A 144,179-nucleotide genomic window follows, 5' to 3' on the forward strand; every position below is an offset into this window, starting at 1 on the left:
CCCCAATCTTCATTAATGCAAAAAAAACCCCAAAACTTGTATTTCCGCTCATTTCTTTTGGCCTCCACTCTCCATTGGAGACTTTAGTGGACTGGGGATCCAGTTTCCATCGTGGCCTGCCTACTTTGGTTCACATGAACAAGGGGAAGGACAAGGTACCTCGGGCTTCTAGGAATAATAATAAAGAAATCTGTATTTTCCTACTCTGTAAGTAAACCTCTCCACAAGATAGGTTCTTAATACATTTTGTGCAGAATACGGACTGAGTGTGGCTTTACCTCAAGAGATCAACTACACGCAGTATTGTGGGCAGACCTATGAGACATGGGACATCTAGCTTACTTGTGTCATGAAGTAGGACCCCAACATTTGTATGGAGAAACACTGCTATAAAATAGCTAAACCTCTTCAGTAGACCAAAAAACAAGTTTGAACAGAAACATATGAATTGTTTTTTTTTTGTTTAATTTTAATTTGCAGATGTTTAATGAAAAATAATTTAGTAGTGTGTATAAAAATGTAAAATAGGCAGAATATGCATATTTTTTTCTAATCTCAGTTTGTAAAAATGTACATGATTAATAGATTCCAAAAGTAACAAAGATGAAAACACCATGTAAAATGTATATTTATTTATTTAATATTTACTTCTTTTGTACTTTCTGCTCACATACTTGAAGAGTAATAAACACAAAAACGACATCTTTTACTTTTTTAATTCTATGATTATAGACAAACTGACTTAATAAATTGTTGCTTTAGAACTCTGGGAAAATCTTCATTTCTTCACTTGAATAAAACAGGTCGAAAAGGAAAATGAAGCCAGCTGTGACAGCCCATATTAGTATCTTACAATAGGGTCACCACAGTCCTTGTTCTCAGCATTTGCATATGTCAGTGTGGTGGCTGAACAGGTCAAGCGAAAGGTAATGGAATGCACCAAGTTGTATTGTGTACAATGCCACAAGAGTCAACTATTGAACACGCACGAGAAGCCATGGAGATAGATAACAGACACATTCATGTCAATGAACCTAATTTGGCTAGGCCAAAAAAACAGAACCATGGATCTAACATTTTTTTCATATTATTATTATTATTATTATTATTTTCTGTATTTTAAACACACTATAACATACTAACAGCTTAATGAGCAAGCACCTTACCCATTCACTGTATATCGTCATGTTCTTAGCAATTCGTATGCTTTAATTGTAAATAATGAGGAACTGTCTACTTCTTGGAAATATTATCATTAGTGATTTGCAAGCTTCATTCTGCAGTTAATCAGGATTTAAGTGTATATGATTAGAGATAAAAATGTAAACTAAGGGAAAAAGCCAACTTTACATTTATGAGAACATTTTATTTAATAAAAGCCTGTATATATGTATGAAATTATTACAGGAAAAACACTGAAATACAAGTTGAAACACATTGCATAAAACAGGGGTGTCCAAGTTTTTTCTGCAGTGGGCCACTTCATCAGAATTGTATACGTGCAAGGGCCGCACAAATTTTTCACTGAGAAAATATGGTATTAATAAAATATGCAGATTGAAATAAAGAAAATGACACAAAACCTTTACTTTTCCTCTCACTGATTTTTGGGCCTAGGAAGTTTTATCCTCTGAAGTGACGAAATGAAAGTTCTGGACCGAAACCGAAAATTCAGGGTTCACTTAGCCGAAAACGAAAATGACTCTCCCCACACCTTTAAAAATAAAACAAATAACCACACTTCTAATAAAAGTAACACACCAAAATTGTACAAAAAAATTAAATAACAATGTTTATATATATACCGTATTTGCTCGATTATAAGACGACCCCCCAAAATCAAAATATTAATTTAGGAAAAAAAACAAAAAGCCTGAATATAAGACGACCCTATAGGAAAAAAAGTTTTACCAGTAAATATTAATTCATGTAAATATATTTTTTAAATTTCCTTTTATTTGCCAACCTGCCCCCCCCAGTTATGCCACTCTGCCCCCAGAAATGCTTTATACCCCCCTATTTGCCACTCTGCCCCATGATATGCCTTATACCCCTATATGCCACTCTGGCATATAGGGGGTTAAAAGGCATATCATGGGGCTGAGTGGCATATAGGGGGTTAAAATGCATTTCTGGAGGTATATATGCATATCATGGGGCTGAGTGGCATATAGGGGGTTAAAATGCATTTCTGGAGGTCCAGAAATGCATTTTAACCCCCTATATGCCACTCAGCCCCATGATATGCCTTTTAACCCAGCATGTACTGGCTGCCTTGGCTTGATAGGAGTGTGATTTCTGCTAACAGCAATCACACTCCTATCAAGCCAAGGCAGCCAGTACATGCTGGAACCTGGGGATGATAGTAGTGGGATTACAGCCTCCCTATGCCATGCTACAACCCCCACCCCCCTTACACATCCATGCTATCACACACAAACACACATTCACAAACATTTAAATACTCATTCATTCCATTAATCACACATACTTCACACATTAATCACACATACTTACCCAAAAACCCTCCCCCACCCCCTTACCTGAACTGCAGATCTCTCACTCGAAGACTTCTGCAAGGGACCGGCTGTACGAGCAACTGCTCTGGCCCCGCCCCCAGAGGAGGGAGGGGGAGATAGAGTTCTGTGAGGAAGCTACAAGCTTCCTGTCCTCCTGCTTCTAACGGAAGAGACGCTGCTCGCGACCGGTAAGCAGCATGGCCCCAGCCATTTTTTTGGGGTCTGATTAGAAGACGACCCCGATTATAAGACGAGGGGTATTTTTCAGAGCATTTGCTCTGGAAAAAACCTCGTCTTATAATCGAGCAAATACGGTATATATATATATATATATATATATATAATTGTTAACAGCAATCTCAGGCATACCCAGATTCCAGCATGTACTGGTAGGCAAACATGGGCATGATAGGCGTGTGATTGCTGTTAACAATCATATATAAACTAATATTGTTATTGTATTTTTTTGTCCAATTTTGGTGTGTTACTTACAGCCACCCTGTGCCATGCCCCCCACTTACGCATCCATGCTATCACACACACACAGATTCATATACTCATTCATTCACAGATTCATTCCCTCAATCATGCATACTTATTCATACACCCACCCCCTTACCTGAACTGCAGCTCTCTCGGTGCCGCCTTCAGACTTCCGCAGGGGCCGCAGCCTCCCTCTGCGTTTTTCGCATTCTGTGCGAGCAACTTCTCTTGTACTGCACAGAGAAAGCAGGAATAGAGCATGTGATGTAAATTCATGTGACTCTGCTGGGTTCTGCTTCCCCTGTTCAGTACAAAAGACCCTCCCACAGGTAAGCAGCAGGGCCCTTGCGATACCCCACGCAGGCCGCACCTCAAGGTCAGGAGGCCTGCATTTGGCCTGTGGGCCGCATGTTGGACGCCCCTGGCATAAGACATTTCTTACTCAAGGCATTTGCCACACAGACCACCATCCTATGCTTGGGATTATCACCACTTTTTCCCTTTAATTTAACATGTATAAGAGACAGCGATAGTGTTACACCTGCTGGTAAGGACGGACCAACTAAAACAGATACCAGCTTGTGTTTTATCTTTAAACATCTTACAGTACTAGTTATTTGGCTCCATATTTATTTAGGGAAACAGTTAATCTATTATTAAGCACACCATGTTCTAAATGCCAGGAAAAACTAGAAACATCATGTACAGTAACTCCTCATAATTTCTCATAAAACCCTAGTTAAAGCAGATCTGCTCTTACTATATAGCTCTGTATATTAAATTTCAGGATGTTACCATTCCCCTTTTATTAAGTTACTGCTCTTATTTAACAGAACGACCTAAACAGAAAACTGATTAATGTGCAAGTTCTGTCACCCATCTGCCACAGACCTGGGGCAGTTTAATGTCCCTGACACTCCCTCTGAAGAAGAATGCATATTAAACTCTGTAGGTAACAGTGCCTCTTTAATAAAATAAATAATAATAAATATAATAATAATAATAAAACCCACATTACGTAAAATAATTTACACCAGCAAAGAGGGGGGATTGGGAGCAATATGCAGCGCACATTGTTGTTCTTGCTGTTTGTCGGTATAAATGATAGTGTACAGGTATCAAAATGTATGTGGCTAGTCATCTACCTATCACGTGCCAACCCTATGTCGTGCTTAAAGACGAAAGGAATCAAAGCTGTGAATATGTTTCACTATTCATTTGTATTTAAGTTTGTTCACTTGTTTGTTCATTTGTTCTTCACCACAGCCACTATTTTAGGAGGATTTTGAATTTAACTTCTTCTATGCCTTTATGTCTTGTTTCCATGGCAACTCGACGTGCGAATGGGATTTCCGAAAATGGAAATGTTGGATGAATTTCGTCCGAACTGGAGATGGAGACTGGTGAATTTCGTTGAATACACTGAAACATTTTCCCCTGAAAATGAACACGAAAACAAACATGAATTCATATTTTTTTTTTAAATTAAAATACTACACAATAACTTTTATATGAAAAGTGATAACAAAATGTTTGCACACAACAGACAACGGTGTGGGATTATTACCACTTCTCACAGTTCTCACAATACAACTATGTGAGTTTCATTGCTGTGGAGTTCTGTAATAAACATAACTGGACTCCTAAAACAGAGGGACATCAGGATTGAAGACAGAGACGTTGGGATTTGGGCCTCCAAATTATGAGCATATGGGACGCAAGTAGGTTATTTTGCAATAGAATGCTTTCATGGGTCTTTGTGCATTTCATCTGCTGCACTGGTAGTAGTTCAGCCCATGTATTCAGGACCCGGCCGCTGTTATGTAGACAACCTGCCAGGTTCCTCTTATCCATGAACATACAAGGCTCCCACCCTGGTCTCTGCAGATCTGAGTGAAACAGAGTGCTGAGATATGGGAACATCCAGGCTCCAGCTACCCAGAGCCTCCCCTCTTTGGGATGTGGGTGGGCAGGTCTACTGACATTGAGTGCAGAGCCCATAAAAAGAGAAAAAATGAAATGTGGTAGGAGGGGAAGTGGGCGGGGAATGGGGTGTTCCCCGTGAACACCGCTCCAGAGAACCTGGGTTTCACACATAGACTTCACAAGTATGATGATGTCATGTCCCATTTACATATAGAAGCACACACCGCATTCTGTCTGCACTGAGGAAGGCCATTGATTTTCTATTAGTAAAGGTTCTGTGCATTAAACGCACCCACAAGCTGCATGTCATCCACAAACTGTCATCGAGTTCTGTTTAATTTCTACTTCCCTGTTTTGTCCCAAAACTTGCTGTTATCCATTGTCTGATTCGATTTAACCGTAACAACTTCCCCTTCCCTTTGCCAATTTTAACTTTTGTCATCTGATGAATAGTTTACATTTTTAAGGTAATCTACCAGTTTATCTTACTGTTTAATATTGTTATATTTTGAATCAAGCAGTTAAAATGAAAAATGAAAACTCGTTTAAAGAGATACCTATTGTAATAGGGCTATAACGTACAAAGTGGCTTTATTTCCGGTTACACAGGATTTTAAAGCACTGCATATGTATTCATTGAATCCTTGTCATGTAATATTATCTCCATGAGAGCTGACAGACTTTAGCTGTGACTGAGGTACTGTAGTCACATTAACATAACAAAAAGAATTTCTCCATAACCACACACACAGAACCATATATCAGTCTCTCTGTTGAAAGGTAGAGCCACCTTCTAAACTATGAGTGGCAGTCAGTGTTTGGGTGTATTGCGCAATGCTAACATACAGGCCCACGTATATAATTGTCTGTCCCACATATATGATTACCTGTCGCACATATAGGATTGCCTGTCTCACATATAAGCCTCATTCAGAAAATACTGAGTTTGGGTTTCTCCCTTATATTCTGAAAGGAATCACCAAATTTTTATTGTCTACAAGGTCCCTTAACTGGTACAACTACCTGAGTTGCCTATTTTGTATACACATATATATATATATATATATATATGTATATATATATATATCTATATATATATATATACTGCAAGGATACAGAGAGAAATAGATACAGATATTTATACAGTGATACAGATTTATATATATATGATTTTTGTAATTTAATTTTCATTTTTTGTAATGCTGGAAAGCTGATTTAACAATTAATTAGCTGCCAGCCTAAGTGGTGTATACTGGCCTAGGCCAAATAGGGTGGAAGCATCCAGGGAGCCAATAGCCACCATGAGCGATATAAGGCGCAAGGATTAGATTTTTTTTTTACACAAACATATGTTACAAAATGATCACTTTCATAGCTGCCAACACCAACACTAACACACATCCTTGGTATGCAGTAAATACATTTGCAGCAAATCATCTATATCTGTACAGGTGAATTTTACCACCTCTACAGAGGTTATTTTGAGGAATGTAGATACATAAAGAGTAAAACAAATTTCCACAAACCCAGTGATTTATTCACATATTGTGCTGGTCTTGGCCTGATCATATGTTATGTGTGTTCCTATAAAATGAGCCAGACACAGACAGTGATAAAGTATAACCCCTATCATTATATAACAAGCAAGACACAGACTGTGGTATAGCATAACTCTCTTCACTTTATTCTGAGCCAGGCACTGATGGTGGTACACCATAAATCCCATAACTATATACTGAGACAGACATTGATGGTGGTACATCATAATTCCCATCTCTCATCATCATAATTTTCATTGGCTTTGTTGCTTTCCCACTCACACTTACTCTCTCACTTTATTTATGCTCTATCACCCAGACTCCCACACTCATGCTGTCTCATATTCTCACTCATGCTCTCTCACTCATCCTGTTTGACACTCTTATTAACACACTCTCACTTGTCCTCTTATGTTTTCTCTGTCTCCTTTTCTGCGCCTCCATTTTTTCTCTTGTGCAGTCTTCTTTCTTCTGTCCTCTTCGGCCTTACGGACTACTTTCTCAAAAGGGCAGAAGAGGATGTGTGTGGAGGCTCTGCCTCTTTCCACTAAATATGTAAGCTATGTGTTCCCTCTCAAAATCTATGTTTTTCCTTTTGCAAAAGCATAGGGGGATTCTACAGAATCCCCTCATATGCCTTTGCCCCTTTCCACACCACCAGCTAAATGTCTTAAAGGAGATGTGTTTTTTGGCCAAACAGATCTCCCTGCATGTGATATACTCACCTCCTGTCAGCTTCAGTGCAAGCTTGGGGAAAACTGGCAGCAGGGTCTGTTCAGACCCTAATGTGTATGTGTGGAATGTGCTGCCATTGATTTCAATAGGAGCGCTTTCTTTCCACTGATTGACTACTTCAAGAGTAGGAGGGCTGCCACTTCTCTTTTGTGTGAAGTAGGTGCCTTATTTGTATTTATTTTTTCATTTAGGAAGAATGTATATTAAAGTATTCAAATAGTACTTTAATATGCATTATTTTTTTTTTGTATTCCTCTTTACAAGGGAGTGTCAGGGACATTAGACTGTCCCTTCAATGTTTCTGGGATTCTGGTAATACGAGTACTTCTTGAAATGTGGGTCATGCAGCTGACACTTTCAGAAAAAGAAATGTCCTGGGGCACTTCAATTATACCGTACAGTATTACTATTTACTACTAAATACAGTGTACATCTTATCACTCACAGGTGTTTTATCCCAATCTGATCATTGAAAAAAGATGGCTGAAGCTGTTTTACGGAAATAGTACTAATCAAGTAATCTCAATGAATATAGTACATCTTACACGGTTTACTTTTAGTATACATGTCCTGCAGTTACAATTGCCTTTGTCTGTCTGATTTAAGTTGAGCTCAGTATGTACATGGGCAACATGGGTAACTGAAGAGAAACTTAAGGTTTGATAAAAATACCTTCCCTATTTTAACAACACCTCTATTTTGGCATGTTTTTGGGAATCATAGATATCTATTTACTAAAGTGTGAGTGTTTGCTAGTTGGCTCAAACGCAAGTTTGCAGTACCCATCTCACACAAGTAGAACAAAAACACACTATATGACCCACCTCCTTTGTAATTATAACAGCCTCCACTTTCCTGGGAAGACTTTCCACAATATTTTGGAGTGTTTATGTGGGAATGTTTGCCCATTCATCCAGTCCATTTGTTGTGTTAAAATGACTTAAAGTCAGGGCTCTGCAGGCCACTTGCGTTCCTCCACACCAAACTCACATCAAACACACATCAAACCATGTCTTTGTGCACCGGGACACAGTCACGCTGGAATAGAAAAGGGCCTTCCCCAAACTGTTCCCACAAAGTTGGGAAAATACAATTGTCTAAACTATCTTTGTATGTTGTAAGATTAACATTACCCTTCTCTGGAACGAAGCCTAGGCCAAAAAACAGCCCCAGATCATTATCCCTCCTTCACTAAACTTGTGTGCTTGTGTCCAGCTGCATAGCCATACGAACCCATTTCATGACGCTCCCGACACACAGTGCTTGTGCTGATGTTGCTTCCACACGCAGTTTGGAACTCTGTAGTGAGTGATGATATGGAGAACAGGTGATTCTTACCAGCTATGCACTTCAGCATGTTGTTACTCCTAAACACTTTTACATATCCTACTGCCAATGTTTGTCTATGGAGATGGCTGCATTTGTGCTTGATTTTATTTACCTGTTTGCAATGGGTTTGGCTGAAATACCTAAACTCAATAATTAAGAAGACTATCCACATACTTGTGGTCATATAGTGTACACATAAGGTCACATTCATATACATTGACAAACTCACACTGACTATCATAGATATAAAAAAGCTGATAAGCACATGCACACTCTGCCTTTGCCAGCAGAGATCTCTTTCTGCCTCTTGATCTTAGGGGGCATTTGGTTAGGTCCTCATGAGCTCATCCGAGTCAAGAACATAATGGAACAAATTGAAGGGCTCCCTCATGTCACAGTTTAGACTAATGTGGCATCAACCAGGCTGATCAATAGACACAAGAACATGGCATGAATGGCCACTAAAGAAGGCCTTTCCCCAAGGACATTTATGCATGATAGGGAACTATACGGTTATAGACACTGCCAACAGTACAATCATGATAGAGGAGACTTCAGTACATTTGTTCTGGTAGTGTAGTAGTCTTTTGCACAGGCTTTGTTGAAATGATTGGAAAGAAGCTCAAAAGTCGAGATGAAGTTTCACTCAGTTTTGCGTGGACATTTTCAAGGAACCCACACAGAGAGTGCCATTGAGGAAGCTTTAGCGTAATGTGTTCTTTTAGGGATGATTTGTGGTCCTCTAGGTGCGGCTTTATTGACTGTCATTGACAGTCTTGAGAAAAAGGCTTGACCCCTAGACTTCACTCTTATTATCCCCCCCCCATTATCACCCCCCACACACACTATTTGTGAGGTGTCCCTCTTGCTGAACTATCACTTTTTTCACTCCTGGAGCTGTTTTTGATGCTGTGTCATTATTACTGTTGTTGTTCTGTACTGTGTTTCAGGTCACTGTATGTTTGTTTCTTGTATATTGTATTGTACATTTATATCTTTTGCAGTATAACAGTCTGCTGTGTATATGATAAGAATGTTAACACAATCAGGAAAATGGTGCCCAGTACAGCTGATATGTTCTGTCTGAAGGTGTACCTATTCAATTAGGTAGATAATTGATACCATCTCACTGTTGGAGATTTCCTACCAGCAAGACAGTAGACATGTCTATACATGTCTACTTGCAAAATATATTAGCCCCAGCTAACCACATTATTCTTGTTACTGCCACCCAGCCATAGATTTATTAAAGATTTGGCCATTAACAGAAATATATTGATTTATTCTTATCTCAATGGTATATTTGTTTTCAAACTCAGGGCCATCATACATAACATAACAGGGATCCTGAGTTTGGATATAAATGATGAATGGACATCAGTAGGCACTACACTCTGAACTCATTGAAAACTTGTTAAATAAACCATTAGTAGAATGGTGTAGAGTAGAAATAAGGACCATAAGAGCAAGCTTCTTTACATTAGCTTTTATGAAAGTATTAGTGTTCACACATTATACAATACAACAGAATCAAACTTATTTCTTAATAGAAGTTACTTGCTTATTGCAGCATAATTGGTGGAATCTACTACTAATTGTTTGTGTACCTGTTTACTCTTTGAAAAACCATTGGTCACTTCTTTTAGGATTACTCAAGCCTGATGTATTTGGTAATTATAATATTTATTTATTTTTTTTCTTGAGATATGTAGCGCAAGTAATGTTGGACAGGTACCTGAAAAAAACTCTCCTCGCCCCAATCCAGGAATTAGAGTTATCCTGCTTGGTAGCAGGAATAATAGACAGTTATTTGTAGTAATTGCGCTTGCAGTTTAGTTACGACATTCTCAGACTGCAATAAAAAACCTCCCTGCTTGAGGCTTTGTTCAGTCTTCAGCATTTTGGGAGTAGTTACCAAAGTAACCCATTCCATTTCATTACAATCTCCTGTGTACTCTACAAGCAGGCATATCACAGCTAGTAGGACACATGGGAGACATTCCATCTATTTATGCGCAGGTGTCTAGGGAAATAGCCTACCGTAGGTAAGAAGAATCTGCATTACTCACAGTATGAGCTTAGGAGAACCTTGACATCCCCTGAAATAACCATCTCACACCCCAAGGTTTTCAGTGCGTTACATTTACCCTTAAATGGAAAATTAATTAATTTCATGTGGATTAATTATACAATAATCATTATTATAATAATATTATACTACCAAAGCGTGTTTTTTTCCTGTATTACAAATCATATAGTAGCTTAAAAATGTAATTCTGACTGATAACAATCATGCTGAACTACCTGTACCACTGTCAATATTTTTTTCTTTAAAGAGACAACACTCTTTTCTTTTATTTTAAGTTTAGTGTTAGTATACATATTTTCACACATATGCACTCTCACTTATCAAATAATTGCCAACATAATACAAAACTGGTGTTTTTTTTACATGGGGTTTATTCACTCAGGATTTAGGTTGCTTTACTGTGTTTTTAACAGCCCAGCTGCAATACTGCAGCTATTATCCTTCTAGCCGTTATGTTTTTACTCAAATGTGAGTTGTCAAGTGAAAATGGGACATTCTGTGCTTTTCTGTGTGTTTTCCTTGCAATTTTAGATATAGGCACTAGGGGTTATAGAGTAACAATGGCATTAGGCATAATTTACGAGTTGACTGGATTCTTTATGTGCTTAGTTTTTTTTTTTTTTCTGCATCTCCCTTTTAGTGTGAATTGACGTTCCTGTGTTTTAGAAAGTAATATTGTTTGGTTGGACTTAGCTAAATGGTGCCAACATTCCCCTCTTTTTATCTGCTGTAAAATTTCAAACCCTATACTGTTATGGGCCTTGTTGTTTCTTACAGTAATACAGTTTTAAATTCCTCTATTAACTTTGTCTGCTGGTAGGTTTTCCACTAATTCACCTCATACTTAAATTCTGTGCTTACTTCCTTATGTATTTGTTTCTATCATATTCCCATTCTTTCAAACATATACACGTTTATAACACCGAAGGCACCTGGCAAGGTTGTCAATGGCGCCCCACGCTTACCCTCACTGCCGCTACAACAGTAGATTTGGTCCTTCTCCTCAACCTTGTGTTAAAGTTGTCCTTAGGTGAGCTTTTGTGAAATATATATATATTTAGATATATATATATATATATATATAATTACACAAATACATTTATAATTACACAAATACATAGATAATTACACAGATTCATACTTGTATTTACATAAATCAAAATAGCATTTTTGCACAGCCAAATGAATGTTAACTTCCCATTTCATCTATTTAAACATATTTTTAATGTCAGGTCTTAAAAGAAGGGGAAACTAAACTAATATGCTTAGTTGAAGACAGTAGCACACCTGTTGCTCATGCATTCCAGGAAGAGAGTATAGCACAATCTACTCCCTTCCCATACTGATGCTTACAAATCATTGTTCTGCTATTGACCAGCACCCTCTGCCCATTTGTCGGTGTGGGTGGTAGCTACTGGTCATCGCTGTGTGAAATGGCAAGTGATAATGACACTGAAACAAAGCGAGGGAACTGAGATCTATATGACAAACATATGATGAACAATAGCTTATAGCAGTGCAGACGGAGCACCCAGATTTTAGAATTTTAAAACACAAAATCCACCATAACAACATTATGGTTCATAATTACATTGCAGCATTTGACTATTAATAAATAAAGGTGGGAAATCTAAGATCCTCGTCATTTTGTTTTGATAAAACCAACTAGAATGTAAATATTTGGTCATTTCAAATTGTTTTTTTTAAATTCAAAGAAATCAAAAATCTATAAGTATTTTGTACAGGACATACCACATGCTGCCCAAATCCTTTCTATCAGCAATGTAATCTTTCTTACTCATCCTTTATTGATTGGATTCATTTGGTCCATTGTGCCAATGCCCTGGTTATGGCAGTGCCCAGGTGGGCTCTCTGGCTAGGGGAGGAGGCTCACATTTGGGCTCGGATTGCTTTTTTCCTGCACATAGCAGGAATGTACATGTTGCATTCTTTTCCTTTTATATTGGGTTGTCTCTGTCAGTATTATGTCACACAACACATAGTATTATGTCACACAACACATACCCAATGTGCTGTGTGTTGGCGCTGTAGAAATAAATGTTAACAAAATGAATACCTTAACCCATGAATATTTTATGCCAGCGCAGTTTATGGTTTTTCTGTTCATTTTGTTTTTCATGAGACTACTGTGAGACACAGAATGCCCTTTCTGGATGATGGCTTTTGGGGAACTTGTACCTAGTGCAAGAAAATGCGCATGAGCTGGACCCCGTTTCATGTGCTATGAAAATACTGTATCACGTCATAATTCTCATTTTATTGTTATTATTTATTCATAAAATGTATCCCACACTGTACAATTAGGTTTTAAATATACTAAGAAGCAAATTAAAAATGTTCACTGCAGAAAGTGGTATTGAGGTCAGGACATCAGAGGATATCACTTATTGGCCCTTTAAACAAATCCTAGCTCAACATGTCAAATTCAATAAGCTATTTATACTAGAATTCCTGGTGTAAATGTATTCTGTTAGCAGTATTACAAATACACAGAACTTCCGGTTCCCCCATTCCTCTTCTTTTCCTGTTCTGTAGTACATACTGTATGTGCAGCTGTTGTCTTTGTCAGAGACTCAAGTATCTGGATTCTGCTTATGTGAAATCAGTCGTAGGTTTACCTTTTGGGAGATAATTACAATGATATCTGCCACTTATTGTCAGTGTCAATAGAACCTGGGGTATATGGAAAGAGTCAATAAAAGCTTATTGGCCATCTCCTAAGATGCATCGGTGCCTTGAGGTATTTGAAATACCTGGAGCTTTGATAGCATCTTTAATCCTTCTGAAAGTAATAGCTTGTCTAGTCATAGAATTTCATGAACTTCGTCACACTGTACCCCTGACTTCGTAATAACTAGTCTTATCTGCCACATTTTGGAATTCCAAGATCAGCCCTCTCCTAAAGGTGCAAGGCCGCCTTCAGTATTTGATACTTCCTCTCATTCAGTCTTCAGCATGCCTCCACATTGATTATCACTTCCTCAACTGCCAAATACTCACACAATAAATTCCACCCCTGATTATCTATTTCAGGAGGATGGTATAATATATACACCCTCTCTGTGTCCTAAAATATGGAACAGTGTGACTACTATACATGAGATTTTACGTTAATTGTAACCATGTCGGTTGCAGACAATGCTTTGTTTATTAAATGGAAAAAGATCTTATTGATTGACAATAAAATGCAATAGTGACTGACAGGTTAAACTTTGCAAGGCATAGACTGTTTATCGTCCTCTATTCAAGGCACATACCTAACAGGATGAATTAACACAACAAAGAGCATGTGCATGTTTACACGTCATCTTGGTTTCACATAAATATTTATGTGGAAACAGTCCTTGGGACTAGCTTCTAGTTCCATTTATTGTAATATATCTGGAGTAGAAATGGAAAAAAGCTACTCTTTGGGACTTCATTAGAAGGTAGCTTTTGGATTTCCATTCACTCCGCTTAATTGCACGTAATGGGTTAAGATCAGGGGTGACTGGGTCCATGCCCCTTGTCCCTGTCTCCTCATACAGGTTCAACATTGTTTAGAAAGGGCCCTTCCACCCTTTCTAAACTATTTTGAACTGGCATGAAGAGACAGGAATGTATTGAGGCCACATTACGTCACGTGACCCCCGGGAAACCGAGGCTGCTCGCGCAGTGTGGTAAGTTCCCCAAGGACAAAGAGGAAATTCTGCAGACTAGGAAATAGTGCCACCCTACAAGAGTTGGAAAAGCAGGACAATAGACAAAAAAGGTTGTGTTAAGTAGAATTTGAGCAAGAATAAGGAAAGTATTAGAACAAATCGGCAATACTGTGGTTTCTACTTACGCCCTTGGTTACTTGGGCATGCTTCACTGAGGCAAACAAAAATTAAATATTCAATATTGGATTATTCTGTTCAAATACAATGTGATTCTCGTGTATATTATTTTTATTGCATACTATACTTAGTAAAAGTAGTAGGGGAAGAGAGACCATAATTAAAAGTGTTAAATGAACATAACCTGAGCTGGGATCCATAATCTGCAAACCTCATTTGTTCCAGGGAAAAGGATTGCCACCTATCAACAGCTAATGGGAGATGGCAAGCCTCCTGAAGATCACCGCAGGCAAATGTTTGTCCACAGCGGTAACAGGTGTGCGCACGCCCACATCACATGTCCCTATTCTCGCCAGATTTTTCGGAAGACAGGTAGCTGAGATGGCAATCCCAAATTTCCCCAAGGACAAAGAGGAAATTCTGCAGACTAGGAAATAGTGCCACCCTACAAGAGTTGGAAAAGCATGACAATAGACAAAAAAGGTTGTGTTAAGTAGAATTTGAGCAAGAATAAGGAAAGTATTAGAACAAATCTGCAATACTCTGATAAAGGTAAAATAACATTGAGTGGACAACTAAATGAACTGGAGAAAAAAGGGAAAGGCATGCTGGACTGCTCTAGAAGAAAATGAACTTCAAACAATGAAGAAGAACATAATGTGAATGGAAAAAGAAATAATTAGCAATCAAAACCAAGAAAATACCACCTCAGGGATACTATTTTAGTTTAGTTCTATATGATTAATACATTTTCACTATATTATTTTGCTCTTGTTCCCAGTTTTCTACCAAAATTGTCTTTCCAAGCTCTTGCTCCCGGTTCACTGCGTATGGCAATTTTGCTGGCTTGTATATGTTCAATAAAGCGGCACTGGTTTTAGGGCAGTTCAGAGCATTTTTACAATTGCAGAATTGCATATATTTAAATTAATCTTAAATCATTGTCCCAAAAGGATACCAACATACTCTTGTAGATTGTAAATAAAGTAATTAAAATTTTTTTTTTCCTTTATATACATTAGTCGATATTGAAAAGAACAATAATCCCCAGCTGTTGGCACACACGGTTATCGCGCAGTAGAACACTTTGGTAGTCGTTGCAGATGCATTCAGGAATATACTCCAGGCTACTTTAGGTGGGCTTGTAGAGGAGGAAGGGCTGGATGAAAATTTACATTATGCAACTGACCTCCACATTTCTGGAGAAGTTTTATGGCTTCTGGGAAATTTGTACAGGCCTTAGTCGCCCCATTTCTTATGACCACCAGTGTTACCAGAAAACCCCAGTGATATGGAATATGGTTGTAATGCTGAGAAACTCTATCTGGTAATGTAGGGTCCAGGGAGACACAGGGCCGTGTTTGGGTGCTGGACTGTGCTGGGGGAAGTCATATGTGTGCAGTTTGGCTACCTGGAGCCCCCTTGCAGGATGCGGGCAGGAAGTCCTGCTGACGTCAGAGAGCTTCCCAGCACAGTTTGGGTGCTGGAGCAAGTCCCACGTATGCAATTTGGGTAAAAGTCCTGTGGATGCAATCTGGGCAACTCTTGTGTCTGTGTACAATCTGGGTGCCAGGGCTGACCTTTGGGATTTCTGTAATCTATGTCACTAATTTAGGTTTTACATTCATTATTTATTTGATTTATATACCTTCAATGCTGAGTTTGCTTGTGATTTTCAGCTGCATCTTATTAGAGTTATATAAATCATTTTGAAGCGTATATATGTCACGAATCCCAGCATAAATATGTTTTTCTCAAATTCTTTTATTCTGCCACTACTAGACCTCCCTTTCGGAGGGGATCTTCCACCTCACATTGTATGTCTTCATTGTGGAGAGAGTTTGGACATGACTTATATCCTAGCACTCCTCCTCAGAAGGTTGCACAGCATATGGCATGCTACAGGGGTATGTGCCAGCCAGAGCACAGTTCTCCTTAATGTAAATGGATTTATTACAATGGCAAGCTGATCCAACTGACCCACTGAGGGCAATCTGCCCTTGGTAAAGTTGCACATAGGCTGCCTCCCCCAGATTCACTGTTCTAGGCCTGCTTAGCTTTTGCCAGAATACAACATTGCATCTGAAACTGTAGACTTCATCTATTCTTAAGGAGGAAACTCTTGTAGCAGGCCAGACCAAACTCACGATTTTGGTGACCACCAACTGCACCAAGCACTGACAGCTTTTCTATTATGTTTATTTGAACGTTCCTATTGGGTGTGAGTTCTGGTAGTTCACCCAAAGTGTTAAAAACCGTACAGCCAATGCTGTTAGCAGGTACAACAGGTACATTAAAATTCAAGCATTGATATCTAGAACTACATACTGAGCAAGCAAAAGAATTTACTTTTGAGTATTATCTACCACTAGGTGGAGCTATTCATAAACAATTACTGTGGAATTAAAATGATTGCTGAATATCAACACACTGTATTTATAAGGATCATGATTGCATGCTTTGGCCATGCTTTATAAGAATATTCCCACATTGAGACAGATCACATAACTGTCTGTATCACCATATTTGCTTGATTATAAAACTAGTTGTTTTTTTTTTTTAAAAAAGAAAATCATCTTTAAAAACATTATCTTACAATCAGACCTCACATCCGCATAGCTGATCCTTCCGATATGACATTCAAAGACTTGCCAGACTCTGAACTACAAGCCAATATGCAGAGTCCTAGTGGGACTTTAAAAAAAGCATTTTTTAGCGCAAGCTCTCAGAATTAATCAAATAGACATGTTACGCATTTATAGACCTTGGAAAGATAGAGTTGACCCTGCCAGGATTTGAACCTGTAATCCTGTACAGGCTCAACAGTGATGGGCATTTGCCAACTAAGTTATTTTACAGGTCCCCAAATGAGACACGTTTCTGAAAGGCAGGCGAGTATACAAGATTTTGAGCTCATGATATGTGCATTAAATAACCGCCATAATTTTTTCCCCATTGGGTAATCTTATATTCATGCCTTTTCTTTCTTATTTCAATACTAACATAAGAATTTAAGTTGAAAAGATACCTAAATCCATCAAATTCAACCCTTCCACCTATCCTTCCTGCTTTTGATCCAAAAGAATGCAAAAACCCCAATTAAGCAATTTTTCTGATTTTGCCACGGGGGGGGGCATTTCTTTTGCGAGTCCAAAAGGCAATCAGATTTCTCCTTGGATCAAGAAGCTCTAAAATATTAATGTTCATTCTACCATGTATAGCCCTATATGGTGGCAGTACTACAAGATTTATGTGGAAACAGCAAGTCTCCAGGCTTGTCTGGTGGTTAAAGATTACTGATTAAAAATGCCTCTGCTAGCCACCCAAAATATCCAGACCCTTTTTGAAGGCATCCATTGTATTTGATAGCACCACCCCTCTTGACAATGAATTCCATACCTTTATTGCCCTTACTGTTCATTATCCATTCCTTTGTTATATATGAGATCCAAGATTTGGGGTTGTCTTATAATCGAGCAAATGCAGAACGCATCAAACAGTAAAAGTGCAGTAGGTCGTTGGTATTGGCACAGGCTTTATGGAAATAATTATAACATTATGGACACACAATAGTCACATATTGTATCATGGGAGTGCAGAAAGCTTTGTTTAAGAAATGTCTACTTTTTTCTCTGTCGCTATTTCAGCAGCGTATTACAAATAAGAAATACTGGTTTCTCACCTGGCAGGTACTAGCTGAAATTTTCCAGCTGTCATACTCGATATTCTGCTTATGTGTGCAGAAGAATCACCGCATACCACCCATAACATTTAAGGTGTCCTATTCAGGACATCTTTGTTGGGTGGTGTGTCTACAGGTGAGCAATAGCACAGACCACAATTGATTTGACAGCTCAGTGGGCTGGTCAGGGAAGACCATGATCCCATAAAAGTGGACAAATGGCCCATGCCCAAAAATTAGGACTGTCCCACAAAAAACAGAACACTTGGGAGGTATTTGACTCACTACAAGGGGTCAATCTTGAGTGTCCTGTGTAGAATGTGTGTGTGTCTTAAATAATTATAGAACAACTATAGTCAGAAGGCTCTCTGTTGTAAGACATTGTTCACCTCAGTAAGCACAAAATACCACTTCTGTGTAATAACCAACCATATAATGCAAACAAAATGTCTAGTCATTGATAAGTTCACGCCTATCTACAAGGAATATATTAATTTGACCTTGTCCATAAATCCTATGTCTCTTAGGCTTCATTTTATAACAGTGTAATATGAGCCAACACTATTAAAGTATTGTTGCAAAAGGCATATTCTCATTAGAGTTCAGAATGAAAATCAGGTGAGATAATGCTTGGTCTCAGTCTGCCCCATATGATATTTTCAGGTTTGATTAGACTGCCCATTCAATGCCAGTTTGTAGATCTGAATGCCTTTCAGATCATTTATTGTTTAAGACTGGAGTTTGAATTGTCAAATAACGAGAGAAGCAGAAGCAATTTCCTGTAATGAGAGCATCTCAAGTGCAGTCACATAAAAGACAACATTATAAATATCCAAAAATAACAGCAACTTTAACATGCCAAACGAAAGCTTAATTCACAGAATTAAACTGAACAAATATGTTACACGCGCTGATTATCAAGTTGAAAAAAACACCAAACCCGATGTCAACTCATTTAACCACATCAGTGAAGATGGTGAAGGTGTCTTTGCTATTGTAAGGCCACAAAGGAACACCAGGTCCCCAGGTTTCTTCTTCTTCTGGGGCTGGACCCTTACTTCCCTACCTGTGTCAGGATTCTACCCTACTAACCCGGACCATGCATATTTATTTTTGCTGTCATGTGTGTCTGCACTCACTAGTGGCCGCTCTTCCTTCTCTGGACCACCAATTAATTATTATTTGCTTGGGACAGCTGAGTCTGATTACCTGAGTGGAACCTGGCCAATATAAACCTGCCCTGCCCTTCAGTCAGGGCCTTTGTATTAATGTGTTTGGACTGCTCTGGCCCTGTGTTGTTCCTGCTGTCCGCCCTGCCAGTGGGCTTCCTGCCTAGAGACTTACCACCTGTACTTGTTGTTCCTGTCACCTTCTTTAATACAGTACCTTGCCAAGTGTTCTGCCTGTGCTGTGTTTCATTGCGCCTGTCTGCATCATCCCTCTATCCTTCATGCTTCGTGGGGTACAGACAGGACCCCTTGTATCCCCTGCAACTGGGCTCCTACCTGACCTGCTTACCAGGTTGTCATGACAACCTGGTAAAACATCTACCGAAACCTTCAAAGGGATGTGGATGTGAGAAGTCTTCAGGGCCCTGGCTGTGGAATTTTCATTGCAGGGAGTTCAGTGAAGCAAGTACAAAAGGTGTCACAGGTGCGCAAGAATAAACAAGTGCAGCGTACGGGAGAGAAAAAGGTGCCACTGCAGCCCCAGCGTATTGCTAATGATATAAAACCTAAACCATCACCAACCAGCCATAGCCTATGGCAGGCCAGTGTGGAGTCTGTGTGCTTATAGCGCACTTACCAGCCCAATCACTGTGAGTGCTAGTGTGTACTAAATCTGGTTGCTCATCGCTAGTGGTGGTTTGTGTGATGGGCACAAAAACATATGCCAATCGAGGCCTCAGCCTTCTTATGCTAGGTGTCATAATGTGGAGAGAAGCACCTGGTGCAAGTGTGCTCAAAATTAACACTTCGCCCTACTTCACAGTATACATTCTTGTGTGCAGACCCCAGCCAAATATCAGTGCAACCAAAAAAAAAAAAAAAAAACCCACCCCTGGGCTTTGTAGCACCTCCTGCCTTAAGGCCAGAGGATCAGGCTTTCATCTGCCACAGGTACTCACTTAATCGTAGCCATAAGGCTGGGTAGCAATGGCAACTGTGAACAATGAGAACTATTGTCAACTCACGTTACATAACTTCTAATATTAAAATATAAAGACTATATCAAATTTAAAAAAAATGTCGCCCAACACAAAGCAGGCAATGAAAATTGAGTTATGGTAACATGGGCATTTCTAAGACGCAAGATATATCGCTTTCTGTTTCCTTACCCAGGGTTACACGGGCTTGCTCATTTACATATGCCTGCTTTAGCGTACAGCATGAGTTTGGAAATGCATGTACCAGAGGTTTCCATCTACATACAACTTTTATATTTTAGAGGGTTGTCATGTTTTGGGGAGTTTAAACTTTTTTTTGCTTGTTATCAGTGCAGCTTTACTCAATCACCTAGAACAAGGCCATTTTAATAGCAGACGGTAAGTGATTGCCCATTGTGGATTAATATGTGATAACATCTTGTGATTGTTGTTGATTTTATTTTACTTCCTGATGATAATAATCTTCTCTGTATGTGCTGCATATATATTTCCTAAGAGATATTTAAATAATTCTTTTTTTAATGATTGTCAATGCATAATTGGCATATGAAGCATTAACAGTTCAGTATTTTATTGTTTTTTTTACTCAATACATAATAGGCACAAGTGAATAGTTGGGCAAGCCAGATATCCAATTCTCTTACATCATGGGTGTCAAGAGGTAGCCACCATCTAAGAGGCTGGGCAGCTATTCTCTGGGACATGGAGGAGGAGGGCAGATTGGTAGCACTTTTGAGTGCCCACCCCTCCTCTGTCAAATATTTCAGTGGTCCCTACACTTGCAGGGAAGAACCAAGAAGAGCCGGCTCTCCTGTGGGCCTTCCGGCCGGGGAGGGAAGAGATCGCATGTCCATTGGTGGAGTGCGACCCCCAAAGAAACTAAGAAGGGGCACTAGAGAAATGATTGGGTTCTCACATCTGGAGCTGAGATTGCTTGGTCCACACCCAGTGCTCCACACCCAGTCTGAAGGATCAATTGTAATAGTGCCCCTGCAAAGACATCTACCTGCCATGTGTCTTGTGTAGCTAACCCCTGCAGTGCTGGAGTGCCAAAGGTCAGTGTATTTGTGTGTGTGTAGTTAACCTTTTTATCGTGTCGACTTACAATCTTCCAACTCTATGGCCTCTTCAATGCTGGAGTGCAAACCTTACTGACTGTGAAAGCATAATAAGAAGAAGTGCTCCTCGACCCTCAGGCACACCTAACAGGATTTAGGTATTACTCAGGTGTATCTAAGGTGTTTTTTTTAACCTAGAAACACTTTAGACACACCAGAAAAATACCTAAATCCTGGACCATTAGGTGTGCCTTGAGGAGAGGGTTGTGGAACACTGATATAAACAATGCATACCCCTCCCCCAACATTTCAGGTGTCCAAATTGGAGAAAATCTGTGCTGGTGGTTGTGAAGGCAAAGGCCATGGTCAGACTCAGAAGGGGTATGGTTTGCTGTGAAGAGTAACACTGAGTTCCATCAATTTCACTATCCCCTGGGTTGGCCCTACAGACCCACGATCCCAACTACCTGCAAAACCCAGGACACTTGGGAGGTATGAAGATGGGTGGATGCAAACACCCTGCCTCCAGCCCAACAAATAATAAAGGCACTGAGTGGAAGAGATTAAAGTGAATATGTTGAAAGTTGGATTATGAAGAATCTGAAACGTGGTGACACATAAAAATGTGCAAATGGGCCATTCAGACCCTAACGGTGATGCTGTGAACATTATAGAGTGATCTAACCACGCTTGGTTAAACATTCTTTGTATTTTTCCTGGTTTGGTACACGTATCATTCTTATGTTATGGGGACATCCTCACTGTCTGTCTATTACACATGGGTTTTGTTGAAAGCACATACACATTACTCTTAAAGGCTAGCTGTTTTAAGTATTCTTGTCCCACAGTTTTAAAGTATTAATCACCAGAGTCTGTTACGAATGAAACTGAAAACGAATCCCGCAGAGGATGTTAAGGACATGCAGCCCGAGCGTGGTGATGCCCGGCTGCCCGCTCCCTGTCTCTAGTCTGCCATTTTCTATGAGCAGACACGCTTCCCCAGGCGGCCATGTTCTGGAGGTGACTGCACCTCCCCCTTCCAGGCGTGTAGATGGCAGTGTGGGATCGCCATGGATCCGGCGCAGGGGGGCCGAACCACTGCCTGTCAGAGGTGGAGATATAAACCATGTGTGGGCTATGGTGGCGCGGCTCGCTCAGGCTCTGCCGAGCTGCTTTGACGTGCTGTCCCGGAAGGCCCGCGTTTGCTTCCCGCCGCTGGCTCAGCATGAAGCGCTATGGCATCGAAGAGAGGGGGCGGCCCAACACGGTCGAGTACCGGCTCTACTTCAGTAAGTAGCGGCACCATGCTATTCCGCATGCCGGTCTATGAGTTGTCCGGAACAGCCCACGGGGAGGGCAGCGTCACCTGGCGTGTAACCGTGACCTTGTGCGCGCGCCTCGCCGTGACCTTGCGCCTGTGGTACTGTCGCTGTTAAGGTGATGTAGCTGCCGGCTGTTTGCAGGCGTTGCTCACTCTATGTGTCATGTATGGGGGTTTGGAGCTGGCTTTAAGTGGCTTAGAGCTCTGTGCCAACTTGGTATGACGGTCTCGTGCTTAGCACATGTATGTGTTAGATGTAGGGTTAATAAGAACGCAGCAGTAGTGTATGTGCAAACCAATGAAGTATGAAAGTCTACTTCATAAGCAACACATACTATTTATTTGAGGTGGCAATGATTCACACCCATAGTGTGTGTGTGTGTGTGTGTGTGTGTGTGTGTGTGTGTGTGTGTGTGTGTGTGTGTATATATATGTGTATATATATAGATCTCACACACACTATGGGTATGCATCATTGCCACCTTCACTGACAGGTGAAGTGAATAATACTGATAATCTTGTTATCATGGCATCTGTCGGTCGGTGGGCTGTATTGGGCAGCAAGTGAACATTTCATCCTCAAAGTTGATGCGTTTAGAAGCAGGAAAAATGGGCAAGTGTGAGGATCTGAGTGACTTTGACAAGAGCCAAATTGTGATGGCTAGACAATTGGGTCAGAGCAAGTGGTCCAAGGAAGGAAATACTATGAAACAGGTTGCCAAGTTTCTTTGATGCCCATGGGGGGCACTGGCTGGTGTGGTCAGATCCAACAGACGAGCTACTATAGCTCAAATTGCTGAAAATGTTAATGCTTGTTCTGATAGGTGTCAGAACGCTCAGTGCATCACAGTTTGTTGCTTATAGGGCCGGGTAGCTGCTGACCAGTCAGGGTACCCATGCTGACCCCCTGTTCGCTTCCAGAGACACGTGAGCATAAGAACTGGACCACGGAGCAATGGAAGAAGGTGGCCTGGTCTGATCACGCTTTCTTTTACATCACGTGGATGGCCGAGTGCATCACATACCTGGAGAACGTATGACACCAGGATGCACCATGGGAAGAAGGCAAGCCGGCAGAGGCATTGTCCTTCATGTGGCTGTTGCTTTGACACGTACCTACCTAAGCATTGTTTCAGACTATGTAGACCCTCTCATGGGCATATTTCCTGATGGCATTTGCGTCTTTTAGCAGGATAATGCGCCCTGTCCCAAAGCAAAAATGGTTTTGGAATGGTTTGAGGAACACAGCAATGAGTTCAAGGTGATTCCCCAGATCTCAATCCAATTGAACATCTGTGGGATGTGCTGGATGAACAAGCCCGATCCATGGAGCCCCCACCGCGCAATTTAAAGGATCTGCTGCTAACGTTTTGGTGCCAGATCCCACAGCACACCTTCAGAGGTCTAGTGGAGTCCATGCCTCAACGGGTCAGGGCTCTTTTGGCAGCAAAAGGGGACCTACACAACATTAGGCAGCTGGTCATAATGTTATGGCTGATCAGTGTATGTATAATAACATACACCCACACGTCCTGTCCTTCCTTCGGTTAACAATCCCATTTTCCACATTAAACATTGAAGTTGACTATATGTTGGAAGGACCCTTGTGCAGGTCTGATCCAATGACTACAAGACCTGTTTGGTTGATGAGGTTGTATCTGCCAAAGGAGGGTTGACCGGTTACTAAATCCAATGGCTCAAGTGCCTTTTCCCACTCTTCATTGTTATGTTTACACTGTGTGTTATAAAGAACATGAAACTTATCATTGTGCGTTGGTAGTTGAGGCAGACTGTCTGTTCAATATCGGATCACATTTTCACAACTTTAATTCTATGGAGGAATCCAAATCATTTGAAAGAGTTCACCTACTTTTTCCTATGTGGATGGTTGGCAGGAGTCACCTCCTATTGAAGGAAACCTGATTGCTCCCTTTCTGGATGAAGAGTAGAAATCATAGCTTTGTGACTTTGTGGACTATATCCATTTGCTAGTCACACCCAAAGTTCTTTATTTCTTTAGACTGAGCAACATTGCTTATTTTACTTACGCAGTGACACATCTGCTCTCTTCTAGTTTCTCTGTCCATAAATGAACCCAGTGGCATCCCGTCCGTGAACTTTGCACACCAGCCATGCCGCGAAGTTAACCCCTTCAGTTCTGGTACATCCATTAAAAAAAAAGCATCTCAAGAAACCCATAAGGACTTACCGGTACGTCCTGACCCCATTGCAGTGACGGGGACGGATCCCTGCTGCTACACGGGAGCTCAGGCTTTGACAGCCTGGGCACCCCTCTGTCAGCAGAAGCCAACATCTCTGGCTTTCTGTCTCTAGATCTGCTGTAACAACTGCCTGCGCAAGCACCACAAAACTTACAATTTTAAATTCCCAATTGGGCATTCCCTTCCAGGTTGCATCACTGCTGACGACGCACAGAATGTCATCAGAAAACCGGATATCCCCTGCTGGGATATCTGATCGCTCTGATGAGGCACATATCTATCAAGACTTGCATGGAGATCACAGTGTGATTGGTGAAGGGAGGAGAGTGTGAAACAGTGTGTTTAGCTCTTCTCACAAGCTGAAATACGAATTTTTTTAAAAAAAAGGAAAAAACTCAACAAAAAAATCACACATATAATAAATAAAAAAAAAAGTGAGCTAAGTGATGTCATTGTGACATCACTGGCATTAATAACATGTTCAAGAGCTCTAACCATGCTGCACTGATAACCGCGCAAATAAAAAATAAAAAAAAAAGAAAAACCTTCGCATCTAAAAGGTATAAACCTCCTGCCCCCGTTCACAATACCCAAACCCTTTAAGCCATAAGTATAAAAACACTGCCCTATAGGGTATATAAGGGATAAAAATGGCCCTCTAGAAAGAAATAATCTAAGGATGTGGGGTATCTCTGTAATCAGGAGATGCAGCTAAACAATTTTGGCCGTGCTTCTCTGCCATAACACACGTCCTGTGCAAAAAAAAATCTAAGCAGGACAGAAGTGTTGGTGGGGGGGGGGAAGCAATAATTTCTGCGGCCACCTTTTGACAGTGATTGGTACAATAGTCTGGGTTGTCTGCTTTGCAGAAATATATACCTTTTGTGGGCATTTTTGGTTTATTTGTTTAAATTTAGAGTTGCAATCCCATCATACCTAACATAAAAATTCTACGGATTTGTAAAGAATATACACCTTATGGTATGTGCTGGGAAAGTATGGAAATTCTATATAAATTAGGTATTTCTAAAATCGGGAGACTTGAATTGATAAACTTGGAGGCGATGTTCTGTCACTTTACCTAATTTTGTGAAGATTCAGAGGGGAATATATATATATATATATATATATATATATAAATAAATAAAAACACTATATAGTTTACATGGGTACACTATTCACAGGAAAAGAGAATAGTCACTGAACTAACAAAGACTTGTTTTTTTTTTGGGGGGGGGGGTACTGTTTTGAGGCAAATCTAGTGACTGCCAGTCATGGTTTTATCCAATGATTGTGCTCTGCTGCCTTTCATTTAATCATGAGGCAATGCAGAAATTAAACTCCAGACTCCTTAGTGCAGTCTTGGCTTTATCCTCCGTTTTACAGTTGGGACGTTCTTTGTATGAGGTCACTGGACCGAGCTGGAATGATTGTCAAACTGTGAGCAGTCCCCGGGTCAGCCATGAAACCGTTTCCAATTACCAATTTCCTTCTGTGAACTGTAGGGCTGCAACTAACGATTATTTTCATAATCGATTATTTTGTCGATTAATCGGATAAAAAAAAATGAATACATTTTTCATTTATTTAAAATAATTTAATAAACAAACGATGTTAAATACAAACAGCAGAATAAAAAAAAAACTTTGATAAAATGCATTTCTTGTCTTTATTTCCCAACCACCCCCCCCCCCAATTTATGCACATTTGAGCCCAGGCTTGCCACGCTGCCTCCCCGACATGCCACTCCACGCTGCCTCCCACATAGGCCACTCCACGCTGCCTCCCACATATACCACTCCACGCTGCCTCCCACGTATGCCGTTCCACGCTGCCTCCCACGTATGCCACTCCACGCTGCCTCCCACATATGCCATTCCACGCTGCCTCCCACATATTCCACTCCACGCTGCCTCCCACATATTCCACTCCACGCTGCCTCCCACATATTCCACTCCACTGTACCCCCACATATGCCACTCCACGCTGCCTCCCACATATGCCACTGCCACGCTGCCTCCCATATATGCCACGCTGCCTCCCACATATACCACTCCACCCCCACATATGCCACTGTGCCTGATACGCCTTATACCCCCTGATACACCACTCCATCCTCCCCAGACATGCCACGCTGCCCTCCCCACATATGCCTTATATACCGTATATGCCTTATACCCCCAGATATGTCACTCCATCCTCCCCAGATATGCCTTATACCCCCCCCCGATATCTCATAGTGCCCTCAGAGTCACAGACCTGTTCACAGCACACTGACACCATACTTTTATAAATAAGTACTGGGTTAATCTTCACTGCCCCCGGGATTTAGATTCCCCTTAGTTTGTCCCCCTTTATCTCTAACTGCACCTTAAGTTAACTTTATTAAATTAATCAAATTAACCCTCAGTCCTCATCATTAAATTAACCCTAAACACCCCATTAACCATAACTACCCCTAAATTAACCCTAAACACCCCATTAACCACAGCATCCCCTAAATTAACCCTAAAGACCCTGTTAACCACAAAAGCCCCTAAATTAACCCTAAACACACCAGTAACCACAACTGCCTCAAATTAACCCCAAACACCCCATTAACCACAGCTGCTCCTAAATTAACCCTAAACACCCCATTAACCATAGCTGCCCCTAAATTAACCCTAAACCCTATTAACCATAACTGCCCCTAAACACCCCATTAACCATAACTGTCCCTAAATTAACCCCCACCTCCCCTAACTTTCAGTAGCCCAAATATTAATTTTATACTTACAGTTAGTGTCACAGCCATGTGGTTCTGGCCTTCTGGGAGAAGGAAGGGGCGGGGCCAGTTGTCACAGTGATTACAGGGAGGGACTGGTAAGTAGGAGCTGCTGCTGTGAGTCGGACTAAACGGATTATATAACGAGGGGTATTTTTCAGAGTGTTTGCTCTGAAAAAACCCTCATTTTATAATCGATTCAACTAATCGATAATGAAATTCGTTGGCAACGAATTTCATTATCGATTGTCGATTTTATCGATTAGTTGTTGCAGCCCTAGTGAACTGTTAATCGATTATAAAAGAATTCTGATTATCATAGTTCAATGTGCATTAAATAAATGCCCATATGATAAAAGTGAATGTCATGGGATTTAAATATATCTTTGTAAAATACTACATGTAGTGATGTGATTAAAGTAGGTTTATCAGCATGTGAACCAATGGAATCGTCAAGTGAACATTGGCTGATATAAGACTCTTTAACCTTCTGTGTCGGAATCGGCTCAAACACGTGAATTGTCAACCTTTGACAATTGCTGCTCCACTAAGGAAGACGTTATATTGACGCTCATTGCAAGTACTTTGAAATGCATTATTCAACCTGTATGGGGGGGGTACCTTAAGGAGAAGCTGCAGTGCACAGCCTTTCTGAGTTTAGTCTGAGTTTATGTGCAGCTCTTGGCATCTTATTACCGATAAGAAAGCGCCCCCATCTAAATGAGTGGAAGTGCTTTGTGTACAGATGCAATGGGTCTCCGTAGCTTGTAACTGATGCATGAGCCTGGGCTGGTGCTAAGTATGAAAAGTGGGGTTATCACCATTAGACCCAACGGAATAGTCAACTGAGCATTCAAGCAGGAGATGAGCTCTACTACATTCATTACATTACATAACCTCAAATGGCTCAAAAATACGGTGCAGGCTGTGTTAATGTTGTAAACCACTATTGTAGCTGGAAATGGATGATTTTTAATGGCATATCTTCACAGGTGTACAGGAGGTACTCTATCTGTGTTCCAATGGCGTTGTCTTCGCCAATTCCCTTGGTTTCCATGAAAACTGTTTAAGTGACGCCAAACTTTAGAACAGTAGTGTGTATGTGGGCAAAACTGTGCCATGTAAACAATTTGTTAGCTTGATATTATGCAGAGATCTGGTTGCTGGCGTTTCCTTTCCCTCCTTTTCAGCACCATGTGCTGTGGTTTGCCTAACTGGCTTTGAAATGGTTATAAAATGAATAGAAATTAACATAATGGGTTTTCCTCTGAACCATGGTTTGCTTTTGTTTTTTTCTTTTAGCCGTGTTGCTGTTCTGTAGTGCTTTAAAAAAAAAAATTAAATTTTTACATGCATTTTTTTTTTTCTTTCAGAGAATGAGGAAGGAAAATTCATATCACCGTTTCATGACATCCCTCTGTATGCGTTAAGTCAAGAGGTACCGATACCTAATTATTATAGTGATGTTGATGCCCCAGACTTGAGTTGGTTGATGATTTCACATGTTCTCTGCTGGATAGATATGCATTACAATTAGAGAATCCCCAAGTGTTAAAAGCTGTATGATTTCTTATAGGCCTATTGAGGGCGTCTTCTCAGGTCCATTTATTTTGCTGTTACTTGTTTTTTCTGTATTGTCAGTATATCCATTTTTATTTCAGGACAGTGACGTGCCTGCAAAAAAATCCAAGACTAATTGGAATAAGGTACTTTCAATGGTTTACTACACTCGTGCTACAAATGACTATTATGGGCACCGCCAACCAACCACAATCAATCTGTAAATGTGCACTTTACTCCTGCCAGATTCAGTATGGACAGATATGTGTCCATGTGTTGATTTGCTTCTATTTTCATGCTATTAATCCATGACCTTCTCTGTCAGCTGAATTGCCTTGTTGATAAAACCTAGCAAAGTACAAAAAGACGGGTTGCGATCAAAACAAATGGTTTCCTAAGAGGATATTATGCAGTAGACTTCTCTATTTGAGTTTGTACGAATTTTTTAAAAAATTGTCGATTCGACGAATGTACGAAAACAAGTAGGAACCCCAATGAAACAAACAATTTAAGCAGGGGGGAGGGGTTTGCTTTCATTCACTCTCTTTCTCAATGTCTCACTACCTTCTCAGCCGACCACTTCTGTGCCCCTGTCTCCTTTCTAGCCGTCTGGCATATTCTATGTGCTAGTGAGGTATGCTTTCTAGCTCAAAACCTCTGCCTTGTTGCTCGAATTTAAGTTGTTTTTTTTTTGTTTGTTTTGTCTATTGTCAGATTAACTGATTCAATTTTCTTCCCCTTTGGTCACTCTCTGTACCTGTGTAAGGAGCAGGAGTACTTGTTTGTTTGTCTTAACAGAATCCACTTTTTCTCGGTGAGGGCTTTGTATGATTATGTACAATCCCCTTTTATATTAATGTATCCATAATATGTTCTTAGTTAAGTATATATTCCCCTTATTGTGTTTGTTGTAGTTATGTTTTCAATAATTTTTATAGTTTTTCTTTGTATTTAGAATGTATTTAATATGGTGGTAGAAGTTCCCCGCTGGACAAATGCTAAAATGGAGGTACTTTTTATTTTTATTTATTTATTTATTTATTTTCTCTCTTAATATGCTGTCTAGCTCTACATTGTGATTTGTAACTGGATTCTTTGATGCCTTATTTAGATTGCAACAAAGGAGCCTCTAAATCCTATTAAACAAGATGTAAAGAAAGGCAAGCTTCGATATGTGGCAAATGTATTCCCTCATAAAGGATACATATGGAATTACGGCGCCCTTCCTCAGGTATGAATGATACATGTTATAAATTGGAAAGCTTGGGTATACATGATAAATATTTGGGGCAAGTTAATATCAGTTTTCCCAAATGTAGCAGTTTAAGCAAAATACACATATATAAATGAAATGCACTAAAATTAGTAATTAAAACTTCAACTTAATTGTATTCAATGTTAAACAGCATATTTCCCTGTTCTCTATTAACTTGCTGATTGGTTGGTTTAGGCAGCCTTTGTAAATATGAGATGAGAAGCTAGAGAACTGAATGGCAGGAAGTTAATCGGTGACTGGTGTTGCCATTCCGATACATAAATCTTGGCTACCATGAGACTAACTTTTCAATATCTTCAGAAAACTATACAGATTGCCAAACAAAAGAACACAAGCTATAGGTACTCTTCATTTATGGATGTAGCAAAGCGGCAGATCCCTCCATCAGACATAAAGCTCCCTGCCCGTCAGTGTTAATACCGTGCCTGCTGTACACCTAAGGGGGATTCCCTGCATCTCTAGTAATCTACAGGGAACTCAAATTAGTGGGAGCTATTTTGCTGGTAAATATAGACAACGGAAAACACTTGCTCTCTTGATGCTTCTTACGTATCCTAGTATAATCCATGGTATCAACCAACTTTTATAGTAGGCTAAATGTAAGGTTTGTTATGTGGTGTACCACTGATCATGGTGGTGTCCATCTTGGTTATAGTGCAGTATTAACTATTGAAGTGCTGTCTGACATGGATCAGTAGTTGGAATGACTTGCACATTTGTATGTTCCTTACATAGAAATTAAATGGTGTTTTTTTTTTTGTTTTTTTTTCTTTTATTTGACAGACCTGGGAAGATCCTAAACACAGAGATAATGATACGAATTGCTGTGGAGATAACGATCCCATCGATGTCTGTGAAATTGGCTCAAAGGTAGCTTTTCTTGTACAAATCTGAGAGGTAGAATATAACAGATTATTGTGGTTTTACTGCCTGGAAGGGTCACTTTGTGTTGCAATAAAAACATATGATTTATCACATTCTCAATGTTTGCTAACATAAAGATTCAAGATGTATTCAATGGCATCAAATCCTTGAAGATCTGTTCAACTTACTACTTTATAGAACAACCTTCAAAGTGCGCCTATGGTTCATGCATGGTATCTAGGAAAAACAGATGTTTCTTTCATCAGTGCTTAATTTCTTTGACCTCTCTGTTCAGCTTTCTGTGAATAGCAGATTTCATTGTACTTCAAATGAGCCATTATTCAATTTCTAATAATTACGCACTACGTCATCTTTCACATGTGTCTGAGCGTCAAAATTATATAGCAATAATCCCAAATTTCTATAGCTGCATTGTTCTAAATACATTTTGTAGGATTGACCTGGAAATCTCTTCATGGCCCAATCATTTAACAGCTGTGTGTTTACTATTATGATCCATGCAGCAAAAGATAGCTTATTGACAACTGAATGTGCCTGAATAGATCATATACCTGTTGGCAAAAGTGGCAGAACATGCAAGAGAAATGTTTTATTATTATTATTTATTTATAACTCTCCATTATAAATTGTGTATAATAAATAAAGATTAACAAATCTAGTTTCCAAACAGAGGTGTGATAGGCTAATATTTCTCTACGGTGGCTAGCTGTTGTGTTTTTTTTTTTGTTTTTTAAAGTAGGGATCACCAAGTGTTAGAACGCTAATACTGTTAACAGATGAAATCTGCAATATGTATCCATTACAGACCCATCTTTTAAGTGCATAAAACATTACCTGGATCTTGATCATAGTCTTGTACATTGTAGGTTTGCTCAAGAGGAGATGTAATTCAGGTAAAAGCTCTGGGAGTGCTGGCTTTAATAGATGAAGGAGAAATGGACTGGAAGATAATTGCAATTAACATTGATGACCCAGAAGCTGATAAATTTAATGGTAAGTAGAGCCATTTGCCTAAAATACATATGGAATATACGTCTTGATGGCTTGCTTGATCTGACGTGTATAAATGAATACGGTGCGCCAACTTGCTACAGCAATTTTGCTAAACTGTAGTTCATTAGGGTGTGTTGGGTAATATCAGAGGACAGAATATATTCTGTTCTGTGAGACTATTTCCTTTTCCAAAAAGCTATCATATTGGGATTAGGCCTAAGATCGAAAGTGTTTTATTATTAGTGAATAATTTCATAGGCTGTTTTATGTTGCAGACATTGGAGATGTGAGAAAATATAAGCCTGGCTATCTTGAGGCTACTGTTGACTGGCTCAGGTCCTATAAAGTCCCTGATGGGAAACCTGAAAACCAATTTGGTTTTAATGGGGAGTTTAAAGACCAGGTAACAAAACTAATATATAACAGGGGCTTTGCTAGATTTGTTTGTTCCTTTCCCCTCATTTCATTCCTTTTGCCTGGATAATGTACTTCGTTTTACGAGTGGTACCCAGTTTGGGTTCTCTTCACTACTGGTTCTTTAACTGGGTCAGGTCTGAGAAGCAAACCTGCATTGGTCAATGTGTTCTCTTCAAAGGAACCTAAAACAGTGGGATTACTTGCTTTCTGATATTTGTAAATCCCATAGTGGTCAGGTGTTTGCTGCCAGTGTCGCTCTGGTCTCATGCATAATTTGCTTGTAACTTTGTATTTAGACATTTGCTGTTGATGTGATCAAAACTACCCACAACTACTGGAAAGATATGGTTCATAAAAAATCAGACCAAGGAGAGATAGAATGGTAAGTGTTATTTATGAAGTAAACAAAGGTTTAATTTGCATTATGCTAAATCTTGGAAGTTCTATTTAGTGTGTAATAGTTTTTAATTTTACTTTATTCATAGCTTACATTTTTTTATTTTCGCAGTTTTTGCTAGTACTGCCACTCGTGCTACAGCTGAAGTTATATCAAACCTGTTTATGAATTACTTTATCTTGTCTTTACATTTTTATTTTCTTCTTCTAGTAAAAACGTAATGGTTAGTGAAAGTCCTTTTTGTTGTAGTAAAGAGGAAGCTACTTCAATTGTCCAATCTGTAAGTTTCTCCGTTTTTTTTTTTTTTGTTTTTTTTTTTTAAAAAGTCTGTTGTCCCAAAATAGTCTGCATATTCTCCATTTTCCCAAAGATTTTATTTTACTGCATGCAAGTTGGTACAGGTGGCCAGTTATTGGCTTTTGGAAATTATACTTGTGTATCTCCTGACTCCTCCCCCTCGGCCAGGGGCGTAACTAGAAACCTCAGGGCCCCGGTGCGAGAATCTGTTAAGGGCCCCCCCCAACCCATCTATCCCTTTCTCACTATCTACCCTCTCCCTCCCTACCCCCCTTCTCACGATCTACCCTCTCTACCCCCCCTTCTCACGATCTACCCCCCCTTTGTAGGTCACTTACCGTCAACTCCTGTGTTGGGAGCGTGAGGCGTTTGTCTCGGGTGCCGGCGCTTCACTGCTGAGTGCCGGCATATGACGTCATATGCCGGCGTTCAGCGTGAAGCGCCGGCACCCGAGACAAACGCCTCACGCTCCTAACACTGCACTCTGGGCAGCGTGGCGGCGGCAGCAGCAGCGGCGGGGAGCAGAGGCATCCTGGATTTCTGTCAGTCAGGGGGGCCCAAGAGTTGCCGAGCGGTCGTTTTCAGCAACCGCTCGGCACCCCTTGGGCCCCCCCTGACTGGCAGAACTCCAGGGCCCGGTTGCAGTCGCGACCCCGGTAGTTCCGCCACTGCCCTCGGCCTACTTCTGTACATGTTCAGTAAAAGTAACATTGATTGTAATGCGAACGCTACTGAGCACGTGCAAAGTGCATACACCTGTTTCCTACAGGTTGTAAAGGCAGCTGGAGAGGAGTCCAGCGAGGCTGAAGTTTCCTGGAGCAAAGCCATCGCTGTGCTGATTTGTTTGCGGTTTTATACATTTAACATGAAACTATGGCTGGAGTGAACTTTCGTTAAATATTAATCGATGAAACTGAAATGGGGAAAACAAGTGTCACTACAGTGTATTACTGTTAATATGTTCATGTTTAACTGTATGATCTTGTGTAGAGAATCCAAACTTTAAAGAGAACCTTTACTTAATGTAATAGCAGAGCGATAGACACTACCAATTGTATACAATTTGGGGTTGACCCTAAATATTTGTTAGGTGCTAACCTTAGCCGCCAGAACACTGTCACCTTAAGCTCATTGCTGATTTAGTTACCCCCTAAACCCTGGTGCTATATTCCACATCGGCAGAAGATTTCTGTATTAATACCAATAAATCATGGACCAAAAAGTAGGAGTACAGTATTATTCTTCAGGCACAGCTTAAAATTGTTTAAAGGTGTTATCAGTTGTAAGACTTATCTTCCCTCAGTGGAACTCATGTATACTGATTTAATTTGTGTTTAACCCTGCAGGCCCCATCAGCAGGTAATGCTAATCCTGTACCAGCAGAAGGTAAGGTCACTAAAGAACTTCCGACCTGTCCAGTCACTGTTAACACTATGTAAGAAGCTCTGACTGAATGTGTTCTTGCACATTACACTGTCAACGTTTATGTTTTGATGTATGATGTAGCCATGCTGTTCCAAATATTTTAGTTGTGGTTTTATCAATAACCTGTTTTCATCTTCCCTTGCAGTTAATATATGGCACTTCCTGAAAAAATGACTTTTCTGAAGTGATTTTTCTGAAGTGGACACAAGAAGCTATTTGTTTTATTTTAATATCATGTCATGACATTTTCTAAATGACATCTGTGTAAATAAAACACACTTTCTTTTGTTTATAATTGTGTCTTGTTTTCATTTCCTCCAAATTTGTTTGCTTTTAAAGACTCCAACCAGGGTGTTCACCACCCAGCTTCCCATGTTGGTAGTGAGAATTGGTGGTACTTCAGGCAGGTTCTACCAAGTGACAACAGCACTAAATGTCAGGGGGAAAGAAGCCTTGGGGTTAACATGATCTTTTTAAGAAGGCAGTGAGAACGAGGTTACAAAGTAGCTACATGCAATAAAGCCATATGCTTGTAACTAAGGGTACGTTAACGTTCAACTATGCAACTAGTACTCTGAAACTCTACTACTGTGTGAATACTGTACCCAACATGTATGACCTTATTAAAATTCGTTTTGCAAAAGTACCCTATCCCAAAACTTCCATACAGTATATACCAACCACCTTTTATGATCAATTAAAACCTTTTTACATTGATAATGTAAACAATATGCTGTTGGAGAACCACTATAAATAGCGTCGAAACCAGGAATTGAAAATCTTAGTTCTTCCACTTGGGTTATGTTTGGATGATAGGCCATGCACATTCAGTGTAATAAAGGTTACACCAATATTATGAAAGTCCTCCCCTTCTGCTGCCAAAACAGCCCTGACCTGTTGAGGCATGGGCTCCACTAGACCTCTGAAGGTGTGCTCATGTATCTGGCACCAAGATGTTAGCAGCAGGTACACGACACACACTCACCCAGCCATCCCTGTGATGTAAAAGAAAACGTGATTCATCAGACCAGGCCACATTATTCCATTGCTCCGTGTTCCAGTTCTTATGCTCACAGGCCCGTTGTAGGCCTTTCAGCCTGAGGACAGGGGTCAGAAGGGGCACCCTAACTGGTCTGCGTCTATGCAGCCCCATGCACTGTGTGTTCTGACACCTATCAGAACCAGCATTAACTTTTTCAGCAATTTGAGCTACAGTAGCTCGTCTGTTGGACAAATGTTAGAGCCGCAGTTTGAGATGCTCTGACCAAGCAATCTAAACCTTGCCCTTGTCAAAATTAATAAAAAAAATTATTGGATGGGAAAAAGACCTTGCCTCAGGGAAAGAAGAAATGGAATTATAATTTTTTTTCCACTCTCCTTACAGATACACAAAAGAAAACTTCTGCACATCAGAACCAGACCCCCCCTAGTCTTCTTCCAATAGAAACTTTGGGAAGTTCAAGGGAAACCCAGCCGATAAGGAGGGGAAATTCTGAGTCCTGTTGGAGGGAGACTAGCTTATTTCCAATATCAGTAGTCACTCTCTACAAAAGACAGAAACGTTCTAGGAGCTTCCCATACAGGATAGATATTTTTGCAACAGACTATACAAACTCAAGAAAATATCTATTTATAATATGGCGGGTATACTGCCTTCGTCTGCATTTGAACTCACAAGGAGCACCCCAGAAAATAGCCTACAAGACGTTTCCTGCCGCAGCAAACTCTGCTCACAGTCCAGAAATTGGCCATGGAACAAACCCCTTGAGGATAAGGGGGCATTTTACCTAACCTTCCTAGCACTATTTCTGCCTGTATTCATGCATTAAAATACAGGCGTTTCCCAGGTCATTGAAAGACAAACGGTGGACAGAGGGCTGAACGTGTATCCTGATGGTGTATGGACCCTGGGCCGCTCTCCCTTTTGCCCCATGGAAAAGATGGTTCTGTATGAAAAATACATTTGTAGCCACGTGACCAGAGATATGTCAGACTATACTCTCTGTGTTTGCTAATCTGTAGAAAAAAGTGTTCCTGGTAGCTGTCACACTCCTAGATCCTTATAGCAAAGTAGCTTGTGCAAACCATCGCATGACAAAATAGTCTTCTTGCAGGCTGGTGAATTTTTATTTCCCTTGATAGTTGCTTTTCAACTCTGTACAATTTCAGTAATTAGCCACTGGCTGTTTTTAATGCGAGGTTAATTGGAGCGCACTTTACAGATCAGGTGGGAACACAGTATGGAAAGCCATGCTCCATAAAAATCTCATCGTGTTAAGATGCCACAACAGCGTTCAGTGTTGAAAAAACCCTAAGGGATATTTGGAACAAGAATGCATAATGCCCAGTTAGAGTTGCTGTGGATTATGGGTTAATTGTGTTGTGGGAAGTATTTACAACGAGCCTAGTACAATTTCAAATAGCTTTTTATCCCTGCGCATCAAATTCTCCTTATTTATACTATATTAATAATTAGTGTTTTAATATACTCATGAAGACTACTGCCATTGCTTTTGTTTGTCATAAAATGCTATGCTAACCTGTTTTCACCCCCTAATTGTGGATTTCTATGAAGATTCTAGATGCCATTCAGATGATTCACTGATCTAGCATTGGTTAAGAAGATCTCTTGCAGGCTCATGTAATTGTAACGCCGTGCTGTGCTCTAAGCAACGCTCCCTTCTAATTTCTGTGAAATGCAGTTTGGTTCTATTTGATGTATGAAACAGTGGGGTAATTTCTTGGTATTTCATTAAAACAATAATATATATATATATATATATATATATATATATATAACTTAACTTCCTCATTAAAAGTGGAACCTTCATGTCCAGCTGCCATTGAGATGAAAAAAATAAATAATAAATATATATATATGTATATATATATATATATATATATATATATATATATAATTCTGCTTAAAAAAGAGTATTCATTACATACATCCACTGTTCAATCATTGTTATCTGCCTAATATCACCCACAAGTCTCTATGCCCAGGCTAAATGATGCCTTGAACAGAGACTTGCAACGAACAGCAAAGTTTTTATTACGAAGGGGATCAACCGTGGGCAAGCTTTACTGAGCGTTCCAAGGAAGAGCAGATTGCAGATTTCAGCCTCTTTAGCAAAGAACCAAATGAATAGGACGTTAGGGAAATAAAAGGCAAAATGTGATTAAGCATCAATTGATTTCAAGAAGAGCCACAGGGCCAACAGACCATCATTTGCATTTCCACATCTGCCAAACCCAGGAACTAGTGTTATATCTGCATGCACTGCCTCAGTGTATTTTTACTTTATTACAAGGGGCATTTGACTGATATATCCAAGTTTGGTTTTAGGGCTACGAATTCCTGTTAGTTTTATATTACTACAAAGACAGGAAGTTGTTGCCAACCTGAAATCTAAAGTCTATTGTATGTTGTTATGTGTAGTTATATACCCACTGCATGCATATTATTTTTCCAACTGAAATAATGATTATCAGTCAATACAAATCTTTACACCGTGCTTATAGAGATAAAGTCTCTTTTTATGTGGGGCAGTTTTTTGGGACCCCGATCCGTCCATCCACCTTTCCTCCCTCCTGTCCCACTTTTCTTTGAGCTCAGAATGTTTGAATTGCAGCTGTTTTCTGGGCATTGTTGTTGATGGTGTTTGGAATCTAAAGCCTTCACTAATTACCAAAAAGTGATTGCAGATTCTGCACTACAACCGCTAAAGAAGACTTAAATTGAAATCAATAGAAAATAATTACTCCTAAGTGGTTCTCTGGTGTAGTATTATTTTGACACATTGTACAGCGCTACGGAGTATGACGGCGATATATAAATAATAATAATAACACACATTGTACAGCGCTGCGGAGTATGACGGCGATATATAAATAATAATAACACACATTGTACAGCGCTGCGGAGTATGACGGCAATATATAAATAATAATAATAACACACATTGTACTGCGCTGCGGAGTATGACGGCGATATATAAATAATAACACACATTGTACAGCGCTGCGGAGTATGACGGCGATATATAAATAATAATAACACACATTGTACAGCGCTGCGGAGTATGACGGCGATATATAAATAATAATAACACACATTGTACAGCGCTGAGGAGTATGACGGCGATATATAAATAATAATAACACACATTGTACAGCGCTGCGGAGTATGACGGCGATATATAAATAATAACACATATTGTACAGCGCTGCGGAGTATGACGGCGATATATAAATAATAATAATAACACATTGTACAGCGCTGCGGAGTATGACGGCGATATATAAATAATAATAACACACATTGTACAGCGCTGCGGAGTATGACGGCGATATATAAATAATAATAATAACACATTGTACAGCGCTGCGAAGTATGACGGCGATATATAAATAATAATAATAACACATTGTACAGCGCTGCGGAGTATGACGGCGATATATAAATAATGATAACACATTGTACAGCGCTGCGGAGTATGACGGTGATATATAAATAATAATAACACACATTGTACAGCGCTGCGGAGTATGACGGCGATATATAAATAATAATAATAACACATTGTACAGCGCTGCGGAGTATGACGGCGATATATAAATAATAATAACACAGATTGTACAGCGCTGCGGAGTATGACGGCGATATATAAATAATAATAACACACATTGTACAGCGCTGCGGAGTATGACAGCGATATATAAATAATAATAATAACACATTGTACAGCGCTGCGGAGTATGACGGCGATATATAAATAATAATAACACAGATTGTACAGCGCTGCGGAGTATGACGGCGATATATAAATAATAATAACACACATTGTACAGCGCTGCGGAGTATGACAGCGATATATAAATAATAATAATAACACATTGTACAGCGCTGCGGAGTATGACGGCGATATATAAATGATAATAATAAAACATTGTACAGCGCTGCGGAGTATGAGGGCGATATATAAATAATAATAACACATTGTACAGCGCTACGGAGTATGACGGCGATATATAAATAATAATAACACACATTGTACTGCGCTGCGGAGTATGACGGCGATATATAAATAATAATAACACACATTGTACAGCGCTGCGGAGTATGACGGCGATATATAAATAATAATAACACACATTGTACAGCGCTGCGGAGTATGACGGCGATATATAAATAATAAAAACACACATTATACAGCGCTGAGGAGTATGACGGCGATATATAAATAATAATAACACACATTGTACAGCGCTGTGGAGTATGACGGCGATATATAAATAATAATAACACACATTGTACAGCGCTGCAGAGTATGACGGCGATATATAAATAATAATAATAACACATTGTACAGCGCTGCGGAGTATGACGGCGATATATACATAATAATAATAACACATTGTACAGCGCTGCGGAGTATGACGGCGATATATAAATAATAATAATAACACACATTGTACAGCGCTGCGGAGTATGACGGCGATATATAAATAATAATAATAATGGATCAGGGAACTGGAAGCAAACGAATAAACTTCACACGATGAGCAGATTTATTATATTTAAAAAGAATAAAAGTAACCGGAATGATGAAAAAATCACACAATGTTTAATCCCATTGGTTGAATCTCATTGGTTGAATCCCATTGGTGAACTTCGTATATAATTGATACTTAAAGGTATGTAGTAACCCAGCAGCTCAATCAGGAGATGTTACATCGTGACATCATGCCCATTGTGACATCATGCCCACTGTGACATCATAGGTGTCACTCCAGAATGTAAGGCAAACGCATCTCTCCCCAGTTCAGTTGGATACTAGACACTTGCGAGTTGCTATCTGATTTTCAAGTGTTGCTGACCCAACAAGCGATTATGGAGGAAAAGAAAAGTGCGAGTGGAAGCTCACCAGTGACCTCGGGGAAGTGCAGTCTCTCCACTAGACTGAAGCAGAGGATACGAAAATGCTGCCCCAAAAGGCTGCGTGAATGTTTCACTCGGGTGAAGACGGCAATACAGAACGCCGCAACATGGAGGAGAAAGGGGCAAGACGCGGGACAAGCGGCCGCTGAAGTCTCAGCCCATAAAAGGAAGGAGAGAAGCAGCACAGAGGGAGAGGAGAGAATAGAGAGGAAACGGAGCAGAATTGCTGCTAAGGAGGTGAAGGAGCCGAGCCAGAGTCTCAGGCCGGAGGAGAAACCCAAAGCCCATGAAGACCTGGCTAAGAAAGAGCGAGAGAGGAGTTTGCTGAATGTAGTGGAGGAACCCGCTGGTGGAGTCTTGGCTCCTAAAAGAAAGAAGGAGAGCAGCAGCATAGACAGTGAGGACAGAAGAGAGAGGAAACGCGCTGCTAAGGAGGTGGAGGAGCCAAGCAAGAGCGTGAGGCCGCAGGAGGACCTGGAAGAATACAGGAGGAAGAGAGGAAAGAGTCCCCTGAAGAAATCGCTCAAAAAAAACGAGCCAGAGAAGGAGGTGCAGAGAGAGCGCCCCGAAAAACGTCCCCGGAGCAGCAGAGGCAGCTGTGACCAAGACGTCAAGCGACGGATCATCGAGGAGCAGAACAGAGCAGGTAAGAGAATCGGGGAGAGAAAAGGGGGGATGTAGACGGGCCGACGATAAACGAATTTCCGCTCCGGGCTCTTTCTGCTCTCTTACTATCTGTTAGACCCTGAATCCCGCCCGGTGTCTGGCGTGTATCTGTAATAAGGATTGTTTTTATCCAATAGGAGGAAGCCGTCAGCTTGCGGTGAGGGGCTTGAAGAGACCGCCCACGCTGTCCGCGTTTAGCTTCGAGTTCCACGCGCTCTTGGGACAAGGCTCCTTTGGGAAGGTGAGCGCTCGATTTACTTTTAGTAACGATGTATCCGATCCCAGATTTCCATCCTGGGTGTGTTTGAAGAAGAGACCACTGAGGTCCCTGCACCCTTTTCTATGCTGGTCTTAAGACTCCGTTTTCTCCCGGGTCATACAGCTATAGCCATTACGTACATTTTTGGAACATTATGACAGAGTTTAACCCTTTGCTTTTCTCAGGTGATGCTGGCGTCTCTCGCTGGCAGGGACTCACTGGTGGCAGTGAAGGTGATCCGCAAGAAAGCCGTGAAGGCCGTGTCCATCTTGAAAGAAAGAAGGACGCTGGAGGTGGCAAGAAACAGCCCGTTTCTATGCCACGGATACGCCGCCTTCCAGACGAAGGTACTGTTCTGTTACCCGCCTGCGTTGAATAAAAGCCCCTCTTAGTATTAATCTATACCTCCCCGCGCTGCCCGTTTAGATAACTGCCGCCCCTCTATACAATGTCATCCAAATGTCTTGCCTTCATTCCCACTTCTCCCGCATCTTCATCTCTTCTCTTTTCTCCCGCACAGAACTGCGCTTTCCTGGTCATGGAGTACATGGCTGGAGGAAGCCTGAAGACCTGTCTGGACAGGATCGGCTGTATGGAGGAGACCACGGCCACGTAAGTCACGCTGGGATTATTTATCACGGGACAATTATATTGGACGATGCATCTCACTGAGTGTTTTCTTCTCTCCTGTAGGTTTTATGCAGCAGAAATGGTGTGCGGCATCCAGTATCTTCACTCCCAGGGCATTGTCCATCGGTGAGTAAGAGTCTGTCTTAGTCCTCCCCTCTCTCAGAGTTAATGTTATAATAATAAGAACGGGGCAGATCACAACGAAGGGCTAGATGGCCGGAACATGTCTTTGTGATAAATCCCCTATAAATATGAAACGATGTGAGCGAGCACTCGCCTTCCTTTTCTCTCTCCTCTGTTCTCTCCTCCTCCGATGCCCACTTTGTTGTCGGAGTCCACGGTTCTTAATCGTATAATAAGCGCAAATAACTCAGATATTTATTCTCTCATTCAGAGATCTGAAGCTGGAAAACATCTTGCTCGATAAGGACGGCCACGTTAAAATTGGCGACTTTGGTTTGGTCGGGGAAGGAATATTCGGAGACGCCTTCATGACCTTGGCCTGCGGGACATTCGCCTACATGGCTCCAGAGGTGAGGGGATCTACTTGTGTTTCATATATTATTATGGGCCCTGCAGGGTAATAGGGCCGATGCGGATTAGGAATTACTGGATGAACGTTCAGAGCGGGGAGGGGTAGAGTTAGGGGTTGATCCACAAATGATAAAGAATGGAAGTGGTTACGGGCTCCGGTAGAATGCCTCGGAAGCGTCTGATACATTGTTTCTTTGCCTCCTCAGATGCATTTAATGGATGCGAGCGGTTATGGCGCCGCTGTAGACTGGTGGTCCTTTGGGGTGGTGCTATTCAAGATGCTCAACGGATCCTCTCCTTTCGTTGATCGCGGCGTCAGGTCGGCTGTGGTTTATTCCATCGTCAACGACAGCCCTTTTTACACCGTGGAGCTCAGCCGTGAAGCTGTGGACATCCTGAATAATGTGAGTATCAGACATTAATGGCGGGAGGTACAGGGAGACGCCAATTGGGGAGACACTGGGAGGGGGCGTTATATAAAGATACAGAGAAACGAAGAACATGCTAACACGCTAACACGTATCCATAACATGTTCCTCTCGTCTGCCTTTACAGCTTTTAGCCAAGGATCCTCTCCAACGCCTCGGGGTGACCGGTTCCATCAGACATCACCCGTTCTTCCAGCAAATTAACTGGGAAGCGATGGAGAGCAGGAGTCTGACTCCCCCGTTAAGACCACCTCAAGTAAGTTAAGAAATAACCAAGCCGGACTAACGATAAAATGGGCTTCATGTTATTCATGGAGCCTGCGAGACCTGACGTCTCTTTCTTGCGTCCTCCAGATGGAGGTGACTTCACATTAACTCTGTCCATTTGTGTCTATTCTTCTCGTAGATTCCTGAAAGGAAACTGAAGCGGTTCCAGGAGATCCCGTCCTTCCTGAACGACACCCAGGACAGCTTTGTTCCAATCGACAGTCGGCGTCTCCCCGACTTCTCATTCGAGAGCCCAAAGCTGCGGGACTAGAGGTCTTCATGGAGTTGCTTCTACAGGATGGCGAGGCCGGTCGCACCTCATGTACGTATTTGACCAGAGATGCCCAGTCTCACAGTGATTTACTAAGCTCTCCTCCCTCATTCATTTAGTACCCACCCAAAGAAACAAATACCCCATAGGCACCTTCTGCCCATTACCCTGATCCCCCTGATTGTCCCCTCCTGCCGTCTGTAACGTACACCCTCCCTACATCTCACATCTTTATCATGTCTTCACTTTTACCTCCTCATACAGGTCCAGATCACGGAGTAGAAGAGCCCGAATCCACTACTTCAGTCATTGGGGCAAATCAGGCAAACAAAGTCGGCTTCTCCCAAAGTAAGTGAGGAAGTAGAAGAGTGTAAAATGGGGAAGGGAAAGCCAAGAGGCCATGGGGAGGGAATACACTTTAGAGCGTGTAAACTCACGTGAGCTAATCAGCGTCTAACCTGGAAATTCTCTGTGTTTCAGCACCTGGTCGGGCCCTGCAAGGGTAGGTTCCGGGTAGCCGAAGCCCAGAAGTTCCCGGTTATGATAATCCAGCAATGCCTGCGACTCATATTACACACCGTCTGCCTTTTGTACATCGCTCTAGAATATGCAGGAGCTTTATAAACCGATAATAATAGTAATACAGGCTGGCACATGGCTCTGGACTCAGGGTCTGAACGGTTTATAAGGGAGATCACATTAGACATCTTCTATAAACTGCCAGCATGACCTCATTTTAAATACATTCTCTTCTCTTTTCCAGCTCTCCTATCAGTACATCGGAGGCTGGAGACCACCCTACAGCCCTCTCCTCTCTCAGTACATCAGAGGCTGGAGACCACCCTACAGCCCTCTCCTCTCTCAGTACATCGGAGGCTGGAGACCACCCTACAGCCCTCTCCTCTCTCAGTACATCGGAGGCTGGAGACCACCCTACAGCCTCTCCTCTCTCTGTACATCGGAGGCTGGAGACCACCCTACAGCCGTCACCTCTCTCAGTATATCAGAGGCTGGAGACCACCCTACAGCCCTCTCCTCTCTCAGTACATCGGAGGCTGGAGACCACCCTACAGCCTCTCCTCTCTCAGTACTTTCTACACATTAGAAAGTGGATCCAGGGAGTAATCCGATTGCCGCCATTGGATCAAGAAGGATTTTTTTTCCCTGTTGTGGCATAATTGGCAATTGCCCCAAGTAGGGTTTTTTTTTCCTTCTTTTGGATCAATTTTAGAACTAGATAGGTGTGAAAGGTTGAACTTGATGGACAGAAGCCTTTTTTCAACCTAATATACTATCAGAGGCTGGAGACCACCCTACAGCCCTCGCCTCTCTCAGTACATCAGAGGCTGGAGACCACCCAGCAGGCCTCGGACAGATGTTCCTCAATAAAAACTTTTTCAACAATAACTTTCTCTTTCATGTCTTAAAATAACAAAGATAATATTTTGCCCTGAGTGGGGTATTTGTCAGCTTGTCCTGTAAATTCCGTCTATTATGTGTCGCTGCAGCTGGTCAGTTTAGGTAAAGGCTGAATGGACACTGGGCAGAATGGGGCGAGACGTAGAGGATTCATACAGAAATATTATTGGGAATGTGGCTGGAACCATTACCCCGGCGTACAATGTACGGGGTAAGTAACATTCCCTTTTACCCCGTGTGCAAGTAACAATGTCTCGTAACGGAGTAGGAAGCTCTGGGATGTCAGTAAGAGACCCTCTTACCCGCCCAAATACTATAGATTCGTTTTTATCCACATGGGTCATCTGCCCCTCATCTGCCCCCCACGCCGAACACGTTCTCCTAACCTGGGGCTCTATTTTACCCCATGACACCCGAGGCTGTGGTGGAGGCAGAGCTCACCTTACCTATGGGATGGCTTTAGGGCCAAACTAGGGATAAAAAGCAGCCCTGGAAATAATTAAATTTCATGGCGCTATTATTGTGTACAGCGCCAACATCTTCTAAACTATATTTGAAGAACACGTTAGTCATCAATAAGGTACATATGAAAGCACATAGTCCCTGATGTGACAGTGGCCCATGACGTGTAACGGGTTCACACCGACTGGGAGAGCACTATTACAGTCCAAATAATGTGAAAAATGAAATTAACCATTTTCAACTGTTTTAAATAAATTACTGAACGCTCTTTAACCCCTTCAATCCCCTATAGACGTACCGGGACGTCCAAAAAAAGCCGGAAAGCTGTTACATTTCAAACTGCCCGATCGCGCGATCGGGCATTCCCTTCCGGGTTGCGTCACTGCTGACATAACCCGGAAGGTCATCAGAGGACAGGATATCCCCTGCAGGGGATATCCTGTCCTCCGATGAGGCAGAGACGCTGCGATCTCTGTGCAGGTCTGTGAGGACCTGCATAGAGATCACAGTGTGATCGGTGCAGGGGGATCGCAGGGAGGGGAGTGAGAAACCATGCCTCTCAAGTCCCCCCCCCCCCGTCCTGAAACAGAAAAGCAGGAAAAAAAAGTTTATTCATTTAAAAAATAATAGCAAAAAAATCATTAAAATAATAATATAAATAATAATAATAAAAATACTAATGTGAGCTGTGATGTCTTTGTGACATCACTGGCATGTTCAGGAGATCCCTAAGAGGACCTCTAACCATTTTTGTGTAAAAAAATATATAAAAAATACAAGAAATAAATAAAAATAAAATAATATAAAAAAAATATAAAAAATGATAATAAAAAAATAATTAAAAAAACCTTACATCCCATTGCCCTAGAATAACATCTAGCCAGTATAATCCTCCTGCCCCTGTTCACAACCCCCAAACCCGTTAAGCCATAGGCATACAAATTATACAAAAAATGTACACCTTATAGTATGGTCCCTGGTGCTGGGAAAGTATGGAAAATCTATATAAATTAGGTATTTCTGAAATCAGGACACCTGAATTGATAAACTTGGAGGGGATTTTCCATCACTTTACCTAATTTTGTGAGGATTCAGAGGGAAAATGTTAAAAAAAATAAAAAAAAAATCTAATTTTCTCTCGTTTTTACTAAATTTCTTATTCTAAATTTTCAGCTAATCATCCAACTATGGTTTTAAAAGAAAGCTCTATCTCTCCTTGAAAAAACAATATATCGTTTACATGGGTACACTCTTCACAGGAAAAGAGAATAATCTCTGAGCCGACATAGCGCAAAAATGGCAAAATTGCTCCGGGCTTTGAGGTACCAACAACCCCTGGGATTGAAGGGGTTAAGACAAGTCTCAATCAATTGTATTCATATGGACAGGTGAAATATACCCCCCCCATGTCTAGAGAGGCAAATATACTATATCACTGCAAAATATGCAATTTCATATTCTTATACCATTCACATACCATTATACACATGTCCTGTATGATAAACAGAATCTGCGACTCTTCTGCACTTTCGAAACAACACCTTTCATTCTCCAAAGAAGAGTACTTGTACCTGTTTGGACCAATTTATCACCTCAGGAACATACCTATGCACCATTACGGTCTCCTACCAACATCATATTACTGGATAGCAGGTATCCACCAACAACACATAGCCCATCATCTGTGCTTAAAATGCCTGCAAATTAATGATATTTAGGTGAAACAGGCAGCATGGTGCGTGTGAATCTTGGCCCTGGAGGTAAGCAGCTTCACAAAGCATGATAAACAGCTGATGTTGCTTTTAAAAAAGGTATAACGCAGGCTTAACCAGATTCCCGAAACATGGCTGCAGTCCAGCTTCCCGCAGGAATGCAGCTATTGTACCACCTGTCATGGCCAGAACCATCATCCAGCAGCTATAAGTGGCAGCTGGGCCAAGGATACACACTGCACACCAAACAAAGCAAAGGGTAGGGCCATGCATTGAAGTCCTGTGTTACTCTTTAAGGCAAAGTAGAGGTTGAAGTGCAGGGCCAATATAAAGAGCTCTCCAGTACGCTGTTCATTAACAGAAATGTACAAAGAACAAGAGGTCACCCTCTGAGACTGGAAGAGAGAAGATTTCATACGCAACAAAGGAAGGCATTCTTTACAGTAAGGGCAATGAAAGTAAATAATCCACTGCCAAGAGAGGTGGTGCTATCAAATAAAAAGGATGCCTTTAAAAAGGGTCTGGAACTTTCAAGGCTATATATAATAAACCAGATTGCCTTTTGACGTACTTTTCATGTGTGGCATGTGTATATGGGATAACTGGAGTACTGGAAGAAGGGGTCTAAGGAAGAACCAGACATATATTCCTTTTTTGTCCGCCTAGGAGGAATAATTTATTGTCAAACAGGCTTTCTTCATGGGGGTAGATTTTCTAAAATAATGGTGCCATCAATTACCCCCAATTGCCAAGATCAGGAATGTCTCTCCCCAGCAGGAAAAGCATATGTTTATTCATAAACTGTAAGAATTGTCACCCCAATGATACCCAAATGATCAGTAATGCAAACATGAAGATTAGCCATGAGTTTGTAAGGTTTCAAGAGAACACGCACAACCGTTATGTCCTGTGTCAATCCTCTGTTTATAGAGGTATTGAATGCCATTTCTCACTTCCTTTTGTTACCAAGGAGTACAGGCTAAGCATGCAGGGCATGGCTCCTAACATTACTGGCAAAGCCACATATCTCTGCTCAGCACAGGTAAGATGAGGTTCACTGCAGGACAAGGTGAATCAGAGGTACCTACGATAAATATCAACCTGTCAGTACGTTTGATGATAAGTGCACGAGCATTACTGCGTCCGTTATTGCAGCGTAACACTCATCATACCCAGAACAGTAAGTGTAGATAGTAGTGTAGATGATGAAGATGGGAATTCATTTTAAGCTCTCTAAAACATTTGTCGCATATAGAAAATCAGACAACTGATGTAGATCATGCAGGATTAGTGGCACTGAAAAAAGAATGGAATTCAACAGTATGTCTAATATAATGGTCGAGTTCAGCAAATTATGAATTGATAATGACTTACAATTCTGATAAAGACATTTAATGAGGTTGAATACCTTTTATTTCTTCAATGTGACAAGATGGTGAGTTGCAAGACGCGTGTGAAAACATGGTGAGTTGTGGGAAAGCACGGGGTGAATTACATATGTCTCATGTTGTAATAGAGCTACAAAATTTGCTGGTGGTCTATAAAGTGTAATGCAAAAGTTTAAAATTGCAGTCTGACTCACCTGCACCCCGCTTACCTCAAAATTATGTCACTCTGAGGAAACCCTCTATGGCACCTAAATACAGGTTGCAGCTATTTTACAGTTAAATCAATTATCCTGATCTTATGAAAGTGATAGAATTCATACCAATAAAGTGTTGCATATTGATAAAACGTAATCTCTAGAAACATATTTAACGCTCTTTAATCAGTAAGGTGCTAATGAAGACTGTGCTGTATTTTATATGTGTCCTGTGTTCTGCGGATGAAGACGAATCATTGCTATTATCGTGAGGTAGAAGTGTCTAACAGTAACAACAGCTCAGCCAAGAAGTAGTAGACCACGCACTCTCACATAGCGGGGCTGCTCAGTCCTGAAGTGTGTAAAAATCACCTGTCCTCACTACAGAGTTCCAAATTGTCCTCTGGAAGCAACACCATGCACCATGTGTCAGGTGCTTCACTGAATGTGTTGGGTGTAGCTGGGCAGCTACACAGAGATCACTATGAACAAAGCCAAGCATTGGCTGGAGTGGGGTAAAGCATACTGCCACTCGACTCTGGAGCAGTGTAAATGTGTTCTCTGGAGAGATGAATCACTCTTCACTGTCTAGAAGTCTGACAGAAGAATCTGGGTTTGGTGCTGAGCTCCTTCAGGAAGAATTGGAATGCTCATTGCGAGCCAGGTCTTTGTATCCAACATCAATACCTGACCTCCCATCCAGGGTTGAATGAAACACGGAGCATATGGAGCAATTGCTCCTGGGCCCTAGAATGGTAAGGGACCCTTAGACACCTATCCTGTAGTAGACATCCTTGATTTGTAGAAGGCTGAGCTACTCCATTGCTATCATGAACTATGCTGCCTGTGAGATCTGGATTAATACGACGGACTGTCAGACATTAGCAAAGAGTTCAGTTCAGTTCAGAGTCAGCTCATCTCCTGGTGTCCATCTATTTCATTTGATTGTGGACCCAGGCTGTGCAGGAGCTTGTATCCTGCTGGTGAGAGGACTACAGCCCCCAGACAGCAAGGCAGTGTCCTCAAGTGCAATTACTGGTCAGTTTACAGGAGCTTTACAAATACTATGCAATGGACAGGCCTTATATTAGATGGGGCATAATGTGAAAACATGAAGGAATGTAAAGGAATCTGCAATAAATTGTTTTGTTTTATTTTACATTATGTTTTATGTGTGCCCTTTTTGAATAAGAGCTCTGGCACCTCTGTAACCTGGCCTTGCTCACATCGGAACGGTATAGGACAAACGTCAGAGAAAATGAAATAAACTGGTCACACAGAAAGGATTATGAAAGACAATATGGCAACAAGACCAAAGGTGAAATATGCATTAACTAAGCAAGGTGTATTAATGTGTGGACAGAAGGCATGATGTATTTGTAGGTAGAAGGTCATTAGGTAGCCATAATAAGTAGGGAAGGGCAATTTTATCATATTTTCAATAACTTCAATAACAACATTAATAAAAGGAATGGAACATGAAGAAAGGTTAATGAATTTAAATCTGTTAAATTTAGAAAAACGGTGCCTCAGAGGGGATATGATAGCATTATATAAATATATTCGGGGCCAATACAAACCATTGTGTGGAAATCTGTTGGACTATGCATAGGACACGTGGTCATGCGTTCAGACTGGAAGAAAGGAGATTTAGTCATAAAGGAAAGGGTTTTTTACAGTAAGGACAATAAGGATGTGGAATTCTCTGCCTGCAGAGGTAGTTTTATTAGAGTCTGTACAGACGTTTAAACACCAACTGGATGAATACTTCGAAAAACATAATATTCAGGGATATAATATTTAAATTATGGGGAAACAGCTTATTGATCCAAGGAGAAATCCGACTGCCATTCTGGGGTTAAGAAGGAATTTTTTCCCCTAGTTTGTGCAAAATTGGAAAGGGCCACAATTGGTTTTTTGGCCTTCTTTTGGATCAACAGCAAGAAATAAACAGATATGGGAAAGGCTGAACTTGATGGACATGTCTTTTCAGCCTATGTAACTTCATAATAAGGCAGAATCTAAATATGAGAGAAATGTGAGAGGCAAATCAAAGAGATTATGTCCCCTAAAAGGGGTGGGTGAGAAAAAGCTCAGAAAAAAGGTCAACTAAAAGAAATGCTTTTTTTTACTGACAGCTTAGTGTAGTTTCACAGGAAACCACTAAAGGACATGAGTCATGCACTTATGGCTATTTTAGTAGGAAGGCAAGGTAGGACTTAAAAGAAATTACACAACATAGGCCTAAATAAAAAAAAACTCTGTCAGACTTGAAATGCATTAAATAAATATATTTTTTATTAAAAACACCCACATCTCAGCATTATCGGGAATGATATAATAAACAGTTTTCAAATAGCCTGCGTTCATTACATTACAATACTTACAGTATTTATAACCATCCTCAGATTTTATACACATACCAACATTTTGTGGAAAACCCAAAAACCCTGTTGAGGGCCAGGGGCATACCCAACATATTTGCTTTGCAGTGTGTTGTGTGTCCCCTGGAACTCACAGGGTTAAAAAAAAATCTCCTAGAAAGAAAGCAGAGAAAATGCACACACACACACACAGAAAAAAAAAGTCATTACTATTAGTGTCAAACCTTCCTGTACAAGTTAACCATTAGCTTTAGAAGTGAACCACACGCACACATTGTGGTGCATCCATCAAGATGAAAAGGTTCATTCAAGTATAGCTGACACCACCCGAAGCATTTCAAGTATGGCTATAGTCAACCTGGTAAATCCTATACAAGCTATTTCATGTCTGTTTTCTATCACGTGTAGATATGTACAGCAAAATTACAGATTTTATATACACATTTTTTTTTTAAGTGAATCTTTCTTTTTAACCTTTTTTTTAAAATTTCTTACAAGCAGTTTGGCAAATGATGGTGCATGGTGTCTACAATAAAATAAATCGTAAAATCAAAATATATTTATATACGTATATAAAAAATAGAAAAAAACGGTCATGCAAATTTTATTAAATTGCAAGAAAAACTACTGTGAATTTTGAAGACGTGGCACCCAAAGAGCGTTGCTAATCACTACATTCAAGCTTGCCTGCAATGAGGCAAATTTATTTATGGTCTCTATAGCTAAATAAAAGTGACCTAAGCTGTTTGAGAATACATTAGTTAAGTGTTTCAGTTCTGTGAGTTTTTTTTTTTAAAATAATTAAAAAATACATATTTAAAAAGTTTTATAGTGTGCACATGCCCAATATTCATAAAAAATGCACATATACATATATTGATGTGTGACTGCTATATTTAAAAAAAGCCTCTATGTAATCTGGATAACATGAGTTGGATTTTCTTTGTGTTTTTTTGTTTTTATCAGAAACCCAACAAATTTTAATTATTGCACAGAGTGACTTTTAAATAATAAAAGGGTTTAGATTTTGCTTAATGAGGGATGGCCTATTATACGCATATCAAGTTCATAAAAAGAAGAGATACGCAATGGGGTACATTTCAGCAAATATCGGTGGCTCTGGTTTTATGTAGCATTCACAGGAATATTCCAGGTGGATAAGAACGTCACTGGTTTAGCACTTCTTGAGCTAGATTCCATTGCCAAAGATAACTCTATTGCAAGTCACTGAGTAGCAATCTCCTGTTAGACTGCAATGGGAAAGTGTGGGATGAAAAAGAACAGATAAAAGGTACCACTGTTTTAACCGTATTTTTCCAACAGAGTCTATAGGAGGAATGGTATTTAATAACTTAATTTATTTATCTCTGGCAATTGAATCAAACCCATTATCCCCAGTTTATGGAAATGACGATTCAAAACAGTAACAGTGGTAACCAGCGGGAAATACATTTCCATCTGCTCAATGTAGTTGCTGTTTGAACATTGACGTTCGTCTAGCATACATGCAATTGGCTACTGCTACTCCAACAGACTTAATGGGAACTCACCTCCCGCTGACTTGAAAGGGAGTGCTGCAGAGAATGCGCAGGAAGTATACTTAAGTATGCTTCCTGCTTACACTTCCTGGTAGAGGCAGGCAGTATGAGGATGAAAATAAGATAACAGTCTCCATTTACTAAAAAAAAATTAGAAAGAAAGAAAGCTTGCACTGATTTCTGTGCAATAAAATTAATTTAAGTGTTTAATGGGATAACTAAATATCTCAGGTGACAGATTTTGGGGGGGGGGGAGATTACCGCTATTATGTGTTCCAGGGCAATGACATTTAATGTCTGTTAAATGCAATAGCACACCATAGTTTACAAGCCCTGTAAGACTATCAGTTGCCAAACCCTTGCTTTAAAACTGTCCCTTTAATTTAGCTCAGTGCATTAAATTTATGTTACTTAACACAAACGTACTTTACATATTTACAGTAAAAATAAAAAGCTAGCAAATACAAAATTAGCTTTTAGTTACATCAATTAAACACAAGTAAAATCAAAAACAGGGTTCAATAGAGCATTATCCCTAAAATTAAGCAAAAAAAAAATTAAAACGCACACACACAGAAAATGCATTAGACTACGACAGTCTCACAGAAACGCATGTGATATATTGGCGGAAAGGAACGCAAACTGCAATATCCCTGAATTTTTAGAAGAAAAGATTAAAGTTCAAGTTATACTTGTTAAGATATCAAGTATTAAGTAAAGATGTCACCTATAGTCTTTGTTTTATCTATTTCTTGAGCCATGTCTATGTTGTTAGGGAATTTGAGATTAGCAAAAGCAACACTTTCACTTAACTTCTAAATGTCCTATTGCCAATCTAGTGCTGAGGTATATGACAAGTAGAGACATCACTCACACCCGCGATGCTTCTTTAAGTCACATTATAAGAATCGGTAACAGGTTGCGTAGCACCATCATTTTACAAGCTTAATTATCTCCAATTTCATTTTCTTTTGTTACTTAAAGGAAAAAAATACAGTACTGCAGAAAACAAAAGCCATTTAAAAATAGGTTTACTATACAAGTACAAATTAAATTATTTAGTTTTTCTTCTACAAATTCATGATTCTAAAATTACGTAACAAGACAGCTGCCTTATTTGTCGTGTTAGCGAGTGGAGTTCTACACTGATTCTTCTGTCCTCCCACAACGAGGATGAGGTGTGCAGATTAGGCTGTTGGCGTTCGAGACGCAGGGCTTATGCCACATCTTTCATCTACAAAATGTATATATTAAAAAGAAATAGGTGAGGCTTTAACATGACCCTACGTTGCCTGCATTAGAACTGAACCCCAGGCATCAAGCACTGATGTGTTTTATAGCTTCACACATGGTACAAGCTTTAAGTTTGTGAGATGAGCACCACACATTTCATTTACTCCCTGTATGCTACTCTTCACTGACTGAGGACAGAGACCATAAGCAGAACAAGTATCTTTAAAAAACATAGATCTCGGGACAGAGTGTTGCCAAAGTACTATTATGACTCAAATACTTGTTGGCCAAAACCTAGAAAAGAACGACTAGAATGCATGGATTTTTATTTTAGAGGCTAAACATAAGCCTTTCAAGGCAGTACTTTGTTGCAAGCCTTCTGTTGGAAATACCGTAATTACTAATTTTTTAAATACTTTTTAGTATTAATCTATAGTCCAATATGATTGTTGTAGAAGCATCAAATGCATCTTGTTTACTTAAAATAGTGCAACTAAAGGGAATTTACCATGGAAAAAAAATCATCTTGGAAATTTAGGTATAAACAATATTTTTTTTTAATCATTATAATTTTTATATTTTTAATTTTTAGGTAGTTCCATAGGCCTGGCGGCCTAGACATTTACTTGAACTGTTTGTCGAGAAAACATTTGGGAAGTTTCTCGTACATCAATGTAAAATCAAAATGAAAAGTGCAACTAAGTCATATCGTGTTAGCAAATTGTTCTGCTATAGTCTGTCTGGACCTTTGAACAGTGACAGCGTTAAGGCATTTGCTATCAATCAAGAAACTCCAACGTCCACTTTTCTATGTGTAGCCCCAAGCCAAGAGTTGAACACAACTACTACGTGTAAAAATGTATTTTCTTTGTATGTAAACTGTATCACCATGTATAAATTACTTAAAAGAAAAGCTTTGGTAGACAATTTGTGCTGAAAAAAGTAAAAAAAAAAATACATAAAACAATCTCTTTTTCCATGATACACAGTCAAAGATGTTTATCAACTCAGCGATCACTGCTCAAGACAATTCCTGGTTTAATTAGAATTGCTCTATCACACTATGCAACAACAGAAATGGTTGCTCTACCATGGAAAATAAAAAAAAACACCATTTAAAGTTCTCAGTTAAAATAAAGATGACTCGCTGTATAAATGGACCTCTCATTCACAAAAGTGGACGAGAGCCTCTACAGGTAAGTAGTAATCTTTTAGCTATATTTTATATGAGTAATAGAATTTTCTCCATTGTCCATTATTGTCTAGTAACATATATAAATGGATGCTTATCCTCCCAAAGAACCACAGTGTCATTTTAATGATAGGTGTACCTTTACCCATACATTTAAACATCGGCAAAATGTGTATATTGTTCATCAGTAACATAACTCCCCATATAATCACCTAATGAAGAACCAAAACCTAATATGCTATAATATAACTATGATGGTCCAGGACAGTTTTGGGAAGTAAAAAAATAATAATTTTTGATGAATTTGTTTAACAGCACAGCCCAAAGTAACACAACAGAAAGAAGTGTAAATATCAATAACTTAGTTAGGTATTCACTCGAGTAGAACATGAAAAGATGTAAGAATTCATTGCTGCCTCTCCTGTCACTTGGAGAAATGTTTGTTAAAAGATTCAAAAATGTGTGAATCCAAGCTTTTAGATCCATGTTTAAAGAACGCAAGGTGAGAGTCCACCCTGTGACTAGGAAGTTCCACCATAGAGACCTTATCATAAAAATAGAGGGGGGGCATTTGAAAATGTGCGCTTTGACACTTTCATAATGAAATATAGCATTTAAAAATACCCCTTTAAATTTGGTATGCCCAAAGCCGACCCAAAAGGTATTTTTAATAATGTCAATTTTTGTTCTACTTGTATTTTTCCCGAGTAGCCGTGTGATACAAGTAGGGGGGCATTAACTGGTTTAAAACCCACAAATTCACCTTCTTGATAAATATTTCCTTTGCAAGTTACAGCACCCAAGGAAGGATTTTGTCTAGAAGGAATAGCACCTTTTTAAATGTATCAAATGGGAATGTAACAATTTGAAGAATCAAGCACACCAACTATTGCGCATTGTTGAAACATGGTTACAACAAGGCAACAGCTGCAGAAATTCTCCATGTTACTTCTGTGACAGGATTTATTAGAGGATCAGCTGTCACGTAGACAGTGTTTTGGACAAGCGAGTAGAATGGAAATATTGTACTACCAGAACTGTAAGCAAATGCATAGATCAAGGGGAAAGGGGGATTTTAACGGGTTAGCCTTCCACATATGATGCCTTCACATTTGGCCTCAAATAGATGTCACGACGGTGGAAAGGACCAACCTATTAATATACTCTTTGCCTTTTCATCTATAATTCTATGATCGCACGATATGTATGTGGGGATTTTAAAATATTATAAAAAGGAACAGCAATGACAATAAACAGATAGGACTGTTACTTTTAGCAGGTAGTTCAGGAGTTGCTTTATATGGCATAATTCACCATACTTTTTATTATATACACATGGATATGTAAATGTGTATATATGTGTATACACACAAAGAGGGCCTACAAAATAATACAAAGTATTGCCCACTAAGCTTAGTGTAACGCCAATTGTAAGAAAGATGCCTCACATTTAAAAAAAAATATTAGAATAACTTAAATGAATCATATTCGTAAATGTAACAATCCTTCCTTTACAATCAGAAAATATTTTAGAGACTTTTTTTTTTGTTTTCATTCCTCAGCAATAAGGAATATATTTATTAGGTATTTCTCCGACTAAAACATATAGCTTGAACGCTATTAACGTGTGTTTTTTTTTTTTTTATTGTGTGATATTTTGTGCATGTCTATACACATACAAACACATATGTACATATAAATAGGAGGGCAGGTTGGTTCAATGTCATCCTCTCTTTTCAGCTATTGGCATGAACACTTATCTTTATGGTGAAAGGGAAACCATGTAAATAGAACAGAATGGATACAAAACAAGCATTTATAAATTGTCATTTAAAAACGAGAAGAGCTTTTTTTAATATTTTTTTTTTAAAAAAAAATCTTTGAATTCATGTACACTGATTAAAATTATTTGTGTAATTCAAGGCATAAAATAATTTAGATTTATAAGGACACACTTGATAGCACCAATCTTTAAAAGAATGTCCAAACATTTTCAGTGTAATTTAAATGTTTTGTTTTTCTCTCTACAATGATCTGTGCATAAAAGCTACTTAAATACATTGGAGGTCAATATTAAACCACATACATTACAATTCCAGTATTATTTAGCACATTAGGAATTCAGCACCAGATGGTATTTTTAAGATTCCTGATGTCAAAACACTACAGTAAGTTCAGCTCTGGCTCCTAGCTAGACATTATTTGTTTTTGTTTTTTTTCTATAAAAGTGGTCACAGATGTATACTGGTACAAGGAGGATACAAAAAATACTTTTATATTTCATCCAGTAAAACCTGTCTCGTATCATTTGAACACCTTTGCATAGGATGATTAGATCTTCTTCCTCATCATGTTCTGCAACCATTTGTAAGTCAGAAAGAATTAAAAAAATGATAGTAAAGACACCTCTTGCTTTGCTGGTAAATTAGGCAAATGCTTTCACCTCTTTCTCACACTGTGAATGATCCACACAACCACATTGCCAAGCCCTGTAAGAAAATGCTGCACCGCTCTGATGTAAATGAGGTAAACCAGCAGACTACATGTATCTGTTGTAAGGTCCTGTAACCCGTGTTAAGGCGTAGGGGGATGTAGCAACGAGAGAATCTGTGGTTATTGACATTGTTCTCTGCGTGAGGGATTTGATGAAACGAAGATAGGTTGGTTCTGCAGTTTCTTGTGCCAGCTCAATGGGCTCTCGCTTTGCTTTCTTGTTGTTAGATTTTGGAGCCACATAGTCTGGGCCGTATTTTTCACACTCTTCTTCCTTTTCTCTGGCCTTACCTGCCATCTTTGCCTCCCATAACGCCAGCCCATGTTTCGGCTCATTCATGCTTTTGTGTTGGTAGAAAACAAGGGATATTCTGGTAGGGTGATTCCTATTGGGATTTTTCAATGGTGTTGTCGCATGAAGCTCACGCTTTGCACATTCGATTAGGATTGAACCATGAGTTGGGGCCACTGCTACACCTCCTATGTCAGGATCGAGAAAACTTTGCTCACTGTCTGACCAAACTTCCTCGTTCTCCTCTGGTACTGGAGCTGAGGCCTGTGTCATCTTTTCTTGAACGTTAGCACCATTAGTTCTGCTGAGGCCTCCAACAGTAGTCCTGTCATGGTTAAGACCTGGAAGCATTTCAGATATCCCGTTGGATACATGTGAGTGTATTTCACTGTTTTTACCATGAGGATGCAGAGAGCCTGCTCTGCCACCTAAAGTACTTGAAGACTCATGAGCACGATAGGAGTGTGGAAGAGGATACTCGCCATTTTTGTTCATAGATGAGTAATCTGGATTAGTTAGGCCAGATTTGGATTTATAGGCACCATCCATTAAGTGATTATCTGCTGAATGCAAAGGGTAGGGGTTGTAAGACCCCATATGGTGAGAATTTGGTTTATGATTATAGCCACTAAAATCACCAACCTGCATGCTTTCATTTCCGTAATTCAAGTACTTGTGGCCATACGTTTGGCTGTTTGCAAACCTCTGCTGGTATAATGAATGGACTGGAGGCAAATTTAATTTAGTCATAGGGTCTTGGTTCTTAAATTTACAGAAATCCATAGATGGTGGGTGTGGAGAATATGGGCTGATATATGATGAGCGGTTGTCTAAGGGAGCATTTCCATTACATGGATAAGGGGGGCATGGTTTACCTTGAGTTAAGGATCCTTGGTAGGGATTCATAAGGTTAGAGGCACAGTTGGAGGGGGCATGGAAAACATCTGCAAAGTTAGATCCAGGATATGGAGATGCTGCATTCTGATATGGGTCAGGCAGATTTTGAATTCTTGCATAAGGATTTGTTTGATCTGATGCCGGGTAAGAACGTATGGGGTGGGTATGATTAACATTAGTAACGGAGCCATGGTTCACACCAGGTCCTGAAATCCGTAAAATATCTGGAAATAAAAACAAAACAAGGAGAACACCATTAAAGCTTTTTATACTTTACTGGAAAACATACTTATAACATAAGAAAAATGTATATCCTAATAAACCACTATGATAAAACATACCCCACCTGGTACTCCTTGAACCCATTTTCACTTCATTTCTATTCATGTACATATCCTTGAGACGCTATAGTTGTAGGTCTTCTATATTTGCAATTACCCTTCACTTTGAAGGCTAAAGTACTAAAATATTATGCCTTTTGGTCTTACCTCAGTTAAGGCAACTGCCAGGACTACATTACTGGAAGAACGGGACCTTTGCATCAATAACGGGCTCCTTCAGAAAATTAAATTAGTAAGTAATGTGGTGTTCCATTTCCTCCAATGAATATAGTACTTATAACCGCATTCAGCACTAGGCCTGCAATCATTGTTACTTCTGAATCTCCAAAGTCCATAAATAATTATATCATCGTTTGAGGCACTGCCCATTAACATTTCCAATGGCATATTTTTCCGGGTCAGTCATGAGCCACAATGAGAATGCTCTGACATGTTGCTACAACAGCCGAAAATACTTCTTATTTTTCCTGGTGTGCTTTAAAACCTTTATAACAACTTTAGTAAAGACTAAAATGACACATTATTATTATTATCAATAAGATTATATTAGCATGGGGGAACACCACCTTAAACAGGAATAAGCAATTACCAGGTGAGGTAGGTATGTATATCAATATACGTTGTGCATATTTTCGAGACACTGTCCAATATTAGGAATATATTCTGGACAATAAATGTGAATGCAGCACTGTGCCAAAAAAACAAATATCCAAATGGCTGTCACCAAAGTGATCTGTGACCTTAACAACTGTCATGTTCGTGAAAAATATTGTGCAGCCCCATAATTATTTGTGCAGTTATCAAGGACTTACCCACTGTGCACTTCACAACAATCTATGAATAAAACAGACATTTTTTGCACCATTATAAAACCTGCAATCATTCCCAATGAGCACCTTGAATAATATAAATTATAGTTCTTCTCAGTAGGTCTTTTAACCCCGTAAGTGTTATTTTGCACCTACAAGAACACAGCCTTTTTTTGTGTTCTCATTTAGTGCAATTTTTCCAGGTTAAGTATTTTTTGCTCAAAACCATATAACATAATACTTAGTAATTAGTAATGAATAATAAAAAATGAGGCAAAAATTGAATCCTATTCATTTTTTAATACTGTTGGCCTGGTAGACAACAAAGTTTTTTTTATTTTAGATTTCTGCTGGAAAGGATACACATATTTTCAACTCATTTTATTTTTTGAATTTCTGTATAATCGTATTGCTTTTTATTATTATTTTATGTTTAAAATGTTTTTTTTTTTTTTAAATCATAGGGCAGTGTGACATCGCTAGAGATCTTTTACATGAAATTATACAGTAAGCAGCATGTGTAACCAGCCAGAGGCAGTTCATCAGGGACACCAGCACTATTAGACAATCTGCCAGCGGAGAGCCCTCTCTCTGAAATCCTGAGTGCAACTGGCACTGTCACTCATGGCATACCGCGTACATCACTGGTAATAGGGCTCTCGCTGCAAAGGGGTTGGTATAGCTATGTAATCGTCATGCTTTCTTTTTTCATGAAAACACTATGCATGCTCCTTGAAGGAAGGGTATGTTCCTTTTCACTGGGATTTAAGTTAATCCTCACTGGCATGCTCATTGTGACAAATTGCCAATAGCAGTTATAGGATGACTTGCACCTTACTGTTTTGAAGTCTCCGTCTGCATATCAATGAGGTCACTAAAATGAACTATTGGTGGCCTTACTGAAAGGTAACACTCATTCTGTTAACACATGCACCAAAACAAAAAATAAGTTGTCCAACAAAACAGAAATCTCCCAAACCTACTGTGGGTTGTTTAAAACATGTTTTTACCATTTCCCTTTCTCAAACTAACTGGTGACCATATGTCATCAAAATTTACCTGCCAGCTGTTTCTCATGGGTGGCCGATTCCTGCTGCGCATTCTTGTAGCGTGATGGTTTCTCCTTTTCATGCTTGCCTGTGCCATTTTCCAAAGCAGCAGACAGTTTTTCTGCTGCAGCTTTTTTGGCTTCTAACTTTTTTTGGCGACACGTCTTCACCGGTTCTGCCAGCATCCTTACTTGTCTGCGGAAGTGAGACAGAACCTGGATAGCACCGGTCCTTTTCTTTTCCTCTTGAGCTGTCCTACTTCCAAATTCATCCACATCAGAGACCTTGTATAGAGGTAAGACATGCAGTTGCTCATCTTGTGGCACTTTGTCGATATTACGATTGTCTTCTCTGGTTAAAGTGCAAACCTAGGTAGAAAAAATAAACATAATAATTATGTTTAATTAGATAAATGTTTTATTCTTAATATTATCATCAAGACAAGATTGTGATAAAAAGGATGTATAGCAAACAGTAAACCTCACCTACTATTATTAACCATGCAATTAAGCTGAACACATCTCAGCAAATCAGCGTCCACACTGGCTTGGCTAGGGTTGGATTCAAGGAAAGGTTTCCCATTCATTTCAATGGGAGAACTTCCCTGCAGCTGATTGGCTGCTTCTGGCAGCCAATTAGTGCGTGAATCATAGGACCACTCTGCACTGATGTGATTATTATATTAAAAAGATGCATTGTTATTGGTTAGTAAATGGGTAGACTTTCCTAATAACAATAGATTGGTTTTCATTTCACTGTCTCTGCCGCTACTCAATGAGTTAAAATATAGTTATTCAGAACACAGATACTGACCAGTGTGCTGCCATTCTGCATATTGTGCAAATCTCTGTGGGAATGTGCGCAAAAATCTAGGCAGGCAGTGACTCCCGAGAAAGGGCGACCTTCCTTCGTACCAAGACGGCAGTCGGGAGCTCTGTGTTCATGCTCGATCTATACAGTAGGAAAATAATAAATGCCATTAATGTTGTACGTCACATACTAATAAGCATACTTTTACATTCTGAAAACATCTGATATCATGGTTACTTCCAGGTGCATGAATGAAACATGGAACATGGATAAGTTGACAACTCCCAAATAATTGAATTTATTCAAAAAAATATGCACAGCACACAGTATCCAGTAACGTCCACTGAGCTCACGCTGAATTCAATAGCACCTTGGCTGTTTAGTGAAACGTTTGGCTGCTGTGCATTTCCCAAGACTTGAACAACTTGTCAAAACTCATTATGAGACTTGGAGGAAGTGATTGACCCAAGTAAGTTCCTCTTCCACAAGAAGGACCATGTTGGCAAACTCACCTGATTATGGTAGGCATCAGGTGCGAGTTTCTTGTAGATTGGAGCCATCAAGGTTGACAAGTGCTGCAGATTGGCTTCCAGCTTCTCTTCCTTTGGTAATATAAAAGAAAATGTGATCAAATTAACATTTTGCAGTCCAGGAGTTCCAAATACTCCACAATGAGGTCGCTAGACAATGTAAATGTGCTAACAAAAACATAATTCCTATACATAAATTATTTAACAACCTGCGGGCTATATTCAGGCATTTATTGCCCCCAAAAACTGGACCATTGATAACAAGAAATCTTTGTTTATTTGTACGCTTTCTTGCACTCTCTACCAATCAGCTGCCTTTACGTGGACCACTTTTTGATTTGTTGTAAAATTATTCTTTTGTTATTCAGGCAGATACAAATGGCAAGCAGTAGAGGACACTACAATCACAGTTTTATTTTGATCTGATTTTTATTATACAGGTCTACACAATCTCTAATAATAAATTGTGATTTTTGGGCAGATTAATATGCTGCATTATTTACAAGGAATAATCGATGTGTTAAGTTGCTAAGAAGTCTTCTTATGCTAAACACCTAAAACACTTTTTTTAGCTAAGGTAACGAGTATGTACACATTGAAAAGCAAGCCATGAAAAGCAAGCCTGTCCGACATACAAATAATGGAACCCCCCCTCAAATATGTTCCCATTAGCTGTTATATAGTGTAGGGCTGCAACTAAAGATTATTTTCATAATCGATTAGTCGGCCGATTAATCGGATAAAAAACGTAAATTTCTCATTTATTTAAAATAATTTAATGAACAAACTGGATTTTTAAAATCAAACAGCAGAATACAAAGACTTTGATTGAGAAAAATGCATTTCTTGTTTTTATTTCCCAACCTGCACATCTGAGCCCAGGCTTACCACTCTGCCTCCCAGATATGTTTTATACCCCCTGTATGCCTTATATCCCCCTATATGCCATTGTGCCCTGTGATATGCCTTATACCCCCTGATATGCCACTTTGCCCTCTGATATGCCTTATACCCCATGATATGCCTTATACCCCAGATATGCCACTGTGCCCCCTGATATGCCTTATACCCCAGATATGCCACTCTATTTGAGGTCGGATTATAAAATGAGGGGTATTTTTCAGAGCATTTGAAAAAAACCTCATCTTATCTTCAATAAAATCAATTCAACTAATTGATAATGAAATTGGTTGGCAACGATTATTATCGATTAGTTGTTGCAGCCCTAATATAGTGCTGTGAAAAAGTGTTTGCCCCCTTCCCGTCACATTTTAATGTTTCAGATGATCCAACTAACATTTTATTTATTTAAGTTAAAGCGCTAATCAATTTTGGTATGTTGGCTGCTCCTGGTAAGGTTCACCGCTGTTTCAAGTTTTCTCCATTTGTAGATAATAGCTCTGTCACTTGCTGGAGTCCCAAAGCCTTAAAAATGGCTTTGTAACCCCTGTCAGGCAGATAGATGTCAACGACTTTGTTTCTGTTTTTGAATTTCTTTAGATTGCGGCATCGTGTGCTGCTTTTTGAGATCTTTTGGTTTACTTCATTTTGCAAGACAGGTTCTATTTAATTGATGTTTAGATTAAACAGGGCTAGTAATGTGTGGAAGTGAAATTGAACCCAATTATAAATTCAATTTGGTTAATTTGGTAACTAAGTGGACAATTGCTTATGTACAATACGTAAGGTGATAGTGGTAGTACGTAGGATTCAAATCACCCCATCATATGCCTAATTCCTGTTAAAGAGTGAAGCAGTGGGAGACATAAGCTACGGTATTGTAGGTCGGTCTACGAAGTTGGAAATACACAGGCCAGAAAAAATGCAAGGTAATGTTTCTGATTAGTTTTCAGACATCGTGTGACGTAACTAGGTGACCACAGAAGAAACAGTAACAGAATGAGTCATGCAAAATTCTCAATCCAGACTATAAATGGAAACATGTTCACGTGGAGGGACAAGGCCAGGACTAAAATTAACAGATCCTTGCAATGTTTCCAGTCACTTGAACGAGCCCTGATCATATTTAAAACTGAAGATCTGGGAACACAGCCCTTTTTTCAAACAACATACAGAACTACTCGTGGAACATGGGTCATGCATTCAGCTTTTGCAATCGATCACATCTGCCAAGCTTTAATGCCAAATGAATCATAGCTAACAATTACCTGCTGTTAGTTTGTATGTCATGAAAAATCAACACCAACCTCTTTTGGATCATCACCGAGAAGTTTAAATTTTCGTGGAATTTTGCTTCTGGCAAACTTGCACCCATTGTAATACATACTCCATGAGCACCCAAAAGAAAAAGAGGCACCACAGGTTTCGGGGTCCAGCCCCTGGCATGCACAAGTGCGCCTAAAAAGAAAGTGGGAGAACATAGCATTTTATTTTTAAGTGTGCCCACATTTTTACAATATGATGCCAGTTTATGAACTATACCCTGACTTTTTTTTTTTTATTTACACACAATTTCTCTTGTTTTATCTATATGTCTGATAGGACAGAGTCTTAAAATAAATGACCTATTTTATGAAATAGTAATAAATCAAGTGCAATATAGAAACCATGTGTACAGATGGGTCACCTAAACATATTACAAAATATGTAAAATTGGAGGACCGAAGAATGGACGTGACTGAAAGTCATTTTGGCGGGAAATTCCCACCAGGTTATGCTGCGGAGATGCAGATGAAACAGAAGATAAAGAAAAGGATATAGAAGCAAAAGACGTTGGCAGAGAAGGTAGGGAACCATTCAGAGAGTGTGAGAGTGTCAGTGAGAGGGAATGTGGGCATTAAAAATGCTCCCAAATCTTTGGCCGAACCAAACGGGCAGGGAGTGTAATTCGTTGCCCGAAAGCAAATGGGCCAAAAAATGTGTCCGAATTGTTTTTGGCCCATTTGCACAGTTCTAGTGGGTAGTGAGGTGATACCATTTTAGTTACCACACCATTGCATACTATCTGTTTAACTCATTTTTAAAGTATGTTTAATCTTTAAGATAGTAAAATACTGGGATCTTAAAGAGTCTTATCTTCAAAGTTCTTGATAACACAACTGATAAGACCACTTGACAAATCCATGTTGCCACTGGATTTATTTTGTCCCCTGAGAATTACAGTTAACTGTTTAACCCTTTGACTTATCTATCACCCAGTAAAGTTAGTACTTCCACTAAAACGGTTGAGACACTGTACAAGCGTGAGTATGAAACATAAAAACAGATGTGTTACTGTCTAATCACACGTCCACAGAGGAGGGGGGGATGCATAGCGGAATAGAATACGAAGCTTTGCCTTTAGCCCCATTAAATGGCAGAACTTACTCTTCGTTACGCGCACAACGTCTGTTTGTTAAGGTTCCATATTTCCGAAGTGTTTCGGTGAGCTCACTGTATAACCTGTCGGCTAATGACAAAGAAACTCCTTCCCACACCAGTATAAGAATAATAATCACAGCCGTCTCGCAGGAGTGACCAGCCCGTTCTCTCACCAAGCACAGCAGCTTCTCGTCAGTTCCACTCCGACGAATAACCTGTCAACATACCAAGAAAGGCACATGCAGTCAAGGTGAGGTCACAGTACAAAATAAAATGCGGTAATCATAATGTAAAAAACATCCCACAAAACCGTGCTGAAAATGTGTCTGAGATAACTTCAGAGATAACGAATCCGGAAAAAAGGTCAATCAGATCATCTTATGTTACATTTTTGTGACAGAAACTGTGCCTTGTAGTTACCAAAATGTTAATTGGCAGGGCTATATATTATTCAGAGGTATTCAATTAAATAATACAATAAAATCAGAGTTTACAAATGGCTGTAGACAATCTAAATACAATCCAAATAAAAAGAAACTGCAGTTCAGTTGAATGATTCCATGGAGTGTCTGGAAATCTTAATTTATTAACATGTGAGTTCTATGCACACACAGCTGGGTAAATGGAGATAGCAAGACACGCTCTACAGGTGCATTTATCTAAAACCTTTCCAGAAGAATAAACAAGGCTGAAATTCGCTTGCTGGTTATTCAGCTTAAAAATATATATATATAAAAGATACCACCTGCCACCAGGTTATGTACCACAAAATCTAACAGATAATGAAATTTGTCCCAATTTAGGACTGTTGTGACGTATTTTTATTATCTATAATGTAGGATAAGCTAAGCTATTATTAGGGTTGCTCCAGAATGAGAAATCAAATACTCGACTCTCCTGCACACTCAGTTTAGTGAATACATCCCCGTGTCTTCTGATATGTAGTCAGGTGTTTTTGTAATATGTTTAGATGACCATATATTTCAGTTTACTTAAATTTCATATTTAGACTCTACCATCTGTAGACATGGGTTATATATTGCACGTCATTTATGGCTATTACATAAAATAGGTCAGTTCTTTTAAGACTCTGTCTTTGCGATGTTGGACGCACAGATAAAACTGACTCCTTAAGAGCAATTGTGTATAAATAATAATTTATAAACTAGAATCATGGTGTAAAAATGTGTACTAAAAAAAAAAACAAAATATGTAGGTATATCCAGCAGCAAAATAACTTCTGCTGTAATGTGGATTATTAAGTATATTAAGTCAAAAACACACTTTTTTTATGTTGTTATCTAGATAGAGTATGGTTGGCTATTTAAGAGATTCCATTATTAAAAAATACATACCTAAACTGTAAGAATCTTTATTTATAATACAAAAAATACCCCAAATAACCAGTGTCAGGTGATACTGTCTTTTTGCTTACCATTTTTTATTTGCAAAATATACAAAAATAATTGTTTGATAAATTATCTAAAACATTTACCAAAAACATGTTGGTAGACATATTCCATCATGCATAGCCCACTTACTAGCCCAGTATGCAAACCTCAGCTAAATACATCTTAATGCATAGGCATTTGTTAGCAATCTCATTACTTCAACGTAGATATAAAATGTAAGCATTTTAGGTATATTTCATCAAAGTAAATTATATTTTAAATGTGACAACCTGGCTCCTCTTGCATTCTGGCAATGGTTGGAGCTAAAAGACATTACTTTCTTAACCCATTTTAAGATTCACATGCTCACGATGCATCACTGAGCAAGCCGGTGCAAAATAGGGACACAGCTAAAATTCAAGTGGCTTGGTAGCTATTGTTTTAGAACATTCCAAAAGCTTGAAGGACTCATTCAGTAAACATTACAGGCTGGATTTTCAGCCATGTTTATGTCCCAACATCTTAAACACTTCTTTTCAGAGAACAAAGGGGAACTTTATTACATGTAAAAATTTATGAATAAAACAAAGCATTTTTTGTTGACGATTCCTTCACTTACCCATTTTGCAATTGGGCATCCCTGAGAACTCTTGCCTTCTTTGCCCGTATAAACCACTTTTTCAATTCTAATAGCTTTCCCTTTTTCACCGAACCTACAAAACAAATATGAACATAAATACATTAAAACACCCAACAATTCTGCAGCACCTTGCATGCGTTGGGGTATCTTATGCAGATCTCAGAACACCCTACCTGCTGCTTCTAAATGTGTGTGATTCTAACCAAAAATTATGCAATGTGACGCCTGAAGAAGTTTGGATTTGCTGTTTTTCGGCCTTATGTCTACTATAATCTATATTTGTATTTTCTACAGGAGTTTCAGTGCTTTCCATCACCACCATTGGGGAAATGAATGAAGGTTGCTAAAAACGAAACAGTTAATTAATGGGGAAAGGGGCTACTTTCTGGTCCCAAACCCCAAAGTAATAATGCTCTTTGATTAACCAATTCTCCTTATTTAATGTCGGCAGATGCTGTATTTAGAGCAGGGGTGACCTGAGAATGATCCCCTTGGATTTCAATAGACATAAATCTACAATAACCAGCCCAATAAATAATGGACATCATGACACATCTCCATGAACAGTGTGGTTAGTATAAGAATGAAATAAAACCAGCATAGCCCACTGTAAATGCAGGTAGTAGACCCAACCAGAGATTGCTTACTTTCTCACTAGGACAAAAGACAGGGAACTTCCATGGAAATAAATATTTTCAACTTAAGCATAACATTTGGTGGTGCATACACAGTAATGGAAGTAATCAAGCATTGGCAAAATCCAGTTTGATCTCCTGATAGCCTAATAATCTGCATTTACCTGCAGACCCACTTTTACACATTTGCTCCTCCAATTTAAGACTATGTCCTCTTGTTGTGGTAGTTTGCTTCTTTTAACTATACTCTCCTCATTTATAGTGTTGATTCCTTTTCATCCAGGCTATATATGTTAAGATCCTTTTAACCTTTCCTGGTAAGTTTTATCCTGTCATCCATGAACCATTTTAGTAGCCCTTCTCTGAACTTTCTCCAACATATCTATATCCTTCTGGAGACACGGTCTCCAGTACTGTACACAATACTTCAAGTGAGGTCTCACCAGTGATCTGTACAGCGGCATGAGCACTTCCCTCTTCCTACTGCTAATACCTCTCCCTATACAACCAAGCATTCTGCTAGCATTACCTGCTGCTCTACTGCATTGTCTACCTACCTCTGAAATAATTACCCCTAAATCCCTTTCCTCGCACGTTGAGGTTAGGACAGTATCAAATATTCTATACTCTGCCCTTGGGTTTTTATGCCCTAGATGCATTAAGTTGCATTTATGCGCATTAAATGCCAGTTGCCACAGCTCTGTCCATTTTTCCAGTTTAACTAAATTATTTGCCATTTGGCTTCTTCCTCCAGGAACATCAACCCTGTTGCAAACATTAGGTGACTTTTTCTGCACAATCACCACACTGAGCTGATTCTTTATGGCAGTGGTAGGTAGTTCCTTCCTATACATACTCATTAGGCAGAATGCTCCGCTGGGTGATTAAACATGAGCTGTTCTATTGTTTATCACAGGCAGTAAGATGAGATCATGCTCTTTGTCTAATAGATCGAGCTAAGATAACATAGCTAGAGCACATAAAAATGGCTAATATGCCGCTATCTAAAAAACACTAAATAATGAAAATTAGAACTTTTTAAAAAAATAACTATATTATCCACAGTATTTTGCATACTTTTTTTTAATCAGATAACAGTAATAAAAAGAAAATGGTAGATGTTCTCCTTTAACTCTGATAGATCGCCTCTTTCAACTGGCCCATAGGATACACTTTCCTGGGAAATATACTTTACTTAAAAAAATGCCATTTACCTTTCTTCCATCATTTCTCTGATAGCTGCCACATTAGGTCCAGCCCCAAGATGTGTATAATAGGGTCCTTCGTCCTTCTCAATGATTTGTTCTGTTCAAATCAAGAGGATTTCAAACATTTCCGTTAGTTTGCCTTCTATTTTTACACTACATGTAAATCATTACATTCAACATCTCTGTGCCTAAAGATTGCTGAGACACTGTACTTCAATGTGTGGAAAAAGTCTTTTATCAAAGAAAGACAACATGGATTCTAGGTCAATGTAATATGAAAGTGCTGGATTCCATATAATTAGGCTAGTCCCAATGTATTCTTCTTTACAATAATCCAACATATGCTGCACTACATAGGGCTTGTAATCTTGGAACTGTCTAAAATCAAATAGTGATATTTATTTGTTTTGATACCTCAGTGAATGACACGGCTAGGTCTAACATTCTCTTAAAAATGAAGCTACAATTATACCACAACTATTTCTTAAATTCGTTTTTGCCACTTACCCACACAACTGCATGACGGGAAATCATATTGTGTTTTTACAGGGGTCGTCTCCAAAAAATTTTTCACTGGGGTGCTCAGAAGCTTAGAAGGTGATTCTAAAAAATGATTCAGGGCAGATCCCGCTGCCCTCTTGGTTGGTGTTCTTTCTTGAGGATGAACACTGTGATGATCAAACGTTGATGAACCGGTGTGTGTACTTAAGATTGTAACAGGACCTGAGGACTCCACCTTCACGTGCTTGGGTGATCTGATGGTGGACACATGATGATGAAACAATGATTTCCCAGTATACTGTTTCATTTGCTGTTCCATTGTTTCGATGATACTCTTTTGTTGCATGTTCTCTGTGCCAAAATGCTGACTCTCTTGTTTGATTGTTTTTTTGCCTGTTTTGTTCTCCATGGGTGTACGCATACAGTGGGAGCTGCTCTCCATTTTAGCAGTTTTAAGCCCAAGGGAGCTTTCATGCCTTTGTTGCTCCCGTCGCTGAAGTAGGTGATGTCTAAGGGCAGCATGTTTTGGAATACAATCTACTTGGTTTGCAAAATCTAAATTATATCCTGTTTGATCCTGTGAAAATGGAGTAGTAGGTTGGCTTTGTAGCAGGTATCTCTTTTGGTTTGATGTGCTCTGGGGAACATATACATCTTGGCTCAGTCTACTGTTCTCTTGGGTTTGTTGATGTGAATGTTGAGGGATGGGGACTCTGTTTTTTGTAGCTTGATAACTGTGTGTGTCTCGCTGCTGAGAACTATTATTCTGATAATATTTCATGTGCTGCAACGCACCTGTTACCCCTTGTGCATAACATTTACCAGACTCCATCTTCTCAGGAGCATACAGCTCTTTGCCTGCAGAAGGACGTTCTGTGTGATGTGTGCTGGGTTCCTGATTTTGACAGAAAGTGGAATCTGTGTTACTTGAATGTTTCCTTGGATCCATCTCCAGTTCTTGGGCTGACAGCTGGTACTGTAGAGAATTCTGGTACTGATTCAGAACCATAGAGTTTTCTTCATGTTTTATTGAGTTATGAGTGCTCTCCTTAGTTTGGATGCTACCGTACAGTGAGTGATGGTGGGCATGTTGCAATTGCAATTCTTGCTGATGCCTCTGTTGAACATTTTGGTTATGATGTAGCTGTGGGCTTTCACATTGTTTTGTATTCTGCTGGTGCAGTGACTGCTGCAAATTGTGGGGAACTGGTCCAGTCTCAGCTCGAGATGTCTGCAGGTTTAAGTGCTGTTTTAAACCTTGATCAAACACTTGCTCAGGTTCTGAAGCTGCCTTGAAGCTAAAAAGATTATCATTGCTTTTCTGTGCATGTGACTGTATATGGGAATCATTTTGTTTAGCCTCGTTTAAGTGCTTTTGGAAATTTAGCTGATGATCATGACTGTTTGGCTGCAGTGTTGTCATGTCGCTTGGCATGTCTGGGTTGTATGGGCTCTCGTTTATTAGACCCTGTTTTCTTGTATACTGCTTTAGCTTCATCTGGTTTTGTGACTGGGACTCTAGAAGCAAATGCAATAAATCTGAATCAGAATTCTGGGAAGAGCCTCTCTTTCTACATTGATTAGGATCACGTTCTAACCAGTCCTGTTTCAAATAGGGATTTGCTTGCTGCCTATTTTCTTCTGTGCCTTTCCCTGCTCCGTTGCAATTCTCCCTGCTATTTTGTTGGAGGATAGACTGATTTTGCCTCTTTGTACTGTTGTCAAACAGACACATGTTGGGAACCGTGTTTTCAGATGCAGCCTCTCTTCCTGAAGAACAGTGCAGAGAGGGCAACTCGGTGGGTTGCAACATATGTTTTGTGCCATGTGCGTGTGGAGTAGCAGAGTGCGGGGAGACTGCTGGATCATGTGTCTGAGCAGGTTCATTGGGTGGAGTGGGATTAAATATCAAACCATCATATGGGTTCCGATTGGAATTTAACTGTTCTGTTTCTTGGGAATACATTAATTTGTTTAACTGCAATGAATGAAAATGATCTTTTTCCAGTGAATCATGCTCAGCAGGCTCATTGTCAGAGCTCCTATTCACACATGGGAAAGAAGTATTGGTAGAAACAGACTGGTTCTGGGCGGAGGTCTGCCCCACCGCATCACGTGAGTCACAGTTTCCATCCAATAACGTATGGGAGTTATACTTGGGTGTCTCCTTTGGAAGTTGTTCCTGTTCGTTTAGGTTAAGTGAAAAGCTTTCAGGTAATGCAGCTGGCTCGCTGAAACTGTCACCATTAGAGGCCTCAACAGCCATTGCATCTGGCCCTTGAGGCAGCACCGAGTTCAAGGTTTGGTGGGAAGTGACCTGCCCTGAGGTATGTGGTGAATGAATTGTCTGAGGAGACAAGTCATTACTAGCATCATTTAGAGTGTTAATGGCATCCATGTGAGGTGTATTCTTCTGCATTGCAATGGAAACCTTGTCATGATAATATTGAGGGTGTGTATTTTCCAGGAGCTCGCTATGAATGGTTTCCATGGAAGAGGCAGAAACATTAGCACCATTTGACATTGGCACTGTCTTATCATTGCGACATAAGACAATGTCTCCGTTGTGGGAATTATGATCTTTACTTGGATTGCTGGGAACCTGAAACCCTGGATTTTCTTGTTCTAATATTCTTGCCGATTCATCTTTACTACAGAAATCAGAGACGTTTTGTGGATTATTATTATCTCTTAAGTCACCTTGATTTTCTCCATTAACCATATCATGTCCTTTAACTTTTTTCAATAGATGGGATTCAGAAAGCGAAGGTTCACTAAACGTGCGTTTTATCCCGCCATTTTGAACATGGTTAAAAAACAGTCTGTTTTCATGTAGTAGATCAGAACCGGCACATTCCTGGTTTCCTTTCATGTGTGGGACATTGTAGCTGCTATTAATTGGTAAATATTTGTCACCGTTAACTTGCATATGGGTGTCCTCAGTTGGCAGGCTCCCATTTTGAAGCTTTGTGATCTTGGTTTGGCAAGCAGGTGCTGGATGTATTAAAAGTGGACTCAATCTACTGCCCTCATTATGGTTGGTTCTTTCCTCTTCCATCTGGCCTGCTCCAGGGCCATCCAAAAGGCTTCCCTGCAAACGTATCTACAAAATAAAAAATAAAAAACATTATTTTACATGACAACAACAGTTTGTTGCACACAACATATTTTATGTAAGCTTGTGATTCAAATTATTAGATGTACTCTTCATTAATGTCTTAAAAAGTATTAGTTTTCATACTGCAAACACTGAAATGCACCCGAACCATACAAAGCATTAAGAGATCGGAATTAAAAAAAAATCTTGCTTCAGAACGTCTTACATGTAACATGTAGCATATGGCTCAAAAATTCCAGTAATTTTGCAATATTGGCTCTCAATATAACATAAAATGCCTGTAAAGAAGCATATGGGATTTTTTTAGTTTACTTTCACATTTCTGATTATTTTCTGTCTCTGACTCTCACAATGAGACTCAGCTGTGTACATAATAATAAAGTGTAGAGGTTCATCACCCTAAAAGACTGGAGCTCAGTCTTTGATATGTCTTAGTTGTCTATGCAGCCCACTCTTAGCCTGGTGTAGTGACTGTCTCTTAGAGCTTAGACCTTATTAACGTACTCTTTAACTTTTTGAGCAACACTACCAATGCTGGGCATTGGATAGCACTGTGTGCTAGCAGATGCAGAACATCCTCCTACTTCTGAACCAGTATGTCTATTGTCAGTTTATGTAAAATGTTATGTAATCGGTAATTTCTGATACCCCCACATTGTACTAGTGCTACGGATTCTGCCGATGGCCTCTACATAAAATGTAACATGAAACATATGGTTCTTTCTAAATGAACACATCACTCCGGTCTGGCTTGAGACCTGCGGGTCAGTTTCCTCTGCCTACATGTAAAGCTGGTAGGTTCTATTAATTACACAATTCATTTCTTTGTGTCTGGCCAAACAATCTAAGCTTCTGAAAGTTTGAGGCTAGCAGTCTGTGTTGGTGGACAAGGCGGACAAGCTATTGCTCCATGAAACCATTGAGTACTTGCTCTGCACTTTATCCTTATCTAGATGAAAGCGTGTAAGAGTCACAGGCAATTCAACACACCATTTCATAAATCAAGCACAGCCCTCTAAAGTGATTTAGAATGCTTATCACCAAAAATACTAGACATATCATACATAACGGATCAAATGTCCAATTTGAATGTGAGATGCCTCATTTCATTGGGCTCTTAGATTTAAACATACACAGTGTAAGTAGGTCAAATAATGGCACATTATGTACAGCTATAATGTTTCATTTACCATTGAAGTTAAGAAAGCAGGCTGCAAATTAGCATATATGACTTCAATACTCTAAAGCACTGTACAACACACAACACATTATTTCAATATTTTTCCCCTCTGGCTCTCTGTTATTTAATTTACTAAACTGCTGTTTACGGCGAACTAAACACAGCTGCCTCCTATCCTAAAGATGACGTTACAGTTTTATTTGGGTAGGTACAAGCTGTATATTCCTTGAACCATGCTACAGTCTAACCTTTTCTTACTTTCTGTGCTACATGTGTGGCTACAAGCTGGCTGACCATCACAGGGGTGTTTATCATAAAAAAAGGTGAAAGGTAGCCAATGATGGGGTAAAGACATCTGACATTGACTACCCTGGATCTGGTGAATTATTATTCAGTAATTGTGGCCATTATGATTATTGCTGTCCAAATATCCATTTCTTCTTGTACACAATATGGCGACAACCACTTTTAAGATGAGCCTCACCTTGCGGGAGAAAATACCATTACGCATCTCCTAAAAGCACAGTGAATGAATGAATACAGATATTCAATTCTCCGCGTGTATAACATAGAAGAGGCTCTATTGTGTAAATGTTATCCGCATTAACATGCACCTGCCATGCAAAAATGACAGGGGTGCGCTTTAACAGGCAGGCAGTTTGATGCACGTATGTGTTGTGCTAGCCAAATTGCAATATCCTATTAGAATACAGGTGCTGACTCCTTCTGTACACCATTCATATGTAACAATGAAATGCTTGGGTGCACGCTTATATACAAAATCATTGGTTCTATCATCTTTTGATTTGTAAATTCACTTGCATAATACACAGGGCATCATTACTCTCCCTGGTTAAAGTGAGTCTGTCATCAGCATATGAATGGCCCATTTCTGTTTTTTTTTTTTTTTTTTTTAAATAAATATATTCAAAAAAAAAAATAAAAAAATGAATGGGTTATCTTAAATGATCTTAAATTCATCAATGGAGCGTGCAAAACTGAGCTGTGTTTTATTTTATAAAGTGTTTTTTTACCATCCCTATGTTGAATGTTTTAAAACGATCAGGTTTTTATCCACATCACCAACTGGAATTGGACAGTATGGTACTGAAAACAACCCACATTGTTTCTAGCAACCTTTTACCAGGCTACTTGTAACTATAAGTTAATTATGCGGTTGCTGCCTTGAATCTTTTCATTGTATAAGGACTGCTGTAGTTATCCCAGGCGGCTAGAATGTACTGCCCTCAATACACCGAGAGCAGCGCCCACTTATTTTCTCTATCCCCTAAAACTGTGTGTACATGAGCAGTGGCATAACATAACTGCACTCCATATGGCGAGGTTATAGTTCCAGCTGCCTCAATCACAATATTACATTTATATTGAGAGTAGGGGGCATCATGCTGCCAAATGTGGTGCACTCTCAGCTGCCTCACTGGTTTCTTGACACTCCAGCATCGTTTCTTGACACTCTTAAACTACTAGTTGTACTAATGCACGTGGAAGCTTATGGTGTGACTCTCTATGTTGTGTTGTTCCTTGTGCTACCCCACACCACACAGTACAGATCTGATTGTAGCATATCCTTGAAAGAATAAATCATACATCCTTCCTGCTCAATAACAGTAATTATAACATTGTAAGAAGACTACAGAATGGGAGAAAACTGACATAAGAGCTAATGTAAGACTCTGGTTGGCACTAAAATTATCTTCCAAATGGGACTTCAACCAACACACATGTTAAGTTTGTAACGATCAGAGATAATCCTGTTATTTGATTGTTGGGTGCCAGGTTTCTCTTATATTAGGAGCCTTATTGACACAGTATTCCCAACGTGACAAAGGAGAACTATAAACTTTTTTTTTCTTCTTAGTTCCAGAAGCCATTCAAGGTCATGTTAATAAGCATTAAGCAATATACAAAAATGAGGTCTTTGTTAACTGTGCAGTAATGCCGACATACCAAGGTACTTATGTTACACAAATGCAAACACGTATGATATTTGAGCACCAGATTTTACTGGAGAATACATGATGCAATTTAAGAAAAAGTGGTGGGTTGGTTTTGTACTGTTCTCTTTTGTACTTATTATTGCATCAGAAAAAAAGAGCACCTTAAGAAAAGGCTGGCATAAATTGCAATGTGCCATGTCTTGATACTACTTTTACCGGGAACAGGAAAACACAAGGACCGTTTCTCCTACTTTGTGAATCCTATTTATCGGAATATGTATTTTATTCCTAAATATCTATATCTACACATTATAGTAACTTCTGACACTATCAGGGGGTTAGGGGGGATTTGGATCCTAAACACATGTACACACACACACTATGTATAAACTAACAAAGCACCTATACCCATTTCCCATTTGATGGCACAACAATGCACTGGAAGTATACAAACTGAGTGTGACACAAACTTTAACCCCTTCAATCCCAGGGGTTTTTGGTACCCCTTTCATGCCAGAAGCTGTTACATCAGATCAGACAGCTGAAAGGCGGCAATGCAAGGGGGAGTCCAGGCTGTCAAATGAAGAAGGGCTGGATGTACCGGTACGTCCATAGGGGACTGAAGGGGTTAATAGTAGTTTCCATGTCTTGCCAACCATGGTGACTCCTGCAGCAAAGTAGTAATACACATTGGCTAAATAGTAGTTTCTGTGAAGCAGGACTTGTTCCTCTCAGGAACACCTATGTAGTGATCCCACTTACCTAGATTGACAGCAACATATTGGATACAAATCCGATATGTTTTCACTATGGTTAAGCAAGAGTGAGAGCCAAGCATTTGCCTTCTTCTATGCATGTACTGCATGGTCAAGAGGGCCTACTGCATTAATGGCATCTGATGGATAAAACACGATGTGAGTGTTTAGACAGTGTATGGAACAGAACACTAAATTAACTAAATACAGAAGTTGTGTAAAAAACATACACTGCAATTCTTTACTGAAAACGTAGGACACCTGTTGCCTAAACTTCTAACGTTTACATATAAATAAAATATTTCAGCTCACAAAGCCTTCCATGTAAACACGAAAATATACCCCATCCATGAGCTAACTGGATGCCCAAGGTTTCTTGCTTACTGGTATTGTTAGAACTTAAAGTGCGTGTTGCTAACAGATCTCTAATTGTTCGGTGTTCTCAGTGCGTCCTACGACTTGTTAAATACATCATACGTATGCTGAGTTGCCACCTTTTCTGGAAAGCGATACCATGATTTTGCTTTTCATTATTATCGGCGGCCATATGCTCCTTTTTTCCCCCCTTTCTGCTCCGCTAATAAAACACAGATATCCGACAAACCTATAGGTATGCTTTTGGGTACACAGCTTTTGTCTGTGGGACGATGCACGGACTTGGATTCTTTTGATACTTTACTTATTTTGGAGTACAGTTCTTACTTGCAAGAAATATATATATATATATATGTTTCAAAATGAATATAGTGTGCCTGTATCACCTGTGAGGAGCATGTGCTCAAGCTTGGATAATAAAAATTGTGGCCTGTTTGCACCCCTTTAACCCCTTCGTGACAATTCTTTTTATTTTTTGTACCCTTCGTGACAATGCCTGTTAAGATTTCCGCGGTGCTCGTGTTTAGCAGTAATTTTCTTCTTTCCTGTTTACTGAACCCACACAAGTTATATATTGTTTTTCAGGACAAGAATGGCTTTCTTTAGATGTCATTATTTTGATTGTATCATATTATTTACTATAAAAAAGTATAAAATATGGTGAAAAATTTTGAAAAAAACCTTTTCTGACTTACTTGAAAAATCTTTTACTCATCTAAAATAGCTAATGAAAAAAAACTGCCAACTAGATTCTACTATTTGTCCTGAGTTTAAATGAAATGTTCCTTCCCCTCCGTGTTAATTGGGACATTGTTGAACCCGGCTAATACAATTTACCCCATAAAATCATACTATCATATATGATAAATCATAGGACTTGCTCATAAAAATATTTTTATATATATATAAATATATATTTATTTATTTATTTGGCCTATTTTTGGAACTGAAGGTTCCCCTGATGGTGACATAAGTGGGAAATTTTATTTACATGTTACCATTTTTTAAACTATTTTTATTTTTTATTATTATCAAGGGGTTAAAGCTTCACTTGTACTAGTTATGAAGAGAAGAATAACTGTAATACTATACTACTCAGTAGCTGGGCTTCAAGATGATGTGGAAATGGTAGTGGAATGACAGCGTTTTCAACACTTCATAGATATAGGTCCTTACTCTGGGTCAAGGGCTGTCTGGGTCATTACTTTATTATCCAAGACCAAGATTTACTCCACTTCACTTCCACCTCCGACTCAGTTTTAGCAACTTCATGTTCCTCCATCTCTCTTTTCTCCCTCGCACTATCCAAACCCTTTAAAAATTATACTGACAGGATATGGCCATTTCAGTAATTGTGACCAGTAATACCGTATTGGCTCGGATATAGGCCGCCCCCGTATATAGGCCGCACCCTAAAAGTTTGGTGCTTAAAAAAGCACCAAAAAAAAACATGCTGCCACTCTGTCCCCCCCCCGAGATATGCTGCCACTGTCCTCCCTCCCCGAGATATGCTACCACTGTCCTCCTCCCCACCACCCCCCGAGATATGCTACCACTGTCCTCCTCTGCCCCCCCCCTCGACTTACAGGAGCAGACTCCCGGGTGTCTTGCGGGGCCGGCGGGGGACATCTACGCAGTACGCGTATGCAACTTCCGGTGCCGGTACCGGAAGTTGCATACGCGTATTGCGTAATGTCTCCCGCCGGCCCCGCAAGACACCCGGGAGTCTGCTCCGGTAAGTTGGGGGTGGGCAGAGGTAAAACGCATCGTCCGGACGGTCCGCACGATGCGCTTAGACAACCTCCCGTGCCGGCACCCCCCCCCCGGGAAGTGCTGGCAGGGGAGGCTGTCTGAGCATATCGGGGAGTAGGATGCAGGTCCCCTGCACCGCTGCGGGGGATCTGTATCCTAACCCCGCTGCCTGCCCGGCGCCCGGGACTGCATGTCCCGGGCGTCGGGCGCTAGACCCCGAATATAGGCCGCACCCCCACTTTAAAGACTTAAAGTGGGGGAAAAAAGTGCGGCCTATATTCGAGCCAATACGGTATATTTTCTCATTCTATCCAAAGTTCATTACAACAGTCTTCCTCTAGCTGGGGTATCTGCTGGTAATAATAAGTCCCATGCTAAGATTCAAAGTAATGGCTAAAATAGCATTATTCAACACTATGTAGATTTACGCCAAAGAAAACAACGGAAAAGTAGCTGTGTAGAGTGAAGTCCAGGGCACTCATTCTCAGACCTATGCATCCATTGCTTCCTATTTCCCTGCTCAGTCCCATCTCCAAGACCTTCCAAAAGTGGCTAAGTGCCTGTGGATATTCTTTGGTCCCTTTCCAGCAGACTCTCCTGCCCTCCGGAGCTTTTACTTCTTTACTTGAAACTCTACCTTTTAAATAAATAACAAATATCTCATTTGTATACAAAGTAGCCCGGCGCCCCTTTAGCAAGGATCTTTGATAAAGGTCTCAGTGTAGGGGCAGAAACATCGATTTTATGAAGTGAATAAAAAATATTTTTTGTTTTGATACAAGAATCGTGAGTGCTTCAAATTATTGGTGGAAATTCTGATTCTGTTTGAATGCCCGAGACACTGAACATTTAAAGAAGGAGTGCTGTGAATATGGAGATATATATATGTATGTATATATATATCTATATACACACATATATGCAAATTTCACCCACTATGGTGGTAGTAGTAGCTTGCTAAACCTTCTGCCATTTATTCCATATCACTGTGCCACATTAAAGCACAATTACAATGACTTAAGTGCAATATCTTTGTATATTTCTGTTGGAGAAGAATATTTTACCTAACAATGAACATCTTTATAAAATATCCACCAGCATTCTGCATACAGCGTGAGAATGAAAGTAATTTTTATGAAAGAAAAGAAATGTGAGAACTCAAAATGTGTCCTTTTTAATCCTTTTAACTATAACATTGTGATAACTTTTATGCGCAGGCACAGGGTAGATATACACTCATGCATATGGAATGTCACAGTAACAGAGGGGGGAAATTCCCTCTTGAATGTTAACGCTGTCAAAATAACTTAGAGGTCTTTCACAATGACCCATGTGACAAGGGTCCAAGTGCACCACGAAACCCATCTAACAGGGCAGGCGCTGAACATAAACACAAGAGATGACAGCTGAAAAGATCCTCATTTGCACTCTGGTTATGCTTGATCACTGCATTGCAACTTCTCCTACGTGAAGGTAGCTTCATTTGGTATCTATATCAGTCCTGGGCTCCAGGGAGTTGCTTCACTGTATCCACTACCTATGCAGTAACAATCACACAATCTGCATCACACGAAAAATACATTGCTTCCATTTATATTATGGTAAAAAGATGTCCTCTATAACCTGTAGCACTTTATACATTCCCTATAATGCACTATAGGTGGCAGAATTACATGTGTCTTGGAAAAATGAACTATATGACAGTCCTACCAATTCCCCATTGCTAACAGACATCAAACAACAAACCTATACTGTCTCGACGCCTATATACATTGCCTTAAGGACCTATGTTATTAATATTTTGCACAGACCACAATGCTGGCAAACATTAACACATATGCTAATGTAAAAGCCTGCTTCGATATCATTTTAACAATATAGCAGACTTTATTTACATTTAACCCACTTCACTACCGTTTCAGTAGGTTTTACACAGACCGTGATAACCCTAACTGCCGTGATCTCTTAGAGGCTGCACATTTAGGTTTAAGCATAGAATACAGCAAAAATCACTAATATGAAAACCAAATCTCCCAATTCCACGACATTCTGTCAGTTCCAGCTCTTTCACTGCCGCTCCACAGGGGCAGCAAAGAAAGAGACCATCTGCTGGTGTTACTGCACAGTCTCTGCATCTCCCACTCCTCAGGACTCCCGTTCCAGTACAGAGCAGCCGAGCCAGTCCACGTCTTACTTCCTCCCTCCACACTGCTGATCTCACTTGGGTAACACCCATTGTATAATCTCTCCTTCTCCTCCTCCCTACTGCAGAAACAAGACAAGTGATGTGATCTTTTCTTACAACCATAGCCATGCAGAAGCACAGTGTGACTCACGTACACAGAACTGTATTATTTAAATCATTAAACACAACGAATTTCCACGTCTCGGTTACTGAAAGGGAGTGTATACATTCAACTTTTACTTATTGCAGGATGAAAGTGGACTGAAAGGAAAGCAACCTCATAAATATATATATATATATATATATATATATATATATAGGGGAAAGTCTCACTGTTTTTCCCCTGAATATTTTATTAATATATTATTGACATGAAAATGTAACTATTTGAATGACGTTCATTAAGACATATAAATATATTAAGTTAAATGTTACAAGATGTTAACAATATACCTATGGAAGACCACGCCATATGTATTCATAACCTTAACTGTAAGGAGCTGGCAATCGTGTAACTCTGCTGTTACTGGTATGTACTTAATTCAAAACTAGGTGCAGAATGTTTAAAAGTGACTTAAGCTCACTCGAAATGCCAACATGTTAACTAAAATAGTTAACAAATGTCGACACGCAAAGTACAGGAAGGATGTGCAGGAAGATATGAATTCAAGTTACCAAGAAAAAAACCTTCTGGCTTCTATTAACCCCCTTTCCATTGCACAACACTGCTTGGTGGGCAGCACTACACACATGCCATCCGTGTCAGTGTTACTACCGCTAGCTGCACACGTGTGCCCTGTTACTGTACGGCTTATTTGAATCCTAAACTTAGAGCGTCGGGAAGACCGGTGGCAGATTTTCAGGGTTAATAACCGAAGGTGCCTTTTTATTTTGCAGTATTGTCACTGGCTTTCACCGCCCGTATCCTGCTGTTGTGAGGAGAAGGAGAGAAAAGCGTAGCAACAGTTAGGGTTTTATTACAACACAATGGGTGTGCTGCTGCATTGTGCTACTGACACTTAAAACAAACAGGGACGTCATCTCATAAATAATGGGGAAAGGTGGGGGAGGTGAACGTATGAGGAATGTTTCTGCAGCACAGAGATAATTCAAAGTACTGCATTCAACATCAAAGTGTTAGGATCCTCCCGTAAACCGCTGTTATGCTTAGTGGCTGTCTGAAGCAACAGAGATGTTTTATGGGGAACTAAATACATGACAGACGCAGACAGGGATCCAGAAAGACATACACCTATGTATGTTTGTACATGTGTGCGACACAAGGAGAGATAGATCCTGCCCGGCAGGGGAGGACCTGGCCCAGGGTGCTGCCCTGATTTAAAGATTTTGGGCCATCACCCAAGGCGTTTTCATGTGTGTTAAGCCATCTTATGCACTTTAATGCTTATGATAACTGCATGGTGGGAATTTGCAGAATAGCCCCAAATGCATTTGACCCTTTTGGCACCCCCCCAGCTAAATGCCCTACAAACACATCTCCTTGCACGTGATATACTCGCCTATCATCAGCTCCAGCACAGACTCAGATGGACACTGTGTGCAGGGGTCACACTGATTCTAATGGAAGTACTTTGGGAGTAATAATGGGAATAACAGTTGAAGAAAGAGTTTTTGCGTGTCTGGTGAAATGCCCCAATATATACATACATGTCAGGAATATGACATATACCATGAAATCAATTTTGCTCCACAAATAACAGATGAAGTATACTCCTGCACAAAAGGCAAATACAACTATTTTTTTTAACTATGATAAAGTTTACTATGATATGATGTAAGCTTAAAAAAAAAGAGAGACTGCAATCCTGAATGCCTCTATGCAACGGCTGACACAGTTGGCAGTTTGATGCTAAAACAACCAAAAACTAAAGGGAAATAGTGAGCTTTCTACAAATCCTGAAATAAATAGGAATGAACGATTTTGTGAGGGGTGGATTCGCTAAACAGTGAGCCACGATCAGAAGAAACTTTAGCAGGGATTCTTCTGGCAGGTCCTGGCTCTTCAGGTGTGTTTAAGAAGGAAAATATAGAAATGGCATATGTCCAAGTTGCATACCAAACATGGGATGGGATGGCTGGGGACTGTAATACGACTGATATGATTGACTGATGGGTATTTGTTCACAGTCGCAGCTGGGTACTGCTTTTAGGTTTGTCATAGGAACGTGAGCTTCTGCCACAGCAATCATTAAAGGAAGCTGTTGGCGACATTCTATCACAACGGCACACAACAACCCAGCTGTACTTTTATCTGCCAAAAGGTTAGGGACACACCATGATGCCACCAAAACATAAAGAAACTCCTATTATGGAAACAATGGCACAGCCTATGCAAGCTCCTTTTGTTGTTTTTTGGGTAATATCAAAGCAGTTCAATCCTGAACTAACAGATTCTAGTTCTTTAAGTCAATGCCATTTGTTGTTTTTTTGGTAATATCAAAGCAGTTCAATCCAGAACTAACAGATTCTAGTTCTTTAAGTCAATGCCATTCTGTCAGAGGACAATGTTTTATCTCATTGCACCATACTATCCAAAAGAGGAGAATATGAGAATATTCCAGAGAATATATAAAACGTATTTCTCCACTAACCAGGTGGTGGTGGTGAAGTGGTAGAGGTTCAAGCAGGGAATATAAAACATAGAATGCTGGGGACCTCACTCATGGAACATAAGTGTTCTTTATTAGCTTGTAAATATAATAATCACATGCGATAATGTTCATTTGAGTCACAAGACACAGTCACATGGAGAAATCATAAAGGGTTGTATTGTAGTTTGAGATGGACATCTGGATAGTAAAACTAGACAGATCCTTCTCCTCATCTACCCTTAGAAAGCGCGTCTGAATCAAACATTATCAGCAGCAACCGAGAAATAAACCTCCAGGTTCTAAGAACAAGGAACTAGATGGCTACTTCTAGGGGTAAACGCAAAAGCTGGATTTTTAATATTCATTAACACACACACACATATATATACGGTATATATCTGAGCTATGTTACATACGCTGTATAAAATGGAACCAAAAGCCGACTTCACGCAGATGCTCTGCTATTCACAAGCGGACACAAAGTATTCTTCTGCACAAGAGCAACACACCAAAACTCAACAAAAAGTTTTTCCTTCACGCATAACAAGTAAACCATAATTATTTATGCAAACATGTTGCAAACCCTTTTTCGCAAGCATGTTGCAGGGTTTGTATATGGATAGGTACAATTGCAAAATTGTTTACACACTATGGTTGCCAAATGGGCACAGCACCACCAGTTTGGCAAAACACCCTCGCTCAAAAATTGAGTCATTATTACGGCACTTGGGCTCTAAGCCAGCGGAGGCAAAGCGTGTCTGAGTCACTCATTAAAGGGAGAAGTGCCAGCTACTCACTGTCATGCATAACTCGGATTATAGATGTCTACAGCTGGCTTACGCAGCTTTGTCTAAACCGATACAGGTAAAAAAAAAAAAACCCGTGCCAAGGGGATGTGTTCTGAAAACCTGCACAGGAACCCGCTAATTATAGGCACAGCACACAAGAATGTGGACCCATTCCCAGGCTAGGCCCTACGTAGAGTAGCTACGGAGTCATCTCTGGCGATGCCTGATACATAAGCCACTTATGTGAACACGTTATAAGTGTGAGAAAAAAGAAAGGAAAAAAAAATATTGTGAGGAAAAAAAAAAAAAAGGAAAATTGGAAAATAGGCCACGAGCAATTTTAATTATAAGGGGTTAAACACACGTAAAATACTGCTGAGCTGACGTGTATTGGCTGGCTCATGGGTGACGCTGAAGGCTGCGTAGTGATGGTTGCTAGCCGAGTTCATACTGGGACACGTTAGTCAGTAATGGTGCCGTGATGAATGAACTAATGAGTTATCAGCGTGTGGGTCGAAGGCTACGCAGACATCTCTATCAATTCTAAGCCATTTATGTGACAAATTCTTGAAGCTGCTCTTTCCCAGCCGGTGTAATGAACGAAGAACGGTGTAATGAACGAAGAAAGGCTTACCTCGCAATGCCTTCCGCCCACAGGGGTTTCTAATAGGCGCCTTTTGCTTACACTTGACACTTTGCATCCCAGACTAGCTATTATACATGACACAACGTAGCGGCTGTTAATGCTACACGCGTGTGTGCCGAGGAACTTACTGCGGCGCGTTACGATTACTGTATTTTCATTTTTGGTTAATGCACACTTTTTAAACACAAACTCCCCCCCAAAAAACGCGACTTGCAGACATCATTTATTGTACTTTCTATCAATTAAGACAAGGTAACATCTGTAACTGTGATACCATCTAGCGCTCCTATTGATGAAGAAGAATAGCCAGCAATCAGGTATGTCGTTGATAGATAAGTCATTCAAAAAGGCTTTTTCTTCATACATGGATAAACTGTACATAGATCTAGCTACCTTCCACTAGGGTTTTTTAAGGACAGACCCTAAGTACGGTTCTACTCTCCTTCCCCACCCCCTATAACTTAATTACCTTCAAATCTTCTTAATAGATGATCTTTTTGTTGTCATGCCCCACCACTTCAAGGCATAAAGAGTTTCATTCTATTTCTAGGGTGGATTCACATAAATCTAGTTGAGACACGAGCAAAGGCCCTAATTGAAATATACATCTATTGAACCAAAACGTAAGTCTGCTAGAGGCCCGTTGTGCATATACCCATTAGTTTGGTAACACAAACTAATGAACACGCTCAAACCATTCTGCAAAAATACCCTCCGAGGCGTATGTGGGAAAAGTCACAGTACCCATCGCAGGAAACGAAAACAAAACTAAATCAGCAGAAAAACTTTTCCTTATGGCAATGGGAGTATTAATGTGTGCTTGAAATGCTATACCAATCGCTCAACACAAACTCCCCAAAATTTACTAAAAAAAAAAAACATGGACACACCAATATAGACATTCAGAATGGCAAAAAAACAGAAATTTGTGATTAACCGAGAAGTTGCCAAACCGAGGTGCAGCTTACCCCCCCCAACAGATCAGCCTAGTAATGGGTTAGAAAGAAAACCCCAAGAATTAAACTGTATGCATTTTTGTCCATTCTCCAACGCTCACAATCTCCTTTATAGGACATCATCGTGATCTTTTTATTATCCCATTTAATTGTATGCATGGCCAAAATGATGGTATAATCATTTACAGAGCAAAATAAACGTCAGATTTCAAAACGTGAATTAGGGTTTGTTTACAAATTTCTGTGCATTTAGGCCTCTTTCTCTAAACATTTAGATTGGATCTGACAGCACTGCTGTAAACAACAGATAGGCTGGTTTTGCGCTGAAATACATTGTGTACGAGCTCCCGCCCGACTATGTGTAAAGGTTTTCCAGAAACAAAAAAAAGAAGCCTCTCTCATGAAACATCCCACTACTTAAACATATGGGGACAAACGGCTGTGTGTTTGTGTGTCCCCCCCATAACCCGGATAACAGCAATATGTTTTCAAGGCGGCACAAGTTCTTGTAAAGCAATAAAGAGACGAGCTGATCTTTGTTTGAAAAGATTCAAACATGTACAAGTTTCTGGACAGCTCTGCTGAGTAATCCAACAAGATGATTTAAATAGGCATCCGATTTTGGATCGTTTCCCACGTGCGATCGCCGGGTTAAGCTTGTTTTCAAACTTTAAAGGCTTAAATTGTTACTGAATTTGGAAGCGTCTCAGTTGACCATCTTTATGGTAATAGATTTAGAACTTTTAAAATAATATCTACTTTTATTCTAATAATAATACTAGTACTGCTCGTATTTTCTCCTTTAATATGACCTTTGCAGCAATGGGGTGTTTTTCCCAACAAGATATGCAATAAAAAAGACATCTGTGCATTTTACCTATCAGATATGTGTGTAATGATTCTACAAACTCGATCAATACAGGGTCAATCAGACAAAGCAGTGGCTGGGCCCCTTGCATAACTTCATCAGGTGTTGGACGTCATAAAAAAGGTAGAAGAATAAACCAAGAATTCAGCGAATACCATCCAAAAACACCCAAGCCATAAATATTGGGGAAATCATACTATATGGCCGCCGGTAGGTGTTTTTTAACGGTATTCTCTGGGTATGTGCTGAATGCTTGCTTTGCTTTGTGTACTTATTGGTCATTATTATTCCAGGAGCAACCTGGGAACCTGAATGTGTGTGCCTTTTAGTTCCCCTAATTTGCATATTTTTTCTTTAAAAAAAAAAGGTAGTCCTTTCTCGTTCCTTTCATGACAATGTCATCAGATGAAGAGAGAACCCTGTCTATGAAAAGTATGTTAGCGTTATACGTCTAATAAGTAGAGTTGAACATCGAAGAATAAACACTTGTGGTGTCTGGGTTTATAACAAGGGTATCCATTTTGGGACTCCAGCATGATTTTTAGAAAACTGGCTGCCATTATATTACTCAACGGACAGGCCGGAACCATATTTTACTGAAAGTCTGATGGCAATGCAACACTTTGCCCTCTATTCATATTTGGCAACAAATAAACAATTTCTTCATATGTCACACTTTGATGAGCAAGCAGACTGTGTCACTCACATGATTTCCCAAAACCATAGCGGATCTAATGAAATGTTAGCGTTTCATTAGATCTACTGCGTTTCTGGGAAATCTTGTGAGTGACAGTCCTCATTAGTGGTAAGGGAGCTGAAAATCTACACATCACACATGATGTCATTTGTTGTAGGTCCCATCAAACCCCCCGGAGACATTTTTAGGGTCTTCATTAATTATTATGCAAAGTGCTGTTCCAGTACACCACCTGTGCAACCGTCAAACAAATAATTATTCTGGAATCGTATCAATTTGCAAAATGATTACTTGAGAGCATTTGAGTTACCAAGAGGGTTTGTATTTGGCACAGTTTCTCTTCGAAGGTGGGATGTTAATTTGTGACTGCAATGTAGGCTCTGTACGCAAACAGGTGTTCATACAACCAGTAAGCAGATCATTTCACGTTAATGTCACATTGCACAAGGGCAAAGTAAACTGGGTGTGTTTGTTGTTTAACTTGCTGAGCAGGATTTTCCCTGTTCTGTTGACCAACCCTTTACAATGCTTGTTCCTTGTGGCAGAACCACCGACGTGTACGTTAAGATATTTGAAAATAGGCAGGTCATTCCGTCCTTAGGAACGAGCGAAAGAAAATCTTTTCTGGAATTCAAACAAAGGAGGACCTGTGAAAGTAATTGGACCGAAGAACAAAAGCACTGATCTGCAACATCTGTCTTTCCAGACTATAAAAACGTATACAACCCATCCCTCTGTTTTTTGTAAGACAAGAAAAAAAAACAAAACACTTTTTACACTACATGAAAGCAGTGCTAAGACTGGAGATGCATAAGTATTATTATTAAAATATTAATTTTATTAAAATATCCAAAGAAAGGTATGATGGAAATAAAGCTTATGGTTAGCTTTCAATTGCTCTGTAGAATAAATATTATAAAATACACTACATTTAACCTGACATCATTCCCGAAAGAAGCGCCCTGAGCTGATTTCATAGGATTATATGAAGCCGACATATGCCAGGGGACTCATTGGGTTTGACTCCTAAACCAAGGAGCCAGAACAATGGATTATGTATTACAGCATTTTTCAAATAGGTGCTTCATAGAGCTTAGTATTAATTCAGAGAATAATAAGTAGTTTAATTCACATTGTATTTAATTGTAAAATGATGAACCCTTTTCTTATAATGAGATTTATCTGGTAATCTGAGGCATAAGGAATTGAAGCAGTGATAAGTGTATAAGATGTAACTATAATACTTCATGCCATATACTTGGTTATAACAGAAAAGTGTGGGACCTGAACTTTGTGTTACTGCAAACCAAACCATTTTAAACATAATATACAACACTAAATATTGCTTTATATGCTCCCTGGTGATCAAGGAGGCACCTCTATCTTTCTGTCTGTAGCGGAATTGTCAAATTGTTGGGCAGTTTTTCACAGAGAAATATGGTTTGCTGTCCCAGTCTCTATCAAACTGCTGTAGAAAACACAAGGGGAACATTGAGCCACCAAGTTGCGCAACACATCATGTTGTCTTGTCTTACAAAGTAACAAAGGCCAGATGTGTAACTAAAGGTCTTCTTAAGAATGTTAAATATAAACTGTATATCTCAAAATTACTGAAAAAAAGTTTATTTAGGTGAAAGCAAACGTATCCTTTTGTGAAATCCTGTGTCTTTTAAGAGGGTCTTCGGGGGAATCTCAGCAAGCTAATAATGAATGCTTTATAAGGTTTCAAATTATCACTGAAAGCATCCAGAGGCTCCAGCTGTCCTGGCTTCAAATATAATGAGATAATACTAATGGGGAGTGCCACATACTATGAAGAAGCTGGGGGGGTCACAGATTAATTATTTTGGTAATGCAATAAAACCTATGGAGGTAATGGTATAAAGTGTGATTCAGTAGAGTTGCAAATATCAAAAACAAAAAGGTTTTTACAGCAGGCAAAACCTGTTTCTGTAGATCATGGGGTCAGAATCTAGTCTTCATCCTGCTAAACAGACAGCAATGGTTCGTTATCTGGTTCAAAGTCACAAATGTTTCATAAGGGAGTGCTAACAACCTTTTTTAATGACTCAATATCATATATTTCAAGATAAGGTACAACAAACACAGAGTAACATATTTAATCTAAAACATCTTGGATGCGGGACAAGCTGCTCCAGCAGCTGGCAGATATGGCTAGACACTAACTGACCAAAACAGCTGAAAATGAGTGTGAAATCTCTGGAGTTTTGTAACAAAGTATAGTGATACACATAATGGTATTGTGTCTTCATTCATATCCAAAATCTGATCATAGAGGGTTTTATGCAAGTAACAGACTGTGCCACTGCCACGCATCCTTTGGCTGAGATAAATCAAGGCACAGCTGTAATTTTAAACATGCCTGGGTGAAATAACAAAAAAATAGATGTAAACATGTAGAGTTGTCAGTCATGGGTAGACATCCCATAAGAATCAATTTCCTATTGACTATCCTATCCATTATCATACTCCAAAGATTTACCTTTTTAAGGTAATTCAAGGATTGCACTGAACAGTAATGTGTATCAATATTCAACTTAATGTATGCCAAGGAGACTGTACCATTCCCTGAAAATATATTCATGGTGTTCTATAGAAAAAAAATAATTCAGCGAGAGTGCTCAAATCCTCATGCGTAAGTAAAATGTGCTGGTCTTTTTAAGTGCCATTGGTACTTCAACGGATCGATTCATATCCATATATGAATGATCTTAAAGGTTTCTTTAAAAAAATATGCGTCCCTCTGTTGTGGTGTAGAATTTTGGAAGGTTGTATTTTGTACTGCTACGCCGGTATATTTTTGTTGTGATCCAATAGTCCTGCTGTATTATCAGCTCTTCTGATTAATACAACTTTCTAAGGTTTTTTGAAGATGATCACATTCACAAAGACGGTACAAAACAGACCGGTGTGATCAGATAATGTTCTGTGTCACTTTAATTACAAGTAACATGAAAAGGAAAAAGCCGAGTGTCATATTTAGTTTGTGGTTCCAAGCACTGCTAGAGCTGCCGAGGAAGGTTATTTTGTGAAAACTGCGTGAATATAGGTCATTCAGTGATGTTACTGCTATTGCTTTATTTTCCTAATGTCCCAACTTGACCCTGTAACACATGCGCAATCTTAACATCCTGAAAATCCTATGACCGGTGTTTCCAGGCAGCTCAGCTTAATTCATCGCTTCGCAGCACGTATGATTAAAAAAAAAAAAAAAGGAGCGGAAGGAAAATACTATTGGTTAACTATTACCGATGAATGAATGGCTTCTGTGTCGGGAAAGCACCGCTTGCAATACCGTAGAGAGATTCGTTGGGAAGCAAAATAATTTGATATGTAAAAACATCGCGTCGACGTGAAAATATAAATATTTAGTCCTATTCTACTTAATTCATCTATGTTTCCTGTGAGCCCTTACAGCCTTCGCTACGTTGGGTTTGAAGATTTGTTTTTAATAAATCGGGAGGTTTCTATTTTAAAAACGACATCATCATTCATAAATCCCGTCAACGTAACGACTTACACGCAGCTTCCTATCTTCTGACGGGGTTGTACGTGCGTTTCCAAATTTGCCCTTTAGTCCCTCCCTCTTAGTTTTAGTGCCCAGCACCTGTGATACTTAATAGGCTTGCCGCACCCGCTGATCTCCCCGTAGAATCTCTGGGATCGTGTTTGTAAACACTGTAGCCATGTGCGCGTCACCACGTGAGGAGGCGTCACACTGACCTGGAAACTACTATTTGTGGAGTAACCTCTGGCACCGATAACAATGCAGAGAGGCCAGGGATCTTATTAACTCTCTCCCCTTCTCTCGTCTGGCAAAGCATATTAAAGAGCTCCGATACTCCATAAAAAAAATGTATTTCGAAAAATTGGCAAAAACAGGCAGAGGTATCTCCCATGAAAATGCTGCCGGTCTCCTTTGCTTAAAATGAACTCCAGAAAGACCTAGTATTGTACAGATCAAGGATTACAGTGGATACCGTGGAGCTTTTGGATAAATACATACATGTTCATTCAAGGGTAGTCCAAAAAAAGACCAGTTCCACACAACCCTGACCAACACGGTGGTTTTCTCCTTCAGTAACCTTGTACCGACAAACATTAAAATACAGTATATTAGAAGAAGAGTTATGGATATCAATTGCTTTCTGTCGATCAAGCACCAAACAAATCTGTGATAAGCAAAATGCTAGAAGCTGTAATCTTCTATTAGAATTAGTTCTTCTACAAGGTACCAACAGACAGGGTGAAAAATGTACAGCGTCACCTCACACAACACACGTCGGATTGGAACAAAGTCCAGTAGAGAAATCTTTCCAATACTGCTGTGGCTTGCAAACACACATACACACACATTATGGCATCACACAAAGCTTCCTGGACAGTTGGAATTACTGGCTGGCACCTTAACCAGGGTGTGTCAAAAAAGAGGAACGTTCAGGATAAGAGACTCTGTGATGCGTAACACTTTCTCCACAGGACACATGTCTCCTACTATACAAGTCAGTACTGAAATGGTAAAGCATGTGTTTTTGGCTTTATTTGGGTCTTTTATTGGATTTGCCATGGACGGGTGGAGCACTTGTAAGAACAGTAGAATATCAACTGGGGTGAGAAGTGAGAAGAAAAAATGCCTTGGGTACTTCGACCTGCAAAGAATGTGCTTACCGGAGTTATTTCCTCATAAATGCCCCACCCAGACAATGATTCCTATCCTAGCATTAAGAAATCATTACAGCACAATGCACCCTCGCAACAGATTGAGGCCAGCGGTAACCGTCAGCAACACTAAAGCATATTGCTAGAACACCGACAGAAAGCACGCTGTTGCTCCTCACTATGATCCACTTTCGAGATGAACGTGTTTTGTTGACAATCTTTTAAGGGCTTCTATGCCTTGGGCTCAGACGATCTAACCAAGCAATATTTATAGCTCATTCCTAAACGCCGAGGTTTACTATTACTGGCGCGTAAAGCAAGTACCATCACAGCTACGCTTGTTTGTGATGGTGTTTGCATTCTATTTTTGGCTCACCGCAGATGACCCCGCGCTGTAAGCCTCAGTGCTAAGTATTGCCGAGATGGTTATATGAAAGGCGGATGGAAATTACATTTGCCTAAGTGATAACGTGACCAGTGAGCTGTTATTCGTAGCGGATGAAATAGGTGAACGCAGCGCCGCGCCGCCAAACAAGGTACTTCGACATGTAAGAAATGCCGGCGTCTGCTGAAACCCGGCACCTAGAGATGGTTACGTAACTGTCCCTGTGAATTCTGGGCCGCTGGTTTGTAAACAGTCCAGCCATGTGTGCATGGAATCCACATCAAATTAACCCTTTTAGCATACATCGGCTTCAGACGTCCGGGGCACATCGAACATTAAACACCTGGGACCTTTTTATCTGCCGCAGGAAGATTTCCAGTGACACTGAAAAAACGCTTAGTGTTTTCTCTACTAAAGGAAAACGTTCAAATAAATGTTCAAATAACCACTTATAGAAAATATATAGAGTTTATATATTATATTTAATATATTATATTTTTTACCATAGATATCAGAATCAACTTCTTTGCTTCTGTTTTAAACTTGTGGTTATTTTGCAAGTAATGTCCATGAACACAACCTATGTTCCTAGATACCAGAATACAATTAACATTTAGTCTACACCAGAAAAAAAAAAAATATTTTCAGTGTTTCTTCTGTTCCCACTTAATTGATATAGACCGGCCCCTGAAAGCAAGTGCCTTAAACCTGTGACAAATGCATGGGTGTTTCTAACAGGATCACCCGCAATCTCATATTTGGCCTTTAATAATCTAAAATGACCTTATGCATATGTTTATTTATATAATATGTGAAACATGGATTGCTTCAGGGCTGCCTTAAAACCGTTACTATCTTGCATGATACATTTATTTTACAAGTGTTCTTGGTTAAAAGGACATCTGGTGATCATATAAAAAGCGTAAGCTATTTTCTTTAAAGCCTTTCTTGTATCACGCTTTGGATTAGACATCATGTTCCAAGCAATGTTGGAAAAAAGTGCTGCCTGCATGAGATCTGCTAAAAAAGCAAAATGGCTACCCTGCAACACCTGTTTTGGTAGTTTTGCCAATATTTTAGCTGAATGCAAAGTTCTCCTTTAGATGGGTTTCAGAGAAGGCATCACCTCCTTTGTTGGATTTTTTGGCACAACAAAATATTTTTGTTGTTTCCAAAAGTAACAAAATCTATTAACACAACTTCTTTAAATATTTCCCTAAGGCATGAGCTACTAGTACAGGTTAGGTAACAGATACAGCCAAAAAAATAAAACCCCAGAGGTGGGTAGAATGTCTTTAAATGTTTTGCAGTAAAAATAAACTTGGTCAACCTAAAGAAAAAAACTAAGGCAAAGAGAAAAACAAGAAAAAGCTTTAAACCAAGGTTATTAAAGGTACAATACTTACTATGCACTTCTGAGCAAGAAGTACGTGCTGTCCTATTAAGTGTCTTGAGGATATAACTGAGAGAACCAGTTGAACAAGTTAAACAGCTTATATCTATAGGCACAACTGGCACCAAGGTAAATATTACGCAATGAGTCTAGCTTGAGCTCCATACTATAATAAAGATGAAACTGCACAAACATTACTCCGGTGTCAAATACATGATATACTACTAACTGTGCTGCTATTATTGAATCAAAAATTACTAACCACAATAACTGTACATCAAGATTCATCCAATTAATGTCATAGCACAATTAAAAGGTGTCCAAAAACCTTGTAACAAATGTATATCTGGAGTTAATAAATGATGGTTGCTACATTGATTGTGTACACACACTCACACTAGATATGTTTAAAGACACACTGTGGATGTATGTTAGTGTGTTCAGAAGGATTAAAGCTATGGCCCTAAAGCATGCATTAAAAGACCCGAACTTTGAAATGAAAAAGAAACACTTTGTACATACTATGTGTTCTTTTACAATGAATCATGTTAAAAAAATATCAATGGAATAATAACTTTTAACAGTAACAGTGCTGTATTCATGATAAAGCACGCAGAGATACTATAACGAATCAGTTGGATAACCACAAACTGCTTGGCTGTGGAGTCTTAAACGGGCCAACCCATGGCCCTCTGGTTGTTTCAATAAGATGGGATAAATTGGGCAAAATTTTACATATAAGACAGAGTAAATTGTAAAGTACAATTTCAATATTTTCCTTTTGGGGCAAATGTAATAAATGTGAAATGTACACCTAGTGATCATTGATTATTACAAACACCATTAACACTTACATAGGGTAAGTGTCAGACACATGTTGGTTGCCATGTCCTGTCCCTGTTTGTATTTTTCTTACATTCTTTTTTCCCCAAGACAATCCTTTGCACATTTTAAGTGGTTATCATGTTTTTTTCATTAGGAATCTATCCCAGGCACTCACTGACCATTCTGTAAAGTAGTATTCCCTGACATTTATATTGAATGGCCTAGAAGCACGCCTCAGAGTTCCTTCCGTTTCAATGTTTTTATCTCAAACATAGTGTTTCTCAAAGGTTTTCATCATATTATTATGTCTATTATGTCTTAAAGTCCCTCAGCATACTCTTTAAACAACAAGCACTCCAGTAGGACAGTCCAAGAGCTCCTAAAATAAATATCTATCATGTGTTTGTAATAAAACAACAGTTACGATTACATACATTGACATATTAAAGTCTAAAATTAGCATTTTGAGATATATAAACACTTTGCAATGTGAATATATTCTTTCAGTTATATGTCTTGTGTGGGATCGCAGACACATACTTACAATTATAATATTGTGTATCAGACAAAGTCATTTGCGGTCTTATTCAGCACAGTCGTTTCCAAGGATAACCACTGGCATTCCCAGAAACTTGGCTCCCGGCTTTTACCAGTGTCAAAACTGGCCGCTCGTATGGATAGGCTTGCCCACAATTTACCCACAGGCAGCTATTCTACAACTGCACGATCAGCTGGGGGTGGAATCAGTAAACCTGCACACCGTCCAGTATCACAGGTTCAGTGAGCGTCAAACATGCTCAGTCAGTAGTTAAGCGGAACTCGTGTGGCCTGGAGGTTCTAGCTGTATTCTGTGCTTTCCATGACTTTATATGAACACATCCTCATCTGATACCTACCACAACTCTAATGTTGTCAAACCACCTTGGAAATCTCCCCGTCATAACAAGCCCTGTGCCTAGCGCGTGTGGGGAGGCCAAGACCATGCTCGCCGCGTCAAAACAGTCCCAGTGCCCTGGATGTGAGCCAGAAACTGTCCAAACGGTGCCAGCACTCTTCTGAATGAAAGAATACTAAGCCCAACAACTGATATCAAAACTGAACCCAAACACTGGTTCCAATCTGACGGCAGACTTCAATGACAGCGTCGACATTGGACATAAATAGCAACCAAGTCGCTCGAATACTTTTACAGTGTATAGCTATGCAATAAAAGTACAACAAATATGTCCGGCACATATATGTCCGAGTTTTGCCTTTTGTGATCGAAGAACTAAATAAGGTTTGTCCCTTCTGACTCATATAGCAAATCTCATCTGGATTCATTTTCTTCAATCTGTAAACATTAACTAAACCACCACTCTGCCTCAGCCTTGTGGCAAACTGCTGCCTCAGGGTGATGGGAGAGGGAATCTGACAGTGGTTGAAATGGCAGGATCACCGTGATCCCTGTTAAACATATAGCATGGCCAACTACAGCCTGCTGCCGATGGAAAAGATCATATAAAATATTTGGATGGTTTATCTAGGTAGTGAAAGGCTGGAGAGACGGCGGGTGATTTTAAACCTGGTGAAAAGGTCTATAGAAACAGCATAGAAGATCTCACTCTCTATGCTTAGTAAAGAAAACGTTAAAATCACTTAAAAATTACATGTGAAAAGAAATGTAAATGGCAATCAGTGCTGCCTGATTTTAAACAAATGCACCTTCCATTGTTTTTTGTCACCTCAATTAAGGCTCTTCAACACTTTCCCAAAGACCAAAGGGCTTTATTACATTTGAAACACCAACTAAGGTTTCTAATTGTCCCGTTTCAACCGCCCACCCCTCCATCATTGTCTGTTCCAAATGAAAGTCTTGTGTTGCAGTACGCATGTAAATATAAAACTGGATCTACACTTTTTCCCTATGCAGCATTGCAGAAAGTCATTGAAATGCAAATGGGATGGCCTTCATTAGACTTAAACAGGAAACCGGTTCCTAAAGTCAGATCATGGAAAAGAACCATGGGTAAGTGGGGAGATCGGACTAGGAAGCGGTTTTCTGAATGGGTCTGCTGTGCGCTCTACCCAGCTTGTTATATGGTTCAGCCAAACTGTGACGAAATCCACAGCACCGAAGAATGACCTTACGTTTTCTAATGAACAGCTGATAGAGACGGGCTGATGCTCGCTTCTGTCTGTCCTACCTCCAGGAACGGTGGACTGACAAGCCTGTTGTGGGTACAGGGTTATCCATTTGATTCATCATGGTAGCCGAGGTGTGAGGTGCCATTAGGTGACCTTATCTAGCCCCACTGAATTACAGGTAGCATTGTCACCTCTGTGCTCCCATGCCTTCACAGTCAGGCGTTAATCGCCACACGTTGCAAAATAACCATGTTGTGTTATCAATAGCTTATCTAACCTCCTCCGAGCTGAAAGATAACACAATACGTAACTGAACTCACATTTGTCCCTTAGCTCGACATATTCCCATTGAAAAATGCATTATTATTATTAGTTTTATTTTGTGAATTATTAGAATACTTCATCAGCACTTTCTTTAAGTAACATAATATATAAAATGGTAGTGCACTTCTTAATGGAGGCGTTTTTCATATCCTTCAAGGCTTCTGACCTTGCAGCCCCCAAACTCCAAAACTGTCTCTCCCTACCACTCTGCATATGTCCCTTTGACTGCGCCTGCCTTTGTGTCGGCTTGTCACTCACCAGCTCTCCAAAGAAAAGCTGATTCACTAGCAGCACAAAAGGCAAGGAGAGAAAAAAAAAAACTGCCTGGAAAAAATAATGCTCAAGGTACATTCAAAGACACATGCCGGGCAGGCAAAAGAAAAACGGAGCAAGCCGTCTCTTCCTTCAAAGTCCATGAATGTTACAGTATTCTACAATGTTCTCATAAAACATACGAGTTCAAGAAGCAAAAATGAGGTTAACATGTGTCTGTTTACAGGTATCAAACAAAAGACATACTCAAATAAAACGAAAAAATATCAGAAATCTAGCACTTTTATGGCACAGAAAATTATACTTCATAAGTATTCAGACAGGGTTTGCATTCAGCTAGGGCAGGAAATATGTAGAACACAGCTCAGACGCTCTGTAGTTCTGTGCTCTACACAAACAAAGACCAAAAACACACAATGTTATTGTGTAGTTAGCTCAAAGAACGCCAGATATATGGGGTAAATGGTTAGGTAAAGTATCCTTTATGATTTAAGAGAAAAACTATATTTGTCAGCCATGTTGGAGAAGGATCAGTATATTTTCTCCTCTTTATTCTTGCACACTACACAAAAACAATTCTGCTTCCGAGAAAGTAAAAGTGTGGAACAAAGAAAACAGGAAAGGTAGGAAAAAGGGAAGAATGTACGGGCATAAATAGAGCACTCTGACCTCTTAAACGTCCCTCAGCTTTGCAGAAATCCAGCAAACACAGTCTGGGTCTCCTTTCTAACAAATCCTAAAGGGCAGCCATCTTGCTTCCTTCTGCTCCTCTACGAAAGCAGACTAGCCTCCACATCAATATTCATAGGCCAGTTTGACGTCTGTTCTCATCACTTGATGAAGCCCCGGTGTTGCTGTTCGCTGTTCCAAAGGGTGGACGTGACTGGCATGTGAACCAACCCTAAAAGCAACGTCTGCTGACAAGGAGCTCTGCCTGCTTGCTAGCTTGGGTAATGTAAATCACTTCCCTACTCAGGGCTTCCCACATAAAGCATCACAATTTTTTTGGCTGTACAATAGTAAGCAGAAGTCTGGGCTGCCCTCAAGCTGTGGAGTGGATTGCGGTGGTAGCCTGGATGCCTCCTCCCCGGCTCTGCAGAGCAGCTTCACAGACAATGCCTGCAGCTACAGAGCAGCTCAGTTAATTTCTACCATGCAGAGGGGGGAAGGTATTTGCAGGCGAGATTAGATAGCTGCTTTGCTGTATATCAGATTACAGTAGAGTTTGCAGAACATCCTCCTCCTACTCATCTCTTCCCCTTTTTGGTTTGAAACGTGCCTTATTAGACACACATTTCCATCCCCATACTGTAAATGCTGGCAACGTCTCCTTTAGATCTTTACACACTAGTAACATTTGCTTGCTGTGAACCTGTGAAAAGTCCTTCAGACTCAGCATTTTTTTTATTCTCTGAATTACGGCAGGCCAAGACTAACTTCTTGTTTATTCTGGCCACGCGAACTAGAAGGAACTTGACAAATGTTCCAGTAAACCTGCACTTTAAACCCATTCGTGTGCTGAACCTGCCCTGTGACAATTTCCTTAACTTTGATGGAAACAGAAATTATTATGCAAGACGGACGGAGTGTTTACTATTTGGATTTTTTTATTTATTTTTTTTTTGGTTAAAAATAAAAAAAAATCAGGTTACCTGCATAAGTAGAGGCAGAAAAGTGGCATTTCATGTGCAGGTCTGTTCCGCCGACATTCAAGCCACTCCAAAATACAAAGTCCTGATAAGCTCGCTGCAAGTGTCTTGCAGTAGAGCAGTGGTATATAAGTCCTAAATGGTATGTAAAGATGTGTGAGGACACAGAGCAATGTGTAAACCTCCCAAAAGGCACAAAGGGATAGAGCGTGTTGCACTTAACTCACTTTACTCTTCTTTTGGGGAAGGGGAGGAAGAAACACGATCCAGCCCATCTCCCTCTTTCTCAGACATCCTGTACTACCCTCCCCCTACACTCTAAACCAAAAACTGCCAGAAGAAACACAGCTAATGAATTCAGAGCTCAGCCAGCAGCATACACAATGCTTTGCAACAAAAAGAGGAAATATATATATATTTATATCATATGAATCAAACAAAATGCGCCCTTTTCTTGCTGGGACTCCTTTTTTTCCCGGAAGAATGCTGTTTTTTTTTTTTTTTAATTTTTAATATTTTGCCCAAAAAAAACTAATTTTGTTCTCGGGAGACTGGGACAATTTTGTCAGTTTTGCAATAGTTAGATTTAGGTGGTAATCATATGAACAGTTTACTTATATTATATATATATATATATATATATATATATATATATACACTTAGGATATAAGCTACTCATAGATACCTTAGTTTTAAAAACACCCCCGTGTAAATTTCCCCAGTTATTGCTAATTATGAACCAAATAGTAGCAGAAACAAAGTAGCTGGCCTAAACCTCCACTCCTTTCCTTAGTTAATTCCGCCAATCGATACATACATGTAAAGTACTTTCCTGTAGTTGATTCCTTAGCGAGGGTGTCAGAGATTGTAACCTGTCCTTTTAAGACCACATGCACTCCTGGAACAGAAGGCAGTCACACCATTGGGAAAAGTTTCAGCACAAATCACTTAATAGCTACTCATTATTATAATATCCTCAAGTAATGTGTGACAAATAGCCATCAGAAAAGGCAAGATGGTTTGATGTCTGTGGCGTTTTTTTATTAAATGATACATCTTTCAAAACTTTGCTACTTTTTTGTGCTCTGAAGAAGCCACTTTAACAGGTGATACATGTCACAATGGGTCATATTTATGACTTACTAGCTAAAAAGATGTTTTGCAGTTTTTTCCTACGTTTACATATCAACACACACTCTCACAGCACTATTAGTCATATAGTATAGTATTCATTTTCAGTGATTCATCTACCCTGTTGATTTTTTTTTTTGGAATGCTAAAATCTCTTCCAGAAATAATATCGAAACATATACAATTTTGCCTCATTATTCCTCCTGGAAGGTTTCGCCGTCACGTAGGAATAGAAAAAAATCTACTGTTGCCCTTTAAAGCCAGCGGCTGATAAATCATGTGCTTGCAGCCATCTGCTACATACACCGATGTGCATTAAAGTGCAGGATAAGCTCCCCATGAGACACAAAGAACACAGGTAGGCAGTCGGGGCCTGTTGTCATGCAACACAAAAGAAGGCATTAATAGGTTGTTGCCATAGGAATGTAACAGACTTTTAAAATGTTTTTGTGAGATTAAGAGTTTTAATTGAGAAAAAATTAGATGCTTTGCTAAGAACGTACTTAGAAAGCTAATTTATTGTTTTGCCTATGGAGGTCATTGTTATAGAACTAATGTACTCATATCAGTGACATAGCATGACCATCTTGGTCCCTAGAAATCACCCTGGTATGAAAAATCTCTCCCAGAAATTCTAAATGTATCAAGAACTAATATTCTAATGGTAAATGTTGTCTTTATTACATTACAGATGATAGGGTTACTGGCGAGCTGCTGACAATGACAGGTTTACTAATGACAGACATGATACATTGACTATTTGAACTAAAGGTTAATTTGGATGTTATTTGTTTAAATCTTAATGATTGTTACTTGTAAGTAATGGATGAATTCAGCTCAATAATACATCAGGCTCATGAGTGGCCAGCTTTATCTCAGTTAAGCATTTTTTAGCAGGTTTTAGTTGTTTTTTTACACCACTATTATAAACATATTTTTATTGCCCTTATTGTGAAAAACGCATCTAAAATTTACACATTGTGTGGAATTTGATGATAATGTTTGGTTCAGATTATTTTTATGTTTGTTTAATAAAAATGTAATCACAACACAAAAATTATACTTGATGTGCACGTTAAGGCAATGAAAGCAATAAACCAGGATAGATGTTTCAGATATCTTAATTCAAAAAAATATAATTTATTTAAGAGTATCTTATTATTTATCGCTATTTTATTTCTTTTTATGAAAACTGGATATTTATTAAATAATCAATGCAATTCATTTGCAATACATAAAAAATATATCTGAGGGGCACTCATTTAAAGTTGCCTTGTGGATAAGTTTCCAGTTGAAGCTTTATAAACCATGCCAATACATTGCAAACACCATCATTATTGTGATTCAATTTCAACTTTAACAGATCAATGTACAACCTGCAGATATAAATACTTAGAAAATGCATGTTTATTACATTTAAAATAGTATCTTCCTATAGGGATGCATTGAAATAAAAATTCTGGATTCACTTGGCCGAAACTAAAAATGACCCCCCCTACCTTTAAAAAAAAATAATAATAAAAAAATAACCACACTTTTATTAAAAGTAACACACCAAAATTGGACAAACAATATTAATATATATATATATGATTGTTAACAGCAATCACACTCCTATCATGGCCAGGCATTCCCAGATTCCAGCATGTACTGGCTGACTTAGCATGATAGGAGCGTGATTGCAAACAGCAATCACACTTCTATCATGGCCAGGTTCTAGCATGTACTGGCTGCCTGGGCATGATAGGAGTGTGATTGCTGTTTATCATATAAATATTAATATTGTTATTGAATTTTTCTGTCCAATTTTGGTGTGTTACTTACTTTAATAAAAGTGTTAAAACACCTTAATTGGACAAAAAAATCAACAATATTATTTAAATATATATATATAATTACTAACAGCAATCACAATCCTATCATGCCCAGGCAGCCAGTACATGCTAGAACCTGGGCATGATAGGAGTGTGATTACAGGCTCCATATGCCATGCTATCACACACACGCACTCATTCAAATACTCATTCATTCCCTTAATCACGCATACTTGCCCATAACCTCCCCCACCCCCTTACCTATACTGCAGATCTCTCACTCAGACCTCTGCAGGGGCCTGGCTTCTTCCCTCTGCAACTTCTCTTGTCCCGCCCCCAGGGGAAGAACAAAGGGAGCAGAGCCATGTGACATGCATTCACATGACTCCACTGGCTTCCTGATTTTCCTGGCCTGTACAAATTGTGTGACCAACGCACAGGTAAGCCGCCTGGCCCCTGCGGACAATTATTTTCGGCCGTTTTTTTATTTTGGCTGAAAATGCCCTTTTCAGCCGATATATTTCAGCCACCGATATATTAGATCAACTTATTATAAGATAAGATATATACTGTCACAAGCAAAATCCTGATCTTTATATGTGAATTTAAAATTTGACACACCTAACTGAAATATAAATGTATTTATGTTTCCTTAATTCAAATGATTTTTTTTGCATTAAAATGCTGCATTTGTTACTGGTTAATATCATCTAATAAATATGACAATTCAAACAGGAGTTTGCTATAAGTGCACTATTACAAAGTTTTGATCTTTTTTGGCATACCCAAGAGTGTTCAAAGTGTTGGGAAGGATAATTACATGCAATTACAATTGTATTCTGTGCGAGGTGAGCATTTGCTTTTAATAGTAACACTCTCACTACAGAGAGCATGGTCTGGTAAAAAAAACTGCCTTAGTCTAGCAAATGATATACACAAAATAAAACACACAATTATTTAAAATAATTTATCATAAATACAAGTATATTAACTCATACAGGTTTACAATAATTTTACATCACTGGACATAATGTGAAGTGTTGTACACGGGTTCATATGAAAGCAATTATCTACGATCAAAATTTGCACGTGGTAAATGTTGCTTGTTTCCACTTTAAAATGATGTCACATGCATCACTCAGGAAAGCTATTGTAGAGTCAGTGAATGGAGTGGGTTCAAACAGCTTAGATCCGAAATATAACTTTCTCATTTGAGATAGGATGACATCATCTCATACAGTTTAAACATCAGTATGATTACTCATCACCAGTGTGTGTTATCAGACAACCTTTGGTGACCTCTCATTTTAACTCACATTACATTATATATATAAATATATACAGCATTCAGCCATAACATTATGCCTAATATTGTGTAGGTCCCCCATTTGCAGCCAAAACAGCTCTGACCCATGGAGGCATGGACCCTCTGAAGGCATGCTGTGGTATCCGGCACCAAGAAGTTAGCAGCAGATCCTGTAAATCCCGTAAATTGCATGGTGGGGCCCTCCATGGATCCTACTTGTTCGTCCAGCATATCCCACAGATTGAGATCTGGGGAATTTGGAGGTCAACACCTTGAACTCATTATTTGTGTTTCTCTAACCATTCCTAAACCATTTTAGCTTTGTGTCAGAAATGCTGTAGAAAGAGGCCAATGCAATCAAGGAATACCGTGTCCATGACAGTGTGTACATAGTCTGTAACAATGCTTAGGTAGGTGGTAACATCCACATGAATGGCAGGACCCAAGTTTTCCCCAGCAGAAAATTGCCAAAAGCATCAAACTGCCTCCACCAGCTTGCCAGCAGTGCATCCTGGTGCCATGTGTTCTCCAGGAAGGCAACGCACACGCACCTGGCCATCCACATGAGGTAAAAGAAAACATGATTCATCAGACCAGGCCACCTTCTTCCATCGCTCCGTGATCCAGTTCTTATGCTCACATGCCCATTGCAGGCCCTTTCTATCAGAACCAGCATTAACGTTTTCAGCAATTTGAGCTACAGCAGCTTGTCTGTTGGATTTGACCACACAGGCCAGCCAGCACGTGCATCAATGAGCAATGATCAATGGTCGTCCATGACCCTGTCGCCGGTTCGCTGCTTTTCCTTCCTTGGACCACTTTTGATATGTACGGACCACTGCAGACCAGGAATTCCCCATAAGAGCTGCAGTTTTGGCGATACTCTGAACCAGTCGTCTAGCCATCACAATTTGGCCCTTGTCACTCAGATCCTTTACACTTGCCCATTTTCCCTGTTTCTATTACATCAACTTTGAGGAGCAAATGTTTACTTGCTGCCTAATAGATCACGCCCCCTGACTAGGGTGACCACGTGTCCCAGATTGCCCAGAACAGCCCCACAAAGTCCTGGGTAGCCTCTGGGAAATCTGGGTGAAGGAGGTCTCTCCTTCACACCAAGCTCAGTGGTAGCTGCAGCCAGCACCAGGTATGTGTGAGTGTATGTGACTGTGTGTGTAATTTCTGGTAATAGATGAATCTGCTCATGTCTCGTAGTACAGGGGTTAATTATACGAAAGTGCTCATATCTGTAATGATTGTATGTAAAATATAATATAAATATATTATTAAATCTGAAATCAACATGGTTCCCAATGCATCCTAATAATTAATATAAAATTATATAACATGCATTTTATGTGTATGTGAAGGTGTGTATGTGAGAATCAGTGCGTATATGAGATATATACAATAGATATACAACATTTATTTTATGTGTATGTGACGGTGTGTATATGTGAATTGGTGTGTTTGTTTATATATATATATATATGATTTATATGCCTGTGTGTATCTCATCCGCTTCATAGTGTGTCCCTGAATGGAAGAAATAAAATGTGGTCCACCTACGACTGACACTTATTCACTTTACCTGTCAGTGGTCATAATGTTAAGTCTGAATGGTGTATATATGTGCATATATATATAAGCATTATGGCTGCTTTCAACAGCAGCAGGCATGGACAGCTAAGATGAAAAATGGAGAATGTGCCCTGATAAGACCCACTACAAGGACTTTAAAGGGAGATTATGTTAACTATGACCTTAAAGCAGTGGAGGAGTTTCAGCAAACACTGATAAATCATTTCTAGCATTTTCTACTTAAACATATCCCAAGAGCAATGAGTATGCCTTACAAACCATCTCCACATCAATTCAGAACATTAATTGCAGTCACTGATGAGGTGCAGTAGAGAATCAATGGATACCACAAACGGCATTTCTGAACGGAATGCCCTTAAGACTTGATACCAGCTCCAGCTGTGGAGTCTATGACAAAATACATTTTACCTGGAAACTCAATAAGTTAACAGAAAACCCAACAAATGTTGTGGGGTCGAAGAAAAACTCCACAGGTAAATAAGCACGGCTATGTTGGACTCGGCAAAAATCCAGTCTACTTTTTTTCACCCTGCAACAATCCTTCCAATAGGAAAAGCTGGAATTGTACAACTGTCACATAAAAATCCTATTGTTAAAAAAAAAATTATTTGCGTGTTGTGCAATTAGAACTACTAACAAACATAATGATCATTAGAAAAACAAGCTTTTAATAGGTTAACTGAACCTCACATGATTTGCTCTTGGAACATTTACTTTTATTCATACATTTGCTATCAATTCTACTAACACTGCTGGTATGAAACTTTTCTGTTGTAGAGATTTGTCATCACTCTCTATTTGACAAAGGAAAAGAAACTTACCTGCATACATAGATCCTGTTATGAAATCTGTGTAAGGATGCTGAACACACGGCACGCGCATGTTGCACATATAACCTTTGAGATGGCATGTGAGGCAAGGTCAAATAAGAATGCTTTCCATCCATGTGCAGAAAACCGTGAGACTGGTGAAACTTAAACCTGACCTGCAAGTTAAGAAAAGACTCTATGAAATAGCACTACATCTTTTTGAATAACCATGTATATTAGAGAGTAAAATGTACTTATAGCTTCTAAGTTTGGTTTGGGAACCACCAATAAATGCATCAAGAATCTTCAGGACTCTGTACCGTGTATCTCTGCACTGATGTATTTTTATTTTAAATTGGATTATTTATTTAACAAATTTACGACTGCTGATTTATGTGTTTCATATTGTAGCCTCAGTGTTCCCATTGGCCACATTATCACAGCAAATGTACATCAGAGACTTGAATTACTCATAATTGAGAGAACCTCGCAATTACGTTTCTAATCCTGCCTACACAATAATGGCACGTGTACTATGTGTGCAATGTCAGGTCCATCTACATCTGCAGCTTACATTAGCGAGGGGTGAAAGATTCCCGGTCTTAAATCACTCTTCTAGCAGTACTGTGGAGGCAAGTATTAAACTGAGTTACATGACTTCAAGTGACCCTGTGCTAGATGCACAGATGATGCCTCTGAATGCGTGTGTGTGTGTGTGTGTGGCTTACTGTTGTTTGTGTATGTGGCTAAGTGATCTGCATGTATCTGGCTGAGTGTGGCTGCGTTTTTAGGAATATCGTTTACATCAGTTTGACAGAGAGTGGTATGTGTGTTTGAATGTATGCCAGTATTGCGGATGAGTGGTATGAGTGAATTTATGTTGGTGTCGTTACAACTGCCACTATAATTAAGAGTGGTCGGCGGGTCTGAGTTTTTGTCAGTGTGGCAAAGAGTAGTTGGCATGAGTGTGCCAGTGGGATCGAGAGCAATCAGTGTTTGTGCGTCTGTGTACATCAGTGTGTCCCCCTAAACTAGTGGTCCACTCTTTGAAGAAAACTAGAGGGGGAATCCTCCCCAGTAAAGAATATTGAATCCAGACCCTTTACGTTTGTCATATTATTTCATGGCTTACTTTTAGTATTTATCATTTTATATTACTGCTTCTACATGGCATTAGAGCACTATACCAAACTGCAGCTCTGTTGCATTTCCCAGTGGGTAAATTCTTGTCTTCACAAATCCCAGTAGTCCAGTTTCCATGACTCCTTTTTTAGCTCGGACTAACCTTTTGCATTTGTGCCATGTGCTACCTGTTGGCTCCCCCTGCTGTAGGCATTGTGTTTCATGGAATGCAACATTGGTAGCACGTTTCAGTACATTAAGTACAACAAGGGAAACAAATGCCCTCAGAGGCGAGAGGGTAAGAAGTGAATGTCTATGTAATCAGTATGTCAGTATGTTGTATTAAACAAGGACTCATGAAATTCCCACTAGGTACCACTGACTGAGTTGTCTCACAATAAAAATCCTTGTCACCACCAGTGTACAGCGTGCCAAAAGGGCAAAATGTATCTATAAGTACAAAAAAAGGGTAACCAGCATGACACCCACTACATCCTGCTGACACCAGGCACCCCTTACAGCAATTCCCAAAATAAATAACTGTAGAACGGATGTCCACGAGCAAAGAACAAAAAGAAGCCTAGCTATCTTAACTTGTGTTTATAACTATTGCTACATTAGGTCTGTGTTTTATGTACCCACAGCATCAAAAATGCTGTTGGTCAACCATTCTTCTCTATCAAACACAGAAAGCAGATCCAGAAGGAATTCCATGACCAGGGATCACATGTTCCATCATGTTACTGCAATGATTTAAGTCCTTCAGCTATGGCGAGGCTCCTGTTTAGTAAGGGCTGCCTCCTAGTAATCTCTGAACTACAGAGAGGCTAGCAGGTCCCCACCGTTATCTAATAGTTTAGTGATGTCTGTCACAAAATGGGTCCAAAATGCAGGTTTTCTCTTTTTCTTCTCAAGGTATCAGGTAATAACTGACTAAATCAAATGTATCGCTTTATCTCAAATTCTTCTATTGTGGTCCATTGCAGAAAAGAGTTGGTCTTTTATGTTACAATGTAAATGGCTCACACTACTATATTTAGCACCTACACAACTTTGGTTTCATACCGTAGAAAAATGGAACTTGACAGCAAATAAAAAGAATCATCCTCATCCAGGCTGCTAATTTTTTTCTGAAGTAAGGGCTTAAACCATTAGTTCTTTGTCTCGTCATAGATTCAGAATAGCCATGTTTTAATTCCCTAACTGTATTAGCTTCTGCTACTTCTGAGGGGAGGATGTACCATCATCTCACTAAAGTACAATCCATGCCAACTGCTACATGCTTAGCATGCACACTAGACTTCAAAGGTCCCAACACATGACCCTTTGCTTACATAAACCCATGTAGTCTTTTAAGTAAGTGCATATTTACTATATTCAAAGAAACTGAAAGTCCTGATTATTCAACTTACTAAAATTATTACATGTTTCAAATGTTCTGAATAATTGTTGTAGCCTTATGTCAGCCAATAGCAGATTGTGGCGTGTTTTACATAATTTGAGAAAAGTGAGATTTCACAATTGTCACAGTCATTGTGAAACTACAGGTGCAAAACCACCACAACTCTGTCCAACTCTCCCTGCAGTAACAGACTGCACATATCAAACTATGACGATCAGAGGATCCAGTAAAAATTCTGAAATGTTCTTTCCTCTAGATGAAAAAAAAATCAAAATATGCCGGATAACATAAATAAAATCAGTCATTGCGTTGCTCTTACTAAACCTAATGCTGATGTTGTACAATGAACAGAAAAGGTGCTTTCAGGAAAAAAGTAATGCTCCGCTGTTGTGTGTTCATGTTGTGCATGTGCTGAAAGTACTACTGGTGCTTTAACCCCTTCGAGACCGGGACGTATCTGGTATGCCATGGTTACATGGTAGCTGCAGACCGGGATGTACCAGGTACGTCATCTCAAAAAAATGCACCCACGTTGCCACAATCGTGGTGATCGTGGGGGCGCTGCTGCTGCTCTCTTCCCGGGTGTCTGAGCTGACAGCACAGACACCCAGTGATTTTGTCGGCTCAAAATCCGTTTTTCCTAAAATGTGATCACGGCATTGAAGGGGTTAACTCTCTCATGGAGCGAACAGCCAGCTTCAAGCAAGTGTGGGGACCTGACACAACATTCCCCTGCTGCTTGATCACTCCATGAGAGCATCAGTGCAGCATTAACCCCTTCAATGCCGTGATTGCAGCATTTTAGGGGTTAATACCCGTTTTGTAAAGGGATCTGCTGCTGTGGCAGGTCAGACAGACCAACAACAGCAAAATCGAGCCCCCACAAGCCCTTTGATCACTCCTACAGATTGTGTATGACCCCATTGCAGCATTGCACGGGTTAATATTAGTCCCCACATCAGCATTAAAAGAGTTAAAAAAAATAATTAAAAAAAATAACAGCACTGACCTGAAAGTCCAGGGTGCTTCCAGGTCAAATGCTGTGTGTTTAATAAATGCTGCAGAACCAATCAAAGTGGGCTGATGATGATCAGATCACTCCTGGCCAATAGGAATGATCTGATCATTATGGCAGCCCCTGGATGACCCTACCCTACAAAGAGAGAGGGGTCATCTAGGGTAATTATGGAAAAACACAAATTATTAATAAAAAAAAAAAAAAACATTTAAGTCACTGATCATTGATCGATCTCCCTGATCAATGTCAGCGGCCTAAACTTGTCAAAATTTAAAAATTGAAACGCGCACGTTCCAGCTTTGACTCCACAATGTCTAAGAAACATAATGTCTCAGAAAAATAATCATGATGAAACCGCAAAGTGGATGTGAAATTATTTTTCTTTTCTTGTTTAGGAAACATATAGTTTTAGGGGATTAAAATTAAATATGGGACATCTACTATGTCTCAAATGAGACCTGGACCCAACAAACTGATCTGTCAAAATTCCATGTTTGAAAACTGAAATGCACATGTTCCAATTTTGAACCCGAAGTGCCAAAGAGACATGCCTTACCCATGCATATGGGGTATTCCTGTACTCGGGGGGTGTTTCTAAATACAAATCACAAAAAAATACTGAAATATTGTGTTCGGATTGAATGGGTTTGTTATAGAGCTGAAACAACGAATCGATAAAATCGATAATAATCGATAACGGAAATCATCGATAACGATTTCCGTTATCGATTAATCGAGTGATCAATTCGTTGTTGGAGCACTCGGCTCCTTTTACTTACCTCCGCGAGCGTTCCCCGCTTCTGCTACACGCTCTGCAGTCTCCGCCTTCTAGCTACGTGACGGATGTGACGCGTTCCGGAGGTAAGTATTCTTCATGTCTATGTGCACGGATCGCACAGAGCCACTCGCACAGAGCGAATCGCTCTGTGCGAATGGAGCCACTCGCACAGAGCGGTTCGCTCTGTGCGAGTGGCTCCACTCGCACAGAGCGGTTCGCTCTGTGCGAGTGGCTCCACTCGCACAGAGCGGTTCGCTCTGTGCGAGTGGCTCCATTCGCACAGAGCGGTTCGCTCTGTGCGAGTGGCTCCATTCGCACAGAGCGGTTCGCTCTGTGCGAGTGGCTCCATTCGCACAGAGCGGTTCGCTCTGTGCGAGTGGCTCCATTCGCACAGAGCGGTTCGCGAACCGCTCTGTGCGAATGGAGCCACTCGCACAGAGCGGTTCGCTCTGTGCGAGTGGCTCCATTCGCACAGAGCGGTTCGCTCTGTGCGAGTGGCTCCATTCGCACAGAGCGGTTCGCTCTGTGCGAGTGGCTCCATTCGCACAGAGCGGTTCGTGAGTGTGGGTGCAGGGCAGAGTGGGGGTGGGGGTGCAGGGCAGAGTGGGGGTGGGGGTGCAGGGCAGAGTGGGGGTGGGGGGTGCAGGGCAGGAGACTGGGTGCAGGGCAGAGTGGGGGTGGGGATGCAGGGTGTGAGTGTGGGTGCAGAGCAGAGTGGGAGACTGGGTGCAGGGCAGAGTGGGGGTGGGGATGCAGGGCAGGGTGTGAGTGTGGGTGCAGGGCAGAGTGGGTGCAGGGCAGAGTGTGAGTGTGGGGGCAGGGCAGAATGTGGGGGCAGGGCTGGGTGCAGGGCAGAGTTAGAGACTGGGTGCAGGGGCACAGTGCAAAGTGCTGGGTGCAAAGTGCCAGTGCTGGGTGCAAAGTGCCAGGGCTGGGTGCAAAGTGCTGGGTGCAAAGTGCCAGGGCTGGGTGCAAAGTGCTGGTGCAAAGTGCTGAATGCTGGGTGCAAAGTGCTGGATGCAAAGTGCCAGGGCTGGGGCAAAGTGCTGGGTGCAAAGTGCTGGGTGCAAAGTGCCAGGGCTGGGTGCAAAGTGCTGGGTGCAAAGTGCTGGGTGCAAAGTGCTGGGTGCAAAGTGCAAAGTGCTGGGGCAAAGTTTCTTGAACAGTAATAGTCCACCTCTTTTCAGAATGTTTGGGGTTATTTTGTTTCATAAATATTGTGTTTGGGTTCTTGTACTTTGAAAATATTGTTTTTTATTACATCATAACAAAATAAGAATGTTAATGTAAATTTTAAGTTGTTTTTTAACATCCAGTTCATTAAATTCTTTTAAATAAACGAAAAATTTGCATATTGTTTTTTTTATCCGATTAATCGATTAATCGAAAAAATAATCGGCCGATTAATCGATTATTAAAATAATCGTTAGTTGCAGCCCTAGTTTGTTAAAAATGAAACTTTACTGCAATGTTTAGGACAGACTGGCACTAAAATGGTTAAATAAAGTGTTAAAATGCCCCAAGTAAAATACTTTGGGATGCCATCTTCCAAAATATATATACCGTATTTGCTCGATTATAAGACGACCCTGATTATAAGACGACCCCCCAAAATCTGAATATTAACTTAGGAAAAAAAGAAAAAGCCTGAATATAAGACGACCCCAAAGGAAAAAAGTTTTACCAGTAAATGTTAATTCATGTAAACTAATTTTTTTAATAAAAGCTATGATTGAGAAAAATATTTTTTTTGTTTTTATTTCTTGTATTTTCCAACCTGTCCCCCAGTTACGCACATCTGCCCCCAGGCTTGCCACTCCAATATGGCACTGTGGCCCATGATATGCCTTTTAACCCTCTATATGCCACTGTGCCCCATGGTATGCCTTTTGACCCCCTATGTGCCACTCTGCCTCCAGAAATGCCTTATACCCCTATATCCCATTCTGGCATTTAGGGGGTTAAAATGCATACTATGGGGCAGAGTGGCATATAGGGAGGTATAAGGCATTTCAGGAGGCAGAGTGGCATTAAGGGAGTTAAAAGGCATTGTATAGAGCACTCTGCCTCCAGAAATGCCTTATACCCCTATATGCCACTCTGCCATTTAGGGGGTTAAAAGGCATATTATAGGGCAGAGTGGCATATAGGGAAGTATAAGGCATTTCAGGAGGCAGAGTGCTCTATTAAATGCCCCCTTAACGCCACTTCAGAAATGCCCAATGCCCCCATTTAACACACACACACACACACACACACCCTATACCCCCATTTAACTAACTAACACACACACACACACTCTCTCTCTCTCTCCCCCCCTTCCCCCGCTCTCCCCCCTCTCTCACCCCCCTTCCCCCGCTCTCCCCCCTCTCTTACCGGTGCTTCCAGCCGGGGCAGCGGGTTGACGTCGCCTTCTGCTGCAGCCGGAAGGAGGTGTGGCTAGCAGCGGGGGTTTGTATGCGTCCGTCGCGTATACTTTCCCCGGCTGTCAGAGATCAGAGTTCCCTGATCTCTGACAGTCGGGGAAGGTCTATGCGACGGACGCAGACAACCCCCGCTGCTAGCCACACCTCCTTCCGGCTGCAGCGGACGTTGTCTGCGCGGATCGCGTAGACGTCAACCCGCTGCCCCAGCAACACAGCAGGAAGCACCGGTGTGTGTATGATGGGGGGGGTCGGGTGAGACAGGAGGATCCAGGTCCCCTGCAGCGGTGCGGGGGATCTGGATCTTAGTCTCCTAATCAGATCTCTATTTGAGGTCTGATTAGAAGACAACCCCGATTAGAAGACGAGGGGTATTTTTCAGAGCATTTGCTCTGAAAAAAACCTCGTCTTATAATCGAGCAAATACGGTACTTTTGTTGAGCAGTTTTTCTTTTTCTGGCTACTATTGGGGCACATCTCCCAGCATACCACATTTAAAAAAAAAATCTTTTTAGAAACAGCGATGCGTGTTATTCATATTTAACCCTATAAGTGCCAAAATAAATGAAAATACCAGGCATATGAGGCGTTTCCAAAACCAGGACAAATACCTTAATACACTTTTGAAGTTTTTTTTTTCATTTGCACTGGTTATATTAAGTTTTTATAGGTGAAACTGTGAAAATATTTCCTTTTTTTCCTAATTTCCACCACATTTTTAGATATTTTTCATACTTAACGATGCTTTATATATATAATTATTATTTCAAAAGAAAGCCCTACTAGTGCTGAAAAAAACAATATATGATTTGTATGGGTGGACTAATTGAGAAGAGAGAATTTACTGTTGAAGAAAGACATAGCAAAAACACAAAAACTGCTCTGGTCTTTTAGCGCAAACGTAGTAACAAAAACCCGGTCCTGAAGGGGTTAATACATAGCTGTAGGAAGTAAGCAATATTTTTATGACTACTTTATAGGCAACTACTTTCACGTTTTAATTACGTGCACTCACAGCCAATCTTTCTATATAATACATGGCACTGCTTTCCTACTCTGGGGGCCAGCATTCGGAAATGGAAGATGGTTGGTACGGAAGTTTTTCGATAAGTTGAACCAGTTGCAGGGTGAACATATGTATATACATACATTTAAGTGCCCCAGCTGGCTAGCATACACCGCTCACTTCAGTTATTCTTTAAGATTAGGTAACTGTTAACCCCTTTTAACTCATATATTTTGTTAAAATGTTTTTTATTGAAATACACCCCAAAAATGTATGGGAAAATTAAAAAATAAAACTAACCCTCTGGTGAGACTGCAAGCTCTGAGTGTCAGAGAACTGACAATTATTTATAAATTCCTTCAACGGTCCTACATTACATATCAAGGGAATAATAAGTAATCAGGGGGACTGCAATTACAAGGGATACAAAAACGCTCCAGAATAAATAAAGGTGTCTTTTATTTCACAGGTGGAGTGTTAAAAAACCCCCAGCTTTTACACATGATCTGCTACATACAACTCCTATCATGCTTAGTCAGACTGAATATGTCAGAAATGCATTTGGAGTGCCAGAGATGGGTTTAATGCCAATACAGAGTGGATGAACTCTCCATCAGTAAGTTCAGTTAGACAGCACATGGATGTAATGGGAGTTGCAGTCCACAATAGGTGAGGTGGGAGGAAACTACAGCAGTCTACTGTAAGAAAAAAAGAGCCCCTATAAAGCCCATGGATAATATAAACTAGATGTGCATAGTAGGACCTTTAAATTGTATTTTTATTCATCCTTAGAATATGATGAGAATGCAGTTTTGTTCTCTGGACTCCAAGAATTCAGGCAGTCTTTATGACCATGGGGTGGGTGTCATTGGAGGGAAATAAATGCTTAAGCTGTCTGTGAATGTAATGCTTTCTGAAAGTATAATACAATGATAATAATAAATTGCTTTGCCAGACAGACATGGCTCCTAAAACTGAATTTCTGCAACCTGACATTTTTGTAGCCCTTTTTCTGATCCCTTTGCTTAGGGTTACGGACATAATATCCTATACCCATGAAACCTATGGAACTTTCAGACAGTATGAGGGCCATACAGACTTCCAGGGAGGGTTATCTTTTCCATAGACCGATTGGGGCCACAAGCCAGGGTATAAGGACTAACAGGGCCCACAGTGTAAAACAGAAATATAATACACATGGAACTACTCCTATCAGTAAATGTATTTACAGTAGATACAGTAGCCAAAAGGCATGGTTATGGTTAACTAAAATAAATGATGATAAAATGGTTTAAAGATAGGGGAACGACAGCAGCTGAGCAGTAATGACTAATTTGACTGTTACCCCACTCTTTAGAATGTTACTTATCTGTCGTCCTATTGCTGTCTCCATGAAGCTACCTTACAAGTTGAGTTGCGGCACATGGCCGGTTATAAAGAGCACACTTGTGGGAGGGGCCGGTTAAAGCAGCCGGGATTAGAGAACATTAGCCCAGTAGATGAGTGACAGTCTGTCCAGCAAATGGGAGACAAGAATTATGAAGCACAGAAGCGTAAGGACCGGCAGCCAATAAGAGCTCTGTACTCAACTTCTCACCTTTCTCAGATCAGAGCTCCCTGAGAGTAGTTTAGTTTGCGCGCCTTAAAATATGTTATGATTGATATTTATATTTGCTTTGGAGACAGATAACTTCTAATTTCTAATAACTTATAACAGTTTCATAAGTTTGGTTAGTTACTAATATAAAAATGAGAAGAAGGTGGACATTTCTGGGCTGTAGGTCTGGCTCTAGCTTGTAAACTTCAGCTTGAGCTGTGTGGTGCAAACAGGCCTGGTCACATACTGTGTGTTCTCTATAATCTCTCGCCCAGTCTCTTGAGATATAACAGAAAATGGTTAGAGACATGGGATGTTGCATGGCAGGGGCCTAAAGTGAAGGAATAGTTGTTGTTTCGTTTAGTGTGTTAGTATTTCAGTTTCCTGTGTAAAAGTTTTAATACACTGGTGGTTAGCAGAACACAGGTGCTCTTTGGAAGCTCTTTTTATAACCTCACAAATTCATACCTACGGTTCCCCATTCTTAATTGACTACTGTACTTATTTTATGACATTTTTTTTTGGGGCCTCCATTTCGAGCACTGTAAAGTGCTAAATACACACGTTAGTGGTTAGTGCTAAATAATGTTACAAGACCTAAAATAAAGCTGATACACATTTTTATGGACTTGAAGATCTCTTGTGCTTAATCCTGTATGTTTTATTCTTACTCAGATTCATTCCTTTAAATATGACTACTGACTAAGTAGCATGTCTTTTTTGCAAGGGGGTTACATGTTATGACGCACTGTCATATCCAAGATCAACACAAAATTGCACCTAGCACTCATGTAAGTACTGCTTAAAGTGCTGTGAAAACATATTTTCCCTATTCCTGATTCCCTCAAAAGTTTGCTTATTTATCACATTTTAATGTTTTAGATCATCAAACAAAAATATGACAAAGACAACGTGAGTAAACACAAAATGCAGCTTATTGTACCCACACAAATTATATTTTTTACCTGCTTTCTTTAGATACCATTATTTTGTTCATATAATCTAATTTATTATAAGAAATATGGTGAAAAAAATTAAAAAAGCACTTTTTCTGATTTTTATTTGAAAAATATTTGCTCATCTACAAAAGCTAATGAAAATGCCTGCTAAATAGATTGTAATATTTATCCTGAGCTTTTATGCCCGTCATAGGGCAATAAGTACAAGTAGCATGGTACTTCAAAACCATTTTTCTCAAACCTGTTCAAACCTGTGCCAATGTTTTATTTAGGACACCTTCCCCACTCAGACCATATATGCTTGAAAACTAGACACCTCAGGGTGTTTTAACACTTTCCATGCAATAATTCTACTACCAGCCTTTGTCAAACTTTGTAGTAATGTTTGTGGTTTTTTTTCTCACACGTAGTTTAGGAATGAATGTACAGCTCCTGGTATGTGTCACTGACAAACAACACCCCAATAGGTGTTCAGCAACAGCTGAAGTACATCTGAGTAGGGCTGCAACTAACGATTATTTTCATAATTTCATAATTTTTTCTATTAATCTGATAAAAAAAATAAATGTAAATTTTTCATTTATTTAAAATAATGTAATAAACAGGATGTTAAAAACAAACAGCAGGAAAAAAAAACTTTGAGAAAAAGGCATTTCTTGTTTTTATTTCCCAACCTGTCCCCCAGTTATGCACATATGAGCCCAGGATTGCCAGACTGCCTCTCAGATATTCCTTATACCCCCAGATATGCCACATACCCCCAGATATGCCACTCTGCCCTCCCCACATATGCCTTATACCCCCAGATATGAAACTCCACCCTCCCCACATATGCCTTATATACCCTATATGCCATATACCCCCCAGATATGCCTTATACCTCCCGGATATGCCTTATACTCTCCATATGCCATGGTGCCCTCTTATATGCCTTATACCTCCCAGATATGCCACTCTGCCCCCCAAATATGCCACTCTGTCCCCCAAATATGCCTTATACCCCTGATATGCCACTGTGCCCCCTGATATGCCTTATACCCCAGTATGCCTTATACCCCCAGATATGCCACTCCGTCCTCCCCAGATATGCCTTATATACCCTATATGCCTTATACCCCCCAGATATGCCTTATACCTCCCGGATATGCCTTATACCCTCCATATGCCATGGTGCCCTCTTATATGCCTTATACCTCCCAGATATGCCACTCTGCCCCCCAAATATGTCACTGCCCCCCAATATGCCTTATACCCCTGATATGCCACTGTGCCCCCCGATATGCCATATAACCCCCTTTATGCCACTCTGCCCACAGATATGTCCCTCTGCCCCCAAATATGCCACTGTGCCCCTGATATGCCACTTTGCCCCTGATATGCCTTATACCCCCTATATACCACTGTGCCCTTGATATGCCCCCCGACTTACCCCCCATGCTCCAGACTCCTTGGTGTCTAGTAGGGGCAGCCGGTGAGACAACCTCTGCTTCTGGCTGGCACTTTCCCTGGAGCTTGTATGATTGAGCACCGGAAGGTCATGTGACACCAGTGCTCCATCATAGAAGCCCCAATGGAAGTGCCGGCAGTAGCGGAGGATGTCTGCGTGCATTGCACAGACGCCCACCGGCTGCCAGAGAGAATGGTCCGGGTCCCCTGCAGCACTGCGGCGGATCCTGCTCTCTGGCAGCCCGCGAACGCTGTTCAATGCGTGCAGACCAACCTCCACTGTGCTGGTCGATACTTCCACCGGGGCTTCTGTGGTGGAGCACCGGAAGGTCACGTCTCGCTGGTGCTCCATCATAGAAGCCCCGGTGGAAGTGAAGGACAGTAGCGGTGGATGTCTGCGCGCATCACACAGACACCCCCCACCGGCTGTTTCGATTCGTTGTTTCAGCCCTACATCTGAGTACAGTGATAGGTTGCACACATTTGTTGGGTGGTAAAAAGCCACATTTGGGGCGCACAGGGCATATGGACAGCCTGTCTGTTTCGAGTCAATCTTCGGACCCGCACCTCCCCGTACGCATGTGGCGTAAGGACATCTCATGCGGAGTCACGCTAGGGTCAGTCTCCTCCTAATCTACAGAGCCAGCGTGGTAAGTACTTTTTTTTGTTGTTGTAGTGGAAGGCGTGACTGCATGCTAGGGAATGTGGGGGAGGGCCTAAACACATGGTTGCCCAGGGTCCAATCAGTATTAAAGGCTCTATGGGTATTTTAACTTTTTCCATGTCAGGATTTTGGGGTAGATACAGTGTTTATTTTAGGACTGGAGAATTATTTTTACGTGACCACATTTTTATTTCTTTTTTTTTTTTTACTATTTTCATTTTTTATATATTTTACTAAACACATTGTTATTAGTAATCTGGGCTCCATTGAATTCCATGGTTGAATGCAGTACCTGTATTCAACCTGCAGAGGTACATCAGAGCCTTGCCATCTTGCGAGACGTAAAACAACCATAATGCATCCTGGGGTAGGTTTTCAGTGTCACTGTATGCTTCGATAACAAGACATTTCAGCAACACCATTTGGCAATTATTGGCAGAATTTCAGAATTTCGTCTGCACAGTAGGTCCTGCTGTTGAACAACGACCCAGTTTATGTTCAGCAACATCCCCTGATTACAGACATACCACACATATATATTTTTATGTTCTGGAGACCACTTCCATCATTTACCCTATAGGGTAGTATTTTTTAAACTTTAAAAGTTAGGAGTAGTGAACCTTTTGTAGTGCCAAGGCTATGATTTTTTTTTATTATTAATTTTATTTACTTTTTACACTGTTCCCTTCAGGGATCTCTTGTATATTTTATGTATGCCAGTGATGTCACAGTAGCATCACTGAGCTCACTGTTGTTTATTTATTTCTTTTTTATTTACTTTATTGTTTATTCTTATTTATATTTAGTTATTTTTTTTTACTTTTTCTATGTGTAGGATAAAAGAGAAATGTCTCTCCTCTGATATTGCCTGTGCTGATTATACTGTGGTCAGCAATCAAGTCTCTATTGACATTCTCCTTTTCTAGTAGAGAGCAGAATTTTGGTTCCTTCATTTATGGCAAGTTGCCCAGGTCCTGAAGAAGCTCCAAGCCATCACAATACTACCACTGTGTATATGCCAATGACTTTGTTTCTTATCTGTTCTTGACTTTCTTTAGATATATATATATATATATATATATATATATATAGACACACACTATATGGACAAAAGCATTGGGACACACCTCTTAAGTATTGAATTCAGGGTTGAACTCAACCCCATCAAACACCTTTTGGATAAACCAGAACCGAGATTACTAGCCAGGCCTTCTTGTCCAACATCAGTGCCTGACCTCACAAACACTCTACTGGATGAATGTGCAAAAATTCCCACACAATTCCCACAAAAAACACTCCAAAATCTTATGGAAAGCATAGTGTCAGCTGTTATAGCTGCGAAGGGGGGACCAACTACATAATAATGTCTATGTATTTAGAATGTAATGTCATCAAAGTCCCTCTTGGTGTAGTGGTCAGGTGTCCCAATACTTTTTTCCATGCACTGTATGTATACTTAATCTAGATACGATAAACGGTAACTTTATGGAAAGTGTTGTGTACATGAAATACGGTGCTATGTACACCTCTAATTGCATATTATGCAAGCTTCAGTTCCTTCTTGTGCATTTTACTGTTTCGTAACAACTAATAAAACAGTATTGCTTATTGGTAATATGAGTGAGAACTGCAAGAGACAACGTAGGCATATAAGAGTAGCATCCAAGTTTCTGGGCAATTGAGCATGTTTCCAAATACCCCAAATGAACGTTTTACCACAAATGATTTAAGGATTTAAGGGTGGGGGTGCATATGATCTTTATCAGTATATGTGAAAGTTGTTATCTTGCTGCAACATTATGTTTTTACAATGGTGACTCTCCCTAAGTTATTTGTAATACTAGGTTTGCTGAGGAACTGTATAGTTCTAAACAGTCTCTAGATCCAGTTGTTTGTGCACAGACCTTTAACGCAACGTAGGCAGAGTCTAGGGAGCATTTTACAAAAGCCTGACTTGCGATGACATCTGGATTTCAATTCATTTTTTATTGCAGGATCATGGGAAAGGATGGAAAATTGTAGAAGATGGACCTGGTGAGCTTGTATACATCTGAAATGAGTTTAAATTACGTAGGCAGTTTTCTTTCTTAATACCGTGCCTCTATTAATATCTAACTGGAAGACCTATTTAGTGAATTGAGTTTCTGATTATTATTTTAATTGCTTTAATTACATAAAATGGAGCCTGGAATACTTGCGATAATAATAGATGTGCAGATCTCGCTGGTTTCCAATTACCAGGTATTTGATTCAGCTATTACATAGCAGAACCAAGCTGGGAAGTGCATCATCCCAATATAGTTTCTCAGCGGAAAACAAAATAGGACAGACACATTTACTAAGCTATCGTGCTGAGGGAAGCCAATATAAGGAAAAACATTAACAGTCTCACTAATTAGTGGTGTATATATGGGTGCCATGTTTGAGAGGTTTTCGTCCGATCAGCCACATTCACAAAAGACCTGTGGCAATCAATTACACTTCTTGAAGTATTGCCCAATCTAGATGGGATGTCACATTGTTAGTATGAAATCATATGCTGGATCAAGAAAAGAGCAGAACAGTATAAGTAAGGCATTGCATGCAAAAATAAACATCTGAATAGGAAAATCGACTGTATGATACATATAACAGTGATAGAGTCATGCTTACACATGAGTACACATCCGGTACACATCTGCATATAGTCGCTGCTACAGCTTACAGATACGGAGGGATATACTTGGTTTTAGCCATCTGTGGTAAGAGGTTGCACTGTGATAATGTTATAAAAGGGTGTTGCATATAGTCTAAGCCTGCCTGCTTTTTCTTTAGCTCGCACATCCCAATGCTTCTGATTTGTGAAGGCTCTGGAAATTGTCCTTTAACATGACAGTCTGAGCCTTATTGTCAGAACGAGGCTTCGGATAGCAATTTGTGCTCATTAATACACACAAAAGAACAGGCTGTGGAATAAAGAAGCCTAAGAATGCAAATGAAAAACAGGGTTGACAAGGTGCATTTCCAATTTTTTCACCAAAATACCCTGGAACGTGAGGAAATCACGCAGCAAAAAGATACAGATACACATATTTACCCTTTGTCGATGGCTCCCAGGTCCGAAGATGCATGTATGAAAGAAGGAGCCCTTCTTCGTGCTGCTTTTCCCTTGCACATGTATGACTACACCAGACATGTTCTAGATGCAGTCTAAACACCTTAAAACGGGTTGTCGGTGTAAGTGAATCCTCACAGAGCTGTAACTCAGGCAAGCACTAGCTGCAGACTAACATTCACATGAAGCATTGCCCAGCGATAAAAGAACTGTCGTAATGAGGATTTTTGAGAAGCGAAAAAAACAAAAATGTTCATATTAGCGCTTCAGTATTAGTGCAAAAAATCCTTCTTTTAATCCTTAGAGGTACACAATGCATTGCAAAGCATTATAATCTCAAGCATCAGATGGTTAACCCCTACGCTGTGGGAAAAACACTCGTAAATGCACAAAGCCTTACTGTGGGTTCTATCTGTGGCATGTTCCACATTGTATCTAATACCCAACCAAGGGCTTTATTAATGTGTTTCCAGATTTCTTGGATTCTGCTGCCTATACATGAATGTGGATACTAGCTTTGCATGACGTAACTAACGGAACAACATGAAAATATACAAATGCAAGATTCAATCAAATGTTTTAGTCCTTGTAATAAGTAATGTAACATTCTAACTGGGATTTCTGAAGTCATCATGCATATTTCCAGAAAAGATGCCATTCAATAATTAACTCTTGCCAGATCACCAAGTATAGGAGCCACCAAGCTACAACTGCTATTATGTCTGTTCATGTAGACATTTGATATACAGTATCTCACAAAAGTGAGCACACCCCTCACATTTTTGTAAATATTGTATTATAACTTTTCATGTGACAACACTGAAGAAATGACACTCTGCTACAATGTAAAGTAGTGAGTGTACAGCGTGTATAACAGTGTGAATTTGCTGTCCCCTGAAAATAACTCAACACACAGCCATTAGTGTCTAAACCTTGGCAACAAAAGTGAGTACACCCCTTAGTGGAAATGTCCAATTTGGGACCAATTAGCCATTTCCCCTCCCCGGTGTTATGTGACTCATTAGTGTTACAAGGTCTCAGGTGTGAATGGAGAGCAGGTGTGTTAAATTTGGTGTTATCGCTCTCACACTCTCTCATACTGGTCACTGAAAGTTCAACATGGCACCTCATGGCAAATAACTCTTTGATGACCTGAAAAAAAGAATTGTTGCTCTACATAAATATGGCCTAGGCTATAAGAAGATTGCCAAGACCCTGAAACTGAGCTGCAGCACGGTGTGCAAGACCATACAGCGGTTTCATAGGGCAGGTTCCTCTCAGAACAGGTCTCGCCATGGTCGACCAAAGAAGTTGAGTGCACGTGCTTAGCGTCATATCCAGAGATTGTCTTTGGGAAATAGACGTATGAGTGCTGCCAGCATTGCTGCAGAGGTTGAAGCAGTAGGGGGTTCAGCCTGTCAGTGCTCAGACCATAAGCCGCACACTGCATCAAATTGGTCTGCATGGCTGTCGTCCCAGAAGGAAGCCTCTTCTAAAGATGATGCACAAAAAGGCTTGCAAACAGTTTGCTGAAGACAAGCAGGCTATGGACATGGATTACTGGAACCATGTCCTGTGGGCCGATGAGACCAAGATAAACTTATATGGTTCAGATGGTGTCAAGAGTGTGTGTCGGCAACCAGGTGAAGTGTGTCTTGCCTACAGTCAAGCATGGTGGTGGGAGTGTCATGGTCTGGGCCTGCATGAGTGCTGCTGGCATTGGGGAGCTACAGTTCATTGAGGGAACCATGAATGCCAACATGTTCTGTGACATACTGAAGCAGGGCATGATCCCTGGGCTGCAGGGCAGTATTCCAACATGATAACGACCCCAAACACACCTCCAAGACGACCACTGCCTTGCTAAAAAAGCTGAGGGTAAAGGTAATGGACTGGCCAAGCATGTCTCCAGACCTAAACCCTATTGAGCATCTGTTGGGCATCCTAAAAAGGAAGGTGGGGGAGCGCAAATTCTCTAACATCCACTAACTTCCACACCTCCGTGATATCATCATGGAGGTGTGGAAGAGGACTCCAGTGGCAACCTGTGAAGCTCTGGTGAACTCCATGCACAAGAGGATTAAGGCAGTGCTGGAAAATAATGGTGGCCACACAAAATATTTACACTTTGGGCCCAATTTGGACATTTCCACTTAGGGGTGTACTCACTTTTGTTGCCAAGGTTTAGACATTAATGGCTCTGTGCAGAGCCGGCCTTAGGTGTTCTGACACCCTGTGCGGACTACTCCTCTGGCGCCCCCACATCCCAAAAAAGAAAGGAAAAAAATCTTGTAACAAAACTTCCCCTTCTCACTATATATCCCCTCTCCCCCTTTATCACTATCTACCACCTCTGCCCCTTCTCACTGCCTTCCCCCCTCTGCCCCTTCTCACTATCTACCACCTCTGCCCCTTCTCACTGCCTTTCCCCCTCTGCCCCTTCTCACTATCTACCACCTCTGCCCCTTCTCACTGCCTTTCCCCCTCTGCCCCTTCTCACTATGTACCACCTCTGCCCCTTCTCACTGCCTTCCCCCCTCTGCCCCTTTTCACTATCTACCACCTCTGCCCCTTCTCACTGCCCCCTCTGCCTCTTCTCACTGCCCCCCTCTGCCTCTTCTCACTGCCCCCTCTGCACCTTCTCACTTCCTCCCCCTTCTGCCCCTTCTCACTGCCCCCCTCTGCCCCTTCTCACTATCTACCCCCTCTCCCTACTTCTCATTATCCTTACTTACCTTGTTGAGTCCTGCAGTGGGAGCAGGAGGCGTATGTCTTCCCACTCTGCCGCGGTGCGTGCTTCTCAGCATGAAACGCCGGCACCGCAATGGAGTCACGGAGAGTGAGGGGCACCGAGCGGTTGCTGAAAACTTCACGAGCGACCGCTGGGCGCCGCTTCCCGGGACTTAAATTAAAACATTGTTTTTTTGTTTTGATTTGTTTTAACTTTATTTAACATCCTCCATGTTAAATAAAGTTGAAAAAAAACTTTATTTAACATGGAGGATGTTAAATAAAGTTAAAAAAAAAAAAACAAAAAAAAAAAAAAACGATGTTTTAATTTAAGTCCCGGGCAGGCGCCCCTGTTGCCATTGCGCCCTGTGCACTGTTATACAGGCTGTACACTCACTACTTTACATTGTAGCAGAGTGTCATTTCTTCAGTGTTGTCACATGAAAAGATGTAATAAAATATTTACAATAATGTGAGGGGTGTACTTACTTTTGTGAGATACTGTATTTAGTTATGTTGTTAATTCTACTATATTCTCCTTGTGTGATACATCATTCTTTTAAAATTTGATTTGTATTGGCTGCCAAAGCAATATACAAAGTAATATGGTGTTGACTGTCAAAATGCCCACAGAAGCTACTGGTACGGAACAAGTATGGAAAGAAGTATGGAAAGAAGGAAAACTATAAGGGAGGAGAAAGCAGCAGTAAATATCCACTAACATCCCTTATTCCTAGCCTTTTTCATTTGAAACATTCCAAACATTCAAATTCCTCATATGGAAACTGTTTACAGCCAGGATAGTTCCATGTGCATCACTTTTTGTCATTCATGGGGAAGGCGACTCTCTGGCACAGTGTAGCCTCTATCAATGATAAACTGCTATGTCAAAATCTACTCTACAGATTGCTAGTTAATTACCACTCCTCATTGTTCCCACATATGATCAACTAATAACAGATGTGTTTTATTCTAAAAAAAGAACTGCCTTACACCATAAAATGACAGACAATAAACACCCCAAGCTAATATTATGCAATCTCTTGTTTCTTAAAAATGATCAAAAGTTCCTCTCTTTGGACATTTGAAATGTTAAGAGACATCTAAAAGCAGTTTGATTATACATATTTCAACGTAACTGTCAAGGAAATCATAATCTATTGCAGTTCTAAGGTACAATTAAGTAACACATTACTAGGATTTACAATACATAAACTACATAAAATGAACCGCCATTCTGTTACAGAAGGTCTAGTCTAAGAGAAAGCCTAGGTGCAGGCTAACAAACAGTATGTTCTGAAAATATGCCAGTTAAAGATTGTGCATCTCAAGTACTAAGCTTTCATAATGGTTACTGTCTGTTCCTGGCTTTCTCTCTAATGACACTCAAGTACAGGAAAATCACTAGTTGCCTAACAGCTTCTGGGATAACTCCAAGCCTGTTCACTGACCTAAATAATGTAATGCAACTGGTCTTCCGCCTACCTGTGTTAAGAGCTGCAAAACCTCTTACAATTTAGAATGATGAATTAATCTTATGGCTACCTCAATTTCAAGTTATAGGGAGGATTGGCAAATTAAAAAAGGTACAAGGCCTTGTATAGATCAGGAGACTTGTTAGTTGTGTTGATGCTCCACAAGACACCTGTCTCCACATAGCCTGTGTGAAATAAGCTCACCTTACCATTTGAGTGCTGAGCCTCTGCTTTTTTTTAATTTTATTTATATTGAAGGGCTTGGTGGTACCATGGCTCTTGTACCACCTCACAAATGAGTGCTGTATTCCAACCTTTTCTTTTGTGTCTCCACATTCAATTAGCTCTTTTTAGAAATGTAAACATTTAAAACATATTTTGTTATCACCTTATCACCTTCTAACTCCGTGACTTCACTATGCATTAGTAAAGGTCAACCCCAGTCAAGCTGGCCCTCCATTTTCACAAAGTAAATGTCGGGAGATTTCTTGAAAGTCATCTCATGGAGTATCTATAGGTTGAACAGAGACAGCTCATCCCTTCACTGTAGCATGCCCCTTATAGTGCATTGTTAAATCAATGAGTTGAAATGTTCTTGCTTTTAACTCTCAGTTTAGTTAATAATTGTTGCATCAACAACATTGAATGTATCATTTAAAACTTGAATTCATGAGATCGTAAATTCTGTAATATTTATTATATACAGCTTCCCAGCAGGAAGTGGTAGAGGCTATTACAGTGATTGATAAGCATAAAGAGATCCTGAGTCTAATGTAAGACTATGAACTGATGTTTCCTGAACTGAATGGGTTTTAACTGCCATCAAAGCCTATGTTGCCATTTTCTATGCAGGCATGGGTGGATGCAGGGGGCAACAGAACAATTGCCCCCCCCCCGTCTGCGATTTTGTGTAGATGCAATACTTCCTGGTGGCTCTGTTCTCAGTTTCTCACTGTGTGTAAAAGTCATTGGTAGTGTCAAGCTAAGAGCTTTGTTTCAGTGATAGGAGGTAAAGGCACTTAGAAACAGCAGTAAGATTGTCGCATTAAAATTGGCACAAAGGAAAGGGTAGTAGGATTGCAATGAACATATGTAAGGTTGGCTAGATTCCAGCAGTTTCATGTATTATGGAAGCCCTGATAAGGATTTGATCACTGAAAAATATACAATGATATTGGTGCAAAAATAGATATATTAAAAATATATCAAATATAAATTATTGATGCCAAAAATCAACCAAACCACGTTTGCCTTTTACTTAAGATACACAAGGACATGTTAAACACTCCTAGGAGATCTATTGTTCCTGGGTTTTATTCTGTTTTATAACCATTGGCTGCATATTTGTTATATTGATATTGTTTTTAAAGATACCTTGAATTTTCTTAGCAACCTATTGTACAACCTGTCTAGTAGTATGTTAGTATGCATCTTTTTGTGTACAATGGATATTTACAGCCTCTATGTATCCCCAACAGGGGTGGTAATGATACTATTAGATAAGCTCTGGGCACTGTTTCTTTTACATATTAAAAAAAAGTTGTGGCCCCATACTATGTTTTGAAAACAGATTTGTATGTAGTGACCTATTGTTTGGGAACTAAGTACCTATTTGGGTTAGATTTATTGATGACATTTTTTATATGTAGATGATTCATCGAAGAACATTCTATTTTAAGCATTTATTTCATTCTAGCGTATCATCCATATACAATTAGTTATATATTCTCAGGAGAACCTCCTGAGAACTCTTTTCAACTCTGTTTTTTTTTTGTTTAAAGGACACCGCCATCTTATGAGTGGCAAAATCACTTGCAGTGGCAGTTGTGGGGTGGGAGTTCCGTGTCGCTGAATGCCTCGTGATCGAGGCATTTCAGCGACACCATTGAAGTTTAGGAGGCGAAAGTTGATCGTTAAAAACATTCTAGATTAGACTATTCCTATCGAATAATGCCTAAAACATTAGGATGGCTACGACTGTCAGGTCTGGAAACATATCATAAAGGAATACGTCTGACATTAGTGGTTAATTAGAATGACTTTCAGACTTCTTAACACTGGACAGTGTCAGAACAGGAAGTAGTTAGTGTTCCTTTAACTACATTGCGGTTTGGAAAAAAATGTCTTACTTAGAAATAAGAAACATCCTACGGTTTCTATTACCCTTTCCCAAGACTAGGCCACTTTGTATGGATTCATCAAATTAAGGAATTAAGACAAGAAACTGGAGCTTTAAATATTCTAATATCCCATTATATTACATATCTAAAGCGACCAGAACTACCTTTTTTAGTGTAAAATTTCAGAATTGATGTCAATATATGTATATCCAAGAAAATGCATTTTAAATTTTCACAATGTGGAATAAAGTTCCTAATATTTTACATAAAATTCGTCATAACAATACAGGTAAATGTTGGTGATGTACAAAAGCATACATTTTTACATATATGGTGGTCAATTAAGACCTGTTTGGGTGGGAGATCCACATATTCCAGATGAACCATTAACCATAACGATTCATGATACTGGGCATTCTATTAAATTGTATGGGAAATCTCTTACAACTATATTAATAATAATGTGGCTAAGGTTTTAATATCCAAATATTGGAAACAGCGGCAAATGCCACAAATGCCGAGAGTGGAATCTATGTAAACTGGAAGATCTAATTTTTTCAAACCAAGAGAAAGGGGATGAATATACTTTTAATAAAGGAAAATCATGGATGCCATCTCAAAGTATAGAATTTTAAATGCAGATATAATTAGAAGATGAAAGGATACTGGACATATTTAATCGTGATAAAAAATAATCTGCTTACTAATATGGGAAGCTCATTATGTCGGAGAAGTTGTTATATGGACCTGAATTGTTAATTACATATATATGAATATATGATTGGGTTGATTGGGTTGATTGATTTTTTCCTGCAGGGTAAAAATAATATATATAGAAAGTATTGAATGTGCATGTATTGAATACATTACTGCGATTAATTTATCGATTTATTATTATTTATTATATTCTTACAGTGAAGGAAAAAAATATTTGATCCCCTGCTGATTTTTGCCCACTGACAAATTTTAATAGTAGGTTTATTTGAACAGTGAGAGACAGAATAACAAAAAAATCCAGAATAATACATTTCAAATAAGTAATAAATTGATTTGCATTTTATTTTAGTGAAATAAGTATTTGACCCCTACAAAGGTCAGACATTTCTTGTATTTGGCCACCAGGTTTGCACACATCTCAGGAGGGATTTTGTCCCACTCCTCTTTGCAGATCCTCTCCAAGTCATTAAGGTTTCGAAGCTGACGTTTGGCAACTCGATCTTTGAGGCTGCAGCTCAATCTTTAGGGGGAAACTTAATGTTGAGTGACTCTGGCTCTTTTTGGCCCCACCCCTGGAGACTCATCATGACCCGTGACTATGGCCGGTAGTCTTTTGAAGAAAAGGTGGCAACACTAATGACTAACTTTGATACTCCAGCTACTGTGGGCTACAGTTCCCATTATGCTCAGCAAGCCATTTCGTATAAAAGACTGGATGTGTTGATATGTATTCTGGCACTCTCTTGTATGTATGGCGTATGGTGTGTGAATGTAGAGTAAAAGCGGTTGAAGCCTAAAGTGTGTCATTACTGCTCACATCACTCAACCAATTTGAGTGCTAGTTGCCCATTTACACTACTTGCAAAACCCCTAGTTTGTGGACAACACAAAAAATATTATATTAGCTTCTCATAAATATTGATAAAAAAAATTAGGCATTGGACTATGTGAAAATCTTGAGTAGGGTTATACATTTTAACTATCCTTTTTTTACCAGCAAGTACAAAAAAATGTAGAAATCTTTGAGAGGAGTGATCCCACTTTCCATTGGTTGGGTAAAGCTATTAGGATGTGTGTAAGAAAAAGCAGTCAGGTGGCCCCTGGGATACCAGTCCCAAGTAGGCTGAAGCCTCCATGCTCAGTCAGAACTACCGAGAGCTACATGCAGCACAGAAGTAAGGTGTGGTTTTATTTACTACCAAGGACTCGCATCATGTGCTGGATCCAGGGCGACGATAGCTTGTAAGCTATTCTATGGTGGAGCACGGTATAAAAACACTAGAAAAATGAAGATGAAGAGGGAAGGTCTACTTTTCTACTTTTGCAGCAGGAGTGGACCTTACTCTGCCTTGTGCCCAAGTAGAAAAAGATATGGTCATTGGCAATGTTGTTGGTGATGATAATGGCCTGGATTTAGATGAGCCTGAAGGAGTCAAGCAACACATCTTGCAGTAATTTCTCTGTTAGATCTGTTTTTTTCTTCTACGCTGCAGAAGCAACAGCATAGCTATGCCACAGGTTCCCCTACATGCACTGGCATCACTACCACCACCATCACAACCATCACTTCCATCACAACCATCACTATCATGGAAAAAATCAAACAACCACTAGAACCACTGCTAGCTTGTCTTGTGGGTAACGCTATAGTAAAGTCATAAGGTCGTGATTCTGGGATGAACCAAAACATTTGTACACACTACAGGGCAGCTTAGCTTCAGGGGCACTGGCAGCATTGGCGCCAACAGCAAACCCAAAACAGCCTCTATCAGCAGCCGCAGCCAGAGCAAAGGATGTGCTGAGGCCTCAGCCTTCTTTAAGAGTGTGACCGGTTTCATGAGACAGGTGGGCCAGGGACACCCACTGCACCAGCCTACCCTAGAACACTTTTGGGCTTTCTATTCAATGGGCATGTTAAAGCAATAACCAAATAAACTTATATGACTGCTTGGTCAGTTTATCACTGTCAGAGGTGCTTCCTTCTCCATGATTGAGGGGGCACCCTTCAGACAGCAGCTAGAGGCCCTCGCCCCCACTACCGCCCCTTCTGTCTCACCACTTTCAGCAGGACTATAGTGTCCTCCCTTTATCAGTCTAGTGTCTCATTATTGAAGACACATCAGCTCACATTTTGGCAGATCTTAGGAAGATGCTCGTGCAGTGGATTGGACCACAGGCAGGCACAGCAGTAGAAATGGGAATGGTGGTGTCTGATGGGGTAGCAAACACGATGAAAGCAGTAAGAGATGGGGACTTTGTAAGTTTGCGTTGCGCGTCACATGTACTACATCGGGCTGTAAGGGCATCTATTCTAACTAAACGGGCAGCGTAGGCTGTAGAATCTGATTGGAAAGTGGCATAAGATTACTGGACACATTCACCACAGCATGAAGATAAACCAGCAATTTATGTAGAAGTAAGAAGTTAGGCAGGTCTACCCCACCACCATCTATGTCAGGATGTAGTCACTCGCTGAAACTCCACAGTAATAGAGCAGATCCTAGAACAGCAGCAGGAAAAAGACAAGGGCCAGTTGTCACTTAGTATTACATAGAGTTTATCACAAGATATGTTCAGAGTTCTTAATTGTCACACACCTTGGATTAATATTATAAAATTGTACATCTTAGTTTGATTGCTACTTGACATTTTGGCTAATATCAAGTGTAGTAAGATGAGGAGAAGGGCTTATACTTGGCCATCTGACCAGAGGCTGTTGAGTTGAATTTCTGATTTTGACAATCTGATTCTGCTGATCAAGATTTTTTTTTTTTGTAATAGTACAATTGATCTCAAATGCGAGATGCTTTTGATTAGTTACAAACCGTAGACAATCATTGCCTACTCTCATCAGAGCTAATCTTGTATTCATTTGAATTTTTGGACTTTGTGATTAATGGTGAAATGGTATACATTTCTTCCCATTGCAGAACGGAAATTATCCACAGAAGGAAATATCCCACAAATAATGGCAGCCAAGATCCCAAATGGATCAGTCTCGTATATTGAAGGATATTTTCCTTGTGTAATGAGAAAAGTAAGGAGAATCTCAGCAGTGGTAGGGACATATCTAAGTAGGGATGCCACTGCTCCTCCACCTCTTTTTACACCAACCATGCAATTCTGTTCCATCAACGGCATGTGATATTTATCGGTGCTCCTGTAAGCCATTCATGATTTGGCTAGGTTTCTTTTAACGATGTGCAGGGATGGATGGCAGACCCTAATTGTACTTTGTTTTCAGGAGAAGATTTTGTAGATGACGGGGGAATCATAGGCTTTTAGGGCCGGTAACCAAAAAGATTTTGTGGATCATATTTAATCCAAATTTCTAATTACACACAAAAAAAGGAATGTTATGTATGTTTAATCATATGTAGAAGGCCACCATAGTAATATGCCATTATGATAAATCTGACATTTGCATAGATCAGTCACCTTCACCTTCTTATGAGGTTTCAATAAATTAGGTGCATAATCGACTTAGTGGTTAGCACCATTTCTCGCAAATATCCATTGATGGCACATAAAAATAAAATCTGTATTTGATATCCATTACATCTTCACGACTTGTAAGAATTGCATCCTTTAGAGTATCTCAAATCTTAAATTTACAGATTTTACAGAACTGAAGATAGAGCAATTTCTTGAGAGACCTGTTTAACCAATTCCTAACTAATTACAGCAGCAATTCATTTCAATGAGAAGCCGTTCAAGTTCAATAAACATCACGCTTAAACAGTCATTTTCAGAAACCATTGGAACACCAAGTGAATTTGATAAGCTCTAATTTATCAATTGCTAAACCCTCAAAACAAACAAATTAGAATTCTCATCTACAGTGCTTATATACATTTCAAGAGCGATAGAAACATTTTAAAACATTTTTCATTTTTTTAAAACATTAAAATACACAGAAAAATAATCTGTTGTCCTATCCTACCAGCTTCCCCACAGAGTTCTCATCTGCTATTACGGTCCCTTACGTTTTTACCAGACACCAATTTTTTTTTTAGTAGGCAGATAATTAATTTGTAAGGAGTATAATGTGTTTTTAAATTTGTGCAACATATTAACACTAAGTCAGAAATCGAGGCGCAAGTGTGCTGGGCATTAATCCTTATCAAAAGAATACACTCTGCTAATATGTTTCCATTCAGATGGGAGAGTGGCTCTGTTTACCTTGAGCTGACCTGTTCAACTTTACCCTCAAAATAATACATTTGACAAAATAGACAGAGGAAGAGAGAGAAGGAGAAAGAGAGCCATGGAAGGCACCCAGATAAAACCAATCTCCTGTGCGTTTGATTATTTTATATGGGCCGGACCTGCTTCACTTTATATATTGCACCTTTAACTTAAATCGTTAGTAAATTCCATCGGCTGACATATCTATTTATACATCGTTTGATCTACCATATAGCAGATAGCGCAATAGTTCAAGGAGTTAAAGGGTTGGGGTCATCTGCTTGTTGTTTACATGCCTAAATCATGCATGTAAACATTGCATTCATTTCCATAGTATTTTTTTTTTTGAGAGAGAGAGCTAACAGATCCCATAGGGCTATTACAATAGGGGACAGAAAAAAATAACAAATACATTCAAAACATGAATACATATGAAATATACTGGCAGAGAAGGAGCAGAGTGTCCTGATCTTGGGAGCTTACAATCTACTCTGCATGTATGTCATTAAAAAATAAGGCCGGGAAGGGAAATGTGATTTTGTGTTGATTTTTGATGGAGATCGCTTAAAAAAGGTCTCTTGCAATGAAAGAGTTAATAATGGGGGCAGGGGACTGATTTTATTAGAAATTATTCCTTTTTGTTTTCCCAAACAATTAGACATATTAGGAAGTACAATAGAAAAGAGACAAAAACATAGGAAAACAGCAGGCAGGCAGGATTGGACACACGTGTTACAGGAGTGGGCGGTAATGGTCAGAAATTCAGTGGGAGCAGGATTAAGAAAACGGTCCCGCACAGTGCTCTACAAGGGAGCACTGAAGGAACAGACCATGTGCTCCCTTAATTTTGGCACCCCATACACCCACTTTTGTTTGACCCTGCCGACACCCATAACTGACACTTTCCCGGGACACATCCTGGTACACTGAAAGTGCTGGAACTGTCCTGGGAAAAACGGGACAGTTGGGGACTATGTCTGCCTTCCAATTCACTAGCCCTCTATCTGTGGTGGTTCATTATAATTTAAAGAACCCAATAGAGTCCCACATGCCTTATCCTCACAACCTAACCAAGGCCTGAGGTCTGGATGGGTTAAAATAAGATTAAGACCTTTCCTTCTGCCCTCTATGGAGGTGGTTAATACTGCGCATTTCAACGCTGGGAAACAAAGTTACAAAGAAAAACTCCCAACTGGAAACCAACCTCCCTATCTTAGCTACTCCATCCAATGTACCATTTTACCATCAGGAGTGTGGGCAGTGAAAGCTACTTCCTGGGCATCCAAAAATGTAATCTGTAAAGAAAAAAAATGCTTACTTTTAAAAGGGGTCCATCAATGATTGCCCCCAAGCCCTGACCTTGATCCCCCGAAAATGAAGCTTAAAAAATCTTATTACATCAAAAATAAAAAATGCACTTCCTATGTTGTTTTAACTCCTCCATATCACTGGAGCTTGGTGGGTGCAAGGAATGGCATGAGTGTGCTCCGTACCTCCCCATTTGCTAATTTTTAACACCCCCCAACACACTTTACTGCAAACTTAACCTTTTTTTTTTTTTTTTAACAAAATCTTTAGTAAATAGAACCCACCACGTATGATGAGGAATTGCGATTCTGTGGTATTGTTTTGGCTTTGTACAGCACAAAAAGCACAAAGGTAGAACATGCAACTAAGGCTCAGTGCCTTCCAACTGAATCACAGTACTCTTCTTTTCTAAATAACTCTAGCTTTGTAGATTTTAGAGATTCCTCAGCTAATCATAATTGGTTCTAACGATTGTACATGTCTGTCACATACAGCTTTTTCTTATGACAGACCCAGGTATATGCGGGGGATGCTTGCGGTGTTCATGGGTACTGGGACTGATTTTGTCATGTCTTTATCATCATCGATAATCTAAGACAATTTAACAATTAACAATTTTTATGGCTCCTAGGTTGTATTTTCAAAATTTGGAGATTTTTAACTGAATATGTTTACAATTAATTAAAGGTTAGTTTTTGCCATCAATTAATTATTTGGCCACCCACGCTTCTGCCCCTTTGTTAATGTGATGTCTGCTGTCATCTCAGGTAAATTATTCCTGACCCCTTGGGATAATAAACATTTAAAGTCACATTTATCTGCAATTTTCTACACAATAGTATAATGCACGGGTGATCTGGATAAAGAAATATTGATATTCTATTGTGATTTTGCTATTCCACAATCACCGCCATTATTTCATGCTAGGCGAGTTGCACCTGCTGCTGGCAAGACCAGGTTTCTATCATGAACTGCAACAAAGGCAGGGAGAACTAAAGGATTGATTTTTTCCCCCCTTTATGATCCACTAATCAGCAGTGCTCTCTGCAGCGACGCCAAGTCCTTTCTGTCCTGTCACTGCTTGTTCTCGCTCTCCAGCAGTGGGCGAAGTATGCAAGTTAGCTTCCTTCAGGGTCTGTACGTTTTCAAGCTGTGCCATTGTGTCAGGGAAGACTGGAGATGTTGCTGTGGAGACGGAATTGAACTGTCCTAATGAGGTTTTCAGGACCTCCGAAAAACATGAGCACGAGAGTAACCATCATTACCAGACGGCTGAAAAAACTCTAATGTGTTTCTAATTAAACTCTTACCTTTTTCATCACTAGATCACAAAGGTGCTCTTCAAAATTAAATACACTGCTATAATTAGGAAGGTTAAGACCAGTCGTTAAGAAATAATCAGAAGCCAGTATAATGAACCAAAAACGGGCCTGTAATTGAACGCTTGTTATCGTTATACTGCTTAAGTCTCATAGTGCAAGTTACACCTTGAATTCTCAAGTAATAATATGGTTACACCTCTTGGAAGCAAAAACTAAAGTGAATCCGCTGCTACCGGCACTTTCGATGGGGCTTCTATGAAGGAGCACCAGCATGACATAACCTTCTGGTGCTCAGTCATAGAACCCCCAGTGGAAGTGCCTGGTAGCAGCAGAGGTTGTCTACGTGCATTGTGCAGACATTCACCAGCTGCCCCCACTAGACACCACGGAGTCTGAAGCACGGGGGACAAGTCTGGGGATGCATTGATATGTCTGGGGGGGGCAGAGTGGCATATATGGGGGTATAAGGCATATCTGGGGGGAGGCAGAGTGGCAAGCCAGGGGGCAGATGTGCATAATTGGGGGGCGGGTTGGCAAATAAAAGGAAATTAAAAAGAATTTTTTTTTTTCTCAATCATAGTTTTTATTGAATATGAAAAAAATAGTTTACATGTGAATTAATATTTACAAGTAAAACTTTAGTAAAAATAGGGTAGTCTGATATTCAGGCTTTGTTTTTTTTCTAAATTAATATTCACATTTTGGGGGGTCGTCTTATAATCAGGGTCGTCTTATAATCGAGCAAATATGGTATTCCATGTGCACACACTAACATACGCCTGCACAGAAACATACTAAGACAATCACTACCATACTCAGACACTAACATACTTACACATACACTAACATGCATCCCCACACAAACACATTTTACCATACTTCCACATGCACAGTTACACACTAACATACTTCCAGACACCCTTAGGACTTAAGAGGGGGAGTCCACAAGCCAGTGAAAACCCTCTTCTGGTGCTCACAGTCCTCACACTCTGCCTCACTGAGTTTGAGCCCCCAGATATGATGTCATGTCCCGGAGCTCAGACTTAGTGAGCAGTGGCCTGTAGTTTGCCCAGCCCATGGGCAGGGGTTTGTAGTGGTGGTTTGTAGTGGTTTGTAGTGGTGGCACTGAAGAGGGACCGTATTGAGGGGCTATGTTATACCAGTGGGGCCAGTAAGGTCAGACTATGATATCTCCCATACTGGGCCCCTTGGGGGAGCCAGGCACTGGTCAGGGCCGTCTTAATATTGATTTGACCCTGGGCCTCCTCCCTCATCATCACTTGTAAGGGTAGATACTGGTGAGGAGTCCAGCATGCAGGATGGAGTACTAAAGCTTTGGTCTGGATGTGCAGGTAACTGGAACAACTAATAGCCACTGGTCTCAATGCAAAATAAGGAGTGGTAAGAATGGAGGCCGAAGACAGGTCAGCGAGTAGAGGAGCCAGAATCAGGATAACAGAAGACAGCAAAGTCGAAGTCCAAAGCCAGGGTTAAGATACCAGAGAAGCAGCAGGAAGGTCAGCAACAGAAGGGACAACAGCAGGAAACACTAGATAGCACAGCACAGGCTAGCACAGCAGCTCTAAAGGTGTCCGAACAACTGAGCATAGCTCAGTGCTGGCTTTTGAATCTGCCGCTTCGTTTTAAGACACGCTCACTTTTACGAAGTCATACTGAGGTGCGTGCCGTCGCATCCACTGGGGGTGGAATAAAGGTAACCGGGATATCGTGTGCACGTTTAGATGTGAGTAAACGGAGTGGCGATACAGCGGAGGTGGTTTTGTCAGCTGGCAGTGAACATGGCCAGGTACCTGCTAGAAATGGGTACTCCGGTGAAGAAGAGCGTTGAGGTTTGTGACATCACCCCCAGAGTGTCTTTGTCCCCTCCTTCACTGTGTCACACCTCTCTTTCCCACCTTCATTTAGTTCAGGTATAGATCAAATAAATAACACATGGAAACATAGCATTGCAGGTATAGATCAACTGAAAAATCACTTTCAAGCTCAGCATTGAAGGTATAAATCAACTGAAAAATCACATGGAACTCAGCATTGAAGGTATAGATCAAATAAATAATGCATGGAAACCCTGAATTGCAGACATAGATCACAGGTCACACACCCCAAATGCCAGCCCTGGCACCCAGACTGGACACATAGGACTTGCAGTGGAACCCAGATCACACACATAAGACTTCCCCAGCACTTGACTGCATCCACAGGACCTGCCCAGTACTTAGATTGGATGCATAGGATTTGCCATCTTTTTCCCAAAACAGCATGTCTCTGTAATCTTCGTACCAAGGCAGCATGTCCGTGCCAACATTGCACCCCCCACTTACACATCCACATCCTTGCTATAACACACTTCTACATACATAAATACATACTCATTCACACATACCCATACATTCACCCATGCTCATTAAAACTCACCTGTAGATTTCTCTGTGGCACTCACACATTGTGCGGGCAACTTCTCTTTAACCGTCCAGGGAAAGCGGGAACACAACAGGGTCACGTAACGTAATGGGTCCCCAGGAATAACTGGGTCTGAGGCAGCTGCCCCTTTTGCCCCACATTAAAGATGACCCTGGCCCCAGTGCATTAAACTGGGGGTCTAACCGGGCCAATGGTTGAGCTGGTGAATGTCATGTGCAGGGAGATTTGTACAACTAAACATATATCCTACACAAATACATATGGAGGAAGTCTGCAATTTACATATAATTGCTGTAGTGTCCCTTTAAAGATGTTCCCCACTATGGAACAAGGTTAGGATGGAAAATTACCATAATCCAGTGGTTTGATTTCATTAGCTTTTACTGTTTACAAGGGGCCAAAATAATAAAACTGCTGCATTGTGTACATATAACCAACAAAACTATCACTAGTATGTGCTGGTGTAAAAGAGGTTCACAATATATTAGGTAATTAGGTTAGGTTATTTAATTATAAAAAAATTACATTTACATTTAATTTTTTAATACATTTACATTTATATAATATTTTAGTGTGTTAAAAATAGTTGTAACTCTTAGAATTGTTGGTCAAAGGTGTTTAAACCACACACAAACATATAACACTGCAAATAAGAAGGCCCTGTTACGTAACAGCTATATAACACTCTGGTTTGCAATCGTCCAAGAAAATTAATATTCACGTATAAGAATTTGCAAGAGTATTACATCCAAAAGCTTTGAAAGAAATGAAATATTCTCATCTAGGAACCAATAAACTTTCAAATTAATGTCCTGTGACCGTGAATATAAAATAGAGGGAAGAGTTTGAGGCTCAAAAGGATAGCTATGATTTTTTTGTCTGTTTCCAGGTAATACACAAGGCAGTAAACATCTGCCATAATGATGAAGTGCTGAAGTGCAATGAATCTGAGATGTTTAATCAGCCATGAAAGCCATTTATATTCCTTAGAAACAGGCATTATGACTATTATGCATTAAGATTTATTGCAAAATATGTGAGAATGGAGCAGCAGTAGTAGTAGGGCACTGGGCCTGAGCCAGCAAACACTGGCAGATGATAGGCAGATGCAGCACCTAGGTACAAGAGCGAATTTCCACCACAATATTAACGACGGTGAGAGAGGAGCTGCAGCAGTAGTACTAGGGCACTGCGCCTTGGCAGGCTGACACTAGCAGATTACATTCAGCCCCTGGGTGCAGGACTGAATTGCCACAATATTGCTGAAATTAAAACATTTGATCCCCCAGAGTAAGCAAGTAGATAGAGCAGCAGCACTAGAACCTCACTAACTTTGAAAATTGAGTGCTAGGTAACATCTAATTTGGGAAAACTGATTTTCAGAAAGCCTGCTACAATTTTTTTTTAAAGTGTCCTGACACTTACCACTATGGTGTTATAAGTAAAGGATCTAGAATATAACAATCATAAACCAAATTTCAAAAAAGTGTTTTTCTACACAGAAAAGGAGAATCTTGATTAAACCAATATATTGCAAAAATGTCAAAAAAAAGCATTAGGCTAGGTTTCCACTTGGGTTTTTGTCCGGCGTTTTTTTCTTGATGAAAAACGCCAGGAAAACTGCCAAGAAAACTGCCGCTGCATTTAGCTGCGTTTTGGCGTTTTTTCTGCAGTTTTTTCTGGCGTTTTAGCCTTTCTGTGGAAATTGCTTTTTTTGACCTTAGGCAGTTTTTCCAGCCTTTACAAGTTAGAAGTTTCACCCAGCTAAAAGGGATTAGGATAAATGGCAAGTATCTGCCCTCTCCTGATGTCATTTACTTGGTAGACCCTTTTGTCTCTTTTCTGTGGTTTGTAAGGCATGCTTTATTCCGAATGTCTGCTCCTCTGGGAAGATTGGCCCCAAATGATGGTGCAAATTGTTTGCTGTTGCTTTTGGCACGCAGGATCCGGTCGCGTATGTTTGTTTGTAATGGCATGTTTGTTCCAAATGGTGTAAAATTCAATATGAACCAGTCCAGGACTTTATTTTGTGTGAAACTGTTTGTTTTCAGCCTATTTCTCGTAGGACACACAGATACTGGGTCCATCCTCTGCATTGTAACTGTGGAAAAAACGCCATAAAAAACGCCAAGGCAATAAACCCACATGGCTTTTTCATGGCGTTTTTTCTCTCCCATAGACTTCTATTGGAGAAAAAAAGCCAAGATTTCTTGCAAAAAACGCCAGAGTGTCAACATGCTGCAGTTTTGAAAAACTGCCACAGAGCCCAAAAAAGCAGAAAAACGCCAAAGAGGACTAAAAAAACGCCAAACAGAAAAACGCCAGGTGGAAATGGCATTTTGCGATTTCCTATTGAATTACAGCTAACATCTGGCTGCATGCGTTTTTCACAAAAAAACGCCAGGTGGCGCTATTGGCGTTTTTATAGGCGTTTTTAGCTAAAAAAACCCAAGTGGAAACCTAGCCTTAGGCTAGGTTTCCACTTGGGTTTTTGTCCGGCGTTTTTTTCTTGATGAAAAACGCCAGGAAAACTGCCAAGAAAACTGCCGCTGCATTTACCTGCGTTTTGGCGTTTTTTCTGCAGTTTTTTCTGGCGTTTTAGCCTTTCTGTGGAAATTGCTTTTTTTGACCTTAGGCAGTTTTTCCAGCCTTTACAAGTTAGAAGTTTCACCCAGCTAAAAGGGATTAGGATAAATGGCAAGTATCTGCCCTCTCCTGATGTCATTTACTTGGTAGACCCTTTTGTCTCTTTTCTGTGGTTTGTAAGGCATGCTTTATTTCGAATGTCTGCTCCTCTGGGAAGATTGGCCCCAAATGATGGTGCAAATTGTTTGCTGTTGCTTTTGGCACGCAGGATCCGGTCGCGTATGTTTGTTTGTAATGGCATGTTTGTTCCAAATGGTGTAAAATTCAATATGAACCAGTCCAGGACTTTGTTTTGTGTGAAACTGTTTGTTTTCAGCCTATTTCTCGTAGGACACACAGATACTGGGTCCATCCTCTGCATTGTAACTGTGGAAAAAACGCCATAAAAAACGCCAAGGCAATAAACCCACATGGCTTTTTCATGGCGTTTTTTCTCTCCCATAGACTTCTATTGGAGAAAAAAAGCCAAGATTTCTTGCAAAAAACGCCAGAGTGTCAACATGCTGCAGTTTTGAAAAACTGCCACAGAGCCCAAAAAAGCAGAAAAACGCCAAAGAGGACTAAAAAAACGCCAAACAGAAAAACGCCAGGTGGAAATGGCATTTTGCGATTTCCTATTGAATTACAGCTAACATCTGGCTGCATGCGTTTTTCACAAAAAAACGCCAGGTGGCGCTATTGGCGTTTTTATAGGCGTTTTTAGCTAAAAAAACCCAAGTGGAAACCTAGCCTTACGGTAACAAAAAAACCTAGTAGTGAAGGGGTTAAATCCGAATGAGCGGGGCAGACAAGATGGGCCGTCAAATTATATATTTTTCTAAATAAAACAGCAGGTGATTCAGAAAAGCACTGGTATATTGCATTTTAAATCTGAAAAAAGACAAAGGAGACCAACTAATTTAGAAAAATATATCCCACTGGAATTTGATAGCAGCAGGTCACAGCTAAACAATCAGTGAGGTACAATCAAAGCAATGCCTTTCAATGTCTGAACCAGGAAAATCAAGGCCTCTGCAGTCCACAACCATAACAGTTTGAACAAGAGGTTGCTATCCTGGCCCGGACTGGCCATCTGGTAGATCAGGTGTTGCAGTGCAGCAGCTTTATATGCCCAGCCACATGCAATGCGTGCATAGAAATTAATATGTGAAATTAGCCAGCGCCTATACCATACACCAGCAGCACTAAATAATTGTGTTTTCCGCCAATCACACAAAACAATAATTTACAAAAATAAAGAAAGACAATGGTGATAATGTACGCTTTAGTGATATATCTGATATGGATAAAAATACAACCTAAGGATGATATCTCTTTGTTTTAAGAAGTTCTTTTTCAATTGTTAAAAAATGGAAGAAAAAAACAAATATATTGCGTAGTATTTCTAAAAAGCAATGACCTTTTATAATGCATTTTAGTTGGCGTGATATAGGTACATTAAATCAAATAATTCAAGGCTAAGTGTCCTTTCCAGACTTCCAGGAAATCCAGCAGACTTGCAAATAAAAGAAACATAGCAAATCAGCAAGTATTGTAATGTATTAAAAATGTAATAAATATAGAATCTTACATTCAAGTTTTGAATCTTCTGTATATGAGTTCTTCTGACATATAAAGGGTTAGCCCCCAAACATTTTAAAAAACATTGTAAAGAATAAATAAAATAAAGTCCAGTCCGTTTTGCAACCACCTCACGCTACGTGTTTCTCCCCGAAATGAGCTTCTACCAGGCAACTGACCAGACTTGCCTGTTTAGGTCTCAGAAACGGCCTGGCAGTTCTGTAATAGAAGCAGAAGAGACGGCATGTATGTCAGTGTGAGTGTCAGGATGTGTGTTTCTGTCAGTGTCTCTGTATGTTAGTATGAGTATTTGGGTATGTGGTCATTATGAGTGTCAGGTTATGTTTGTGTGTTGATGTGAGTGTCTGTGATGGTCTGTGTGTGTGTCACTGTCTGGTTGTGTGAGTGTCAGTATATGTGTGTATCTGTCAGTGTGTGTGTCAGGCGGCATGTGCCTTATTTCTATTGCCACCCTCTGAACACCAAATGTCCCCTACCACCCTAAAGCCTCATTCCCTAAAATTTACTGTGAGGTACCCATAACCTTTCAAATTGGAAGAAGGAAAACCCCCTAAAAGTTGAGGCCACATTGAGAGAGTTGGAGCATGGTGTAAACAATTAGGAGTTTTCCAAGACAATAACAGAAGAGCAACCCTACAGCCATAGCCCTGCAGAGGAGCTGAACAATTATGGCTGAAGTGTACTCACTGATGAGTGATTTGATGAATGTGCCATGCATTAAAACCTCTTTGACAGTAGTGTCATTCCTCTTAACCCTGCAAGTCGTTTCTCACAAGATAAGTTATAGCTTTACACCTTTTCAGTCTGCATATCTTCTGTGGTGTCCCCAGTAGGAAAAAAATGCCCTTGAGCTGGTATATCAGAAAGAGCACCGCATGGTCATGTCACGCTGGTGCTCTGTCATAAAAGCCCCAGCGGAAGTGCCGGCAGCAGCAGAGGTTGTCTGCACGCATCGACACAGACGTCCACCAGCTGCCAGAGAGGAGGATCCAGGTCCCCTGACCTTGAATATAAGACAAGGGTTTTTTTTTTCAGAACATTTGCTGTGAAAAACCTCCTCTTATAATCGAGCAAATATGGTATTGAAACATACTCATGCCACTGGCTTACCCTGCCTAAGCCTATTCTTCAATGCAGCCAGACTACAGCTTCAGGGTCACTCAATGTTATTTGAGCCCAGTTAAAACCCCAAATACTCCCAGATTCAACTTTGTGTTAGTGGCCTGCCTTTTAGTGATGCCCAGGGCCCGTCCTAGACCACGTGACACCCTAGACAAGAATATTCTCTTGCACAGATGGCAATATTTCAAAGCCTAGCAGGATGGAGCAGTGAAGAAGCTGTATAGAGTAGGGTGCAGAGTTCTTTTGTGCAGGGGCAGCTAAGCCAGGTACACAGGGTGCATCACACTCCGGCACAAGAAATAATTGCTCTGCCCCTTATTCTGTACAGCTTCTTTACTGCTCAGTGTTTTGCTCTCTGCACCGCCTCCCTGGTTCATACACTCTAACACTATATGCACACATACTAAGTCTAACACCATACACTGACACACTAGATCCAGTCTAAAACACC

The 144,179-nt window shown here is 40.0% G+C and overlaps 3 protein-coding genes across 4 annotated transcripts; 2 read left to right on the forward strand and 1 right to left on the reverse strand.

Annotated features, from left to right (window-relative positions):
- The first annotated feature begins 22,443 nt into the window (after nucleotides 1-22,443).
- On the forward strand, nucleotides 22,444-35,217 carry PPA2 (inorganic pyrophosphatase 2). Its single transcript, XM_053461528.1, has 12 exons — nucleotides 22,444-22,654; nucleotides 29,046-29,110; nucleotides 29,334-29,378; nucleotides 30,188-30,241; nucleotides 30,344-30,463; nucleotides 31,292-31,378; nucleotides 32,260-32,386; nucleotides 32,662-32,789; nucleotides 33,100-33,185; nucleotides 33,411-33,480; nucleotides 34,844-34,883; nucleotides 35,068-35,217. The coding sequence occupies exons 1-12, from the start codon at nucleotides 22,492-22,494 to the stop codon at nucleotides 35,094-35,096; spliced, it is 1,014 nt and encodes a 337-aa protein (XP_053317503.1). The 5' UTR covers nucleotides 22,444-22,491; the 3' UTR covers nucleotides 35,097-35,217.
- A 5,601-nt stretch (nucleotides 35,218-40,818) lies between these two features.
- LOC128486122 (protein kinase C delta type-like) lies at nucleotides 40,819-43,955 on the forward strand. Its single transcript, XM_053461507.1, has 9 exons — nucleotides 40,819-41,512; nucleotides 41,670-41,773; nucleotides 41,977-42,138; nucleotides 42,312-42,403; nucleotides 42,485-42,547; nucleotides 42,816-42,954; nucleotides 43,162-43,359; nucleotides 43,511-43,639; nucleotides 43,790-43,955. The coding sequence occupies exons 1-9, from the start codon at nucleotides 40,819-40,821 to the stop codon at nucleotides 43,919-43,921; spliced, it is 1,713 nt and encodes a 570-aa protein (XP_053317482.1). The 3' UTR covers nucleotides 43,922-43,955.
- A 13,317-nt stretch (nucleotides 43,956-57,272) lies between these two features.
- On the reverse strand, nucleotides 57,273-100,102 carry TET2 (tet methylcytosine dioxygenase 2). 2 transcript variants are annotated; one of them, XM_053461533.1, is made up of 10 exons: nucleotides 99,910-100,102; nucleotides 70,367-73,463; nucleotides 69,866-69,956; nucleotides 67,996-68,089; nucleotides 65,992-66,200; nucleotides 64,872-65,022; nucleotides 62,647-62,736; nucleotides 62,138-62,275; nucleotides 61,335-61,692; nucleotides 57,273-59,349 (listed from the first exon to the last, which is right to left on the reverse strand). In XM_053461533.1, exons 1-10 carry the CDS (start codon nucleotides 99,913-99,915, stop codon nucleotides 57,983-57,985), a joined length of 5,601 nt encoding a protein of 1,866 aa, XP_053317508.1. In that variant the 5' UTR covers nucleotides 99,916-100,102; the 3' UTR covers nucleotides 57,273-57,982. The 2 variants fall into 2 exon arrangements, with proteins under 2 accessions (XP_053317508.1, XP_053317509.1); XM_053461534.1 differs by having other exon boundaries at nucleotides 98,927-100,102.
- Nucleotides 100,103-144,179: the final 44,077 nt, after the last annotated feature.

The sequence above is a fragment of the Spea bombifrons genome, chromosome 1 (genome assembly GCF_027358695.1).
Source record: "Spea bombifrons isolate aSpeBom1 chromosome 1, aSpeBom1.2.pri, whole genome shotgun sequence".
NCBI classification, from domain to species: Eukaryota; Metazoa; Chordata; class Amphibia; order Anura; family Pelobatidae; genus Spea; species Spea bombifrons.

Bases quoted from the DNA above. Each gene is read 5' to 3' on its own strand.
- LOC128486122 (XM_053461507.1), top strand. From the start codon at position 40,819: ATGGAGGAAAAGAAAAGTGCGAGTGGAAGCTCACCAGTGACCTCGGGG. The intron at 42,139-42,311 runs GTACTGTTCTGT...TCTCCCGCACAG, and splicing joins ACGCCGCCTTCCAGACGAAG to AACTGCGCTTTCCTGGTCAT. The intron at 43,360-43,510 runs GTGAGTATCAGA...CTGCCTTTACAG, and splicing joins CTGTGGACATCCTGAATAAT to CTTTTAGCCAAGGATCCTCT.
- PPA2 (XM_053461528.1), top strand. From the start codon at position 22,492: ATGTGTGGGCTATGGTGGCGCGGCTCGCTCAGGCTCTGCCGAGCTGCT. The intron at 22,655-29,045 runs GTAAGTAGCGGC...TTTTTCTTTCAG, and splicing joins CGAGTACCGGCTCTACTTCA to AGAATGAGGAAGGAAAATTC. The intron at 33,186-33,410 runs GTAAGTGTTATT...TTCTTCTTCTAG, and splicing joins GACCAAGGAGAGATAGAATG to TAAAAACGTAATGGTTAGTG.
- TET2 (XM_053461533.1), bottom strand. The intron at 66,201-67,995 runs GTAAGTGAAGGA...GTATGTTGACAG, and splicing joins GATGCCCAATTGCAAAATGG to GTTATTCGTCGGAGTGGAAC. The intron at 62,737-64,871 runs GTTGGTGTTGAT...ATATTACCAAAG, and splicing joins TCGGTGATGATCCAAAAGAG to GAAGAGAAGCTGGAAGCCAA.